The following is a 144,179-nucleotide window of genomic DNA, read 5'->3' on the forward strand; positions in this document are numbered from 1 at the left end:
TCTTGAAATGCAAGGTAGAATCTCTCTGGCTAACAAGTGCTACTTTGGACTAAGTAGGTAATTGAATAGTAAAGTCTGCTTTCGACGAACATCATGTCTGTCCTATTGTATGGCGCAGATACTTGGACGATGACAATAATATATGAGACGTGCTTTGGATAAATTGAAAGAAAGATTCTGTGAAAGATTTCTGGGTCTTTGCACGTTGACGAGGGCGATATCGCATACGATGAAAAAATGAACGACTGCCATGGTACAGCGTATAAAGGTCTAGCGGCACCACTGGCTAGAACGCTCTGGCTCTGAAAGCACTTCATGTGGTACAAGCTGGTGGTAACAGAGAAAGAGGAAAACCTCCTCCGTATTGGAAAGATAAGGTGGAAAAAGATTTGGTTTCACTGGGTGTATCCAACTGGAGCCGGTTAGCACGATATAGAAATAGCGAAAAATCATTTAAGCGGTTATCGCACCGATCAAATGGGAAAAGCTACATTAAAATTACAGTGTCCGGCTCTCGAGGTGTAACCAACTTCAGACCGCTTGCGCAGCTGATGCACGGGCATCAGATGTCTGGTAATTTGATAAATGACAGTCCAGGGTATTGTTTACAAGCGCGCATTTAGCCGAGAAAATCAATAATGGATTTCAAACGTAATAGTGTGATTGCATTATGGTAGGTAGGTAGATGAAATGGTAAAATCGTCGGTCTGTCACTCTAGCGCCGTTTTGATACCATTATGAGACCTCCACCAGGCAGATATCTACAGCCAGCCGGAGCTGTTGATATAATAGAGGAGATTGATTAGATTTAGGTTGGCGCACTGCCCCAGGCTGTCGAAGAAAGGAGCGCCCAGTGACCTTAGTCGTTAGCTGCCAAACCCGGACATTGACAAAAAAAATGCTCTACAGTCTCTTTCTCTAAAAGGTCCCTACAGCTTCTGCAATGGGGGTTAAATGGTGACCCTAGCTTTTCCGCGTGCGTGCCGATCATCTATTGACCGGTAAACACAGCTACGAGTTTGGAAATTGAATGGCGAGGAGTCCAAAGAACTTTCTGAGTCCTTCGTATATTTTATTGAAGCCAAAGAGTTTTTGAAAAATCACATATAGAAATGCAGCTCCATCTTTTCTGCGCTTTCCTGGGAAATAATTTGGGCAATTCTTCTTTAAAAACTGTCAGGAGGATGCCGATGACCGGGTAGGAGGTCTCTGAGGCCAATTCAGTCCCCTTCTTGGCAAGCTCATCAGCAAGTTCACTTCCCTCTATGTTCCTATGTCCTGGAACCCAGATCAGAGAAATGTTACCTGCAGATTTGATCTCTTCCTTACAGGAGTTTACTAATTTCGTTCTGCATCATGGCGTCGTCAAAGCCTTAATCGCAGCTTGGCTATCGGAAAAAATGTTAATATCTCCCTCGCTCCCACACACTAGCAGTGTTCGGCAGTTTAAATGAGACAGATAAATTGGCTGATTTAGACAAAACCCCTGGTACGACTCCCGATTCCATTTTGGAACCGTCAGTGAAGACAGAGATGCAAGCTTCGGTGCAGATTTTCCTCTCGATCCAATCCTGCCTATTTGGAAAGATTGCCCTAGCACGACCCTCAAACTCTAGTTTGCGGATAGAGAGAGCTGTTCGAAGCTCGGAGAAATACGGTGTAAACTGCGACCATGTCTCTTGAGATATTGCCTCCAGAGGCCAGTCTTCTTTAACCTGATTGCCCTTTGAGCTGCGATGGAAATGACGGAAAAGTCGATGGAAAGTAAGTGCAAAGATATTGCATTATAATTGGGTCGAAAATCACAACCACAGATTGTTCGTGAGCTTTAGCACCTTAAAGTAACTAAAGTTTTCGTTTATAGCACCATTACTCGTTACCACTATACTGGTAGCATCGCGAAGCATCATGGAGGTGGTAATCAAAAGACTGCAACATCACGTGAAATTGTTCAAAAAGAAAACGATAAGGTTTTTTTGACCGACCGTCGTTCAATACGAGAATTTGTGTCATTGAATTACCAGGAGGCAGCATCCGCCAAAGGTAATAACTTGAGTTTCTGTGACCGCGAGCCTGGCGTCAAGATAAATGCGAAATATTAGGTCAGTAAAAAAGTTCGAGTGTATTTTACCCATAATTTCACTTTTGTACAATTTTTGCAAACAAAAAATTATTCGTGAAATATAACGGAACTATTTATATTTTCTTTGATATACAGGGTTTGATTGAAAAGTAATGAGCCTTATTTTTTTTAAGCAGTTTATTAAACCTTTTGGCTTATACAACTAATATTCTTCAAAATAGGACACTTGAGCGTCAATACACCGCTGGTAGCGGTCCTTCCACTGCAGGAAACATTTTTTAAACTCATCCGCCGGAATCGCGTTCAATTCGGCTGTCACAGTCTTTTGGACCGCCTCGATGTAGTCGAAACGCATCCCCTTCAGCTTTCTTTTCAGGCGCGGGAACAAGAAGTCCGGAGGGGACAGGTCTGGGCTGTAGGGAGTGTGGGGAAGCGCCGGAACCCCCATCTTGGCCAATGCAGAGGTGCAGAGGAAGGCGGTGTGCGCCGGCGCATTGCCGTTATGGAGAGTCCAATTGTTGACGAGGTCGGGCCGAACCCGGGCGACGCGGTTTTTCAGCCGAAGGAGCACTTCTTTGTAAAATGTCGCGTTTATAGTGCGGAGGTGCAAACTCCTTGTGGACGATGCCTCGTCTGTTTGCGTCGTGGAAGGCCTTCCAGATCGTTGTTCGTCTTGGACGTCCTCCCGGCCTTCCTTGAACAACGTGTGCCACCGTTTTACCTGGGCACTAGACAAAGATTAGTCCTTGTAAGCCTCCTTGAGTAGCCCAATGGTTTCGGTACTCGTTTTGTTTAGCTTTACGCAAAATTTGATCGAGTAACGTTGCTCCAACGATTGCTGCATTTTCGCCACTGCAAAATCCTAACACACTTTTAAAACAGCTTTCCCAGCGAACTGGGATCGGTTTCTAGTGAAAGGGGAAGGTCCAACGATCATTTTCTCCCACCAGCCGATTCGGTTGATCGCTTGGCAGACGCTCCGCGCGGGAGGGCTCATTACTTTTCAATCAAACCCTGTATTGTGCATTCAACAAGTGATTTTAATCGCGTATAGAAGCACGTGTTGTTAAAAAATAAAATGGAATCTTCGAACGCGTATACGAGGCATATTTTGTATTTTTTTTATAAAAGTGGTAAAAATGCAACAACTGCTGTTGCAGAAATAAACACTGTTCACGGAAAGGATACCGTGAGTGTAAAAGTGGTTTTCAAAATGCCGAAGTGGTAACTGCGACGTGGAGGATACCCCGCGCGCTTGACATCCTGCAGTCTTTAACTCCGACGCCTTGCTCGAACTCGTTGAAGCTGAGCCAAATTTGACAGTCTATATGATAGCTCAGAGGTTAAATTCATCGCATGGAACTGTTCAAAGGCACCCAATTCAGTTGGAAAAGGTTTCAAAGTTGGAAAAATGGGTTCAGCATAGACTTTCCGTCGTCAACCTTCAGCAGAGGGTGAATGTGTGTTCTTAGCTGCTGCAACGGCTTGAAAATGAAAGTTTTTTTTAACCGTATCGTTACTGGTGATGGAAAATGGGTCCTTTACAATAATCTTGTTCGCAAACGCCAATGGTTAGATAAAGATAAAACACCAGAACCGACCCCTAGAGATGGCCTTCACCCCAAGAAGATTCTCCTGTCTATTTGGTGGGATATGGCCGGTATTGTTTATTATGAATTTCTGGAACCAAACCAGACGATAACTGCTGATTATTATTCCCATCAGCTATCAAACCTGAATTAGGCACTTAACAAAAATCGACCGTGTTTAGTGAATAGACGCAAATTTTTTTTCACCACGACAACGCAAGACCTCATACCGCAAGGCAAACATTAGGCAAGCTGAACGAGCTCGGATGGGAGCTAATGCCGCATCCACCATACTCTGGATATTGCACTTTGTGATTATCACCTTTCCGCGGACTTCAATCCCCGTATGAGTAACAAGAACTACTCCTCAAAAGAAGCTATAAAAAGGGATATCGAAGCGTATTTTGGCTCCAAAGACGAAAAATTGTTTGAGCAGGAATTAAAAATTTGGATAAACATTGGGAAGACATTGTAAATAATGAAGGAATATATAAGGCGTTTTTGAATAGGTGCGCTTCAACTTTTTTCCGATAGGGAGGGCGAACGACGCAATATTTTTTATTTTTCGCTTGTCATTTGTAAACTTCATTAGTATACATTTCATCATGGAACGCTACACACTTGAGCAACGATTGCAAATCGTGCAAATTTTTTATGAAAATTTATAAATTTTCCAAAAAATCATCTTCAGTGATGAAGCTCACTTTTGGCTCAATGGCTTTGTCAATAAGCAAAATATGCGTTACTGGGCAGAAAGCAATCCACACGTGATTCATGAGGCACCGTTGCATCCCGAAAAAATCACTGTTTGGTGCGGTTTACATGCCGGCGGCGTAATTGGCCCATATTTTTTCGTTGACGAGAACGATCGCCACGTTACTGTGAATGGAAATCGATACCGCGACATGATAAACGATTATTTTTGGCCGCAATTGAATGGTATGGATTTAGACGACATGTGGTTTCAACAGGACGGGGCCACAAGCCACACAGCACACGCTACAATTGATTTGTTAAAGAGTAGGTTCGATGAGCGCATTATTTCCAGAAATGGACCGGTCGAATGGCCGCCGCGCTCGTGTGATTTGACGTCTCTAGACTATTTTCTTTGGGGTTATGTGAAGTCATTGGTCTACAGTAACAAGCCGGCGACGATTTGTGAGCTCAGAGCCAATATTGAACGCGAAATTGCTGGAATTTCGGCCGATTTATGCAAAAGAGTGGTCGAAAATTGGGTTCAACGATTGGACTTCGTAAAACGTGCACGCGGTGGTCATGGAAAAGAAATCGAATTTCATACTTAAATGTATATGTTCAGACTCGATAATAAAAAAAAATTAGTTAAAAAAGTCAAACCGTTTGTGTTTTATTCAAAAAAAAAGTTGAAGCGCTCTTACTGAAAAACGCTTTATTATTCATTAATAAACACTTTAAACATATTTTTTATTAATTTTAAAACCAACATTAAAAAACGCACGAACTTATGGACTGATCTGATATTATCGGGAAAGTATTCTGGCGGCCGCCGTAGCCGAATGGGTTGGTGCGTGATCACCATTCGGAATTCACTGAGAGGTCGTTGGTTCGAATCTCGGTGAAAGCAAAATTAATAAAAAATAGCGGTCGCCCCTCGGCAGGCAATGGCAAACCTCCGAGTGTATTTCTGCCATGAAAAAGCTCCTCATAAAAATATCTGCCGTTCGGATTCGGCTTGAAACTGTAGGTCCCTCCATTTGTGGAACAACATCAAGACGCACACCACAAATAGGAGGAGGAGCTCGGCCAAACACCGAACAGAAGTGTACGCGCCAATTATTTATTTATTTTTATTTTTTATTCTGGAGGTTGCTTTGAAGAGGTGAGCAGACAAACATTTCGTTGGTAGACCATGGCCATTTCAACAGGACTCGGCACCGTCTCACAAAGCTCGAGTGAACCAAGAAAGGCAAAAAAAAAAACGTTCCGAACTTCATAACGTCCACACAATGGCTCTCGAATTCACCAAACGCGAATCCGATGGATTATTCTCTTTGGGCCATTTTGGAGAGCAAAGGAGAACTAAGAGATTCAGCAGTCTCGAGGCGCTGAAAAAAGTCATTGTCCGCGAGTGGTCCAAAATACCTGCAAGTTACATTCGGGAAGTTTGCCATCCGTTTCTGGACCGTCTCAAGACCGTAGTCAAGGCAAAAGGTGGTCATGTCGAACAAAAGTAAATTGTTTCTTTATTTTGTATTATTTTCACATAATTTTACATTGAATTGAATAAAAGTAAGTGTCCAAACCTAATTTATGGCCTTTTTAATTGGTTACACTTCGAGTGCCGGACCCTGTAGTATAACAGTTTTTCGTTATAGAGTTTAAATATAAAACAACAATGAAATGTTAACCACATGAAAGTTATTTAAAAGAACTCCTGATCTGATACCAACGTAGGAAATAATAAGAAAACGTGAAAAATATTAACACATTTGCATGGGACTGTTTTTCCTTAAACTTTCATAGAAATCGGGGTATTCTAATATAGCAATGTAAAGATATATTAACATATATGTAAAAAAACTGCGATAATTATTTTTGTAACTATTATATTTTATAGAAATTTTTAGAAGTTGTACATAAGAAGTATTAGTATATTATATTATTTTTTTTTAGTATGATAGTCGGTGAAACAGCTTGCTTTGTGTAACCGTACTTCACAGAATTTGCATACATATCGTGTTTCGCTCCTTACCCCATGTATTTTACATAGTACGAGTATACATATTCTTGTAGGTTATTTTTTATTCTTTGTGGCTTTATTTCTCCACCAGACAATCTACCAGGTGGTGTTGAAGTTGAACCAGTAGCTCGAGATGTTGTGGGCTGCATTTCAGTTTTTCAGTTAACCAGGCCCTCGCAGCAACTGCTAATAAATATTTTTTATACAAAATTTTTTTATTTATATTTATCGCTTTGTATATTACAAAGCTGTTAAATAGTGCAATATGCATTATATATAGTGCTGCCTTTTTGGTCCATTTGGTTGTTTTTCGTATGATAGAATAATAGGAAAGGTATTGATCTGCACGATCAACACCTTTCATGAATTTGTTGTATTCTATGATGCATAGTGGTTTCACAATATTCCCTTTGGTTTTTCTATTATGCTTTCCGGTCAGTACTACTTCAGCAGAATGAATTGTACTTATCATTTTTATGTCTCTTTTATCTTTAAACATCAACAACAGACAGTCACCTTTTCGGCGAAACACTATGTCACCTGTTTTCATTTTTTTATGTCAGTTTTTATATCTATCGGTAATCCTCTGTTTTCTCTTATAGTACCGCAAACTCTATTTTTATGTTTTAATAATAACTCTGAATTTTCGACACTATTATAATAATTATCCTTGTATAAGTAATAATTATCCAGATTACATGGTCTCGTGCCCGTACGAGCAAAATATTATTTAGGTCGAGGGAATGGTGAGACAGACCCTTTGAAAACGTAATCGCCAACAGCTTTGTTTATTTAGGATCGGAATAAAAAAAAACCCCGATATGAGATATTCGAAGTAAACAGTTAACATGTGTCGACTTAAAAGAAAGACAAAGGAGACCGGAATGTAAATATCCTTGGAGAAACTATTTTTGTTCAGTCTAAGAAAGCACACTTCTCACAAAACGAGAATTCTCGTTTTCCGACGACAATGTTTTTCTTTTGTAAACGAGAATTCTCGTTTCCCGATGCGAATGAGTTAAAATATCGGATAAAATCTTTTTAAACACTCCGCAAGCTTGTCTTTGCAAGCGCGTAGTTCTAGTTGTATTCGTCGCATCGGTTCACGCTAGAGCTTTTTGGAAAGCTCTTTTCACGTGCTAACACGTGTTTGATTAATTGTTGTTTGCTTTTAGTCGTTCGTGAGTTATAGCGTCGCAAACATGGAGCAAAATAAAGAGAAAATACGGCATATTTTACAGTACTACTACAATAAAGGCAAAAATGCATCTCATGCTGCCAATAAAATTTGTGCAGTTTATGGACCCGATACAGTTTCCATTTCCACCGCACAACGATGGTTTCAACGTTTTCGTTCTGGTGCAGAGGTGATCGAAGATGCGCCACGGTTCGGAAGGCCTGTCGTCAAAAATTGCGATAAAATCGCTGAATTGACCGTTATAAACCATTTGAAGAAGCTTGGATTCAAAAAGAAGGATGCATGCGAATCGCTTCTGAAACGCAACAAAATCGACCCGTTTTTGAAGCGGATGGTGACTGGTGATGAAAAGTGGGTCACTTACGACAACGTGAAGCGCAAACGGTCGTGGTCGAAAAGCGGTGAAGCTGCCCAGATGGTGGCCAAGCCTGGATTGACGGCCAGGAAGGTTCTTCTGTGTGTTTGGTGGAATTGGCAGGGAATCATCCACTATGAGCTACTCCCCTATGGCCAAACGCTCAATTCGAACCTGTACTGCCAACAACTGGACCGCTTGAATGCAGCACTCAGGCAGAAGAGGTCATCTTTGATCAACAGAGGCCGAATTGTCTTCCATCAGGACAACGCCAGGCCACACACATCTTTGGTGACGCGCCAGAAGATCCGGGAGCTCGGATGGGAGGTTCTTTTGCATCCACCGTATAGTCCAGATCTCGTACCAAGTGATTACCACCTATTTCTGTCCATGGCGAACGAGCTTGGTAGTCGGAAGTTGTCCACAAGAGAGTCCTATGAAAATTGTCTCTCCGAGTTTTTTGACAATAGGGAAGCGAGCTTCTATAAGAGGGGCATTATGAAGGTGGCATCTCGTTGGGAACTCGTCATCGAACAAAACGGCGCATATTTCACTTAAATCGTATTATTATAACCAATTTTATGAACAATTGAAAATTCAATAAAAATACCGCAATACTTTTTTGACAACCCACAAACAAAGTGAAAAGAAACTGTTCTATAACTGGTTTAGGTAGAATTATTCTTATTTTTAAGAAATTTTGGGAAGATACTTCCTTTTTCCTTTACATATTTCTGCTTTTATGGTTGTTAACGGTTACATTGATAGATTGTTCATTTCTGTTGGAACAAATTAGTTTCCATATCCCGCAAATAAATCTACGTTCCTCTTTCCGAAAAGCTTCAACTGCTCATGCTATAAATCAGTTTTCTGTATCTATCTTGAATTCTATCTTACCTGATTTTGCTCATTGAAAAAATATGTTTAGAAATCCTGTGTATTCTTACCTTTAATTTACTTCTTTATAATATTTACATACATAGTAAAGAGTGATCAATGTAGAGGTATCGGATTTTAAATTAAAAGAAAACAACGAAAATTTAAAACGATTGGGCAAAATTTATTATTTTTGTGTAAAACCACTTATGACATAAATTATTTAACGATAATCCCTTTTAAGTGCTGGCCGCAACTGCGACATAATTCGGCCATCCGTAAACACCGATTTTGAATGACTTGCTGTAGGACTTCGGTCGGTATCTCGTTAATAACTTTAGTAATGTTGGCTTCCAATGCCTCAATCAGCTGGTTTACCCCCAAAGCATTTAGACTTTACGTAGCTCCACACATAAAAGTCCAAATGTGTGATATCTCACGATCTTGGTGGCCAGTCCACTGGTCCAAGACGATAGATAAATTGTTCACCGAAACGACGACGCAGTAAATCTATTGCTTCAATGCCAGCCTAGTCTTTGGCGAGTTATAAGCCGATGATTCCTCCAGCCCATAAGGCGCCCTAAACCATTTGTTTTCAATGGATGTAGGTTGTTTTTTTAATGTCTTCGAGTTGCTCTTCAGCCTCAATATGGCAATATTGCTTATCGACGTAGCCATTAACCCAAAAATGGAGTTCATCGCTAAACACCATAAGTTGACCTGCGTGCGCGATGATCCACAGAGAGCGTGGATTTTCATAATACAATTGTACGATTTGTCAATGTTGTTGAGCGTAAGTCTTTCCATGATGAAATGTTAATGAATATTAAAAAACAAATATGTATTTAGTTTGACAGTAGTCCCGCGAGGTCTGTACAAAAAAACAAAAAGCCCTATTGGAAAAAGTACCTCCAATGATCACCCTTTATTAATATCATAATTTAATATTTCACTTTTTGTTAATAGTGCTTAAGAATTTGTTTCATAGACTGGATAAATAAACTACCAATTAACAATATTGATAAATTTACCGAAATCAAAAACAATTAATCAATGGTTAATGGTTAATTAATATTCGCCCAACACTTTATGTATACTACATATACATACATATATTGGGTATGGGAAAAAGTTTCCGCCCTTGTAAAAGAGGGGAGTCGCTCCTGATATTTTTGTGTTCGCTCTAGTAATATACTGGTGATTTCAAGGTGTATATGTGAGGTCTCGATCGCAGTAGTTGACATTCGTTTGAAGCGTAAAGATCCTTTTTCATCTGACGTCAAAAATGTCTACATTCAACATTTGAGGGAAGTCATTCTACATTACCAACTTCACACTGCTTGTATCTGTAAAACAGCTCATGACATCAACGTCAAAATTGTTCTAATGACAGTTCAATATATTGTTTATTGTAAATAAAAGCATATGCGTCTCAGTTTGGTTGAATTTTTTTTTCTGTAATGGAATTCAAACGTAATAGTGTGATTGCGCTATATTTGGCTGGAAAATCACAACCAGCCATTGTTCGTGAGCTCAGTCACCTCAAAGTGAATAAAATGTTTGTGTATCGCCCAATAAAGCGTTACAATGATACTGGTAGCATTGCAAAACGCTATGGCGGTAGACCAAAACAAACCACAACAACGCCAGAAATGGTTCGGAAAGTGAAGGCTCGAATTGAACGAAATCCACGTCGAAGTGGAAAAAAATGGCCAAAGAACTGAAAATCTCGCAAGACAGCATTCAACGCATATTGAGAAATGAGCTCAAGGTCAAGGCTTACAAGTTCCAAAAACCACACGATCTTTCACCCCAGCAAAAATATGTTCGGTGCGAAAGAGCAAAGGAGTTATTGCGCTTCCACGAACGTGGCGAATTTCCTAATATGGTGTTTTCTGATGAAAAAATGTTCCAATTGAACAGTTCATAAACACTCAAAACGATCGTGTTTACTTGACCGAAACCTCATACGAGAATTTGAGCCTACGTATAGCCACTCGAAGCAATTTCCCATCGCAAGTAATGGTTTGGGCAGCAGTGACCGCTGACGGACACTCTCCAATCGTTTTTATCAAGCCTGGTGTCAAAGTGAGTGCGACTTATTATCGGGAAAATGTTTTAGAAGCTGCTGTAGAGCCGTGGACATGCAAACATTTCGATTGTAGACCATGGACGTTCCAACAGGACTCGGCACCGTCTCATAAAGCTCGTGTGAACTAAAAATGGTTAAAAAATCATGTTCCACACTTCATTTCGTCTACACAATGGCTTTCGAATTCGCCAGACGCAAATCCGTCTTCATATCGTTCACCCTGTACTTCCTTTTAAAGGAAAGTGCAGCTGAAACGTGTCGTGTATTGATCAATATTTACGGTAATCACGCTCCATCAAATACAACTTGCAAAGATGGGTTTCGACGCTTCCAAAGTGGCAATTTCGACGTGAGTGTTAAAGATCAAGAAGAGTACCGAATAAATTCGAAGAAACTCAACTACAACAATTATTGGATGAAGACGCATGACGAACCCTTGATGATATGTCTAAAGAGTTGGATGTTGACAGATCCACCGTAGGTTAATGTTTGCACGCGATGGGAATGGTCGAGAAAGCAGGTAACTGGGTGCCACATCAATTGAAGGAGAGGGATGTCGAGAGACGTTTTTTGACGTGTGATATGCTTTTTAAATGGCAGAAAAGAAAAGGTTTTCTGCATCGCATCGTCAATGGCGATGAAAAATAGATCTGAAAGGTCCGGCACTCGAAGTGTAACCAACTTCAGGCCGCTTGCACAGCTGATGCACGGGCATCGGGCATCAGCTGTCTGTTAGTTATCTAAATGACAGTCCGGAGTATTCTTTACAAGCGCGCAGAGGCATTTTGCCGAGAGTAAACGCGATAATGTAATTGCATTATATTTGGCTGGAAAATCACAACCAGATATTGTTCGTGAGCGTGAGCTAAACTAAATAAAAATTTTGTTTGTCGTGCCATTACTCGCTACAATGATACTGATAGTATCGCGAAACGTCATAAATGTGGTCATCAAAAGACTGCAACGTCATGTGAAATGGTTCAAAAAGTAACGAGCGAAATCCCCGACAAAGTGTCAATTAAATGGCGAAAAACTGAAAATATCTGACCGTATCATCCGCCGCATACCGAAAAATGATCTGAAATTCAAGCCTTATGTAAAAATCTGGCAACTACACACATTTGACAACCCACTTGCTTTCTACCACGTGCATTCCATACTTTATTATACATAACAAGATTAAATGAATAAAATCAAGCTAACACCTTACAAGATCGAAAAGGCACATGATATCACACAACCGCATCGACCACGCTTGGCCGATCATAGTATTTTCTGCGACGAAAATTTTTCAAATTGAGTAATTCGTGAACTCCCAAGACGATTTATAATATTTTGACCGAGCGTTCATATGAGAATTTGAGTTATCGATTGCCCACCAGGAGGCAGCACCCGCCACATGTAATAATTTGGGCCGCTGTAACCGAAGATGGGTGCTCTCCAATCGTTTTCAGCAAGCCTGGCGTCAAGGTAAAGGCGAAATATTATCGGAAAAGTATTCTGGATGCTACTTTGAAGCCATGGGCGGACAAACATTTCGGTGGCAGACCATGGACGTTTTAACAGGACTCGGCACCGTATCAAAAAGCTCGAGTGAACCAAGAAAGGCCAAAAAAAACGTTCCGAATTTCATAACGTCCAGAAAAAGCCTACCAAATTCACCAGACGCGAATCCGATGGATTATTCCCTATGTGCCATTTGGGAGAGCAAGGTCCAAACTCAAGGCCATAGTCAAGGCAAAAGGTGGTCATATCGAGAAAAAGTAAATTGATTCTTAATTTTGTATTATTTTCACAATGTTTTTATTTTAAATTGAATGAAAGTAATTTTCCAAACGAAATGTATGGCCTTTTTAATTGGTTACACCTCGAGTGCCTGACCCTGTATTATGATAAAAAATATATTCATGCTTCAAAGGTTATGTTGTGCATCTGGTAGGATCAGAAATATCTAAATCGGACCAGAAATATTTAGAGAAACTGAATTTGGAAATCTTGCCCCACCCGCCGTATTCCCCAGACATTGCACCTTCGGATTACCATCCGTTCCGATCGATGCAGTCAGCCCTTATTGAAGAGCAGTTCACTTCTTACGAGAGCATTGCAAACTGGCTAAATGAATGAATCAAGTTAAAAGAACTCGAAATTTTCGTCAGAGGAGTCCGTATGCTGTTACGTGTGGTGATAACTACTCAAGCCTAAAACCAATTATGTTAGGTGTGCCGCAGCGCTCTATTTTAGATCCAATTTTATTTTGCATTTTTATTAATGATATGTTGAGTGTCGCCAAAATTCGTCGATTCATCTCTATGCTGATGACACTCTGATCTACCTGTCAAGGCCAATATGTAGGTCTTATTGAAGATTTAATAGCAAGGCTTAATGAAGACCTCACTCGTATTTCTAACTGGTCCAATTCTAACAACTTGAAATTAAATGAGTCAAAGACGAAGGCCAATGCTATTTCTCATTAAAAGTATGACCTTAGCTCTTTGCCGCCAATATTGCTTAATGAAGTAAATATTAACTTTGATGACATATGTAGTAACAAACCTGGGTTTCAGAATAAATACAAGCTTATCATGCGTTGACCACGTAAACCTTGTTGTAAACAAGATATATATTATTCTTATAAAGCTATATTGTACTGCCTACTTACTGCCACGGCAAACTAAATTAAAACTTATTAGATCACTCATTATTCCTCATGTATCATACGCTGAATTAGTATATTGCAGGCTTGATAATAATTCCAAACAAAAATTGCAAATCGCTTTAAATAATGCAGCGCGTTTCGTGTTTGAAAAAAGGAAATATGTATGACCATATACATATCTATTTACTCGAAACAGATCCTTGGTCATAGCCTGGGCTCGTATCTCAAAATACGCGCATTTATGCCCCTGCATAAATTGATATATACACAAAAGCCAATGCACCTGTATAAAAACATTAAACAATGCCAATGCATCGGAACATTAAATCTGATTGTTCCGACTTATATGATACTTACTTGGAATCAGAGGGCATGTTCTTTGTTAGTGCCATAAAACTATGGAATTCTATACCAACTACAATAAAGCTTATAAAACAAGCAAGGTGTTTTAAAACTGCAGTTTCTAACTACTTCTAACCTTGAATTCCCCTTCCCTTCTCCCATTCCCACCATCTTTCTCTTTTTCTCACTTATTATAGGTTTAGTCTATAAGTTTAATAGTTAAAATAGTTTTAAATTTTTATGTATACCATCCTCGTATTCTAGAATTATAGAAGATGTACTACCATAAGACTTTATCTTACTATGTACAAAACAAAACAAATAAATTGAAAATTGAAAATGGGCAGCAGTAACAAAAACTGATGTCCATCGCCAAAGGGAGGAGTCAAATCTGTTCTGCGAAGAAGGGACTTGTTTTGATGTATATATAAATTTATTATTATACCGATTTTCGCCGGACCAATATTTTTCGAGTCTATTCTTTACGTACAGTGCATTCCAGTTCTTAACGTACAACATAAGTATTTTGTATCTATAAATTTTTGTGATTTTTTCAATTTATTTGTATTAATAATAAACGTTAATACTAATTCAGCAATTTAATATTTCGTATGATAACCATTACTTTTGGAAACAGTCTCTAAGTATCTTGGTACAGATTCCACCAACTTACTACGAAATTCGGGAGGTACTTTCCCCCATTTCGCGAATAAAACAACCTGAAGATCACTTTTTGATGAAGTTTTTCCGCACTTTGGCCTTAAGGGGTTAGGAGTAGTCAGAATTTAAAAAAAAAATGGATTTTTTTGCATGTTCTTAAAGTATAGCATCTTAAAAATATTGTGTGAAAATTTGAAGTGAATCTGACAAATACTTTTTAAGTTATTCAACAATTATAAGGTCAAAAAAATCAATTTTTTTTTTTTCGTTTTAAGCGATTCCTAATATAATATATTTCAGAATATTCACACAAAGTTACAGAGCCTAATTCTCAATATTTCTGTAGATACAAAGCCAAAGGTAGGCGAGCGTTAGGTAGTTACGCTGTGACCGGACAGCTATAGTACAAACTTTCATTCATTTTTATGATTTCTTTGAATTGGCGTACATGAATGAAAAAACAACTAATGAACCTTTTGAAATGAATCATAGCTTGCTCCCTTCAGTATTAAATTCTCAGTTTTTCCGCACTTTGGCCTTAAGGGGTTAGGAGTAGTCAGAATTTAAAAAAAAAATGGATTTTTTTGCATGTTCTTAAAGTATAGCATCTTAAAAATATTGTGTGAAAATTTGAAGTGAATCTGACAAATACTTTTTAAGTTATTCAACAATTATAAGGTCAAAAAAATCAATTTTTTTTTTTTCGTTTTAAGCGATTCCTAATATAATATATTTCAGAATATTCACACAAAGTTACAGAGCCTAATTCTCAATATTTCTGTAGATACAAAGCCAAAGGTAGGCGAGCGTTAGGTAGTTACGCTGTGACCGGACAGCTATAGTACAAACTTTCATTCATTTTTATGATTTCTTTGAATTGGCGTACATGAATGAAAAAACAACTAATGAACCTTTTGAAATGAATCATAGCTTGCTCCCTTCAGTATTAAATTCTCTTCTATTTGAACTAACAAAATAGAAAAAAAAAAATTTCAAGATTTTTATACCAAGTTGAAGTGAATTTTTTTTTATAATTTTTTTTCTTTAAAACCTCCAAAAAGTTGATATTTTGGAATTTCTCTCAATTTTCTTAGTTCATCTAGAATAAAAAATCATGATAATTAGAAATCCATTTGAATTTTTTGCTTTAGATAATAATTACGAGCTGTATCTTGTACGCCAGTTGGAAACTCCAGCATTGCAGCGCTCTACTAATTTCTATGTTAAACCTTTTTTTCAACTTATTTTAATCAGTACAAACATTTTTTATACTTTTTAAATGATCATTAAAAGATAGAAAAAACTTTACAGTGCTTAATTAATGTTTTCCTTAAAAAAAAAATCGCAAAGAGATGCAATTTTTAGACCTCATAAACCAGGCTCCCCCCTTAACACAGGCCGCTCGGACGCTCCGGAGCGTACGAGAGCAAGTAGCTAGCAGTAGCTGCTTGCAACCGACTTCTCGGGTTTTATTGCTATGAATGCCCATTTTGATGTATATATAAGTATACCTAAATATATATATTCCCTAAAAAGGGGTTTTTAATAAGAGGTGTTATTTTGATATTCAAAGAAAAATGCTATATTTTAATATAAATAATCGGATGTTTGATTCATTATAAAGAGGAAGGTATGCCGTTAATAGTGGAAAATAACATCAGGCATATGACCACCACGACTACGCTTACAGGACAATATCCTTTTCATGAAATTTTCCATAACCGAATTGCAAAGCGGCTGCCCTACGTCGTCGATAGCCTCACGAATTTCATCTTTGAGGTCTTGAATCGACCCTGGGCTGTTGGCGCAATTCCGGCCATAAAAAATCGTTAATGATCAGTAATCAAATCAAAATAACACCTGTTATTGGAAAACCCTTATTTGAAAATCTTTGCCAAATATTGTTTCGGACAAGTTAATATCTTTTACAACTGTGTGCAGCATAAGGTTGAAAATCAGAAGGCAATAAAAAAGATAGCAAAAGCCCACGATGAAAGATTAAAAAACCACGTTAATACGGAGGCCTCTATTCTTGTTAATCCAGCTAATTGGAGAAGAAGACTGAAACGCAAAAAGCCCAAAGACTTAATATACTAGCCACACCTTAGCCTTAATTGTTGTATATACCTTATTTTCTAAATTCTAAACAAATTGCTCGTTAGTTAGTAACTAGTCGCAATGTAAAATAATAATAAAAAAAAAACAATGGCCCCTATTATGAGTTACATTCGATCTTCGATATTCGCTGGTTGTCGAAGATCGAAAATCGAATGTCAATTTGGTATTATGAGCGGTGCAACCCTATCGAAATTTTCGTTGTTTACCGAATTTAGAGTCGAATGCAATTTTGCTTTCGATTGTGTAGCGTATTGAGGGAAAACTTGTTAAAGTGTAAGTTGTTTGCGATTATTTATGGTTTTATAGTAACCAAATAATAAATATATACTAATTTTGTTAATTTTATGCAGGTCGAAAGTCGTGAGTACCAAACAACAATTAGAAAGAAGAATCCACAATTCGCAAAAGGGATTTGCACCAAAGTTCAAGCAGCAAAAAAATGGGAGAAATTTACGACGGACCTGAATTGCTTGGGACCACCAGTGAGAACGGCAGCAAAATGGATTAAGCTTAATAATGTTTTTTTTTTTGTGATGTTTATAGAAATACATTTCTATTTTCCCTTGGCAGGTATGGGCTAAAATACGTAGAGGAACTGAAATACATATTTTTTTCGAATGACGAATAATTGAATAAAGAAAATTTATAACAAAAATAAAACAGAAACTGTGACGTAAAGGTTTCTATTTAATACTTTTTAGATTTTTCTATAATATTCTCAAAATTTCATTTCTTATGTTTTCTACTTCTCCGTTATTTGACTCCACTTCAATATCTTCAGCATCATCGTACACAGTGGGTTGAGCAAGTCCTAGCATACCTTCATTACCAATACTCAATTGGTACGATCCCTGAGCACAAAATCGCAGAACTGTGTCCAGCTTTAAAATATTTGGAATCAATTTGGCTCGGGTGTGCTGCAACTGGTTTTCTGTACTGGACAGTAGGTTCACAAACACCTCTTTAGATAATCTGAAGTTCTTTAAAAATCTGTAAGGAAATTTATGTAATATTAAGTACGTCAACACATTTTGAAAATTCTAAATTTACTCAGTGAAAGTCATTTCTAGGGGGTTGGATGCGTCCCTCAACTGTTTTCTACTTCTAGCTAGTTCCACTAATCTTTCATCGTCCGATGAATCGTCGAACCACAACTCTGTTGTACTCATTTTCACAAAAAATACTTATTTTAACTTTTAAAAATAATGTTAGCAAAGAATTTCAACACAATCGGTTTTTCTTTTATTTTGATTTGCTGTATCAGCTGAGAAAAAATTATCTATTGTAAATGCGTCGAGCGATCGAAATTCACAATAGTCCTATTCTTCAACGAATGAGCACCATAATACCAAATGAAAATTCGTTCGATCAGCACTTTCGACTACAGTCGAAGATCGAATGTTGCTCATAATAGGGGCCAATATCTTGTTAGAACCAAAACGTCTGAATAAGCCAAAATTTTCCGCATTCTGTTTCCACTTCACATTGCGGCGAAGCACATTGATAGCGTGGCAACCACATTGGATGTTTGCCTTTCATCGGCCTCGAAGAATTGCATCCTCCAGTCGATAGGTCCAAGCGTCTTGCCACCAGACGGCTGTACAAACTGCCAAACAACTGTACGCTGCTTACCTTCGCCAGCGGTGAGGTTAAAGTAGTCATCAACAAAGCAAAACCTTCCAAGGCCATTGGCCCTGACCGATTTAAAATGCTGATGCTGAAAAACCTAGGTCCATTGGGAGTAGGATTCCTCACAAGGGTATTCAACTTTTCCATGGCCACTTTCATAATTCCTTACAAGAGGAAAGCAGTGAAAGTGGTCCCACTACTGAAACCTGGGACCACGATTCAACTGTTGAACGCTAGTCTGTAAAATATTTAGGCCCCTATTATGAGCAACATTCGATCTTCGACTGTAGTCGAAAGTGCTGATCGAACGAATTTTCATTTGGTATTATGGTGCTCATTCGTTGAAGAATAGGACTATTGTGAATTTCGATCGCTCGACGCATTTACAATAGATAATTTTTTCTCAGCTGATACAGCAAATCAAAATAAAAGAAAACCCGATTGTGTTGAAATTCTTTGCTAACATTATTTTTAAAAGTTAAAAAAAGTAATTTATGTGAAAATGAGTACAACGGAGTTGTGGTTCGACGATTCATCGGACGATGAAAGATTAGTGGAACTAGCTAGAAGTAGAAAACAGTTGAGGGACGCCTCCAACCCCCTATAAATGGCTTCCACTGAGTAAGTTCAGAATTTTCAAAATGTGTTGACGTACTTAATATTACAGAAATTTCCTTACAGATTTTTAAAGAAATTTAGATTATCTAAAGAGGCGTTTGTGAACCTACTGTCCACTACAGAAAACCAGTTGCAGCAGTGCACCCGAGCCAAATCGATTCCTAATATTTTAAAGCTAGCCACAGTTCTGCGATTTTGTGCTCAGGGATCGTACCAATTGAGTATTGGTAATGAAGGTATGATAGAACTTGCTCAACCCACTGTGTCTGTTGTGCTATCAGAAATAATAGATGTCCTGGAAAATTATATTTGCCAAAGATGGGTAAAATTTAGTAGCACAGAGGCTGATCTGCAACAAAGAAAAGCACATTTTTATAGCAAATACCCAACGATGATGCTGAAGATATTGAAGTGGAGTCAAATAACGGAGAAGCAGAAAACATAAGAAATGAAATTCTTAGAATATTATAAAAAAATCTAAAAAGTATTAAATAGAAACCTTTATGCCACAGTTTTTGTTATAAATTTTCTTTATTCAGTTATTCGTTATTCGAAAAAAATATGTATTTCAGTTCTACGTATTTCAATTTGCTAGCGGCTTCACTTTCCTCATAGTTTTGGACCAGAAGCTCTGGGCTGGGATTTGACGCGGACAAAACTGTGAACTGGTCACTGGTAGTTGTATCCAGGGCAAATTCCACCCCAGGCGGATTTATGCAGACATCAAATTGCAGCAAACCGATTATGCTTTCTTCAGTATTTGAAAGTCCCTGAAGTTTGTTAGGGCCCCCACCTGTTGCTCGGAGCTCAGCTTTGTTTTGCGACATTTTTTTTTCGCTTTTGACTTCATGTCAGCCCATACCTGCCAAGGGAAAAATGTACTTATATAAACATCACACAAAAAAGAACCATTATTAACCTTAATCCATTTTGCTGCCGTTCTAATTGGTGGTCCCAAGCAATTCAGCTCCGTTGTGAATTGTTCCCATTTTTTTGCTGCATGTACTTTGCTGCAAATCCCTTTTGCAAATTGTGGATTCTCTTCCATTAATGCAACTAGTTTTTCTAGTTGCTGTTTGGTACTCACGACTTTCGACCTGCATAAAATTAACAAAATTAGTATATATGTATTATTTGGTTACTATAAAACCATAAATAATGGCAAACAACTTACATTTTAACAAGTTTACCTACAATACGCAACACAGTCGAAAGCAAAACTGCATTCGACTCTAAATTCGGTATTCAACGAAAATTTCGACAGGGCTGCACCGCTCATAATACCAAATTGACATTCGATTTTCGATCTTCGACAACCAACGAATATCGAAGATCGAATGCAACTCATAATAGGGGCATTAAATAAGAAAATTGATCCATTGTTAACTTTAAAAACAAGTTTGCCAACTTCTTGCGCCGCCATACATCCTCAGACCATCACATCTCCCAGCCATGATTCACAGTTGGAATAAGATTTTCTTTTTCTAGCGCAGTACCGCTCTTACGCCACACTAGTTTTCTTCCGTTAATGCCAAATATGTAATATTTGCTTTCATCCGAAAATAGAGCACGTTCCCAAAATTCTGGAGGCTTGTTAACATATTCATTTGCAAAATGCATGCGATTTTTCTGTTGCTTTCGGATATATACGGTTTTCTACGTGCAATACCCATCCTTTTAAAGTATTTTACGTACAGTATCGTCGTGCACATGCTTGCCAAAGAAATGTGAAATGTTTTTACATATTTGAGAAGCCGTAGTTCGAGGATTATTTTTCACTGATTGCAATGGCTCGTTTTTCACGTACGGTCAGCTTGCTAGTTCGCCCAGAACGTGGCTTTAACACAACACTAATTTCCTTAGTTTTGGGAGCCGTCGCTATTTCTTGTACACAAAAGATAAATCACTTGCAAACTATACTAAAACCGTTATTGGGAAACTTTTTCTACTTCGTTGAAGTGAAGGTTTTTGAAACATTTCTCATAAAAGTTTAAAATGTTGTAGTTCTTTTTAATATGTTGCTTTCATTTCTTTGTGTACTGATATTTTTTCTGGCAAGTGTATATCATTTAACATTACTTTGCCATTTGCTTCCTTTACATTGTTTTTATATTAAAATGTTGCCTATTTCAATTCACCACAGCCTTCGCTAAACCTCTCAGTGCTGAGAGAATGTATAACGGGGGAAAATAAATCACAAGGCGGCAAACAAAAAAGAAAAATAATAATAATTTACCGGTCGCATCTCCTACTAAATTCACTCCTCTCGCTGAACCTGGCAGTAACACAATTTGCTATTGTTTCTCTTAACATCATTTTTGTTGTTCTTGAGTGGTCAATATGCTACTATTGTTGTTATTGAGTAGTCAATGTTGTGTTTGCAAAGTCAATTCCTCACGTTTAGGTTTAGGCTGTTCCTCCTTGATTGCGTCCATATATGTATGTTAGCATTATTATATGTTTAATCTCTATGCTGGCTCCCAAACAGAATAAGAATCAAAGAGAGCTTTTATTATTTTATAATTTGTTTGCCTTGTACACCTACACGTAAATACGTAAATATGTTTACATACAATGACGAACTATTGTCCGAGTAACCCAGTAGGAAGCGTGCACAACATCGCGGAAGGAAAGTAGCATATACTATAGGGTTTTCCAAACAGAGGTATTATTTTGATATTCAAAGAAAAATGCTATATTTTAATATAAATAATCGGATGTTTGATTCATTATAAAGAGGAAGGTATGCCGTTAATAGTGGAAAATAACATCAGGCATATGACCACCACGACTACGCTTACAGGACAATATCCTTTTCATGAAATTTTCCATAACCGAATTGCAAAGCGGCTGCCCTACGTCGTCGATAGCCTCACGAATTTCATCTTTGAGGTCTTGAATCGACCCTGGGCTGTTGGCGCAATTCCGGCCATAAAAAATCGTTAATGATCAGTAATCAAATCAAAATAACACCTGTTATTGGAAAACCCTTATTTGAAAATCTTTGCCAAATATTGTTTCGGACAAGTTAATATCTTTTACAACTGTGTGCAGCATAAGGTTGAAAATCAGAAGGCAATAAAAAAGATAGCAAAAGCCCACGATGAAAGATTAAAAAACCACGTTAATACGGAGGCCTCTATTCTTGTTAATCCAGCTAATTGGAGAAGAAGACTGAAACGCAAAAAGCCCAAAGACTTAATATACTAGCCACACCTTAGCCTTAATTGTTGTATATACCTTATTTTCTAAATTCTAAACAAATTGCTCGTTAGTTAGTAACTAGTCGCAATGTAAAATAATAATAAAAAAAAAACAATGGCCCCTATTATGAGTTACATTCGATCTTCGATATTCGCTGGTTGTCGAAGATCGAAAATCGAATGTCAATTTGGTATTATGAGCGGTGCAACCCTATCGAAATTTTCGTTGTTTACCGAATTTAGAGTCGAATGCAATTTTGCTTTCGATTGTGTAGCGTATTGAGGGAAAACTTGTTAAAGTGTAAGTTGTTTGCGATTATTTATGGTTTTATAGTAACCAAATAATAAATATATACTAATTTTGTTAATTTTATGCAGGTCGAAAGTCGTGAGTACCAAACAACAATTAGAAAGAAGAATCCACAATTCGCAAAAGGGATTTGCACCAAAGTTCAAGCAGCAAAAAAATGGGAGAAATTTACGACGGACCTGAATTGCTTGGGACCACCAGTGAGAACGGCAGCAAAATGGATTAAGCTTAATAATGTTTTTTTTTTGTGATGTTTATAGAAATACATTTCTATTTTCCCTTGGCAGGTATGGGCTAAAATACGTAGAGGAACTGAAATACATATTTTTTTCGAATGACGAATAATTGAATAAAGAAAATTTATAACAAAAATAAAACAGAAACTGTGACGTAAAGGTTTCTATTTAATACTTTTTAGATTTTTCTATAATATTCTCAAAATTTCATTTCTTATGTTTTCTACTTCTCCGTTATTTGACTCCACTTCAATATCTTCAGCATCATCGTACACAGTGGGTTGAGCAAGTCCTAGCATACCTTCATTACCAATACTCAATTGGTACGATCCCTGAGCACAAAATCGCAGAACTGTGTCTAGCTTTAAAATATTTGGAATCAATTTGGCTCGGGTGTGCTGCAACTGGTTTTCTGTACTGGACAGTAGGTTCACAAACACCTCTTTAGATAATCTGAAGTTCTTTAAAAATCTGTAAGGAAATTTATGTAATATTAAGTACGTCAACACATTTTGAAAATTCTAAATTTACTCAGTGAAAGTCATTTCTAGGGGGTTGGATGCGTCCCTCAACTGTTTTCTACTTCTAGCTAGTTCCACTAATCTTTCATCGTCCGATGAATCGTCGAACCACAACTCTGTTGTACTCATTTTCACAAAAAATACTTATTTTAACTTTTAAAAATAATGTTAGCAAAGAATTTCAACACAATCGGTTTTTCTTTTATTTTGATTTGCTGTATCAGCTGAGAAAAAATTATCTATTGTAAATGCGTCGAGCGATCGAAATTCACAATAGTCCTATTCTTCAACGAATGAGCACCATAATACCAAATGAAAATTCGTTCGATCAGCACTTTCGACTACAGTCGAAGATCGAATGTTGCTCATAATAGGGGCCAATATCTTGTTAGAACCAAAACGTCTGAATAAGCCAAAATTTTCCGCATTCTGTTTCCACTTCACATTGCGGCGAAGCACATTGATAGCGTGGCAACCACATTGGATGTTTGCCTTTCATCGGCCTCGAAGAATTGCATCCTCCAGTCGATAGGTCCAAGCGTCTTGCCACCAGACGGCTGTACAAACTGCCAAACAACTGTACGCTGCTTACCTTCGCCAGCGGTGAGGTTAAAGTAGTCATCAACAAAGCAAAACCTTCCAAGGCCATTGGCCCTGACCGATTTAAAATGCTGATGCTGAAAAACCTAGGTCCATTGGGAGTAGGATTCCTCACAAGGGTATTCAACTTTTCCATGGCCACTTTCATAATTCCTTACAAGAGGAAAGCAGTGAAAGTGGTCCCACTACTGAAACCTGGGACCACGATTCAACTGTTGAACGCTAGTCTGTAAAATATTTAGGCCCCTATTATGAGCAACATTCGATCTTCGACTGTAGTCGAAAGTGCTGATCGAACGAATTTTCATTTGGTATTATGGTGCTCATTCGTTGAAGAATAGGACTATTGTGAATTTCGATCGCTCGACGCATTTACAATAGATAATTTTTTCTCAGCTGATACAGCAAATCAAAATAAAAGAAAACCCGATTGTGTTGAAATTCTTTGCTAACATTATTTTTAAAAGTTAAAAAAAGTAATTTATGTGAAAATGAGTACAACGGAGTTGTGGTTCGACGATTCATCGGACGATGAAAGATTAGTGGAACTAGCTAGAAGTAGAAAACAGTTGAGGGACGCCTCCAACCCCCTATAAATGGCTTCCACTGAGTAAGTTCAGAATTTTCAAAATGTGTTGACGTACTTAATATTACAGAAATTTCCTTACAGATTTTTAAAGAAATTTAGATTATCTAAAGAGGCGTTTGTGAACCTACTGTCCACTACAGAAAACCAGTTGCAGCAGTGCACCCGAGCCAAATCGATTCCTAATATTTTAAAGCTAGCCACAGTTCTGCGATTTTGTGCTCAGGGATCGTACCAATTGAGTATTGGTAATGAAGGTATGATAGAACTTGCTCAACCCACTGTGTCTGTTGTGCTATCAGAAATAATAGATGTCCTGGAAAATTATATTTGCCAAAGATGGGTAAAATTTAGTAGCACAGAGGCTGATCTGCAACAAAGAAAAGCACATTTTTATAGCAAATACCCAACGATGATGCTGAAGATATTGAAGTGGAGTCAAATAACGGAGAAGCAGAAAACATAAGAAATGAAATTCTTAGAATATTATAAAAAAATCTAAAAAGTATTAAATAGAAACCTTTATGCCACAGTTTCTGTTTTATTTTTGTTATAAATTTTCTTTATTCAGTTATTCGTTATTCGAAAAAAATATGTATTTCAGTTCTACGTATTTCAATTTGCTAGCGGCTTCACTTTCCTCATAGTTTTGGACCAGAAGCTCTGGGCTGGGATTTGACGCGGACAAAACTGTGAACTGGTCACTGGTAGTTGTATCCAGGGCAAATTCCACCCCAGGCGGATTTATGCAGACATCAAATTGCAGCAAACCGATTATGCTTTCTTCAGTATTTGAAAGTCCCTGAAGTTTGTTAGGGCCCCCACCTGTTGCTCGGAGCTCAGCTTTGTTTTGCGACATTTTTTTTTCGCTTTTGACTTCATGTCAGCCCATACCTGCCAAGGGAAAAATGTACTTATATAAACATCACACAAAAAAGAACCATTATTAACCTTAATCCATTTTGCTGCCGTTCTAATTGGTGGTCCCAAGCAATTCAGCTCCGTTGTGAATTGTTCCCATTTTTTTGCTGCATGTACTTTGCTGCAAATCCCTTTTGCAAATTGTGGATTCTCTTCCATTAATGCAACTAGTTTTTCTAGTTGCTGTTTGGTACTCACGACTTTCGACCTGCATAAAATTAACAAAATTAGTATATATGTATTATTTGGTTACTATAAAACCATAAATAATGGCAAACAACTTACATTTTAACAAGTTTACCTACAATACGCAACACAGTCGAAAGCAAAACTGCATTCGACTCTAAATTCGGTATTCAACGAAAATTTCGACAGGGCTGCACCGCTCATAATACCAAATTGACATTCGATTTTCGATCTTCGACAACCAACGAATATCGAAGATCGAATGCAACTCATAATAGGGGCATTAAATAAGAAAATTGATCCATTGTTAACTTTAAAAACAAGTTTGCCAACTTCTTGCGCCGCCATACATCCTCAGACCATCACATCTCCCAGCCATGATTCACAGTTGGAATAAGATTTTCTTTTTCTAGCGCAGTACCGCTCTTACGCCACACTAGTTTTCTTCCGTTAATGCCAAATATGTAATATTTGCTTTCATCCGAAAATAGAGCACGTTCCCAAAATTCTGGAGGCTTGTTAACATATTCATTTGCAAAATGCATGCGATTTTTCTGTTGCTTTCGGATATATACGGTTTTCTATGTGCAATACCCATCCTTTTAAAGTATTTTACGTACAGTATCGTCGTGCACATGCTTGCCAAAGAAATGTGAAATGTTTTTACATATTTGAGAAGCCGTAGTTCGAGGATTATTTTTCACTGATTGCAATGGCTCGTTTTTCACGTACGGTCAGCTTGCTAGTTCGCCCAGAACGTGGCTTTAACACAAGACTAATTTCCTTAGTTTTGGGAGCCGTCGCTATTTCTTGTACACAAAAGATAAATCACTTGCAAACTATACTAAAACCGTTATTGGGAAACTTTTTCTACTTCGTTGAAGTGAAGGTTTTTGAAACATTTCTCATAAAAGTTTAAAATGTTGTAGTTCTTTTTAATATGTTGCTTTCATTTCTTTGTGTACTGATATTTTTTCTGGCAAGTGTATATCATTTAACATTACTTTGCCATTTGCTTCCTTTACATTGTTTTTATATTAAAATGTTGCCTATTTCAATTCACCACAGCCTTCGCTAAACCTCTCAGTGCTGAGAGAATGTATAACGGGGGAAAATAAATCACAAGGCGGCAAACAAAAAAGAAAAATAATAATAATTTACCGGTCGCATCTCCTACTAAATTCACTCCTCTCGCTGAACCTGGCAGTAACACAATTTGCTATTGTTTCTCTTAACATCATTTTTGTTGTTCTTGAGTGGTCAATATGCTACTATTGTTGTTATTGAGTAGTCAATGTTGTGTTTGCAAAGTCAATTCCTCACGTTTAGGTTTAGGCTGTTCCTCCTTGATTGCGTCCATATATGTATGTTAGCATTATTATATGTTTAATCTCTATGCTGGCTCCCAAACAGAATAAGAATCAAAGAGAGCTTTTATTATTTTATAATTTGTTTGCCTTGTACACCTACACGTAAATACGTAAATATGTTTACATACAATGACGAACTATTGTCCGAGTAACCCAGTAGGAAGCGTGCACAACATCGCGGAAGGAAAGTAGCATATACTATAGGGTTTTCCAAACAGAGGTATTATTTTGATATTCAAAGAAAAATACTATATTTAAATATTAATGATCGTATGTTTATTTCATTATAAAGAGGAAGGTATGCCGTCAATATTGGAAAATAACATCAGGCAAATGACCACCACGACCCCGTTTACAGGACAATATCATTTTCCTTGAAATTTTTCATAACCGAATTGCAAATTGGCTGCCCTATGTCCTCGATAGCCTAACGAATTCCAGCTTTGAGGTCTTGAATCTACCTGGGCTGTTGGCGTAGACCGTCTCTTTCACGTGGCCCCAAAAAAAAAAAGTCCCAAGGTGTTAAATCACAGGATCTCGGTGGCCAATTGTGATCACCTCATCGAGAGCTAACACGGTCCGGAAACTTTTCCCGTAAAAGATCAATGGTTTCGTTGCTTGTGAGGCACATAGGGCCGTCTTGTTGAAAATAAACGTTATCCAGATCAATACCATACAATTCCGGCCATACAAAATCGTTAATCATCTCTCGATAGCGCAATCCATTCACCTGTAACACCTGTTATTGGAAAACCCTTTATATAGTCTACTATATATACTTACAATTTCTAGGTATTACAACCGCTGAAAAATATTTTGTTGTTGCCAGTATGCCAGTATGCCAATAGTCGTTGCACTGAGCAGTCGATAGTTGTGTGTTAAAATAAATTATTTTTTAAGATCAGCAACCCCTGCTTCATCAAGACCAAGTACACCAACCCATGTTAATGGCGAAAATATTGAGTATCATACAGATGAGGATGAGCTGGCTAAAGAAACTGAGTGGATAAGGGTTAAGCATAAAACCAAAAAAAAGGAAAATGAATACAACACCCTCTCCAGCCACTCCCAAAAATAAAAACAAAAACAGCCAAACTAATATCAAAGAAAATAAAAAAGAACCGATGCCACCACCTATTATACTGGAGGATATCACATCATATGAAGTTCTCTACAATCAATTAATATCCACAATAAATGCAGATGCATTTCAAACAAGAATTATTAATGATACAACTGTAAAAATCAATTGCATAGATTCTGAAGCATACAGAATAGTAGTTGGAACATTAAAAAGAAATGGAAACTCATTCCACTCTTATGAAAATAAACAAACTAGAGTGATTAGAGTTATGGCAAAAAATTTGCATCACACTTGCAACCCAGAAAATATAATGAAAGATCTGATATGCAAAGGATATAAAATAAAGGCAGCAGTAAATAAGCTAGCATGGAAGAAAAAAACTCCTCTTAATATGTTCATGTTGTTTTTTGAAAATAATGAAGATATTGAGAGAATATACAAAATCACAAATATACTAGGCTGTCAAGTAGAAATTGTGCCGATTAAGGGAACTAAACTTGTCCCGCAATGCAAAAATTGCCAAACATATGGGCATACCAATAAATATTGCAGCAAACCAGCTAGATGCGTTAAATGTGCTGGTCGACATCATACACAAGAATGCAACAAAACAAAAGAACAAGCGCCAAAATGTGTTCACTGCGGAGGAGATCATCCGGCCAACTACAGAGGATGTATTGTAGCAAAAGAGTTGCAAAAAGTGAGAAACAGCAAGATCCAAAAACCTAAAACTAATAGTAATAATAAAGCCAATAAAATTATCCTCAAGCAAGCCCCAGTTATGCAAACTGAAAATAAAATTAAGGGCACACAAAATAAATTGTCATATGCTGCTGTCACTAAGTTGAATACAGCAGAAAAAAATGTGACTGACAATCAAAACAATAATATCAGCCAAAGTCTACAACTCATTCTGAACAAAATGACTATACTTGAAAAATCATTTTCAAACATGAATGAGAGAGTGATCAAATTGGAAAGTAGTAACAAAAAAACTACTTCCAAACCTAAAAGAAGATAATGGCCAATACAATTAAAATTATATCATGGAATGCAAATGGACTGCTTAAACGTCAAGCTGAGTTACAAGCAATCCTAGACATAAATAAAGTAGATGTGTGCCTAATATCAGAAACACATCTAACTAATCAATCGTACATTAAATTTCGAGGTTATAAAACATATCACACAATTCACCCAGAAAATACTGCAAAGGGTGGAAGTGCAATAATTATAAAAGAAAATATATATCATCACGAAGAAAACAAATTTCAAGCAGAAGATATACAAGCAACTATGTTAAGTATTAAAACTAAAAATCAAAATATTACCATAGCTAGCTTATATAGTCCCCCAAAACACAATATCAAACAAGAACGTTACTTTGAACTATTCAGAGCTGTTGGAAATCGATTCATCATAGGTGGTGATTATAACGCTAAACACACACATTGGGGATCGAGACTCACAACAACAAAAGGAAAGGAATTGCTAAATGCAATACAAACATACAAGTGTGACGTAATTTCTACAGGGAAGCCCACCTACTGGCCCACTGATCCTAACAAAGTTCCAGATCTAATAGACTTTTTCGTCACCAAAAACCTAGGAAGTAATTATATGCAAATAGATGAAATCTTAGAGTTAAACTCAGACCATTCGGCAATAGTATTAACACTAAGCGAAACTATAATTTCTAAGCCAACAAATCCAACTTTAGTCAACAAAAAAACGGACTGGGAAAGCTTTAGAATAACATTGGAAAATAGAATTGAACTAGCGGTTCCACTACAAACCGAAGAACAACTGGACCTTGAGGTGGAAAAACTAGTCAACGATATACAGTATTCAGCATGGGAAAATACACCTGAAGTCAAAAGAAAACTGAAAGGCAATTGCTATCCTAAAGAAATAGTAGAGCTTATTTCAGAAAAAAGAAAAGCGAGAAAAAAATGGCATCAAACCAGAAACCCGCGGGATAAAACAATACTGAATAATTTAACATCACAATTAACAAATGAAATTAGACAGTTAAAAAATGACTCTATAAGTGACTTTCTTCGTGAGCTTACTAACGACTCCAGTACTGAATATTCGCTTTGGAAGACTACAAAAAATCTAAAGAGACCAATCATACAAACACCTCCAATTAAAAATGTGGATGGAAGCTGGGCCAGAAATAATGAGCAAAAAGCAACAATATTTGCAAATCATCTTGAAAACATATTTCAACCAAATGCAGCTAATGACATTAATCCCTTACCATACATTGCAGAACAAATGGACGGGATAATACCATTCGTCACTCCGGCTGAAGTCAAAAAAGAGATCAAGAGTAATATCAACCCTAAGAAAGCACCTGGCTTTGATCTTATCACTGGCCAAATACTAAAAGAACTTCCAAAAAAAGCGTTAATGAAAATAACCAACATAATTAATGCATCACTTCGGTTACAATATGTTCCACAACTTTGGAAAGTTGCCGAAGTTATAATGATACCAAAGCCAGGGAAGCCGCCACATGAAACAACCTCATATCGACCAATATCATTGCTGCCGATTATGTCAAAGTTGTTCGAGAAACTTCTCTTGAAAAGGTTAAAACCAATTACCGAAGAGAAACACCTCATTCCTGATCATCAGTTTGGTTTCCGAAATCAGCACTCTACAATTGATCAGGTACACCGAATCACCGACATAATTGAAAAGGCGATAGAAGAGAAAAAAGTTTGTTCGACAATATTTCTGGATGTTGCACAAGCTTTTGACAAGGTTTGGCATGAAGGATTAAATCATAAATTACAAATACTTCTTCCTGCTCAATACTCAAAAATTTTAAAATCATACATAACAGAACGTTACTTCAGAATAAAACAAGAAGACACCTATTCTGACTTGAAAAAAATTCAAGCGGGAGTACCACAAGGAAGTGTACTAGGACCAATCCTATATCTCCTATGCACTAGTGATATCCCTACATTTACAAATAATACCGTTGCTACGTTTGCTGATGACACTGCAATAATGGCCACTGGTGAAAACAACATTGAATCAACAGAAAAATTACAAACAGCCATTACTGAGATACAGCGCTGGACAGTCAAATGGCGTATAAAACTCAACGAAACCAAATCTGTGCACGTCGACTTCACTAATAAAAGAATCGACCATAAACCAGTATACATCAATCAACAAATCATTCCGTACGAGAATTCAGCGAAATATCTTGGCATGACCCTTGACGCAAAACTCAGGTGGAAACCGCATGTCAAGAAAAAACAAGAAGAGTTGAAAATGAAGTACAGAAAGATGTACTGGCTATTGGGTAGACATTCTGCCTTGTCAACATACAACAAGCTGCTCTTGTATCAGCAAGTCCTTAAGCCAATCTGGACTTATGGTATTCAGCTCTGGGGATGTACCAGTCAAAGCAACAGAATGATCATTCAACGATTTCAAAATAAAGTGCTCCGTGCTATTGTTAATGCTCCGTGGTACATCAGAAATGACAATTTACATAAGGATTTGGATGTTGAAATTGTCGATAACGTTATCAAAAAGTTTGCGCAAAGTCATGAACAACGACTTCAACAACATGTCAACATTGAGGCCCTCCAGCTCCTCGAAAACGATGACTTAACCAGAAGATTAAAACGAGTGAAACCATTTGAACTTGTGTAAAAAATAGTGAACTATCTATAAACAATACATAATAAATAAACCAGTCACAAACAAAAGTAGTGACCAAAACATTTACAGAAACAAAAAGTGCATATATCATAGGTTAAGTACTTTGTAATTTTAACCGTATCAAATTAAGTCAAATTCAAATAGCTTATTAGTATTTGTGCTAGATTGCTATATAATAAATACACCAATAGGTGTTTTTAAAAAAAAAAAAAAAAAAAAAAAAGTAATTTACCATGGGACGCGATTCTAGATAGCTTTTAAGACAACTTCGGAGTGGTCAAAATATTATTAAGTCGCGCTCAGTGAAAAGAAAGAATGTGTTTAATCCGAAAACAGCGGAACGTGATGAAACTATTCAGAGTATATCTTCTAAAAAATTGAAACAAAACACTGAAGATGGTGTACCTGAAGACAGCAGTACTGAATTTTGAATAATAAATTTTACTATGGTATTCACTGCTATTTCTGCTCTTTTAAAGTGTAAAAAATGTGATGGAAATATACTGTTTCAAACAGCAAGTACAGTTACAGTACTCGTAATAGACAAATTAACTTTGTACTATGGTTTATCAATACGGCGGCATTGTGATTCTATTGAAGATATGAAATTTGCAATAATGGCAACTTTTTATCACTACGGCTCGAGCGATGAAAAATCAAATCATGATATATGTATGTCCAAAAGGCGAAGATTCCTTGTGCTGTTACCAGCGCGCTGAAGCAAGAAGAACACTTGCTTCTTATACTCACGATTATTCTCCCTGAACTCCTGATGTTTTAAAAGTTATCATACCTACTTACGAAGATCTCAGTAATGAAAATTTACTTTCAAGATGTGTAGGTGGATCCAATCAAATTAATAATGAAGCCTTTAATCAACTAGTATGGAAAATATGCCAAAAAACGGTAAATACTAGTTATACTATCGTAACAAATGCTGCATTATTTTTACGAACCGATCACTTTCAAAGCCGATCTTCTTCTGTCCTTCTTTTTCAATATTTTACTAAAGCTAAGCCTATCCAATTATGCTAACCGTTAATCGAAAAAATGTGTTTGCTAATTCCATCAAATAACATTTTCCAGGAATTTATCTACCGCTTTAGCGTGCCGTGTGCAAAACCTTTTCCATTCCCGCAATTTGTCCTTTGCAATCAATGAAGATCATTCATATAGTTGTAGTTGCAGCTTCGTTCTCATTCGCTCTTACTACTTATCTGTCGCTTAGCGTGCCGTGTGCAAATGAATGAAGATCATAAGCGTGGTTATAGTTGTAGGTAGCTTCGTTCTCCTTCAACTCTTGTTGTTATCACTCTTACTATTCTCTGAATGAATTAATAAGTTGGGGAAGTTAGCACGTTCCATTAACTATCCCCCCTTTCAATATCGGAACGTCCGCGGTTCGATAGCGAGATTGTGTGCGTAGTGAAATCTTTAGGTAAAAGCGGTTATTGGCATGTGTGTAATGCAGGTACACGTAAGTTTTGGTTGTCACAATGCATACTTCCTTTTATCAACAAGTTTGCGTGAGCGGTCACACGTAGGCATTTAAGATTGGCTTTTAACACTTACAGAATTTGATTTAAAAATATTAAATTAGCTTAAACAACATTTAAATTTTTTATACATTTTTTCATACATAGGTATTAAACCATAATGGTAAATATTCAAGTTTAAATGCTTGTTGGTTTTGCTTCGAAATCAATCACTTGCTTAGCCTTTCTCAGATAGTCCCCTTTCATCGAGGCAACAATACATTTCTGTATAATTTTTTAACGTAAATTGCTTTTGTGAATTCTAGTGCCATCTATCAAAACAGTAGATCCTAAATCTTTTTCAATTACCTTTTCCACAAACACTTTGTCAAATTTATTTCCCAATTTTCTATTTCGTCTAAGAAACACCTTTTCACCAGGCTGATAGGTTTTAGCGCTTTTCTTTGCTTCTTTGTTAAATTTTCCAAAGTTTTTTCTTGGGATAACATTAATTCGTTTTTAATAATTTTTAGTGTATCTATCGATGGGCTGTGAAAAACATCAACGGGTTTAGATTTAATAGTTGAAAGGATACTATTATTGCACTTATGTGTAGCTATTAAGATTAGGTCATTAGTCTCAGATATTTGTTGTTGTTCCTTGATACAACGAGCTATCTCTAGCAGTGTGGACTGGAACCTTGCGACCTGTCCATTACTCTCGCTATGAAGTGTAGGGATGGAAAATTGTTCAATTGAAAAATTGTCCCTTAGAATTGTTTTTATTAAGTTAGAATGGAAGGCTTTTTCATTATCAGACACTATGATTTTTGTATTTTTAAATGTTAAAAGTATTTCTAGCATAGCATCCTTAATGTCGATGGTAGAACGTGAAGCTATTGGCTTGACAATGGCAAACTTAGAAAATTTGTCAATACAACTTAAAAAATATTGTTTTCCTGTAATAAATATGTCGATGTGGAGTATTTCCCCAGGGTAATTTGGTATCGGGGTTTTCCCTATCTCCGGGTTAGGTGGCTTCCTCTGGTATTTGTTTTCCATACAAATTTTGCAGTTGGAAATTAAAGACTAACATTTTTCTCATATTTGGAAAAAAATATTCATTTGAAATCTGTTGAAAATTTTCATGGAGACACCTATGAGCCTATGTTATGCTCTGTGGCTATCGTTTCTAATTGATCGTTTTTATTGACTAAATCGATCACAAACTTTTCGGTGTGAACAAATTTTGTCCCGGCGAAATGCTTTGCTAGGTCATTCTGGATTTTGGCTAGGACTTCAAGTTCACAGTGCAGGCCGTTTGTAACTGTTGGATTTATAACATCTTTCAGACATTCGATTAGCCTTTCGATGGTGTCAAAACAAATGATATGTCGTCGTAATCTTTGGAAAAGGATTTTTGTTATTTTGCTTAAGTGGTCAGACTTAGATATCACTAACTGATTTTTTAATTGGTTGACAGGGTATTTGATTGTTTTAATTACTTTACTAGAAGACTTCTCACTATGAACGGTTTCAACTTCATTTGATTGACTCAGGCTGTGGATGTATTGCCAGGACAATGCATCGGCTACTTTATTATCCTTGCCTGGCTTATAGTGTAGGTTCGGTGAGTATTCTTCGATGAAAGCGCGCCATCTTTTCATTTTTGTGTTTGGATTTTTATCCGACATAGCAAAAATTTTTGGCTGATGGTCAGTAAAAATGTTAATTTTAGTAACACCGTACAAATAATGGCGCAAACTTTTTAATGCCCACACAATCGCAAGGAGTTCTCGTTTGTTGGTAGCGTAGTTTTGTTCTGTACTAGATAACGTACGAGAAATCATAGTAATAGGCCTATCATTTTGTGATAAAACTGCTCCTAAGGCGCTCGAAGATGCATCTGTGGTAAGTTCAAATGGTTTACTGTAGTCTGGGTGTTGGAGGAGAACATGCTCCGATGCCAATATTTTTTTTTATTTTTTGAAATGCATTTATAGCCTCGGAGTCAAAAGTTATAGAAACACTTTTGGACTTATTCGCGCCAACATTCCCATTCTCACCCCTAAGAAATTTCGTAAGCGGTTTTACAATGCCGGCGTAGTCCTTCACAAATCTCCGATAGTACCCCGCTAACCCGTGGAATGAACGTTCTCTCGGAGAGTATTTGGGGTTTTATAATTGAGGATGTCATTTACTTTACTTGGGCATGTCCGAATGCCATTTCGTGAAATTAAGAATCCCAGAAATTCAACCTCAGTTTTAAAAAATCTGGATTTTTCCGATGACACCCTCATTCCTGCCTTTTCTAAACCTTGCAAAATCGTATTTATGTGTTCTAAATGTGTTTGTTCATTCGGTGAAAAAATGATAATGTCATCCATGTAAGCATGACAATATTTTCCTATGTATTCACGAAAAACATCATCGATGGCTCGTTGAAAAATGCTAGGGCCATTTTTTAGGCCAAACGGGAGGCGGCAGAACTCATACTTTCCATTGTTGACACTGAAAGCTGTTTTTGGTCGATCCTCTTCACACAAAAGAATCTGGTTAAATCCAGATTTAAGGTCAAGAGTAGTGTAATATTTCGACTTTCCTAAGTTCGCCAAAATTACTGATGTGTCTGATATTCATTTATTTTTCTAAAGTCTATCACCATTCGTAATTTTCCTCTACCATTTTCATCTAGTCCTTTTTTGGAAACTACATGAACGGGAGAGTTGTAAGCGGAAAACGATTTGCGGATTATTCCATCTTTTAGGAGAGTCGATATTTCAGAATTTATGAATTCTGCAGCGGAAACAGGGTAGGGATAACTTTTGGTATAAATTGGCTCATTTGTGGTCATACGAATTCTGCCCTGTACTTTGGTGTTATAGGGCAATGCCCTATTTACCTCGGCAAACGCATTAATGTTGATATTAATCATATCATTGAACTCGTTTTCAATACTAACTGGAACAGAGTCTTCTATTGTTATCAAATTCACTTGACTACAAGGAAGATGCTCAAGCCTTGTCTGCCCGTTGTGGTACAACAAATACCCTTTTTCTATGTCAATGCTTTTTTAAAAAGTCATATCCAACGATACCATCGAATGTTTTTAAATTCTCGAGCAAATAAAAAGTTGTCGTATTATCTAAAATATTTACTAGACACTTTTTATTAATAACGTTAACCCCATTAATAGATTTTAGGTTAAATGGCTTATCCATATTTTTTACGCCTTTCAGAAATTCAAAGTTTTTGATATAATTTTTGGAGGTACCGGTATCTATTAAAATGCGTAGCTCCTGTCCGTTTGTTGCTTTCTTCTTAACAAATGGCAGGAGCGAATTTAGTTTAAAAGGTTAATTTCATCTGTAAAATTACCATCAATATCTCCCAGACTTTCATCTGTTTCGGGATAATCGCAGCCATATTCATCCTGATCAGAATTAGGGATGTATTCTTCGAACTCTCCCTTGTTGAGATTGCTTCCTATTTCATGTGACATATAGTTGACTTTTTGCACTTTGGGAAAAGGTGATCGATTGGAATATGTTTGCTCGCGATTACGTTTAAAAGCCAAAGGCTGAAAAGAGTTTGAACTGTGTTGGGGGCGTGAAAGATTTGTGAAATTGTTTGAGTTAAATTGTTTTTGGAAACCGTTATTGGTTGGCAGATTAGCTTGTTGTCGAGAAGAAGGTAAACTACGATCAACTTCCATTGACGTTGGCTTATTATTAGAAAATTTTGCTGATTAGAATGAAATGGCTGCCGATATTGAGGAGTAACTGAGATATTCGGCTTTACCGACGTTCCCGCAGCAAATGTGCTGGCAAAGTCGTACCTCTTATGGCTGGTTTCAAGCTCTTGGGCAACTGCAAGGGCAGTGGGGAGATCTTTTGGCCTAGTGGAAAAAAGTATGTCACATAATGGCCTACGAAGACCCGAAATAAATACACGAAGTGCATTTTCTCTTGCCCTATCGTTAAGTGCATTGATAACCTGGGAATTTCCGCTATGTGACATGATTTGCTTATTAATAATAAGCGTCAATTGCTTGTCAACTTTATCGAAATACTCCGTTATTTGTAAATTACGCTGTCTCAAAATACTCATTTCATTTTCTAACACGTAAAGCGGTCTTTTGTTGGCATAGGTTTGATCTAATCTTGCGATTATGCTTTAAAATTAAGCACTGTGTTGAAAGATGAAAGAGATGTGTTAGCAGATTCTGTTATTTTGTTTCTGAATATTCCCATAGCTACATAATATTTTTCAGAATTTGGCTTATAGTAATTCATAGCGAAATGAGCCGCAGATCGCCAAGCAGGGTATGCAGAAGTATCGCCCTTGAATTCCGGAAGAGACTTTATTAAATCTAAGCTCGTATTATCTGAACTAACACTAGGATCAATGGCGACCGGCAAATAAGTTTCTACGCTGGGTGGAGCTAAACGATTGAGAGCTTCGGAGAGGCGATTAATTTCCTCTAAAAATCCGTTCCTAGCCTCCTCATAACAATTCCTTACTATTTCTAACACTTGTTCACGTGTAACACTCATTTTAGCTTACTTCCTTTATACTTACTATTAATTCTTTTTAAAGCACCAAAACCTTATCGCTTTAAACGATATATGTGGGTCAATGAAAAAAAAATTTTTTAGAAAAGTTACGCGATTTTACAAGATTCTGAGCACATAAACGAAAAAGAAAAATAATATAACCAAAAATGTTACTTAGGTATTTTTTAAGTATTCAAATTACAACTTAAACAAAAGTTTTTCGAAAATTACAAAAATATTAGTATTCAAAAAGCGTATCTAGTTATTTGTTTCTTCCAAAATTTATTGGTAAAATCACCTTGTAGTTCAAATTTATATTTAATATCAAAAATTTATTTTCAAATTGAAATCCAAATCGCATCACAAAAAATCACAACAAGAAATAATCTTGAATATTTACTTACAAAAATTCTTTTTGATAATTCTTGGAGTTGATCTCTTGCAAAGTTCTGGTCCGTTTAATTTTTATATCCTTCAGCAAGTGAGGTCCTTATCCTGCCGGCTGTTTCTCGATTTGGAATTGTACTTTTATGTAGTCCTCTTACGGTTGAAAATTTTTTGCGACAGGCCCCACGTTGGGCGCCAATTAAACAATTCAATTTATTTGATAATTTTATTTTTACGAACCGATCACTTTCAAAGCCGATCTTCTTCTGTCCTTCTTTTTCAATATTTTACTTAAGCTAAGCCTATCCAATTTTGCTAACCGTTAATCGAAAAAATGTTTTTGCTAATTCCATCAAATAACATTTTCCAGGAATTTATCTACCGCTTTAGCGTGCAGTGTGCAAAACCTTTTCCATTCCCGCAATTTGTCCTTTGCATTCAATGAAGATCATTCATATAGTTGTAGTTGCAGCTTCGTTCTCATTCGCTCTTACTACTTATCTGTCGCTTAGCGTGCCGTGTGCAAATGAATGAAGATCATAAGCGTGGTTATAGTTGTAGGTAGCTTCGTTCTCCTTCAACTTTTGTTGTTATCACTCTTACTATTCTCTGAATGAATTAATAAGTTGGGGATGTTAGCACGTTCCACTAACTTATATTCAATGAAGGTATAAATTCATTACACAGTCCTGCGAGGTACAGTTTCTAAAACGGCTATGGGTGTTTCTTGAAGGCTTTTTTGTGCTGAAAACGAATATGACCTTGAAAACGTTCCAGCACGTCAGGATTTTTGGCAATTTGAGGTTAAATTGTCAAAAAATGCAGATTTTGGCCATTTGAAAAATTTTTTTTGAGCAAGGTAAAGTTTTTTTTTAATTTGCCACAACGTCATCGCAAAGTACTACTCTTTAGCTTTAAAATCCATTTTTAATATAATATAAAAAAAGTTATACTATTTTGAATTCGCCCTTTACAGGGTCGTTAGAGAGTTAGAAAGGTTGAATTTGCATATCTAAAAGCATCCAATTTAAAATAGAATAATTTTTTTTATATTAATCGTAAAAATATTTTCAAAAAAGGATGCGATGCCGTTGTGGAAAATTAAAAAAAACTTTACCTTGCTCAAACAAAAATTTTAAAAATGGTCAAAATCTGCATTTTTTGACTATTTAACCTCAAATTGCTAAAGATCATGACGTGCTGGAGCATTTCAAGGTCATATTCGTTTTCAGCATAAAAAAACCTTCAGGAAACACCCATAGCGGTTTTAGAAACTGTAAAAAAGCGAGATTTCGCAGGGGATTATTACATCATATTTTAACTGGAAAATTCGACTTTTTTAGTTTCAGATGATTCTACGACGAATGCCGATTGGCACCGCAGAGCACCTCTCGAAAAACATAAAAACATATCTCCAAAAAAACTCTGTCATGGGCTTATTTGTCAATATTTTATTATTAATATTTTTTAAAAACTTATTGCAAAGATGTACAATAACATGCAACTGATTTTATTAAAGTATCTTAAGCCATATTTCTGTAAAAAATTCAAAAAAAAAAAGTGTTTTTTTTTTAGCGCTAAACCCTACCACCCCCTTAAGTTAATGAAAATCAAACGGGAATGATAGAAAGGGATAGGATTTGAGAATTTTAACGACCCGAGAGAATATTAAAGGAACACCTTCTGTACACGTTCAATTCTCTCAATAGCAAATTGGTGGCAAGGCCTCCAGATAAAAGTTGCATATTCTAATCTAGAGCGAACAAAGGAAGTAAAAAGTAATTTGTGAGTGTAAGGGTCCGAGAACATCGAGCTATTACGCCGTATAAAACCTAAGACTGAGTAAGAAGTGGACACAATAAAGTTAATGTGACTGTTGAAAGAAAAATGTGAGTCAAAGATCACCCCTAGATCTTTGAATTCATGAACAGATTGAAGTAAAGTACTATCAATGCCGTAAGATCACTGGAAAACCTTTTGAGTTTTAGTGAAGGTGACATGAAAACATTTCTTAATATTTAGAGAGTTACTGCACCAGCGAACGATCGCCTTAATTTCCGTTTGCCACATAGGAACATCCTCATTTTTTCTAATGGCCGAAAATATTTTCAAATCATCAGCATACAAAAGAAAGTTGGCAAATGAAAGATAGGTACAAATATCATTAATAAATAGAACGAAGAGAAGAGGCTCTAAAATACTGCCTTGTTGCACCCCTGAAGATGCAATGAAAGGTTCCGAACATTCACCCTCAATCGTTACCACACATCGTCTATCGGATAAATAAGATTTCAACCATTAAAAGAAAATGGAATGGAAAACAAGCGAGGCTAATTTACGTAATAGAATTGTATGAGAAACTCTATCAAATGCTTTAGAAAAGTCCGTGTAAACACAATCGACTTGAAAACCTCCAGCAAAAGTTCCAAAGCAGTATTCACCAAAAGAAGCCAGGTTTTAAACTGTAGACCTACCCGATATAAATCCATGCTGATTGGGCGAGAGTAAGCTCTTAGTTGCAAAGTACATTTTTTCTTTTACAATTTCTTCGAAAAGTTAGAAATAATAGAAAGCTTCGAAATCGGTCTATAGTTGCACAAATCAATCTTTTTGCCACTCTTGAAAGTAGTGGTGATAGTGATGATTTTCCAATAGTTGATCAAAACATCCGAAGATAGAGATTTATTAAAAACTAAATAATTTGAGAGGAATGGCAATAGCCGGACAGTTTTTAAGAAAAATTACGGACAGTCCATCCTTATCAGTCTGCGAAGAACGTTTTAAACCCAAAATCCCATTCTCAATGTGCAGAGAAACCAAGTTTAAATAGCAAAAATTCATATACGAATAGGGATTATCATGACAATGAGAAAACGAGTACGTATCATCACTAGTGAAATTAGATTTGAAAAAATTGGCAAACAAATTAGCTACATCCACAGGAGTAGATGCTGATTTGTCATTAAAACGAACCGCAGAAGGGACTACAGCGCTTGACTTTTTAGGTTTTTTTTTTTTAATTGTGGTACATATTTCATAAAAAGTTTGAGCAACTGCGCTTTAAAGGTAGAATAGCACTCAACAATATCTGTTTAACCTAGAAAAGTTACAAGAGGAGAAATTGAAAGCTATTGCCTCGTCTTGTTTACTACTCGAATGAGATCAAGAATTCTATTAAGCTTATTTTCGAAAGAATTAATTTGTACTAAATCAAGGCTTAATAGATTATCAATTACATATAATTCTAGTGATGATGTGACATTAGCTGGGATTAGCTGTGCTTACAGAAGTTAGTAGACCAAGAAACATTCGGAAAATTAAAATCCCCAAAAACACTAATATGGTTATCATCAACCTTATTTAGAACTAGGGAAACAATGTTGTCCGTATGCGACTTGTAAAGATCAAAATTACTATTAGGCGCTATGTAAGATACAAGTATAAAGAGCCATATCGAGATGATCCCCTTATACAAACACACAATTGATCAAGAATGGGATCCTCATTTAAAAGCGAGATATGGGATGCTTGTAGCTTACGTTGTACTGCAATGAGAACACCACCCCCTAAAGAGCAACCCGTACTTTCTGCATTTCGGTCTTTTCGAAAAACACTATATAATATAAGTTTGAGTCGAAGTATTCGTCGTCAAAAAAGTTAGCATTGAGCCACGTTTCAACAAATTTGATGACGTCAAAATCTAAATGAGAACTACGGGTGCGAATTGTCTCCGACTTAGTACGAATGCCAACCATATTCTGAAAATAAATGTTTAAATGATTTAGTGATGCACAAGTATTATCGCAATTGGCTAAATTATTTTGCCTGGACGATCTTCCCTTTGAAAAATATTGAAAGGGCGGACCTTGACGTCAGCAGGTCAAAAGGACGGTTTTAGAACTTGATCAAACAATGATGAATTAAAATTAATTTTTTTTTAACTTTGGATATCAATATCCTTTTTGATCATTTTAAAACATATGTAGAATCTGTTTTTTATCAATATTTGCATTTTTAGCAACATAAGAAATTACATTATCCTCAGTTACATAAAATTTAAAGGACGCAAGATGTGAGCACTTATTCGTAGCTATTACATCCAGCTCAGTACTTGAATTAAGACCAATAACTACATCCCGAGAGCTTTTATTATTTTTACGCATTCGCCCTTGAATAGTTGTCCGCGAAGTTTGAGTATGCATTTGTTCGCTAGGTACGGGAAAAGTGCTTTGTTTGGCTCCCGCAGTCGACATGTTGATGTCAGCAGCAGCAGCATCAGCATTAGTTGAAGAAGCAGAGAGATTAGGCGGAGTTGAAATGTTGATATTAGCAGCGGCAGCAGCAGCATCAGCATTAGTTGAAGAAGCAGAGATAGTAGGCGGAGTTGAAATATTGAAATTAGCAGCGGCAGCAGCAGCATAACTGAGCGAAGCAGTGGGTGCAGAAGTCGGCGACAATACACTAATGCTGAAAACAGTGAACGACGTACGCAGTCCCTTGCCGCAGCCCCTAACGAGCACAAAAATGCATCCCGTGAGAACAACTGCGTTCTTTTAGTTACATATTTACACAATACATCGGTTTATGTGTGTATCTTTTTGGTTATATCTACACAATGTTGCCATTGATATTTTTGCTTACACACTTTTTCACACATCCGCGTTATCAGTTACAATTTTTCATTGTTTAATAAACCAAAGCCAAAAACCAAAATATGCAAATAGTTCATTTATCTATAATTAACATTATTCAAGAGTGTTTTTAAGTTATTTTACTAAAAATTATAATTTTTCTTAGTTTATTTTGTAAATGATTTCGAAATGTACTGCTTGGCAACACTGTGTGGTGAGAGAGCAATCAGCTCACATGGTTCTACGGGAATTTTCAAAAATCGTGAAATAAAATCTATGATACTACGATACGGAAGGAAGGAATTTTTCATTTACATGAGGTTCTCATTAGTTTGATCGTAACAGCTGACAGGGGACAGCGTTTAAGTCGTGCACTGTTGTCAGCATTAGTGTGATTTAAACCACTAGTTCCGTGAGAGGGCGAGATAGCATTCGCATTTACAGCAAATGTAGGAGAGTTCGTTTGATGTTTTGTTTAAATTTTGGCTCTTTTAGCTATCTTCACCCGACAATCACATGCGTGCATACAACCACGGAGTTCGTTAACCTCGGTAGTATGCAAGACAAGAGCAGAGGTGAACCCTTCGATGCTATTATTATTCATTGCTCTTAATTCTAAGTGCAGTGCTTCAGTTTTTTCGATCAAAAGCTGTTTGTCTGATCGAAAAGCACTAATAACAGTCATTGCCCGGGCATCCGCAGCTTTAAGAGAAGCAATCTCATTAAGGTCGGTTAGTAAGGAAATTGGTGAGATACTTCCCATTTTTTTATCACTTAGCCGTTGAGGCTCATTAGGCATAAGTTGTACCGGCGGAACACTGCAACTCTCATCAACCTTAGCGGCAGTTGGTGAGTTAGTAGATATTATTACTTTTGATACCTCTCCACCAACGGAAGGAGTAGGGGAGCGGATAGATTTTCGGCGAGCGGCCGCACAGTTTTTACAAAAAAACTTATTGCCCGAGCTGAGTAGGAATTCCAAATCAGCTGGCAAAACACCAATATAATCCAAATGAAAAAGTTTATTACATTTTCCGCTCTGTACTTTAGCTTGGTTGCGTTCAAACTTTAATCCGCACGTACAAGGCATTTTATACATAAATGCAAGTGTAAGGTATTTTGAATAATTATGAATTCAAAGAGTCACTATCTCGAGCACGTTAGAATATAAAAATTGATAAATAAAATGAGCATCGTAGAGTGAGAAAACTTAAAAACGCGGAACGCAGTAAAAATCACGTCTACACACAAACAGGTCGCACTTATATTGTCAGCGGAGCTGTCGGCGCAGATAATGGAAATGCAGGATAAAAGTAAGAAGTAGATGAGACCCACATAACGTCGCAGTTGTAAACGATTGAGAAATTCAGTGAGAATAGATTAACCAGTAGGCCCAAAGTAAAAGCCCGATCCATCGATTACACTGTACCATTCCCATTATTTAAGCTCCAGGTCGACACAACAGCAACAATAAATCACTAAAATACTATATACAAATTTGCTGCAATAGTTGTCTCACTTAATGGATCCGCCCCCGAAGTACTGCAGACTATTTCAGAAGCCGATTGGGGTAACTATGTTAGTCTGATGGGTGCAATTGAAAGACGTTGCGAGACGACGCGAAACGGGATGCATACTCAACACCATAAAGAAAATTTGCTGAAACTGTGTCTTTTGCACAGAAAAAGCCAAACAGTAGTTCAAGCCTACCCCGCTAGAAGAAACAATTAGGAGAGTAATACTAGAATATTTACCACCAATGCTAAGACCCAGCAGTTGGGATATAAAGTGTTAAAACTGCCATAAGACTGGACACATGGACGCAATTTATTTATTTATTAAAAAAAAGTTCTTAATGAGTACAGGGTACGCCATCTTTTATCTCGGTATGAAGGCATTGAATAACTTTGTATAAGTGAGGTATTTTTATTTGGTTTGGTTATTTTCAATTTATTAAAACTATTTTTTGAATAAAATATCAATCAAGTAGCCACCTTTATTAACAATCACAAACTGCGATCTTTTTTCTGCGTTTGTCAGAAGCATTTCGGGTTTTATAGCGTTGATTTCGGTGGAAAGCGATCCGTGGTTGAAATTGTACTGAATTCCCGTATCAAAAATATGTATGTTAAAGTCGATCGGTTGGTAAATGACAAAGTTATTCAGCGTTTACATATCGACATAAAAGATGGCGCATTCCCATGGCAGCCGGTTCTCCGTTACCGGAATGACTCGGGTTTTTCCCAAGGGCTGCCGCCCCAATAAACTAGCCCTGTCTAGTGAACAGCATATTACCCCACCCCTTACGTCACAGGAGCAACTCCTTCCAGCAACCTTGCTCCAAATGCTTCTCCTCAGGGCTGGAATCGAATCCAACCCTGGGCCAGAAGTATTCTATTGCTGCGTCTGCCATAAACGGCTCCATCCGAATTCCTGTTCAGGACTTTAGACTCATAGGGAGTGGTCCGCACGGTATGTGGCCTCGGGTTGCTCCCGCCAGCAGGCGTCCAATGCCTCCACGGCTACTACTCCCCCTAAGAGGCCGGCACCACCAACCGCCACCACAACCCACACCTCCCCGGTAAGGAGCCTATCGGAGCAACACAACTCCCCCGACTTAACCCATCCCCTTCCGTCCTGCTCCAGCCCCAGTGCGGGGACAAACCAGCAGCTCTTGGTCCCCCGCACAGTCTGTTCTGTGTGTCAGACCGTAACACCTCGGAATCTGGTATCAGTCAGTTCCGGCCTGCGCACCACCCGTGAGTGGACAACTGACTACGTTGCCCCCTGCTGCACCCGCAACCGCCCCCCGTGGCGTGGCCGTCAACCATCATCAGGCCGCAACAACTACAGCGGATTGCACAGCAGGCCTAACGTAGGCAACTCCACGCGTCCCTCACTCCCCAACCTACTACGACCTTACCAAGAAGCTTCAATTCAACTGCAACGGACTCACGAGCAAGGTCGACGATCTAGTTGGCTTCATAAGCCGGCACAGTATCAAAATTGCTGCGGTCCAGGAAACCAAGCTGCAAGCTAGGTCATCTCTGATCACCAGGGATGGCTACAACGTTCACAGACATGATCGCGAGCGAGACAATGGTGGTGGCCTAGCGTTTATAGTCCACCACACAGTGCTGTATTGTCTCATTGATGAAGGGAACAACCGCAGGGACAGAACCATAGAATGTCAAGCCAAAGCTGTCCGGACAGGCGATTTTCGAAATTTTTAATGTTTATATATCCCCTGTCACCTGCCGCCCGGCAGGATATCACCTGATATAGGTACGCTCATCAGTGATGAAAACCGATTGGTTGTATGCGACTTCAATACGCATCACGATCTTCGGCATTCAAGCCTGCCAAATGATCGTAGGGGACAGCAACTGGCAGAGCAGATAGACGACTCGACATTCAGCACTGTGAACGACGACGCCCCCACCAGGGTATTGGGCAATTGCAGCAGCTCGCCTGACATAACAACTGCTAGCGCTGATCTTATAAATAGCATAACGTGGCGACCTATGTTATCGCTAGCATCAGACCACTTTCCCATTATCATCTCAATCGAAAAACCTGCCGACTTTGTTTCCGCGGATCACCGGTCATACATCAACTTCAACAAAGCTGATTGGACCAGATTCGCGGAATTTACTGAAGCCATCTTCGCCGCTCTCCCCATTCCCACTGATGCGCGCAAGGCGAACGCGCATTCCGCAAGGCGATCACAGCCGCCTCGGCTCGCTTCATACCCGCAGGAGCGCCCGGACATACGTCCTAATTTCACATTAAGCAGCTGTTCTGGCGAAAGAGTGTGATCGCCTACGCCAGGTCGATCCCGGGGATCCTCGGATAAAGGATCTCAATTCCGAGTCCTGCAACTTCACCTCTGCTTCGAGTAAGCTCTGGTCCACCGTTAGGTCCCTGTCGAACCCGACAAAGCACAACGACAAAGTGGCTATCACCTTCAACGGTTGCACTTCGTCGGACCCGAATAGATGCGTGAGCTATGTTAGCAGGCTTTTTATACTGCATCTTCCGGCCGACAGATCGAAGCGTCGTGCTAGCAGAAGGCAGCACAAACTGACGAACGACAGTGCGCCACTTACTTTCTCTGTTGACAGGGTTCATGGGGCATTCAACAAATCAAAAACATCAAAAGCCATTGGCTGTGACGGACTAAACGCGCTGATGCTGAAGCACCTGGGACCATTGAGAGTGGGATTTCTCACAAGGGTCTTCAATCTGTCCTTGGCCATTCTCATCATCCCTGACAAGTGGAAAGCATGAAGAGTGGCCCCACTACTGAAGCCTGGAAGACCCGCCAACCAAGGGGAATCTTATCGTCCGATATCTCTCCTTTCCCCAGTAGTGAAGACACTTGAAGCCCTCCTACTCCCACTCTTCTCGATACACCTGGCCCCAGCCCCACATCAGCACGGCTTCCGACGAGTGCATAGCACCACCACTGCAATCACCGCCGACACTGGCGGGGCTACTGTTACTGTTGCCAAACAAACAAACAAATGGCGCATCTTTATTAGCAATCACAAACTGCGATCTTTTTTCTGAGTTTCTCATCACCTTGACAAGCATTTCGGGTTTTATAGAGTCGATTTTGCTTTGTTTCGGTGTAAAGCGATCCATGGTTGAAATTGTACTGAACTGACGTATCGAAAACATGTTGTTGTCGATCGGTTGGTAAGTGACAAAGTTATTCAGCGTTTACATACCGACACAAAAGATGGCGCACCCTGTATTGACTTACTGCTAATATAAACCATTTACTAATAAATAACAAATAATCGTGATGAATAAATTGACATAAAGAGCTTCGTAAAGTTGTCGCCCTGCAAAAACAATATCTTCTTCTTCTTAATTGGCGCGATAACCGCTTACGCGATTTTGGCCGACTTTAAGGGGGGAAGCTGGTCTAGAATTTTGAAAAAATTGAAAAATTTTTTTTTGTCTTAAAAGGTGCTTTAGGGTCGTAGAAATAATATACCAAATGAGGGATGCCAGCAAAAATGTCTAAATGCCCAAATTTTTCATTCGACGGCAGTGCCTCGCAGCTATGCCCCGAACGCTACTTACAACTTTAAACGCGCTTTTCTCGAAATCACTTTTTTTAAACTGGCCGAAGACATAACTCGAACAAATCTTTACCGATTCTCACGAAATTTTGACAATACATTCGAAATACCTTTCTCCGGAGACGTACGTAGGATTTTTTATTTATATTACATAGTTTTTTTTTTAATCAACAATTTTATGTCGTTCTTTATAGTGAAAATTGTAACTTTTTGTTCAAACGTGCACCATTTCGCGAAAAAACAAAATATCGAAAAAATCCTACGTACGTCTCTTTCTGTTGTTATATAGAAACTAAACAAATTTTATTTTTTGATCCAGGACAAAAATTAAGGAGTTTATGTCTTCGGCAATGGACCCACTAGAAAAAAAGGCGCCCCGAGAGTCGCGCGTAACCTTGGTACTATTAAACCGTTAGACGAAGACGACCGGTGGTATACATAACATTGACAGAGATAAGTATTCTTCTACAAAAACAACAAGCGACCTTAACCAATTAGTAGCACGCGAGAGCTACAAGAGAGAAACGAAACAGAAAAACTTAAATTAAAGAGATATCTTTAGTACCCATTCTATTGATAGCAAATTGGACATAATGTTTTCAAATAAATGAAGCATATCCCAACCTGAATCGAATAAACGCGGAGAACAGTAGGAGCAGTAAGAACAACAGTAAGAAGTTTACACTATTACATCTAAAAATGGGTGTTTAGAGGAAAGTGATACAAATAACAGAACCACTCCTCTGCTTTTTTTGCTAACGAGGCTCTGTTGACCGAGTCAAGAGGGGATAACCTTGACAGCACTTTAAGCTTAGGTGTTGAGGAACCAGTGACGGGAGCTGCATGGCTGGCAGTGCTTAAATTAGCAATTCCCAACAGGCCAAAGTTAAGAAAAAGTTTTTTCTATTAGCGCTCGCCCCTCGGCTGGCAATGGCAAACCTCCGAGTGTATTTCTGCCATGAAAAAGCTTCTCATAAAAAGTATCTGCCGCTCGGAGTAGGCTTGAAACTGTAGATCCCTCTATTTATGGAACAACATCAAGACGCACGCCACAAATGGGGGAAAGAGCTCGGCCAAATACCCAAAAAGGGTATATGTATATACGTATATATAAAAGGCTCTTCGATAGCCAGGCAAGGGGTGTTGTATTGAGCTCATTACTATGGTATGCCGGTTCTGCTGTGGCAGACCATCCTCTTCCGTGCCTACTCGTGGAACTTAAAGGCGATGCGTGAAATAAAAAAATAGACAAGAAACCGAGAGTGTGCTGGGCACATTCTCTGAGGACGATCGGCTGGCCTCCAGCCACGACCCGATCGTCGAGCGGTGCACGTCACAATACTCCTCTTCTCAAATCAAGCCAGCTTTAGCCAGCTGCAGCCTATGTGTTCAGCACAGAGCTCGGATAAGCGCAACTGTTCACAGGAGTCAGTGGGTGCAAAGAGCCCTTCGATCAATGCGGCAGCTGCTGCTGCGAGGGCGGCCTATAGAGACTAATAATAACTATTAGGCATAGTCGTTAGGCACTTCATAGCCAACAAAGGACCAGTACCTCTCTTTGACTCGTGTAATATATGTATGTCGAGGTTGTCGGGTTATAAAATGTGAAAAGAGTGAAAAGTTTTCTGAGAGGAGCCTTGCTACGGTTAGCAACGCCTGGATTTCAAGGCAACCCTGAGCCCGAATTTCGTTGCGGAAAATTAAGCTGGACAGTTCGAAAACTGTATAGTGCCTTAAATTGCAAAACACTGAGTTTCCAATGGAGACTGGTTCGTCATCTAGGTAGGGGAAGCTCAGCAGCACAGCTCTGTCATTCTCCTGCTGATTAAAACTTGTCCCTGGGGGCAGTCGAAAAGCAGCTGTCTAAACTCCGTTTCGGACTCAGGTTGGCCAAAGTAAAGGTCTTCCGCGCCTCTGTGGCCCCGTACGAGAACTAGGAGGAAATGGGGGATGACACGAAGAAACTTCTCGACGTTATGCTGTTGTCTGGGACGGACGTAGAATCCAAACAAATGAGCCAGTCTTGAAGATAGGTAACCTCTGAGCTAACTACCACAACCTACTTGTCATCCATAGTGAGAAAAACATCTGCCTGATTCCAGAGCCCTTGATCTAGCAGCGTAAAATCATAGCACTAAAGGATAGATCCTATAATATGTTTTGTATCGAAACTGATGGTAAGCCTAAGGCTTGTATTCTAGTCAGGAATATCTAATCTAATTTCAGTTCACCAGATGTAACGGTGGTCAGAGTTGAACCATCCAGTGGCAGTTGCTTCTGTTTTTTGTCTGCCTATATTGCCCACGACTGCCCAGTACCTCCTGAGGAAATGCCGCACCTGGTGAATACTCTCTTGTCCAAGAAATAGAACATCTTGATCGGCTGCGACGCGAATGCAGGACACGCCATTCGGGGCAGCAGTGAGATCAAAGAACGAGGTGAGTCTCTTTTTGATTTTTTAGTTAGTCGTACTCTACTCGTTCGGAACAAGGGCAATACCCCAAAGTTTGATTTCCCAGCATCGGAAGCATCAAGCGGTTGGAAGGAAGTTCTTGACATCTCGCCAAGTATTTCTGCCGTCAGGGCCGTCATTGGACTGCTTCTCAAACGAGCCTTTTTCGGAGCAAAGGCTGATCCTTTTTGAAATATATTTCATTCAGGAAACCTTATCTGATTGAATTGCATTCAAATCAAGGAAAGAACTTCGCATCCGCAGTATTTAAGGAGATGTGTTGCTTGATGGGGATCAAGAAACCACGTACAACACCCTTGCACCCGCAATAGGATGGAATGGTGGAAAGATTCAACCGCGCTCTTAATGAATTAAACCATCATGAGTGGCAATATCCCCTGCTAATGAGTAAGAAATTTAAAAATCTATTTGAGCGCGCTGTGAACTAGAGGATTTAGCAATGGAAATTTGCTTCTTCTTTATAATCCGCAAAGAAAGGAGAAGACCAAAAATAATATATTTTATAATAATAAGACATATACTAAGTTAGATCAATAAATATCTATATGTATATAAATATTTAATTAATTAATAGATGCCTATTAATTTTGTTAAAAAACCCCTTTAAATTAGAAAATGCAGAATTGTATGTTACATTTATAGGCACATACTTTAATCTGACGTTAGACATTTGTATAAATTAATAATAAAAATTAAATTTTTTATATTCATCTATATATTTATATATGAGTTGTACTTTTACCTCTCGGAGATGTCTATATTGGAATTTTTAATTATTTAGATAAACAAAATTCTATAATTATTAATCTACTATATTTAATTATTATAATTAAATAAACAAGTTTAATTTAATAGACAAGTTTAATTAAATTTATCCCCTTTCTAATAAATCAATTATTAAAAAAAATTTAGTTAAATCTATTTATTTAGTAAATTAAAAATAACAACTATTTATATAAAATAATTATAACTAAATTTTAAATTTAATAAAATATTTTAATATTTCTTTCTTAAAAGTAAAAGACCCCTAATCAAATTTACTATTTTTCATAAAAAATTCAATGAAAACAGCCTATTTCATTTCAAATAAGTTCATTGAATTTAATAAATTAATAAAACAAGTTTAATTTAATAGACAAGTTTAATTAAATTTATCCCCTTTCTAATAAATCAATTATTAAAAAAAATTTAGTTAAATCTATTTATTTAGTAAATTAAAAATAACAACTATTTATATAAAATAATTATAACTAAATTTTAAATTTAATAAAATATTTTAATATTTCTTTCTTAAAAGTAAAAGACCCCTAATCAAATTTACTATTTTTCATAAAAAATTCAATGAAAACAGCCTATTTCATTTCAAATAAGTTCATTGAATTTAATAAATTAATAAAACTTAAACAATATAAATAAATTTATAGAACTAATAAGTACAAAATAGTTATATTTAATTTAAATTATTTATCATAAAAAATACTGCTACAACAACAACAACAACAACCAAAAAACTGCAATCATCCTGGGAAGGTCCATATTACGAGATTAAAAGGTTGAAGATTGAAGGTCGTGATGTACCGTACACAGCAATTCAAAACTAGACAGGGAAGAGTCGAAGTAGTTTACCTGATTTAGTTCCAATTGGACTGAAAAACTCGGTGTCTAATTGCGGGCAACTTAACAATAATCAGTGCGATCACAACAGACAGCCAGAAGATTCGGCACTCGACTCTCACTCCTGCTCTCAGAGAGTACTACCCAACAATCCGGCACGCACGAGCAATGGTGCAACATTTCTCGTTCTCTACGTACCGCTGCCGAAGAAAAGATCGGATTCCGGCGAGACCGAAAACCATGCTGCGATCGGGCGCAATGCGAGCCATATGGAATCGTTCTCTTTTTCTTAACCCCTTAGCCTACACGATATCTACCAATTGCGCGAGCTATAATACGCAAGAAATTCGTTCGCGCGCCGTGCCATTCAACTGTTCAGCCGTGTACCCGAACTGGCGCAAAGTGTATACTTTTCGTAACATATATATTTCAATGCAACGAAAGGAATTGTGAAATAATAAACAATGTTTAGGTACAAATAGTAATTTTAAGATGTCTAGGAAGTAATCATAATCAATTGATCACAAAGTCTTTACCACGAGTCAGACTCGTTGTTTTCGCTTATGGCACAAATTCTTTACCACGAGTCAGACTCGTGGCTATAGGCTAAAGGGTTAATTAACGCGACAACGGTTTACGCGATTTTGGCCGAGTTTCACAAAGCGCGCCAGTAATTTCTTTCTCGTGAAACGAAGTACATCCTGTTATCAAACAAACAGTCGGCGCACTCGCGTATCAGCACCCACAGCACTGTTAACAGTTATGATTTCGAGGTTGTAAAAGACTTCGTTTATTTAGGAACCCGCATTAACACCAATAACAATGTCAAACTAGAAATCCAACGGAAAATCTATCTTGCCAACAAGTTCTACTTGGGCATGGAACAATGAGCTGTATGAGCTTTACGGCGACATTGACATAGCGCAGCGAAAAAAGATCGAGCGGCAACGTTGCCTGGATCATACCGTCTGAATTGATACAAACGATCCGGCTGTGAAAGTATTCGAAGCAGTACCAGTTGGTGGTAGTAGAGGAAGAGGAAGGCCTCCTTTCCGTTGGAAAGATCAAGTGGAGAAGGACTTGGCTTCACTTGGTCTGTCCAACTGGCGCCGGTTAGCACGAGAAAGAAACGACTGGCGCGCTTTGTTAAACTCGGCCAAAATCGCGTAAGCGATTATCGCGCCAAGTAACAAAAAGAAGAAGTGTAACAACAAATCACGGCCGGCTGGCATAAAAAAATGTGAGCTTGATACTAAAACAAAAACATTGATTCGCTTTGACACTAAATGACAAGATAGAAGTTGCCACATCTAGAAATTGCGATAGCTATTAAGCTCAGCTCATGTGTATAAGCAGTGGTGCACGTGCGCAAAGTAATCAGTCGTAAGTTAAGCATGTGAACGTGTAAATGCAAATAATAGTGATTAAGTATTGAAATTAAATAAAGCAAGTAGTGTTGCTATTGTGTTATTTGTGCATGTCTTATTGCCACTCAGGTTTTTTTGTTATTATTACGGGACGGTACAATATTTGTGTTTTTTGACTTCCCAATTTCTTTATTCATTTATTTAATACATAAGAAATTTAAAATGTAAATATCTATAATTTGATATTTCATGTCGAAGAGGGCCTCTGGGCCGTCCGACAAAGTAAGCTTAGCGATTTGATCTTGTTTCATAATGATTTTATCATGATCTATTGAGTACGTGGTACCGACGAAATAATGATTTTATTAGGTGTCAAAGTTTTAGCCGCAGTAGATAAATTAATTAATATGCGATGAGTTTTAACATTGTGTGGGGAAGGGTGACTTCTTTGTAATATACAATTTCTTGACTAATGATTTAGATGCTTTAACACCATATCGATAGTATTTTAAGTTTCTCCTAGTTTCGGCAAAACAATGTTGCATCATCGTGGTCTGAAACGGGATTTATGGCAGCTGTATGTGCAGCACAATAATCCGTGTAGCTCAAGAAGCGTGTAGCTCAATCCGTGTGCGAACTGAAATTGATACCGTATATATCAGAATCTATTGCTATTTTTTGTGATAATAAAAACGTCATCCAAATAGCTACGAAGAGCCAATTTTCCGCAAGTACTAAACATCTAGTTATAAAAACGAAATTTTTAGCCGAAATCACCAGAAGTGGACAAATTACACCAGACTACGTTACTCCTTAAAACATGTTAGCTGATGGCTTTACCACGCCATTAATTACTTCTAGCAACAATTCGTTCTCAATTAAATTGGTTTAAATTAATAATTATTTTCTTAAAACTGAATTAAAATAGTATTTTTGCTGAAAATTAATTTTAAAAAATTCTAAAAAGTTGAAGATATATAATATTTTATATGTAATACAATATACACTTGTGCTCATGCAATTAGGCCACTACATAGAGCATGTGGATTTAACAAAAACACAACATATATAAACCAAGCTTTTGCATAACGGTAATAAAATTAAGAACTTTTACCTATGACGAAAATAAGGAGACAAACAAAAACAAAAGTTAACAATGCATTTGGGTAAAGTTCAGAATAGTATCAAAATACGTAAAGCCACGTGTGCTCATAGAATTAAGCCAGTGCAGATTAAGTAAAGAAGATAATAATTTATTATAAAAGTTATAAAAGTAAAGCACAAAGTAGTTACTTTTAAGTTATTTTGAACTGGTTTTCGGATAATTTAAATCGTTTTTTCGTCAGTATGGGGAAAAATAAGAGTTCAACTCCTCAGGAAAGAAAAATTATATGGGAATGCTTTCAAAAGCATAAAAACGTTACAAAAGTAGCAGAGCTTCTGACTTTTTCGAGAGGAAGAGTTAAGAATGCACTCAAACATTTCAAAACAAAGAAGAGTTTTGAGAATTTGCCGCCTAAAAAGCCAAGAAAGACCACGTGTTACGATGACAGAAAACTTGTTCACATGAGTAAGGTCGATCCTTTTTTGACTTCTACTGAAATAAGGACTAGAATGGAGGAGTACCATAACGTAAAAGTTTCAGCTCAAACCATCCGGCGGCGTTTACAAGAAAATTCCTTAAATGGGCGAATCGCACGAAGGAGACCTAACGTGTCCAAAACAAACATTGCAAGAAGACTTAGCTTTGCGAAGCAGCACCAACAGAAAGACGCAAAATTCTGGGATCTAGTGGTATGGAGCGATGAATCCAAATTCAGTGTATTTGGAAACGATGGCAGACCCTATGTAAGGCGACCCCCATTAACTGAGTTAAGTCCAGGGTATACTAAGAAGACTGTGAAACACGGGGGGTCTTCTGTAATAGTGTGGGGATGTTTCAACGCATCTGGCGTAGGCCCAATTGTTAAAATAGATGGAAAAATGGCAGGTGTTATGTTCAAAGATATCCTTGCGGAACATTTGGATGGCGACTATGGCGATGATCTGCCGTTAGCTTGGATTTTTCAGCAAGATAACGATCCCAAGCACTGCTCCAGGGTTGTTAAGGACTGGTTTGTGGCAAAGAAAATAAATTTTTTGGAGTGGCCGGCTCAAAACCCCGACTTGAACCCCATTGAAAATTTATGGGGCATTATTAAAAGGTCAGTTTCTGCTAGAAAACCGTGTAATAAAGCAACATTGTGGGCAATGATACACGAGGAATGGGGTAAAATTACACCGGACCAATGCAAGACACTAGTCCGAACAATGAGCAGTCGCTGTAGGGAAGTTATTTTGAAAAAGGGTTTCCCAACAAAATACAAATCTAGCTTTGGTTAGTTTTTGACACGTTAATGTCGAATTTCTTTTAACTACAACAACTTTCTCACAGGTGGCTTAATTACATGAGCACTGAAATTTCATCATCATGAAGATATTTTTATTTTTTTTTTCTTAATGCGTACTTTGTTGCAAATTTGTAAGTTAAAACAATTACTACAACTCAAGCTAAACGCACGTTTCTTTTTACTGAAAACTGTTAAAACTAGGACTACTCTTTAACACAATTAAGGAGTATACTTTAGGCGCAAAATTACACGAAGTGTACACATACAAAATTCAAACCTCAATTTACAAATCAAAAATTTTCTTTAACGAAGCAGGCACTGATTATAATATAGTTATCCATATAGCTTAAGTTCGCATTTCTGAACAATATTTATCTACCCGAAAATTGGCGACACTATTGGGAGACGGCGGCCGCCGTAGCTGAATGGGTTGGTGCGTGACTACTATTCGGAGTTCAGAGAGAACGTATAGTATAGATATATATATATATTGGAAGACCAAATAGCATCTTTAGAAGGCTCGTCAGAAACATCCCAGAAAGAGGCCGGAAAATACTACGTACGGTTTGTTTTGAACGCAATATTGTCCGACAGATGAATCATAAGATAAATATTCGCAAATTGGCTTCGGAGGCATGAAGAACTATCACAAAATCACTGCCATCCCATCGCATGCTCCGAAAAAATAACTTTCATGGTCGAATCGCCCGAAATAAACCCTTTATTTCGTTAGTGAATCAAACTAAGCGTCTGGAGCTCGTGCTCATCTATATAAACCCCCTGCATAGAAAAATATGTTATTTACAGATGAAATAAAAATAAATCTTTGAGCATCATACGGAAAGCAAATGGTTTAAAGAAGGCCGAAGTCTCAGCTTTAAAACAAAACTGTCGTAAAAACCGTAAAACACGTTGGTGGTCGTTATGTTGTGGGGATCCCATAATTTGGTAACGACGGATGCAAGCTGTAATAGAAACACGTGGTGGCCTTACAAACTGTTAATTTATCGATTTGTTTTATAAACAGTCTGCGTTCAGTTTTAAAACATATGGAAAATATAAATATATTATAACTAATATACACAATCGAATTGCCAAACCAATTTACTTGCTATTACATGCTGTCGATTTCTTTTCTCTAACAGATCCCTCAGATGCTCAATGGGATTAGGATCCGGCGACTATGGGGTATTTCGAATTGTTTCGAAGCGTTGTACTAGAACCAAAACTTAACGATCTCGGCTGTGTGTTTTGGGGCATTATCTTGTACTGAAGTGCAGTAAGTCGGCCAGTGAAATACAACCAAAAGTGCTGAAATACAAGTCTTGCTACATGGGACTCCTACTCAGCTGTCAACGACGATTGGACTTTGACCCGAGCGGGTGTTGCTGTATTTGTTGAAATTTATATTTTAGTACTAAAAAGCTCCTTGTAGTTCTAAAACATAATAAATAGCAGTTGTATTAAATAGCTCCTAAAAGTATGCAAAAATGCTTGGTAAAGAGCAATTGATATAAATTGTCTGGTACAATATATTTATACTAGCGGACCCTCTGCCTGCTTCGCTAGGCATATCAAAATTAGAAATAAATAATGAACCCTCGATTTAGATTCACTCTATGTGTATTTATTCTTGTTTTACAATATAAAATTAATGTTAACTTTAAACTTAAACTAACGCAAAGCCTTTTCGTAAACTACATTTTTTGTTTTGCCCTGAGTTGTGGTATAAATAAACAGAACTGATGGCTTTCCTACACGTGAACATGATACATATAACTGTCCGTGGGAGAAGCATGGATATTCTAAGTCAATTCCTGATAATTCCAGCGATTGTCCTTGTCTTCTTCTTCTTAATTGGCGCGATAACCGCTTACGCGATTTTGGCCGAGCTTAATAAAGCGCGCCAGTCGTTTCTTTCTCGTGCTAACCGGCGCCAATTGGACACACCAAGTGAAGCCAAGTCCTTCTCCACCTGATCTTTCCAACGCAGAGGAGGCCTTCCTCTTCCTCTGCTACCACCAGCTGGTACCGCATCGAATACTTTCAAAGCCGGAGCGTTTGTATCCATTCGGACGACATGACCCAGCCAACGAAGCCGCTGGATCTTTATTCGCTGCGCTATGTCTATGTCGTCGTAAAGCTCATACAGCTCATCGTTCCATCGTCTGCGATATTCGCCGTTGCCAACGTGCAAAGGTCCAAAAATCTTACGCAGAATCTTTCTCTCGAACACTCCAAGCGTCGCTTCATCGGATGTTGTCATCGTCCAAGCTTCTGCGCCATACGTCAGGACGGGCATGATGAGTGTCTTGTAGAGTGTTAGTTTTGTTCGTCGAGAGAGGACTTTACTGCTCAGTTGCCTACTTAGTCCAAAGTAGCACTTGTTGGCAAGAGAGATTCTACGTTGGATTTCAAGGCTGACATTGTTATAGGTGTTAATGCTGGTTCCCAAATACACGAAGTCTTTTACAACCAAGGGTTACTGATCGCCATTCACTTGGGAGTGGCCAGGACGATTCTTCTACATATGGTTCAAGCAGCTCACAACGTCCGGGATTAGCCCACGTATCCTCTGGTTAGCTTCCGAACACCCGTTCGGGAGTGAGCTAACGTGAGAAGGCGAAACATTCCAGGATAGCTGGTTGTGCGCTGGGTTTGGGACCCGCCACTTAAAAATCCCCCCCAATGAAAAGATTAAAAAAGCCTCGGATGAGAACTGCCTTTACTGATGACGATTGTCCTTGTGCTTTGTTTATTATCATTGCAAATGCAAGACGTATTGGAAATTGCAATCTTTTGAAGTCAAAAGCTAAATCTGGTGGAATCAGCGGAATACGTGGAATCAATACGTCTTCACCTTTGAATTTTCCTTTTAAAATTGTTGCTTCAATAAGATTATTAATGACCTTTTTGACTGCTAATCTGCTAAGTAAAATAATTGGTGCACCAACTTTCAATTGTAAGTTGACCAACATCCTTTTTTTTCGCAGCCAGTAATGCTCTTTCAGCTAACCAATTGTGATTTTGATAATTTTGCGCAATATTTGGAAAAACACTTGAAACTAATTCTTGTTTTGTGTGTGCGAAATTAAAAAAAATTATCTGGGAAAGTGATTAAGCCAATAGCAGCATCAATAGGAATTTGTCCATTTCCTATCTTCAGAAGTTGTCTTGAAAATTCGTCAGCCGATGCATAATTTTGCAAATAAACTCGCAGATTTGTTTTCAAAGTCAAAGTTTTTACGTGCCTCCATAAATGGGATGTCTTTAAACATGCTTTCACCTGCTGGTGTTGAACGGGGAATTACTGGCAAAGTTTGACGAAAATCACCAGACAATAATATTAAAGCACCACCAAATATTTCTTGATTATTACGTAAATCTTTCAAAGTTCTATCCAATGCTTCCACTGATTTTTTATGTGCCATTGTACATTCATCCCACACAATTAATTTGCATTGTTGCAAAACGGGAAAAGTTTAATATAATGTATATCGCCTGTATAATGTATATCACCGGTGCGCATATGCATACAAAAGGTAAAAGATATTTTGCATTGCTCGAACCACGTTCCAGTAGCTCTGGACACTCCTGACATCCTCTTGCACTGTCCTTTACTGCACCTAAAGGTACCCAAAGAATCGTTTCCTCTAGCTTGTAGTTTCATTTGGGGCCTGTGGGTGCGACAGAGCCTGGAACGCAACACAAGACCGTTTTCCTCCGCAAATGCCACACACTTTTCCGTTGTGTTCAGGTTTTGCATTACTTTCGAAAAGTTCCACATCGATTTTATTTCCAACGCCGTCAGACTATATGGCAAAGAAGTATTGCCTGGCGTTGGAATCGCTCTGCTCGTTGTGTGCTGGGGGCCTTCGGCCGCGCTTCAAAAAAATAACCCTCATCAGTCCAACTCCGGCTACGCAATCCACACTATTTTTGCGTAAAACTCGTTTCCATGTTAAAACCATTGAACCCAACATTAAAACGTCATATGCGTGTATGTAGTAAGGAGGCACAATAACCCCCATCCCCGTCATTAACACTAAACTCAAGTACTTAATTTTTGTTTTCATTTGCAGGCATCCGGCAACACCATACTGTTGTCATTCCAATCTTCTTCTTATTCGCGTTTAAAATTGGAAAGTGATTGCATGGGCATATGAATTTGCATTTAATTTTAATAGATATAATTAGAATATTAGCATAAAAATCAGTAAAACCACGCGTGTGAGTGTATATTTGGTGAATTTTAGTGAAATGTTAAAAAATATAGAGTGTAATGTGGCAAATTATAGTGAAGTTCCCGAGGGCATTTTGAATGCAAATAATAAAAAAATTATTATTTCCCGAATAATTTTAAGTTATAAAGAGTGTTCCTTAACACTTCACTAACATCTCCACCAAGTTTCATTAAAAAAAAACCTTACAGTTTGCCAAAAATACCCAAATATACATTGTTCTAAATTCCAGCCTGCAAAACTTTTCCCATTCTAGTAAGTAATATAATTTTCCTTTTTTTATTGTTGAAATTAAATTTCTAATTCTTTTGGCCGCATAAGTTGATTTCCAATAAGTTAAAACAAAATAATTGAAAAGTAATGAATTTAATAAAAAAAACATGAAAAACTTACAATGTGCATTACAATCGCTAACAACAACAACGAAACCACCGTTTTTTTATTTTCACTGTTTATTAAAATTTTACGCACAATATATTTTATTTTTATAAATTTTTTCCCAAAAAAAAAAAAACAACAATGAAAAACACACTCATATTTGCTATTTTAGATGTTAAATGAAAATGTGTTTCAGGTACTTTTTAATGTTGCAACTACTCTTTGGCTTTGAAACTGCTTACACTCACATAATAATCCAACTCTTTTAAACACACATACAAATATAATTATTTATTTTGGGTTTTCCACTCGTCAAAACAGCACACTTGTTCTCTTTTAACAATGATAATATTACTATGTGAAATCAAGTAAATATGCGCTTCAGCGCTATACCAATGCTCGAACACTTGGAGCATGAAATTTACAGAAGTATTGTAACAGAAATCCTTTTCGCGTTCTCTTTTCTTGGTTTTAGACTTTCACCACAAAAAAATTACGCAAACCCATGAACAAAGTTATATTAATAGAAACCTGATCTTAATACTTGAGCTACCATCAAATTAATACATTTTATTTTTTAAAAGAACATTTGTGGCGACTGTCGATCCATATTGATGGATTTCAAAAAATGTATGGATTCAACCGCTGAATAATTTCGTATATTTTAAATCCATCTAAACTTTTACATTTGCGCATTTATATATATGTATTTAACATTTAATTTAAGTAAACGTTTCAATATTTGTCCAAAAACTTTGAGCTTCGAAAAATACAGGCTTAAGGTTATTAATGGAATCAAATATATTTAACGAATTTTTATTTTATCTAAATCATAAAACGTTCAAATGAAGCTCAAAATATTTTTCCAGTTAAAAGAAAAGCAATGTGCTTTGATACCGTGTCACGCATGAATAAAAAGGAAAGAAAAGAGAGGACAACTATTGCGTTACGAATACAATACGAAACAATGTTATTCATGTCTGCGTATATTCTATTCATTTGCGTGTATTCTCATCATTCCGTATACGTAATGTCCATATAAGGGAAACACGCAAATATTGTATTTATCACACTTACACAACGCACGCATACTTTTACCGATTCCTTTAAAACTTCACATAAACCATCTATGGACCAATACTAATGATCTGTGAAAGTTTGATTGAAATCGGTGAATGCGTTTAGGCGTGAATCGGCGACTAACGAACACAAAAAAACGTCCCCATTCTTATATATAATATAAGATTACAATACTTCATAACTTACTGTTAGCGTATTTGCAATTATCATACTACATCAATAAGTGTTGAGTTTATGTTAAAAAACCCCTAAAATCATTCTCTAAATTTATATATATATATTTATTGCTTAACTGATACTAAAAAATTTTGATCCGGATGTATTTAAAGATATCTCGCGATTTACGATCACAACAAACACCATACTTAGATTAAACTTATTTTGCTTCTAAGAAAATCGCATAAACTAAATTCTGCGTTATTATGACAGACGATCGTGCACCTCCTCCGGGAGGTGGCGGAAATCAAGCAAAGCCAATTGCAACTAAAAATAACCAATATGAAACAATAATAAATCAATTATCAGAGATATTAAAAAATTTGGAAAAAAAAAAACAAAAATATTTCATGGTACACTTATGAAGATAAGCAATCAAGACCAATTAAGGTCATAGCCAAAAATTTACACCACTCATGTGACCCCAAGGATATAATTTTCGACTTGAATAAACAGGGATTAAAAATAACCAACGCGATAAACAAATTAAAATGGAAAACTAAGCAACCGGTTGATATGTTCCTTCTTACATTTGAAACTTCGGAAGACATAAATAAAATATATGTATAATGTAAAAACCATACTGCATTCAGTAGTCAATATTGAACCAGTTAGACAACCGATGTTTATACCTCAATGTAGGTCCTGTCAATCCTTCGGACATACCCATAACTACTGCGGAAAGCAACCTAAGCCGATAATAAAGATGGGCTACGTGAAACATAAAATGAACAGCAAACTCTGCTATCATCAGATGCGGAACCAAAGGTGCTTAAATTTGTAGAAACATTGAAGGCTAACAAAATTGAGGAAGATAACATTTTGAAACATAACATTTTTGATCCTAGAAAAACTAACAAAACAACATGAATTCAATTTAGTACTCGAAAAAAGAATGCAAAACGTCGAAAAATATCTGCAAAAGAAGTCATAATGCCAAACTTTCTGAAAGTAATGCTCTGGAACGCAAACGGGCTTTTAAAGCATCAAAAAGAGCTGGAATTTATTTTAGATTCTCAAAAAGTGGATGTAGGTATGTTTGATTGCAGAGACACACTTCACAAAGGAGTCATCAACAAAAATTAAAAATTACAATGTTTATTACACTAACCACCCTAGCAACCGTGCAAAAGGAGGGAGTGCAATTATCATCAAAAGAAACTTGAAACATCACGAAGACCAAAAAACATTCACGGAAGAATTCCAGGTAACAACTGTTACGATATACGCCAAAACTGAAATATCAATTTCCGCGGTATATAGCCCTCCACGACATACTATACAATCAAATGCGCCCAATATATTGAACTGATAAACAGTCACAATAATAGATTTATAATGGGTGGCGATTTTAGTGCCAAGCATACTCACTGGGGATCGCGACTCACAACAACCAAAGGAAGAGAACTTTACGATGCACTTAAAAAGACAGGATGCATTGCTATATCGATGAGCAGCCCAACGTACTGGCCAACAAATCCACATAAAACACCGGACTTAATTGATTTTTTCATCGCTAAAAAGTATCCACCGTTTATATAAACATTGAGAATGGCATGGATATGTCATCAGATCACTCTCCTATTTATCTAACACTGCACGAAATTGTCACGACAATACAACATCCGTTTAAACAGACTAACCACCTTACAGATTGGGATTACCTTAAACACATTTTGGAAGGCCCAGATGACCACCTGCCGATAATCAACACAAAGGATCAACTCGATGACGAAGTACTTCGATTGACAAATAACATCCAACGCGCACCTTGGCAGAGTACACCAACTATAAGGAAAACCATCTCAGAAATTTCATATCTAAAGATAAAAAATCGCCAGGCTACGACCTTATTACTGCTGAAATATTGAAACAGCTCCCGAACAATATTATTGCTGTATTGACGTATGTATATCGTCAACACCACATTTAAGCTAAAATATTTTCCAATATATTGGAAAACAGCGAAAGTCGTTATGTTCAATAAGCCAGGTAAAGATACTCACGATGTAACATCATACAGGCCTATCTCGCTTCTTCCAATACTACCGAAAATGGTGGAAAAATTGTTAATCAAAAGGATCAACATATTAATGTAATAGAAAACAAGAAAATTATACCGATGCACCTATTTGGATTCCGCACAAAGCATTCGACTATCGATCAAGTAGATAGGATAGTGCGAATAATAGAAAATGCTTTTGAAGAAAGAAAAACCTGCTCTGCGGTATTCCTTCCTGCAGTACTTCACCATCCTACATTCGTATTTATCCGACCGTTACTTCAGAGTAAAACAAGAAGATTCATATTCATGTCTCAAACCCCATACAGTATGATTGGTCTAACCATTTGGGGCCATACTAGGGCTGAGGCCCCAGGATCTCCCTAGTAATTGTTTGGTTGTCCACAAGGATTTCGTGGCTTTTTTTGTTATATTATTTATATGTGATTCCCAAGTGAGTTTTTTATCTAAGGTTAAACCTAGATACTTTACCTCTTCCTTTAGTTTCATTTATTTTCAATATAGGAAACTCCAACTTTCTTTTTCTTGTCAAGGGGTTAATTGTGGTTTTGTTAGGGTTGATCGACAGCCCCTCCTTTTTACATCATTCCCATGTTTTATTATAACAGATATGTCATCTGCATAACCAATGGTTATAAATCCATTATTGTTTAGGTGTTGCACCAAGTCATCAACTAGTAGGGACCATAGCAGTGGAGAAAGAACTCCTCCCTGAGAACATCCCTTTTCTGTTGTTACATTAAGTTCAGCTTGGCCTAACGAGGCTTTAATAATCCTCTGATTAAGCATTTGGCTTATCCAATGTGTTAATATAGGGTTTGCACCTCTTTTCTCGAGTGCTGTTTCCATGGATTTGTAATTTGCGTTATCGAAGGCGCTCTCTATGTCCATAAAGGAACAGAGGGCTATTTCTTTTTGATTTAGAGCCTTTTTCATATTGACAACGAGCGTGTGCAGTGCTGTGACTGTGGATTTCCCTTTTTGGTAAGCAAATTGCAGCTTATGGAGGGGTTTTTGAAGATTACTTCTTCTCTTAGATGGTATTCAAGTAGTACAAACATAAAGGTATTACCGGAACTTTACACCCATACAAAGAAGTAGCTGAAGCCGATAATAAAGATGGTCTACGTAAAACAGAAAATGAACAGCAAACTCTGCTATCATCAGATACGGCACTAAAGGTGCTTACATTTGTAGAAACATTGAAGGCTAAAAAAAATTGAGGAAGATAACATTTTGAAACTGATCTTAGAGAAACTAACAAAACAACATGAATTCAAGTTGGTACTCGAAAAAAGACTGCAAAACGTCGAAAAATATCTGCAATAAAATATCTCAAAAAATGGATGCATGTTTGATTGCAGAGACACACTTCACAAAGGAGTCTTCAATAAAAATTAAAAATTACAATGTTTATCACACTATCCACCCTAGCAAGCGTGCAAGAGGAGGGAGTGCAATTATCATCAAAAGAAACTTTAAACATCACGAAGGCCAAAAAACATTCACGGAAGAGTTCAGGTAACAACTGTTACGATAGCGACTGTTACGATAGCGACGAAATTAAAGCGTACAAAAACAGTTCATTCACAAAATACCTGCAAGAATTAAGAAATCAACGGAAGACAAATTATTCACTGTGGAAATGTACCAAAAATTTAAAACAACCGTTATCTCAGAATGCACCCATCAAGATACATGGCAATAAGTGGGCCAAAACAAATAAACAAAAAGCAGATACATTCGCACGACCCATACATTCACGACGGCGATAGCAATGCTATAAATGAGATCCCTCCGGCTTCACAAGACGAAATAATAGAAGAAATTTCAAAGAAGAAATGAAATTAAAATACAGAAATATGTATTGCCTTATGGGAAAGGAATCAGCACTATCCATCAATAATAAAATAATTGTATACAAACAAATTCTGAAGCCTGTATGGCCATACGGCGCACAGTTATGGGGCTGCTCCAGCCAAAGTAACATTCAATCTATACAAAGAGCCGATCTTGAACGCGACCTAAATATTGACTCGGTGGCAGACACAATAAAAAAGATAGCAAAAGCCCACGATGAAAGATTAAAAAACCACGTTAATACGGAGGCCTCTATTCTTGTTAATCCAGCTAATTGGAGAAGAAGACTGAAACGCAAAAAGCCCAAAGACTTAATATACTAACCACACCTTAGCGTTAATTGTTGTATATACCTTATTTTCTAAATTCTAAACAAATTGCTCGTTAGTTAATAAAATTTTTCTTTGTAACTAGTCGCAATGTAAAATAATATAATAATAAAAAAAAATTATCTTGTCAGAACCAAAACGTCTGAATAAGCCAAAATTTTCCACATTCTGTTTCCACTTCACATTGCGGCGAAGCACATTGACAGAGTGGCAATCACTTTGGATGTTTGCCTTTCATCGTCCCCGAAGAATTGCATCCTCCGGTCGATAGGTCCAAGCGTCTTGCCACCAGGCGGCTGCACAAACTACCAAACAACTGTGCGCTGCTTACCTCCGCCAGCGGTGAGGTTAAAGTAGTTATCAACAAAGCAAAACCTTCCAAGGCCATTGGCCCTGACCGATTTAAAATGCTGATGCTGAAAAACCTAGGTCCATTGGGAGTAGGATTCCTCACAAGGGTATTCAACTTTTCCATGGCCACTTTCATAATTCCTTAGAAGAGGAAAGCAGGGAAAGTGGTCCCACTACTGAAACCTGGGACCACGATTCAACTGTTGAACGCTAGTTCCCAAAATTCTGGAGGCTTGTTAACTTATTCGTTTGCAAAATCAATGCGATTTTTCTGTTGCTTTCGGATATATACGGTTTTCTACGTGCAATACCTATCCTTTTAAAGTATTTTACGTACAGTATCGTCGTGCACATGCTTGCCAAAGAAATGTGAAGTGTTTTTACATATTTGAGAAGCCGTAGTTCGAGGATTATTTTTCACTGATTGCAATATGGCTCGCCCAGAACGTGGCTTTAACACAACACTAATTTCCTTAGTTTTGGGAGCCGTCGCTATTTCTTGTACACAAAAGATAAATCACTTGCAAACTATACTAAAACCGTTATTGGGAAACTTTTTCTACTTCGTTGAAGTGAAGGTTTTTGAAACATTTCTCATAAAAGTTTAAAATGTTGTAGTTCTTTTTAATATGTTGCTTTCATTTCTTTGTGTACTGATATTTTTTCTGGCAAGTGTATATCATTTAACATTACTTTGCCATTTGCTTCCTTTACATTGTTTTTATATTAAAATGTTGCCTATTTCAATTCACCACAGCCTTCGCTAAACCTCTCAGTGCTGAGAGAATGTATAACGGGGGAAAATAAATCACAAGGCGGCAAACAAAAAAGAAAAATAATAATAATTTACCGGTCGCATCTCCTACTAAATTCACTCCTCTCGCTGAACCTGGCAGTAACACAATTTGCTATTGTTTCTCTCAAAATCATTTTTGTTGTTCTTGAGTGGTCAATATGTTACTATTGTTGTTATTGAGTAGTCAGTGTTGTGTTTGTAAAGTCAATTCCTCACGTTTAGGTTTAGGCTGTTCCTCCTTGATTGCGTCCATATATGTATGTTAGCATTATTATATGTTTAATCTCTATGCTCGCTCCCAAACAGAATAAGAATCAAAGAGAGCTTTTATTATTTTATAATTTGTTTGCCTTGTACACCTACACGTAAATACGTAAATATGTTTACATACAATGACGAACTATTGTCCGAGTAACCCAGCAGGAAGCGTGCACAACATCGCGGAAGGAAAGTAGCATATACTATAGAGTTTTCCAAACAGAGGTATTATTTTGATATTCAAAGAAAAATACTATTTTTTAATATTATTGATCGGATGTTTATTTCATTATAAAGAGGAAGGTATGCCGTCAATAATGGAAAATAACATCAGGCAAATGACCACCACGACCACGTTTACAGGACAATATCATTTTCCTTGAAAATTTTCATAACCGAATTGCAAATTGGCTGCCCTATGTCCTCGATAGCCTAACGAATTCCAGCTTTGAGGTCTTGAATCGGCCCTCGGCTGTTGGCGTAGAGCTTTTCTTTCACGTGGCCCCAAAGAAAAAAATCACAAGGTGTTAAATCACAAGATCTCGGTGGCCAATTGTCATCTCCTCTTCGAGAGATAACATGGTCCGGAAACTTTTCTCGTAAAAGATCAATGGTTTCGTTGCTTGTGTGGCACGTAGCGCCGTCTTGTTGAAAATAAACGTTGTTCAGATCCATACCATCTAATTCCGGCCATAAAAAATCTTTAATCCATTCCAAAATAACACCTGTTATTGGAAAACCTTTTATTTATAAGGGCTGCCAATATACCGCTCCATTCGCTGTGCTTCAGATTAGTAAAAACAAAAAATCAAAAACGATATTGTTCGTCTTAACGTCATTACTGGTGTTATGGTGCGCACACTCACCAACGTAAACGTAAGCCCGTATCAGCTGACACGGTGAAACAACGATCTACGATACTACGGAACGGAACGTTGGTGAGAATTTATCATACATGGGGCTCTCATTAGTTTCATCATGTCAGCTGATACGGGCGTACGTTTACGTTACTGAGTGTGAGCACCATTACTGAGTGGTCAAAGTTGGGTTTGCTATGTAAATTCCTCACGATGATTTTAGTACTAGGTTGAAATGGTGCCAGCACTCACCGACGTTATCGTAGTCCCTTTCTGTTGCCAGTAGTGAACACAAAATTAAGCAACACTTGTACCCGTACCTTTTGTTATATACAGGGTGAACGGTATGAAGTGTTACCTATTCAAAACACCATAACTTTTTTGTGTGAAATTAGTTTTTATTCATTTCAAAGACAAAGTTGTTCAAAAATGATTACAATTTTAACATATATTCACTTTAGCTCGATATGACAACCTTTTGCCTTGACTTGACTACAGCCTTCAAACGGTCACAAAATGAGTTGCATGCTGCACGAATGTGATCTTGAGGTATTTTGGCCCATTCTCGCATAATCGCTTTTTTCAGCGCATCCATACTGGCATATTTTTTAGTCCTCACCTTGCTCTGCAAAATGGACCAGATGGAATAGTCCATCAGATTTGCGTCTGGAGAATTTGGTAGGCTTTTTCTGGACGAAATAAAGTGTGGAACATGATTTTTTAACCATTCTTGGTGCACACGAGCTTTATGAGACGGTGCCGAGTCCTGTTGGAACGTCCATAGTCTACAATCGAAATGTTTGCGTGTCCACGGCTCTACAGCAGCTTCTAAAACATTTTCCCGATAATAAGTCGCACTCACTTTGACACCAGGCTCGATAAAAACGATTGGAGAGTGTCCACCAGCGGTCACTGCGGCCCAAACCATTACTTGTGATGGGAAATTGCTTCGAGTGGCCATACGTAGGCTCAAATTCTCGTATGAGCTTTCGGTCAAGTAAACACGATCGTTTTGAGTGTTTATGAACTGTTCAATTGGGAAATTTTTTTCATCAGAAAACACAATGTTAGGAAATTCGCCACGTTCGTGCAAGCGCAACAACTCCTTTGCTCTTTCGCACCGAACTTTTTTTTGCTGGAGTGAAAGATCGTGTAGTTTTTGGAACTTGTAAGCCTTGACCTTGAGCTCATTTCTCAATATGCGTCGAATGCTGTCTTGCGTTTTTTTTAGTTCTTTGGCCATTTTTCTTCCACTTCGACGTGGATTTCGTTCAAGTCGAACCTTCCCTTTCCGAACCATTTCTGGCGTTGTTGTGGTTTGTTTTCGTCCACCTCATTAGCGCTTTACAAAGCTACCAGTATCATTGTAACGTTTTACAGTGCGATACACAAACATTTTATTCACTTTGAGGTGACTGAGCTCACGAACAATGGCTGGTTGTGATTTTCCAGCCAAATACAACGCAATCACATTATCGCGTTTACTCTCGGCAAAATGCCTCCGCGCGCTAGTAAAAAACACTCGAGGCTGTCATTTAGATAACTAACAGGCAGCTGATGCCCGATGCCCGTGCATCAGCTGTGCAAGCGGCCTGAAGTTGGTTACACTTAGAGTGCCGGACCTTGCAGATCTATTTTTCATCGCCAGCGACGATGCGATGCAGAAAACCTTTTCTTTTTTGCCATTCAAAAAGCATCTCACACGTCAACAAACGTCTCTCGATATCCCTCTCCTTCAATTGATGTGGCACTCAGTTACCTGCTTTCTCGACCATTCCCACCGCGTGCAAACATTAACCCACGGTGGATCTGTCATCAAGGGTTCGTCATGCGTCTTCATCCAATAATTGTTGTAGTCGAGTTTCTTCGAATTTGTTCGGTACTCTTCGTGATCTTTAATACTCACGTCGAAATTGCCACTTTGAAAGCGTCGAAACCACTCTTTGCAAGTTGTATTTGGTGGAGCGTGATTACCATAAATATTGATCAATACACGACACGTTTCAGCTGCACTTTCCTTTAAAAGGAAGTACATATTTTACACAATACATCGGTTTGTATTTTGTGGTATCGAGACAATGTTTCTATTGATATTTTTGCAAACACACTTTTACACACATCCGCGTTGTCAGTTACAATTTTTCATTGTTTAATAAGCAATAGTCAAAAACCAACAAACGCAAATGGTTCATTTAACTATAACTAACATTATTCAACAATGCTTTTAAGCTATTTTAATAAAAATAAAAAGTTTATTTTGTATATGATTTCGAAATGTACTGTTTAGCAACACTGGGTCGTGAAAGAGCAATCAGCTGCCCCGTTTCTACGGAACAATTCAAAATTTTTTATTTACCCACGTCAACGATCTACGATACACGGAACGGAACGGTGGTAATTTTTCATTTACATGGGGCTCTCATAAGGTTTTCGTGCCAGGTGACACAGAACGCATGATGGAAAGAATAAAGTGATGGCGCCTATCGTGGTACCGTTATTTTGCTCTCAGCGAATTTGACAATGAGTTACGTGGGTTTAGCACCAGTATGGCCAGATTACCATTTTCGTAACATGATTTAGCATTTTTTGTTTGTTATTTAGTCTCGGAGTTTTAGTTCTTTCTTCATGACATTTTTCTAGCCTGTTCTAATTAAAAGTAATGTTTATAATTTTGTAAAATATAATTTTTTTTTAAATTAGTTCAATAATTCACTCAGTTTTATTTAACTTTACTTCTTTTAACATCTGGTCGCATTGCCCGCGATTGCAGTTGTTGTTGGTGTTCTTCTGCTTTCAGCAGTCAAATCTCTCTCTCGCTACTGCAGTGTTGCCTAGCTTTGGATATAAAAACGCAATCAAATGGCCATTTAAAGAAAATAAAACACCTAACTTTTGTTGAATTACTTAAGGGATAAAAATCGATTTTTTTTTTGCATGTTATTGTAGTAAAACATTTCAAAAATACCGTGTTAAAATTTTAAGTCAATCCGAGCAAAACTTTTTAAGTTATAGAGCATAAGCCGAGCCGCCTCAAACATCTGCCGAGACGCAGCAGTTGCGCGCGTAGTCCGTTACAAACTTTAAACGCGGTTTTCTCGAACCTTTTTTTTTAAAGTGCATAGTCATTGGCATTTGAAAACTACTCAACCGATCCTTTTGAAATTTTGCACACATATTTTACATATAAAAAACCTCCCCCCAACGTTTTTTCTCGCCATTTTTTTTTATTTTAAGGTGGTTTTACACCTACAAAATGGCGGCATTTTTTCGTCAAAAATCACTTTTTACTTCAAACGACTACCAAATGGCTGAAAATGAAAATAAATCGTCAAAATAAACGTTGGGGGGAAGTTTAACTCATACTTTAACTAAATTATTCGATTTGTTTGATTTCAGATGATTCTACGCTGAGATATGCTGACTACTGCAAAATGTATTTTTGAAAAGACGTCTACGTAAATGTGCTCTCATTCGCTCATTTTGCAATATTTTTACATGAAAATTTTATCAAATATTCTTGAAATGTTACTTTGTAATATGCAACAACTTTTAATAAACTGACTTGAACCGTTTCGCTACAATAAATTCATGAAAAAAGCGTTTTTTTTTAGCGTTTATCCCTTACTCCCCCCTTAAAATGTCTTTATGGTTTTTTCAGTATTTACTGGTATTTTTTGCTTATTTTTACTTTGAATACACCTCTTGATGCCCTATGTCTCACTAAGGATTGAGGACCGGCCGAAACGATTACACCTCTATGGTTTTAATTCGCATTCAGTAAATTCAAACGCTTTTTAAAATGTGTAAAAATGTTTTCAATGATAAGAAGAGTTGAGAGAAGAACATTTAATATTCTTGCATTAACTTAAAAGGAGCATAAAATTAAATTTGCACTTTCAAAATATTAAACTTTATTTAATTTTTATAAAATGCAAATTTGCATTAGCACTAAAATCTTCTCAGAGTGACCTTTTGTTTAATAATACAGTTTTTTTAACTTACAGTTTCGGTAGCTTTAAATTAAAAACAAAAAGAAACACACACCAAACTTAAAAATGTTCGCATTTTGGGTTTAAAAAAGGACTAAATTTATTATGAAGAGCATATGGTTGGCAACACTGCACAACTTGGCAAACTTGACGTCACGCACTGTCTAATGGGCGCAATCTTGTTTCTATCAATCTTGCACAGAACGTACGTTTACATTGGTGAGTGTGAGCACTGAAAACAGTGAACGACGTACGCAGCCGTAACGAGCACAAAAACTCATCCCGTGAGAACAACTGCGTTCTTTTAATTACATATTTACACAATACATCGGTTTGTGTGTGTATGTGTTTGGTTGTATCTACACAATGTTGCCATTGATATTTTTGCTTACACACTTTTTCACACATCCGCGTTAACAGTTACAATTTTTCATTGTTTAATAAACCAAAGCCAAAAACCAACAGACTGCACGTTTCCACGACAGTCGGTTCTACGTTACCGAAACGACCCGGATTTACATCCGCCCAAGGACTGTCACTTCAGCAGCATTCCCCATATGTAAGTATGGCAACACTGTGTGGTGAGAGAGCAATCAGCTGACAGGGTTTTACGGGAATTTCCAAATATCGTGAAATAAAATCTACGATACTAAGATACGGAAGGAAGGAATTTTTCATTTACATGGGGGTCTCATTAGTTTCATCGTAACAGCTGACAGGGGACTGCGTTTACGTCGTCCACTGTTTTCAGCGTTACTCCTAACACTTGATCGTGTCCATATTATACGTACATAGCAAAGCATTTATACCGCTGAAGTTGTTGTAGGTAGAAATACCATACACAACCTATGCTGGCTGATAGCGTTATAATATGTTTAACGCTATGCTCGCTCTTAAACGGCATGAAAACCCAATAGAAATTGTAATCTTTTTTTTTCTTTGTACACTCACACGTACATACGTACATATGATGTAGGAATCGTGCACGACAACCCAGTAGGAAAAGTAAAAGAAGTAGCAATTGACGAAACTGTTGGCTAAATAAGGTAGATATGTTATTAGTAATATTCTATAACAGATTCAATTAATAACCTAAGCTCTCTCAATCCTATTTTAACATATTAGAACCGAGCCCAGTAAAGTTTTAATTTAATGGTATACTGGAAACCCACTTTTGATATGTTCGCTTTGAGTTGGGTATTCTGTTACCTGAGTATGCAGGAGTGGAAATCTGCAGAAATGGCTTTCAGGATAATGCCAATTTTACCCCCATCCCGTTAAAACCCTGGGAGGACTCAGGAAATGCTTTTTATTCGTTGTCATTAAGTTGGCCGCGTAGGCTCAGTTGATTTAATCCTTACTTATACCGATCTGGCTCTGAACCTAATTCTTCATAAGAGATTGCAACGACCCTCGCATGGCCTCCCAGTTTACAATACATACATAACCACGGGATCAAATAGGTAACTATGCATACGAGTAAAGATAACGGCTCTGAGTGGGGACATAAAAACTAAAACATGGAGCAATTTAACACAAAAACCAAACAAAGGAACGATAAAGAAAAAAATATGCACATGCGGAGGACACAGATCCCTTCAGCAAAAGCTCACGGTTAGCTCATTTACCGGCAAGATTTCCCACGGATCAGACTTGCCGAGTCGGAGAGCCACAGAGCATTACGGGCTGCTCTGCAGAATAGCGCAGAAAATAGATCTGGAAACGAAAACTCGTTTAGCAAGCTGGGACAACAAGTAAGTGCCTTTGTGAACATTCTAAACGAAACGGAAGAAAAGCACAGTACCATCCATCAACCGATGAGGGACGTTATATGTAGTTAACATAAATCACTCTACCACCGGACTGCCGCAGAAATGCCATGAGACTACCAATAGAAGCAATAGAAAAAAACGCTTACTTCTCGCATCACAATAGAATGCCAAGACATCGATGAAGTGACCTCCAAGGAAGAAGTGCACAACGCGATTAAATCTTTGCCTGCTTTTGACAATGTGGAGTTGGCAGATATAACGGATGAATTTTTAGCTATTATCTTTTTAAACAGTTGGTTTAAACAGCTGACGCACGTTTCGTGTTTTGTTTCACTGTCAAACATCTTCAGTTTGGTCTATAATTTAACCATGAATCGTCTTACAAACGAACAACTGTTGCAAATCATTGAATTTTATTATAAAAATGCGTGTTCTGCTAAGAACGTTTATCGCGCGTTTCTTCCATTTTATGGTCAGTTTAATCAAATTTAATCAACGAAATTTACATTATTGGACATCAAACCACCAACAAGCTTACGTAGAGTGCGAACTGAAGAAAATATCGCAGCTGTATCGGCCAGTGTTAATGATGACCATCAATTATCGATTCGTCGACGTTCGCAGCAATTGGGCCTGTTAGTCAACAACGTGGAAAATTTTGCGAAAGGATTTAGGTGTGAAGCCTTTCAAAAAAAAAAAGCTGGTGCAAGAACTGAAGCCGAACTACCTACCGCAACGCAGAATTTTTGGTGAATGGGCTCTTGGAAAGTTGGCCGAAGATCCACTTTTTTATCGCAAAATTGTGTTCAGCGACGAAGCTCACTTTTGGATCAATGGGTACGTAAATAAGCAGAATTGTCGATTTTTGAGTGAAGATCAGCCAGAAGGATTGCAAGAGCTACCAATGTATCCAGAAAAGGTCACAGTTTGGTGCGGTTTATGGGCTGAAGGTATCACTGGACCGTACTTCTTCAAAGATGCTGCGAATCGTAACGTAACTGTGAATGGTGAGCGCTACCGTGAAATGATATCCAACTTTTTTTTACCCAAAATGCAAGAGCTTGACTTGCATGACATGTGGTTTCAGCAAGACGGTGCCACATGCCGCACAGTACGCGTAACAATGGACTTGTTGAGAGGCGAGTTCGGTGAACATTTTATTTCACGTTTGGGACCTATCAATTGGCCACCCAGAACGTGCGATATAACGCCTTTAGATTATTTTTTGTGGGGTTATGTTAAAGCTCATGACTATTCAGATAAGCCTGCTTCAGCTTACGTATTGGAAGATAACATTAAAGCATTTATATGTGAGATACCGGCCGAAACATTGGAAAGAGTATGGCAAAATTGGACTAAGCGGATGGACCATTTGAATTGCAGTCGCGGTCAACATTTGCATGAAATAGTCTTCAACCATTAAATTATATAGTCTGTACTATCGATTTAAATACAAAATGCATGCATTTTTTTGAATTTCACGTGTGTTTTTTTTTTAAATAGACTGCGAGCAACTTATGCGGGCACTCAAACGGCCACCATTAGACTGCCAGCTCTGAAAGCCAAAAAGCTAATGGAGATTGGCAAAGTCAAAATTGGATGGGTCGTATGTCGCTTGCGAGAACGTGTCTTGTTACAAAAATTAGATAAATGTCTAGAATACGGCTACATGTGGCGCAACTGTGCTAGTCTATTCGATAGATCTAAGCAGTGCAGGAAATGTCAAGAAATTGTCAAAATAGCCCTATATGTGTCCTCTGCGAGACCGACAGAAGGAGAACATCAACCATATTACTGGGAGCTATAGGTGCCCTGCATTCAGGACAGCTTTAACAAATAAAAGTAAATGAGAATTGTTCAGATAATCCTTAACCACTAAGAGGCCACCCAGGACCTATTATCACAAAGAGTTAAAGAAATTAGAGCAGGTATTGCCATAATAAGTGAGCAATACACGTGTGAAAACCAGAGCACAAAGGCCTCCAACAGCAAAAACTGCCCGTGTCATCTGGCTTTGGGGAGAGCTCGCTTTCCAAGAAGATCATAGTGCTGGTGAAGGGTTCGTGCGATCCAAAATAAATGGAATCAATTTCATCAGTCGCTACGAAGACCCTAAAAACAGTGCAGTACCAAAAGCTTCTTCAAAACATTGTACTGGCAGCTAGTGGGAAATCGCCTTTAATCATAGCGCTGACACAAGCTGACCGGTCCAAAGCTTGATAGCGAAGTCCTTAAATATATGAATACTGCCGAGAATAGGACGACACTCCTAGTAGAAGGCCTAAGAGAAGTTTGCGATGCCTCTATGCCCAGGCGAGTAGTGCACGGGTGGTATTATCCAAATCGAAACGCGTACACACACCCAAATTACTTGCCCAGTAAAGTTGCGAAAAATTGTTACTATTCTCTTCCCTAAAAGATCTAAAAACATTTTACCGAACAAGAACTCCAAGCGGCGTGTAATAAAATAAAGTCTAAGAAAGCTCCAGGTTCAGATGGTATTCCAAATAGTGCCCTGAAATTATGGATTTCCAAACGTCCAGACGTATTTCTAGCAATATTCTAAATCTGCCTTAACGACAACACTTTCCTTTTAACACAGCTAGCTGGCAGCGTATACTAGAAACCATCGAAAAAATTGGGTCACCTAGGTATATTATCAGGACTATTTCACGGACCGTAAACTGCAGTTTAGAAGCGAGAAAGGCGCTGAGGAGTATATCGTGACAGCTGGAGTTCCTCAAGGATCAGTTCTGAGTCCACTGCTATGGAACCTAATGTATCATATGACGTGGTTTTAAGACTGCATATGCCCCCTAGAACTAAAGTCATTGGATTCGTGGATGACATCGTGCTGGTAATGGTGGCAAAACATATAAACGAAATTGAGAGGATCGCCTGCGAATCAGTAATCAGGATCAAAACTTGGGTAAGGTCTATGAAGCTGGGATTAGCTGAGAATAAGACCGATGTAGTCTTAATAAGCAGCAGAAAGATAGTAGAAGCTATAAATGTAAATATTGGGACTGTAACTATTATTTCAAAACCAGCTATTAAATACCTACGAGTGATGATTGGCAGTCGTTCAAACTTCAAAACGCATATGCATCGAGTGTGCAGTATTGTCTGTCGCGAATAATGCCAAACAACGGCGAACCTAGCCACAGACAGCTCGGTTCTTTTGTATGCCGCACCGATCTGGTCTGATGCACTCAACATAAATAGCTACACAAAAAAAAACTGAGCCGTCTACCGGCTAAGCGCTTTGCGGACTCTCTGCCGTTTCCGTACGATTTCGGACGATGCATGCACACTGGCAGCCTATGAGCTAACCAGGCCCGTGAGGTAAACCTTTTTGGAGAGTTCCGCGGAGATAGTGGAGAGGTGTTTAATACGTAGGTGTAGATGCGAGGCTACAAGACGTGCATGCTGCTATGCCGGTATAGCAGTACACATAAGAGTTTCCTCTTCACGGGCGTCATCCCGAAAAAAAAATCTACGTCAGGGTGATCCCGGAGATGCTCGCATAAAAAATCTCAATTTGGAGATTCGGCAACTGGTCCCCCAACATAAGCGGACGAAATGGAAAGAGTGTCTGAATACCTGTAACTCCACCACTGGTGTGAGTAAATTCTAGTCCACCGTAAGGTCCCTGTCGGGTGGTCATTGCTGGCAGTCTTTGTAGGGGGAACAACGCAAAGGCCTTCGTGGACTTTGTGCCGTAACTGCAAGACTGTCGGAAGTGCGACTATTCCTCCCCGTGCTGGCTACAGGAAACAGGGGGATCTAGTCGCTAGTACGCGGACTTGGGGTGCCCTGGCGAGGCCCCATTTCAAAAATGCCTTCCTGCGCTACCGCGGCACTGGCGTAGGTGACCGATATACCTCTTTACTCGTGGGAACAAAATGAATACCAGTCTTAAAAAAACAAAAAATGGCGGAAGCGGCCAGGCCAAGGAGGCTTCAACAAAGAGGCTAACAAAAAACCTCAAAAAACAGAGGCGGTCACACCTCAACAGGAAGAGGCCACCAGGCCTCAAACTAATAAGGAGGAACGGTCTGCAGTTGAAGGCGTGAGAACTGCCGAGACGACTCCCAATAACACCGATGGCGAAGGGCCGACAACGGAACAGCCAAAAAAGCTCAGTGGTGCGGGCAGGAAAAGATTTGCACACTTGCTTAAAAAAGGGCTAACCAGAGAAGAAGCATATGCTAAGGCGCTGGAGCCCATGACTACCAAAAACACCGGAAGGAAAACGACGGGGCCGAAACGACTAAGGTCGGTTAAGGACACACCACCCGAAGCAACAGCCAAAAAGAGGCCTAAAGATGATGGTCCGTCCACATCGAAAGACGCAGCTCTAAGAAGCAAAAAGTCACATACAAAGATGTAACAACAGTAGTCAGGTTGGCAGTACTTGCTAGGGACTACTGCAATACGGTACTGACGACCGAACAAATGGACTCCATCCAACAACTTCTGTTGGACAAAATACTGGCGGGGAAAACATGGCCACAAAACCAGCATTCTTGGGCACTACTTACAAGGCAGGATACCTTGTCCTGCACTGTAAGGAGAGCACATCGGCAGAATGGGTCAAGGCGGCCATTTCAAAAGCGTCGCCGTGGGAGGGTGCAACACTGTGGGCCACAGAGGAGTCCAAAATTCCTCACTCTCGGATCGGAGTGGGGTACTTTCCGAACTCCCCCAAAGTTGAGACTCTTGGAAAAACTTCTGCGAGGATCTAAAAGATACTCCAGCAACAGCTAGAATCCAAAAATCACTCTCCAAAGGTGACTCAAGTCCCATAGGCACACTAAAAGGTCCAAACGGAACTATTACCAACACACGCGTAGAAACACTAGAGCTTCTTCTAAAGACTCACTTCCCAGATTGTAATAGTCATGACCTATCAATCGACAATAGTTTAGACATGGTAACTCACCATCAACGGAGATCGACGGTCTCATTTGTCAATAAAATCATAAATTTTGAAAGGGTAGAGTGGGCAATTAACTCCTTTAAACCCTTTAAATCACCAGGCCCGGATGGAATATTCCCAGCACTTCTATCCAAAGGCACTGTGGAACTGATCCGAGTCATGGTGAAAATCTTCAGAGCTAGTCTAATATTGGAATACATTCCAAAGATATGGAGGAAAGTGAAGGTAATATTTATTCCTAAGGGAGGTAACAAACCCCCTGATTCTCCAAAATCTTACAGACCAATCAGTCCTTCGTCGTTTATGTGAAAGACAATGGAAAAACTACTTGAATACCATCTAAGGAAGAAATAATCTTCAAAAAACCCTTCCATAAGCTGCAATTTGCTTACCAAAAAAGGAAATCCACAGTCACAGCACTGCATACTCTCGTTTTCAATATAGAAAAGGCTCTAAATCAAAAAGAAATAGCCCTCTGTTCCTTTATGGACATAGAGAGAGCCTTCGATAACGCAAATTACAAATCCATGGAAACAGCACTCGAGAAAAGAGGTGCAAACCCTATATTAACACATTGGATAAGCCAAATGCTTAAGGGGGGAAGCTGGTCTAGAGCGCAAAAAATGGGCATATTTTATGAATTTATTTTGACTCAACAAAGGAATCAATCGAAAATCTGTGAAATAGGTTTAATAATATAGCTTTCATGGTACAAATACAAAATTTTTCGTCTGAATTAATTTCAAAATGGCCGCTGTCCAGCAGTTCTCCTAAGGCGCCTTTTTTTCTAGTGGGTCCATTGCCGAAGACGTAAACTCCTTAATTTTTGTCCTGGATCAAAAAATAAAATTTTTTTAGTTTCTATATAACAACAGAAAGAGACGTACGTAGGATTTTTTCGATATTTTGTTTTTTCGCGAAATGGTGCACGTTTGAACAAAAAGTTACAATTTTCACTATAAAGAACGACATAAAATTGTTGATTAAAAAAAAAACTATGTAATATAAATAAAAAATCCTACGTACGTCCCCGGAGAAAGGTATTTCGAATGTATTGTCAAAATTTCGTAAGAATCGGTAAAGATTTGTTCGAGTTATGTCTTCGGCCAGTTTAAAAAAGTGATTTCGAGAAAAACGCGTTTAAAGTTGTAAATAGCGTTCGGGGCATACCTGCGAGGCACTGCCGTCGAATGAAAAATTTGGGCATTTAGACATTTTTGCTGGCATCCCTCATTTGGTATATTATTTCTAAGACCCTAAAGCACCTTTTAAGACAAAAAAAAATTTTTCGATTTTTTCAAAATTCTAGACCAGCTTCCCCCCTTAATCAGAGGATTATTAAAGCCTCGTTAGGCCAAGCTGAACTTAATGTAACAACAGAAAAGGGATGTTCTCAGGGAGGAGTTCTTTCTCCACTGCTATGGTCCCTACTACTTGATGACTTGGTGCAGCACCTAAACAATAATGGATTTATAACCATTGATTATGCAGATGACATATCTGTTATAATAAAACATGGGAATGATGTAAAAAGGAGGGGCTGTCGATCAACCCTAACAAAACCACAATTAACCCCTTGACAAGAAAAAGAAAGTTGGAGTTTCCTATATTGAAAATAAATGAAACTAAAGGAAGAGGTAAAGTATCTAGGTTTAACCTTAGATAAAAGCTCACTTGGGAATCACATTTAAATAATATAACAAAAAAAGCCACGAAATCCTTGTGGACAACCAAACTATTACTAGGGAGATCCTGGGGCCTCAGCCCTAGTATGGCCCTCTGGATATACACCCAAATGGTTAGACCAATCATACTGTATGGGGCACTAGTATGGTGGAGCAAATCTATCCAACAAACAGCGATAACCAAACTGGGAAAAGTACAAAGGCTTGCTTGCCTATGCATCACAGAGGCTATGAGAACTACCCCAACAGCTGGCATGGAAGCACTACTTAATCTCCCACCACTTCATACAGCAATCCAAGAGGAAGCAGCTACGCAAGCACTCATGCTACACATGAAAGAAAATTTCAAATTAGGTAACCTCACCGGTCACCTAAGTATCCTAAATAAAATCAAAAACACCATAAGTATGGCTCAAGTTTCAGACCACATTGACCCAACCCTCTTTTTCACAAAAGGATACACAGTTACCTTTCCTGAGAGGATCGAGTGGAAAACAAACCCAAAATGGATGAATGATGATTCACAAAAATGGTACACTGATGGATCAAAAACACCTTATGGTGTAGGAGCAGAAGTAGTGGGGCCCAGAATCCACAAATCATTCACTCTCACCAGGGACACCACCATCTTCCAAGCGGAATTATACGCAATAATGGATGCAGTAAACATCATGCAACGTAGAAACCACAAGAAAGTAAAGATTAGAATACTCTCGGACAGCCAATCAGTTCTAAAAGCTTTATATAGCTATGCCTACAACACAAAAACTCTCTTAGAATGCCACAAGGCACTCAATAACCTGGCATCCAAAAACCATGTCTTATTAATTTGGGTACCAGGACATGAGGGATATGACGGCAACGAAAAGGCAGACTTTCAAGCCAAAAAAGGGGCAGATGTAAACTTCATCGGACCTAGTCCCATGTTCGGATTCAACAAAAACAGCCTAGAACAAAAAGTAAAATACTGGGCCAAAACTATATTAAATCAGCATTGGAATCACGTAGAGGGTCTTAAACACTCCAAAAAGTTCCTAAGTTTCAACGCTAAAAAGGCTAACATGGCCCTCACGTTAAACAAAAAGAGCATCCGCACTCTCACAGGCGCCCTCACGGGTCACTCCACCTGCAACAAACACCTACATAAATTAGGCATAACTAAAACCAGCACCTGCAGATTTTGCTGCGAAGATGAGGAGTCTACAGAACATCTCATCATCGAATGTCCGGGGTTGACGCATAGAAGGAAAAGGTTTTTAAACAAGTTCATGCTTACAGATGAAGACCTTCAATCACTCCCTCAGAAGGAGCTGGTACAATTCATAAGCATACTTAACAGTCAATAGACAGCATAGGGTGCACAATAGATCAATATGGTCGCAGTGCTAAAGGGCCATACCTTAACCCTTTACTACCATTAACCATTAACCAAGGTCCCTGTCGAACCCGACGAAGCACAACGATAAGCCGGATATTACACGGTTGCACTTCGTAGGACCCGAACAGATGCACGTGCTATTTTAGCCGGCAATTCATCCTTCGGCCGACAGATCCAGCGTTGTGCTACCAGAAGGCTGCAGAAACTACCAAGCACCAGTTGCGCCAGTTGTTTTCTCCTGTGTGATAAGGTCCGGGCCCCCTGGATCAAAAAAAAAATTATCAAAAGTCATTGACCCTGACGGACTAAACATGTTGATGTTAAGAAAGCTGGGTCCATTGAGGGTAAGGTACCTCACAAGGGTTTTCAATATGTCCATGCCCACTCTCGAAATTCCTGACAAGTGGAAATCAGGGAATCATAGTGGTACCGCTACTGAAACCTGGCAAACCCGCCAACCAAGGAGATTCTTATCGGCCGATAACTCTCCTTTCCCTAGTAGTGAAGACTCTTGAAGCCCCTCTAACTCCCATTCTTTACAAAACACCTGACACCAGCCACACACCAGCATGGCTTCCGACGAGTGCACAGTACCACCACAGCACTCACAGCCATAAACACCCAAATAAACAGCGGGCTTAACCAAAACCACCACTAGGAGAGGACTGTCCTAGTAGCACCGGCCCTGAAGAAGGCTTTCGACACTGTCAGTCACTCCACGCCACTAGCTGACATTATACAGTCTACCCTTCCGCCAGGGCTTAAGAGGTGTTCAGAGAATTAACTGAGTGGTCGGCACTCGCCAGTAATCATTCATCTTTAAACATCGAACCCCTTTACCCTTGCTTTTCAACTTCTACATCTCGAAGCCCCCCCGGCCACCAGATGGAGTCTCACTGGTCTCCTATGCTGACGATTGTCCGATAATGACGTCGGGCAATGACATTGATGGCCTGAGGGCCAAAGTGAACCTCACCAATCTTTCTTGCTTTTTCACTTCGAGGAATCTAAAACTTTCCCCCGCTAAGTCTACAGCGACCCTCTTTACGACCTGGAGAAAGGTCAAACTACAGCTCAAGGTCGAAGTTGATGACACACCAATACCAACTGTAAACAATTCAAAATTTTGGGAGTAACCTTTGACAGTTTGGTCTCCTTCTCTGTGCACACTACCGTAATTCACAAAGTTGAAAATCGAAAGAAGGTCCTCAAATTTTTAGCTGGCAATACTAATAACACGCAGTGAACAAAGCTTCAGAAATGTTGCTGTTCGGACAGCGACGGGATGCCTCCTGAAGTCCCCCTTACATAACAAGCACAGATGCCTGCTGTAAAGGAGCACAAGCTACACCACAGGCAAGTTATTCGGGTGCTCTCAAAGGCAGCTGCTTGACAGTGCTGCCCAAGAACTATTCTGCGGAGACGCTGGGGCAGGAAGACCTATCTGCGCTTCAGGAGGTCATAATGGATGAGGTCTTTAAAATATGAATTAACCTGCTGTCCTTTTGTGGGGTTTCCTTCAGGCCAGGTCTACTACTTGTGGACTGGAAGAATGAGAAGACAGCGGAGTGGTTAGTAGGGGCAGCGTAGCACCTAAGCTTGCGGCATGGAAAGGCCAGTAGCTTGACACGAAAAGGGGGGAAGATATACCCCCTATGCATAATGTCACAGTATATCTGACGAGGGGCGCAGGCAAGTCTGCGGAATATACAGTAGGGCTGCTGAAAGCTCAGAACGGCGGCTAGAAAACAGCAGCGTGGCGTGTTCTGAGGCTCAGGCCCAACCTGAGCATTAATAAGGACTCGTACGTAACCAAAAAAAGAATGAACTACCGACTAAATTACCGGTGCAGCTCTGTTACCATGAAACCATGGAGGCAGAAGGCTGCCGGGGATAAAGAAGCCCAGCCGAAACAAATGGTTATGGACGAGGGTAGCGATCTGTTAGTCAAAACGGTCCCTGCGTCTACCATACTAGCTATGGTAGAAGTCCCTCCTGATGGGGAATCCAGGCAAGCCACTGGGCCGACACAGTCCACTAAGTTAATGGACCAGCAAAATCCAAGCAAGTTACTGGGACGGTACATATTCACACTACACAAGAGCTTATGGAGGGGCTGGTCCTACGAGGCAGAGAAAACCCCGCAAGAATGACGCCACATATGCTGACAGTAGCCCAGATGAATCTCCATCGTACGGTAGCGGCATTAGCCGTCATGGTACGATGGTCTGCCCCGGGAGATCTGGGCATAATACTGGCTCGAGAGCCGTAGGCCTACAGAGGCCAGGTTAGGGGCTTTAACGACAGCAACAATAAGGTAATTTTGGATCTCTCGGGAGAGAGACCTAGAGCATGCGTAGTGTTAAATAGAAACATTAGCTATTTTTGCATTACAGAGTTTTTGAAACGGGATCTGGCTGCGATCCAGGCACAATTGCTGGTGGACGGGACCCGCAAAGACATCGAAATGGCATCCGCATACTGTGCGGCGGATAAGAGCACCGTTCTTCCAGATGAGGTACGGAGTCTGGTATACTATTGCAACAGGAGGAAGCCACTCCTGTTGGAATGTGACGCCAATGCACACGAGGCGTGGGGGAGCACCGACATCAACAGAAGAGGTGAGTCCCTACTAGAATTTATTATATGTAATGATTTAAATATATTACACAAACGTCGGCTGTACACTAACTTTTGTAACGAGGAACAGAGAACAGATCCTTGATGTGACCCTATGTAACAAGCTGGCTGAAAACCTGGTGACGGGTTGGAAAGTTTCCTCCGAGCCTTCCTTATCTGACCACAGGATCATTCAGTTTGAACTAGGAATAAAAATCACTGAAGGAAATCCGAGTAGAAGCCCCAGGAACACAGACTGGGACAAGTTTAGAGATTTGCTAGGTATAAACTTACTCAGCATGAGTAAGCAGGCAGGTACTAACTACTTATATGACACTGGAAGCAAAGGTAAAGAATCTTAACGGCTCCATTGCTACTGCCTTTGAATGTAGCTGTCCTGAGACCAAACCATCACATCATAGTGGTCGAAGGAACTCTGTCCTTCGGAAGGCGGTGCGAAAGCAATTTAATAAAGCCAAACGTACCGGGGGCTGGGACGAGTACGCTACCCTTCTAACCGCATATAGTAAGGAAATTAGAAAGCAAAGAAAGTTAGTTTCAGAAAGTTCTGCGAGGAAATCCCCTCAACTCCCGTTGCAGCTAGTCTCCATAAAGCTATGGCTAAGGAGAGATTGAATATCAAACTAAGCATCAAAAAGATAGATGCCACATATACATGCGGTGAGACAGAAAGAGCAAACGTCTTGCTAGCCTCCCATTTTCCGGGAGCCGTAACTCAGGTCACGGAGCACTACAGCAAGGCGAGGAGCTAATTACACCACACCTAGCTGGACTGATGCGAGACAGCCTTGCGCTGGCATACATACCAACAGTGTGGAGAAGAGAACAAGTGGTTTTCATACCAAAAATAGGAATGCTATATCAGCTGCGTACGGAGATCCAGAGTGCTTTTGACTTTGAGGAAACAGTTCTCTCTGCCTTCCTCGATATAGAGAAAGCTTTCGACAATGCCTCTAACTTAGGAGTATGTCACTAGAAAAGAGGAACATGCAAGGACACATCTGCAGATGTATAAAGTCACTGCTACAGACAAGGATAGCCGAAACTGCCACAGCGGGCATTACTCATCAGTTACAAACAAGAAAAGGGTGTCCACATGGGGGAGTCTTATCACCCCTCCTGTGGAGCCTAGTAGAAAACCACCTACTTCACTTGCTGACAAACAACGGAATCCGCTGTCAGGGATACTCGGATGATGTTTTAATTATCGCGAGAGGCAGGTTCAAGAATAATCTTTCCGATATTCTGCAAAGAGCTTTAAATCTGACAAAAAGATAATGTTGTTGTGTTTGTAGCAGTAACTTTGCCCTGTCGGTGTAGCGTAATCACCGGTCGTCTTCGTCTAGCTCATTTAACGGTAGGCCCAGGAAACTAACTGTTTCGACAGGTTAGGTCCAGAGGGAGAGGTGTGTTAGATGAGTGGGTTTAATAGGGCATGTGAAAAGGTGGTTAGTGTCGTGCGAGGTGCCTTCACATGCTGGACATATGTTTAGTATGTCGGGGTCGATTCTGGAAAAGTAGGAGTTTAACCTGCTACAATATCCAGAACGTAATCGTGCCAAGGTTACGCGGGACTCTCGAGGAAGTTGGAGCTCTTCGTCTGCGATTGGTGGTAGTTGGACTCAAATAACGGTAAAAAGATGATGTGCTGGTGTTGGTCTGGACATAAACTCGTCGAAAACAGCCATAATCCCTTTCACCAGGAAAAGAGCCTTACCAGGAATGAAAGAGATCAGCTTAGACGGGGTTGCTACTGATTTGGTAAGCGAAGTTAAGTATCTTGACCTTGTCCTGGATGCCAAGATTAACTGGAAAAGCCATGCTGACGCAACCCTGTCCAAAGCAGCAAAGGCTCTCATGATCTGCAAACGTCTAGCAGGAAAATCTTGGAATTGTAACCCAAGAATACTGAGATAGATGTAGATCATGAGAATAAGACCCATGGTTACATATGGAGCAGTCGCTTGGGCATCGAGAGTCACTCTCTCGACAGGCAGCGCTAACTAAGCTTCAACGATTAGCATGCGTGTGCATCACGGGAGCGATGCGGACCTGTCCTACAGCTGCGTTGGAGGTGATGCTCGAGCTGACTCCGCTTCATATAGTCATTCAACAAACAGCCAAGTGTACCCTGCTGAATATTACCAGGGGAGGTTTCGGGAGAGGAAAAGTGATGTCATCTAAAAACATGGAAGTGCTAAAGCTGCAGCTCCCACTCACCCAGCTACCCAGAGATGATATCACTAAGGTGATCAAATTCGAAAAGAACTTCAGAATTGAGCTGAACAATATTTTGAACTGCATTTGAAAAGAAACTCCAGGAGTGTACCCTGCACTAGAGTGTACCAAGCATCTTCCAAGCGGAGCTATACAGCATCGTGCTGTGAGATCAAATCCTCACTACTACTTTTGAGTGTATGGAGAAACTTAATATACCTCGAATGCACAATTGCATCCGGCTAATTTGGGTCCCAGGACACAGGGGTATAACTTGGAACGAAGTAGTGGACGCACTGGCTAGAGAGGCTGCGGCCTCGCCTTCAATAGGACCCGAGCCCTACCTTAACACGGGACAACATACTATCAAGAAGAAGCATAGAAGTGAAGAGCTAGAGCTAAGGGAGGTTTGCTGGCACCAAACTATGGGGCTACGCCAGGCAAAATCCTTACTGGGACGGTGCAACCAAAAGAGGTCTAAAAACTCGTAACCCTCCCCAAGCATTGTCTGACAACGCTCACGGGCATCCTCACAGGCCACTGCAGACTGTGAAGTCATCTCCACATGATTGGGATTTGGTATACGGACTCTTGCCGTTTTTGGTGGACGATTGAGACATCTTCGCCAACTGCAGCCAGACGAAAGGCACATACGTTCAATCAGACCCAGTTTTATCCTGAGTTTAATAAGGGAAATGGGATGGATGAGGTACTGTGATGGGAAGAAGGCACTAAGGACCATGAGGTCAAAGTGCAAACCTCATTCATACATCTATCAGTCTAAAGGAGCACAACAAACTGCTTAGTAAACAGTTTCTGCTGGGGTGCTACCGCGGGTATCACTCATGTAGACACCTGACCTGCTTGAACCAGAGCCGACTCCCAGGCCCGTCAGATCTGTAGATAAATCTTGTAAACTCGGCTTCGAGCTCTAGTTTACCCAGAGACCTAGTAATTGCCTCCGGGAGGACGTTATTAGAAGCCCCATCAATTTCGAAGTAGTCGCTAAACAGGCGGGCTCTATCTATCGGGATTGGAAGAGGGTAGCGTCCGCCATCTCCGCAGTTTTCATGAGGGTAGTGAGGGAAAACTCTGTAGCTCTGCAAATAGTTTAGAACCGGCCCGCCTATTCCCTTAAATGTCCCCAGCAACATTTCTTTGTCTTTGCCCCAAGTGCTGCCGGCATGCGATTCTGGACGTTAGTGCAATAGCGGTTGTATGCACTGAGAAGGAGAGCAAACTGTCGAAGGCAACTCCCAATATTCTGGGGTTGTTTATAGCCGGAATTGGTGTGTCATCGACTTTTACCTTAAGTTGCAGTACCTCCTGTGTCCAGGTGGTGAAAAGGGTCGCCGTGGACTTAGTAAGGGAAAGTTGTACGATCCTCGAAGTGAAGAAGCGAGAAAGGCAGGCCAGGTAGTCGGTGACCTTGGCGCAGAGGCCAGCAATGTCAATGCCCGACGCCATTACCGTGCAGTCGTCGGCGTATGAGACCAGGGTTGCTGGGGAGTTTCGAGATATAAAAGTTAAAAAGCAAGGGTTAAAGGACACCACCCTGCGGAACTCCTTGCTTTCTTTTCTTCTGTTTTGAGATTTGGTCTCGAAATATCACTCAGGTAGTTTGCGGTCCACCCCTGACAAGCTTCTCCAGTTTAACTGCAACGGACTTACGAGGAAGGTCGACGAGATAGTTGAGCCGGCACGGTATTAAAATAGCTGCGGTCCAAGAAACAAAGTTGCACGCTAGGTCATCTCTGATCACCAGGGATGGCTATAACGTGCACAGACACGATCGCGAGCGAGACAATGGTGGTGGCATAGCTTTTATAGTCCACCACACAGTGCAGTATCGTCTCATCGATGAAGGAATCGACCGCAGGGAATGCACCTTAGAATGTCAAGGGATAGCTGTCCGGTCAGGCGATTTCGAGCTCGAAATATTTAACATATATATACCCCCTGTCACCTGCTGCCCGGCAGGATATCACAATGATATAGGTGCGCTCATCACAGGTGAAAACCGATTGGTTGTAGGTGACTTTAATGCGCATCACGATCTTCGGCATTCAAGCCTGCCAACTGATCGTAGGGGACAGCTATTGGCAAAGCAGATAGACGATTCGACATTCAGCACTGTAAACGACGACGCCCCCAGCAGGGTAGTGGGCAATTGCAGCAGCTCGCCTGACATCACAATTGCTAGCGTGGGTCTGATAAATAGCATAACGTGGCGACCTATGCTATCGCTTGAATCAGACCACTTGCCCATTATCGTCTCGATTGAGAGACCTGCCGACTTCGTTTCCGCGAATCACCGGTCCAATTTTAACTTTAAAAAAGCTAATTGGGCCGGCTTCACGGAATTCACCGAGGACACCTTCGCCGCTCTTCCCATCCCCACTGATGTGCGCGTAGGCGAACGAGCATTCCGCAAGGTGCTCACAGCTGCTGCGGCTCGCATCATTCCAGCTGGAAGTTATAAGGACATTCGTCCTCATTTCCCAGCCGAGCTATTTTAGCCGGCTTTTTATACTGCATCCTCCGGGCGACAGAACCAAACGTCGTGCTACCAGAAGGCTGCACAAACTAACGAACGACAGTGCGCCACTTACTTTCTCCGGTGATGAGGGTCAGGGGGCCATCAAAATCATCGAAAGCCATTGGCCCAGACGGATTAAACGCGCTGATGCTGAAGCATCTGGGACCCCTGGGAGTAGGATTCCTCACAAGGGTCTTCAATTTGTCCTTGGCCACTCTCATCATCCCTGACAAGTGGAAAGCAGGGAGAGTGGTCCCACTACTGAAACCTGGGAAACCCGCCAACCAAGGGGAGTTCTGGCGGCCGATAACTCTCCTTTCCCTAGTAGTGAAGACACTTGAAGCCCTCCTACTCCCACTCTACACGAAACACCTGGCCCCAGCCCCACATTAGCACGGATTCCAACGAGTGCACAGCACCACCACTGCACTCACCGCCATAAACGCCCAGATAAATCGCGGGCTTAACCAAAACCACCCTGCGAGAGGACTGTCCTAGTAGCGTTGAACGTAAAGAAGGCGTTCGATACAGTCAGCCATTCCACGCTACTAGATAATATTTATCAGTCGACACTCCCGCCATGGCTGAAGAGGTGGTCCGCGAACTACCTGAGCGGTCGGCACTCGTCAGTGATTTTTCGAGATCAAATATCAAAGCAGAAGTGAAGGTACCCCGCACGACACTAACCACCTCTTCACATTCCCCCTCAAACCGACTCATCTAACCTCCCTCTCCCTCTGGACCCAACCCTTCGAAACGGCATGTTTCCTGGGCCTACCCCTAGATAAGCTAGACGAAGACGACCGATGATATGCCTACATAGACAGGGCTATCTATGCTGGTAAAACAACAACAATCAGGGAGGAACTAGCGTGTAGTTTTGTCTCTTGAGCCGCAGCTATCTTGATTCCATGACGGCTCATGATGTCGACTATCTCGTCTATTTTGCTCATGATTCCGTTACAGCTTAGTTGGAGGAACTTGATACTCCTCGGGAGTATAGTCGTAACACGGGGTGTGAGGGACGTGTGAGGTTGGTTGCGTTGGTCCTGCTGTGCGTTCCGCAGTAGTTGTTGCGGCCTAATGTTGACGGGCGGCCGCGCCACGGGGGGCGATTGCAAGTGCAGAGCTCCGCAGCAGGGGGCAACGTAGACGCAACCTTCCAAGAATTGCACTTGACTGTTGTCAGGTTCCGAGGAATTCTGGTCTGACACGCGAAACAAACTATGCGGGAAACCAAGAGCTGCTGGTTCGGCACTGGGATTGAAGCAGGAGGATTATGGGTCAGAGAGGGAGTTGTATAGCACGTGTGGGCTCCTAACCGTATAATTTTGAGTAGTGGCGGCAGTGTGACGTGCCGGCACATTTGACGATGTAGCCGTTGAGAGGCAGGGGCCGCCTGGTGGCGAGAGCAACACGTGGTCACATACCGTGTGGACCACTCCGTGTATCTTAAAGCCTGAACAGGTCTCTTAAGTACCCCTGCAGAAATCTGTGGAGGTATCATGCCGTTGGTTGAGCCCTATCTTTGCGACCTGCATAGCCAGGGGCTATATACCAAGATCATGGAGGGCCGTGAGGGTTGTCTTTATGCCCAAGGTCGGCAAGAGCTCGCATGTCTCCCCTAAGGACTTCAGGGCAATCAGTCCCTCATTTTTCTTGCTGAAAACTCTTGAGAGACTGATTGACTTGCAGATAAGAAGCGAAATTCCTCCAACATGCTTATTGTAAGGGTATATCGGTGGAATCTACCCTGCATACAATTGTGAAAGAGATTGCGGAGTCTCTTTTTCGGAAGGAGTTTGCGGGAGACCCTTACCCCCTTCTTAAGATCCCGACCCCACGAATGCCCCTGAAACCCTTTCACAACGACGCTTTCATGCTCCCAGTTAAGAAGCACAGCGAAAATTTTTAGCAAGTAATTTCGACCTGATCATCAGGGACGGCTACAACGTGCACAGGAAGGATCGCGAGCGAGACCAGGGTGGAAGCTTAGCGTTTATAGCCCATCAAACAGTGCAGTAACGTCTTATCGATGAAGGCATCGACCGCAGGGATAGCACCTTAGGATGTCAAGGGATAGCTGTCCGGTCAGGCGATGCCGAGCTCGGAATCTATAATATGTACATGCCCCCTGTCACCTGCTGCCCGGCAGGATATCACCCTGATATTGGTGCGCTCATCAGGGGCGAAACCCGATTGGTAGTAGGTGACTTTAATGCGCATCACGATTTTTGGCATTCAAGCCTGCCAACTGATCGTAGGGGACAGCTATTGGCAAAGCAGATAGACGATTCGACATTCAGCACTGTAAACGACGACGCCCCCAGCAGGGTAGTGGGCAATTGCAGCAGCTCGCCTGACATCACAATTGCTAGCGCGGGTCTGATAAATAGCATAACGTGGCGACCTATGCTATCGCTTGAATCAGACCACTTGCCTATTATCGCTCGATTAAGAGACCTGTCGAGTTTGTTTCCGCGGATCACCGGTCATACATCAACTTCAACAAAGCTGATTGAACCAGATTCGCGGAATTTACTGAGGCCATCTTCGCCGCTCTCCCCATTCCCACTGATGTGCGCGCAAGGCGAACGCGCATTCAGCAAGGCGATCACAGCCGCCTCGGCTCGCTTCATACCCGCTGGAGAGTCCGGGACATTCGTCCTAATTTCACAGCTGAAGCAGCTGTTCTGGCGAAAGAGCGTGATCGCCTACGCCATGTCGATCCCGGGGATCCTCGGATAAAGAATCTCAAGTCCGAGATACGGCAACTGGTAACCCGACGTAAGCGGGACAAATGGGAAGGGCATTTGAAGTCCTGCAACTTGACCTCTGGTGTAAGCAAGCTCTGGTCCACCGTTAGGTCCCTGTCGAACCCGACGAAGCACAACAACAAGGTGGATATCACCTTCAACGGTCGTGCTTCATCGGATCTGAAGAGATGCGCGAGCTATTTTAGCCGGCAATTTATTCTGCATCCTCCGGCCGACAGATCCAAACGTAGTGCTACCAGACGACTGCACAAACTGACATACTATACAACTGTGTGCCACTTGCTTTCTCCAGCGATGAGGTTCAGGGGGCCATCAAACACATGAAACCATCCAAAGCCATTGGCCCATCGGGAGTAGAATATCTTACCAAGGTCTTCAACTTGTCTATGGCCACTCTCATCATTCCTGATAAGTAGAAATTAGGAACAGTGGTCCCACTACTGCAGCCTGGGAAACGCGCCAACCAAAGAGAATCCTATCGTCCGATAACTCTCCTTTCCCCAGTAGTGAAGACTCTTGAGGCCCTTTTACTCCCACTCTTTACGAAACACCTGACCCCAGCCTCACACCAGCATAGTTTCCGAAGAGTGCATAGCACCACCACGGCACTCACCGTCATTAACACCCAGGCAAACCGCGGACTTAACCAAAACCGCTCCCGCGAGAGGACGGTCCTAGTAGCGTTGGGTCTAAAAAGGCTTTGGACACAGTCAGCCACGCCACGCTAATAGATGACATTTTACAGTCGACACTCCCGCCAGGGCAAATGAGGTTGACCGCGAGCTACCTGAGTGGTTGTTGTTGTTTTAACAGTAATGGTAGCCCCGTCAGTGTAGGGTATATCACCGGTCGTCTTCGTCTAGCTCATCTAGGGGTAGGCCCAGGAAACATGCTGTTTCGACAGGTTGGGTCCAGAGGAAGAGGGGTGTTAGATGAGTCGGTTTTAGGGGGCATGTGAAGAGGTGGTTAGTGTCGTGCGGGGTACCTTCACATGCCGAACATGTGTTTGGAATGTCGTGGTCAATTTTGGATATGCAGGAGTTTAACCTTCTACAGTATCCAGAACGTAATGGTGCCAGTGTTACACGAGTCTCACGGGGAAGCTGGAGCTCTTCGTCTGCAATAGGTGGTGGTTGGACTCCGATTGCGGCATTCGCAGGACGGGAGTTCATGAAGATGGTGACGGTCTCCCGGTGGATGTCGTTTACTGACTGTCTAAATACTGTCCGGTCCAGTAGATTATGGTCAGTTTTGTCCTGAATTTCGTCAGCGTAGTCTAAAAGGCGTCTCCTGACGTGCCTGGGAGGCGACTCAGGCTCAAGCAGGTGTCTGCAGGGGTGGAACCTGCGGTAAGATCCAAGCAGGAACTGCTTGTTGAGCAGTTTGTTATGCTCCATTACTGGGAGCATTTGTGCCTCGTTATGCAGGTGTTGAATGGGGGACATCAGGAGGCAACATGACATGTTTGTAGCTTTATCCACTGCGTGTCAATAGTTCCAGGCGACCAGACAGGCGCAGCATAGTGCAGAACCGGCCGACCAATTGCCTTAAACGTCGAAAGCAACAGTTCTTTGTCTCTGCCCAAGTGCTGCCGGCAAGCAATTTGAGGACCTTCTTGCGATTATGGACTTTAGTGGCAATTGCGGTTGTGTGCGCAGAGAAGGAGAGCAAGCTGTCAAAGGTTACACCCAAAATTTTGGGGTTGTTTACCGTCGGAATTGGTGCCTCGTCGACTTTTACCTTAAGGGACAGCTTGACCTCCTTTGTCCAGGTGGTAAAGAGAGTCGCCGTGGACTTGGTGGGGGAATGTTGGAGATTCCTTGCAGTGAAAAACGAGAAAGGTCGGTGAGATAGTTGTTCACTTTGGAACACAGGCCATCGATGTCATTGCCCGACGCCATTATCGTACAGTCGTCAGCGTATGAGATCAGGGAAACTCCCGCTGGTGGTTGGGGGAGCTTGGAGATATAGAAGTTGAGTAGCAAGGGAGAAAGGACACCACCCTGCGGTACACCTTGCTTAATCTTCCTCTGCTTTGATGTTTGATCTCGAAAAATCACTGACGAGTGCCGACCGCTCAGGTAGTTAGCTGACCACCTCTTCAGCCCTGGCGGGAGTGTCGACTGATAAATATCATCTAGTAGCGTGGAATGGCTGACTGTATCGAAAGCCTTCTTTAGGTCCAACGCTACTAGAACAGTCCTCTCGCAGGGGCGGTTTTGGTTAAGCCCGCGATTTATCTGGGCGTTTATGGCGGTGAGTGCTGTGGTGGTGCTGTGCACTCGTTGGAATCCGTGCTGATGTGGGGCTGGGGCCAGATGTGTCGTGAAGAGTGGGAGTAGGAGGGCTTCAAGTGTCTTCACTACTGGGGAAAGGAGAGTTATCGGCCGATAAGACTCCCCTAGGTTGGCGGGTTTCCCAGGTTTCAGTAGTGGGACCACTCTCCCTGCTTTCCACTTGTCAGGGATGATGAGAGTGGCCAAGGACAGATTGAAGACCCTTGTGAGAAATCCTACTCCTAAAAGTCCCAGATGCTTCAGCATCAGCGCGTTTAGCCCGTCAGGGCCAATGGCGTTTGATGTTTTTGATTTGTTGATGGCCCCCCGAACCTCATCACCGGAGAAAGTAAGTGGCGCACTGTCGCTCGTCAGTTTGTGCAGCCTTCTGGTAGCTCGACGTTTGGTTCTGTCGGCCGGAGGATGCAGTATAAAAAGCCGGCTACAATAGCTCGCGCATCTCTTCGGGTCCGACGAAGTGCAACCGTTGAAGGTGATATCCACTTTGTCGTTGTGCTTCGTCGGGTTCGACAGGGACCTAACGGTGGACCAGAGCTTACTCAACCCAGAGGTGAAGTTACAGATCTTTAGGTGCTCAACCCAGAGGTCGTCATTCGTCGCTGATTTCTCGACACCAAACATCTAAACAGAGGAAAATAAAGCAAGGACTACCGCAAGGTGGTGTCCTTTCACCCGTGCTTTTCAATTTCTATATTTCGAAACTCCCCCAGCCCCCAGACGGAGTCTCCCTGCGACGGCTGCACGATAATGGCGTCGGGCAATGACATTGATGGCCTTTGTTGCTCCAAGGTAAACGACTACCTCGCTTGCCTTTCTCGCTTCTTCACTGCGAGGAACTTACAACTTTCCCTACTAAATCCACGGCGGCCCTTTTCACCACCTGGACAGAAGAGGTCAAGCTACAGCTTGCTCTCGTTCTTAGCGCATACAACCGCTATTGCGACTAAAGTACAGAATCGGAACAAGGTCCTCAAATCGCTTACCGGCAGCACTTGGGGCAAAGGCAAGGAAATGTTGCTGTCGACTTTCAAAGCAATAGGACGACCGGTTCTAAACTGTGCTGCGCATGTCTGGTCGCCTGGAACCCGTGATTCACAAGCGTACCCGTGAATCTTCAGACCTGCAAAAACACTGCATTAAGGACCGCGACAGGATGTCTTATGATGTCACCGAGACAACACATACACGATGAGGCCCTTATGCTACCTGTTAAGGAGCATAACAAATTGCTCAGTAAGAAGTTTCTGCTAGGGTGTTATCGCAGGCCTCACCCATGCAGACACCTGCTTGAACCAGACAGAACACATCAGAAGGTATTTCCTCAACTACGCGGACGAGATCCTAGGAAAAACAGACAGACAGCTACTGGATCGGACAGTGTACAGACAGGCAATAAACGACATTCATCGAGAGACTCTCAACAGCTTCTTAAGCTCCCGACCCCCGAATTGCGTTATCGGAGTCCAACCACCACCAATCGCACATGAAGAGCTCAAACTTTCCCGAGAGTCCCGCGTAACCTTGGCACAATTACGTTCTGGATATTGTAGCAGGTTAAACTCCTACTTATCCAGAATCGACTTCGACATACTAAACATATGTCCAGCATGTGAAGGCACTCCGCACGACACTAACCAGCTTTTCACATGCCCCATCGAACGCACTCATCTAACACCCATCTCCCTCTGGACTCAACCTGTCGAAACAACTAGTTTCCTGGGCCTACCGTTAGATGAGCTAGACGAGGACGACCGGTGATTACGCTACACTGACAGGGCAAAGTTACTGCAACAAGAATAACAGGAATAATCAAAATGCATATCATATATTGGAGGAATCTATACCCGTTGCCGTATCCAAGATAGATTCTGCGTAACGTGCAGTACTAAAGTTGTGTATAGCTCTTTTAACAGAGTTCATACCAATACATGTGAAGTTCAGGAGTTTTCGCCAGCAAGAACTTCTCACAAAAAATTACGATTTAAGAGGTATAAGACTGTAAGCATTGTTCGAAAATACCCTTTAAGCAATTAAAATTAACACATGGTTAAACTTATGAGATGAAAAATGCAGCAGCGGCCAGCATTTAGCAGTAAGCCTTTTAACAATGCGTTCTGAGTTGCCCTCAGTGCGAAACCTTTATCGCTGCATTATAAAAACTCTCTTGAGGCAGTGCGGAATCTAAATGAAAGATGAAAACAAACCTCCTTTGCGTATATACGTACATACAAATATGTAATCACAACTCACTTTGCACTTTTAGTATATACAGGGCCATGTTGTTGTTGTAGCAGCATAAACATTCCCCGTGCATATACGAGGAATGCTACTGAAGTGACAGTCCTTGGCCGGATATAAATCCGGGTCGTTCCAGTTACGTAGAACCGACTGTCGTGGGAGCTTTGTCGGGGAGTTTATGTCGGTATGTAAACGCTGAATAACTTTGTAATTTACCAACCGATCGGCTTCAACAAACATGTTTTCGATACGTCAATTCAGTACAATTTCAACCATTGATCGCTTTACACCGAAACAATGCGCTATACATTGAAAATAGTCGTTATATTGATCCAAGTATCGCGGCAAACAGACATCGTCTGACAACACTGTTCGTCGTTTGGTGTCGAATTTTTTAAGCACGGGACAGTAGGAGATCGTCAACATGCCGTTCATCAACGACCAAGACGTTCCAATGAACTAGTTGAAGCAGTGAGGGAGAGCGTTGCCCAGGAGCCAACAGTGTCGTATCGTCGTCCCGCCCAGCATTTTGAACAGTCGCTCGAATGGTTGACACTGAACCCAATTTTCGGAAGCAAATTTTAGTGACTGACGAGGCACATTTTGACCTCTCTGGCAGCGTGAATAAACAAAATATCCGCGTTTGGGGAACTGAGAATCCATACAAGATCCATGAAACGCCATTGCATGACCGGAAAGTTACTGATTGGGCCGGCATTTGCGCCAAAACCATCATTGGGCCATATTTTTACCGAGAAAACGGTCGATGGAAACCGATATCGATGGATTTTGGCTCATTATGTCTAACCGCAAATGCGTGAGAAAGGTTTAGACGGTTACTGGTTACAACAAGACGGTGCGCCAAGCCACACTGCGAATGCAACACTTGAATGTCTGCAATTTCCGGGACGTCTAGTATCAGAAAGAGGCGACATTGACTGGTACCCCGCACGACACTAACCACCTTTTCACATGCCCTTTAAAACCTACTCATTTAACACCCCTCTCCCTCTGGAACCAACCTGTTGAAGCATGTTTTCTGGGCCTACCTTTATATGAGCCAGACGAAGACGGCAGGTGATATACCCTACACGGACGAGGCTTCTATTACTGTTAAAACAACAACAAAAATGGCGCACCCTATGCAAGCATTCTTCCGCGACCAATATTATTTTGCTCACTCAATAAACGAAAACAAGAAACATTCAAAAGTAAATTCCTAGGTAAATATCAGCACAGGAAATATATTTCTTGAAATTAAATATAAATTCAGTTGCCAACCTTAACAAGGCGCGCGACTGTACATCTTTCTAGCGGAAGCCTTTACGTCGCTGCACAATACGATAAGCATTTGAGATAAACTGAAATGGTTTTGCGATTAATGCTTATTCGGAAGATCTAACTGTAGGACATTCTATTTTCGGACAATTCTAAAATTCAAGAAGCTTGAGTAAACTGTCTTTCTGTGCCAGCAAGCCGTATTTACGTAATTAAAAAAGAAACAGTTCGACATTTCAATTGGTCCATTTGTGTGAGTTTTAAAGAAAGTTTTATTTGTTGGTTTAAATAAAACCAATTCAGATAATTTTAAACTATAAACTTCTTACAAAATTAAGTATTTTCTTAAAACGTTTTGAAATTTAACTTGATCCATTTGTTGAAGAATAGTGTCTGAAGAATAGTTTCTTGTTTTGTTTTTGCTATATTAGGCAAAAACGAAGAACACGTTTACAGTAATTAATTTGTCTCAATTTTTACTGAGTTTGTTTAGTTTTTGTTTTTAAATAATTTAATTAAAAATATTGATTTAAAATAACCAATGAAGTAATGAAAAGGATATAAATTGTATTGAAAACTGTATAATTACCTTCATTAGTAGCATAATCAAGTGGCAGAGGCAGATGATTGATAGATTTTTTATCAACGTCTTCCTGATTTTTTGACCGTAAGAACAGGACTGTTGCAACAATAACTAATACTAATATAAATACAACGGCAACGGTAGCACCCGCAACAATGCGCATATGAATAGAGTCATCATAACCTAAAAACACTTGTTACAAATATTACAAATAAAATATGTGCAATTTGTTTACCTGAGTTAACGCCCTGGTGGGTTTGTGCATAAACTATGTTACTATAGGTGCCATAACCATTCAAAGTTTTGCAACGAACTTGAAAACCATATTCAGTATTTTCATTCAAGCTTTCTATATGTGCTTTAGTTTCCTTCGTGTTAAGTGCAGTTTTATTGATTGCATCCAACTCCGATTTTGGAAACCATCGCACCTCATAAAATTCGATAGGAGAATCACTTTGCACGGGTTTATCCCATACTAGATCTACTTCCTTATTGGTAGTCGCAACAACACGCACATTGAACACAGTAGAAAGAATGGCAGATTCTGTCGTGAATATGATTTCAGCATACTCAGTCTTTATTTGACTTAAATCGAACGGCTGGGTATTAACTAGAACGACCGGTGATTTTAAATTGTTTGTAAGAAGCGGACTTTCGGGTTCACCAGAACTCGTAGTTATTGAGTTATTATAATCCGAAGAATCATTCCTGCTGTCAGAATCAAATATATATGAGATTCCATTTAGAGAATGAATTTGGATGGTGTATGTTGTGACGGGTTCTAAATTGGTTAAAGTCAATTTTGTTTCATTAAATGTATCTGTTGCTGGATTGTACACAACATTCGCTGAACAAGAGATACACCGTACTTTATAAACAATATCACTGCGATAGTTATTTGATTTCACATGAAATGATTCAGAAACCTCTTTTGTAGGCCCATTCCATGATAGAATGGCACTAGTTTGGTCAACAAATAACAGCGTTAGATTTGATGGAGGTCCAGGCGGCTTAAAACAAGGCATATGTTTTCCATCACGTGGATTTCGATAAAAACCATGAAGACATTTACAAAAGCCTGCTGCAGCTTTAGGAGCATTTGAATTAGGAGGGCATGGTACACATGTATCAACCTCCTTGGACCGAAATTTTCCAATAGGGCATTCTACAAAGAAAGAAAATATTTATAAAATTTTTTTATTCTACAGAACCGTGCAATGTTTCAAATCATTTGTTTAAGAGTTCACTTAAATTTATTAGTTTTACCATTGCAAGTCTTATTTATGAAATCAGGCTCATATCCAACTTTACAGTGACAGCCGCCAGTTAGGATCGTCCATTTACCGTCTCCTTTACACAAATATGTCGGTGTTTCAAATGGTTCTGCATTTTCAACACAAGTACCATTTTGTTTTTCAATTATTGTGATTTCTCTACCTGTTGGTGTTTCATTAAAATGTGCAAAATTTTCTGTTACTGCCGGGCATGTAATATAGTAGACTTTCACTGCTAAAACACTTATACAAGCTCCTTGATCACGGAATGCAAAATAAACCCCTTTTTTTGCAACAGCAATACTTTTGACCTCTGTATTAATGTCGACGTCAGAATTCTGATTAAAACGACCCTCGCCAGCAGCAATTCGTGCTAAAAAAATTAAAAAACAGTTAAGTACATATTTTAATATTAGTCAAATAAGTCTTTGCACTTGCCTATTAATTTATAACTGTCAGTCTGCCAGGGTGGAGGCTCCCGAGTAGCAGCATCAAACTCATAAAACAAAAGACTAAAGGTTTCTTTACAGGAAAGTGCGTTCCCTTAAAATAGAAAATTATATTAACTTATTGGTGTTTAACTTAAAGATGTATGTACCTGGAAATAAGGAGCAGTCACGAATTGTAAACTGAATTTCAATGTAGAGACGATTAGCAGGACCTCGGTCGATAAAAGGAGACCATAACCAATTGTTAACATTGTTATATGCAACATCGCAAACCACATAACTTCTCCAATTTATGCCTTTGACAAAGTCTGTGAACGATTCTTCAACCCACTAAAATAATATTACAATGACATAAATTATTTCAAATATTAACATGAGCTATTGACTTGCACCACATACCCCAGGTGTTTGAGCTTGCGGTCCATACGGATAACGTGTCCACTCCAAGGTAGCTTCTCTAGTTGTATCCAAAAGAATTACTTAAAATACATTGAAACAACACAATATAGGCCATGATATTTGGTATTAAAAATTCATTTACCTTGATCTGCTAGAACAACTCCGAAGTGACATACAAAAATAAAAAACGATAGTGCAAATAAAACTTTGCGTATTTTCATTAGCATCAAGTTATATGAGGCTTCCGACAAATTTGTAAAACATATATTTTCTACCATCGCTATTCTAGGCAAAAATTTCATCAACCATACTCTTTTCACAATTTCTATGAATTTGATAATCAACATTTTATATCGAGAGCTCTCCAGTTTTAGACGTGATATTAGCACCGGTTTCGATAAAACCGAATATGATGACGACGTTCTATTTGCCTTCAATGGTAAAGACAATTTTATTGTTGACATAGGCTCATTGGAAGAACAAATCTCCGATCGGGAAGAATGACAGGAAAATTCTGCTAAACTCAACTTATTAAAATTCGTCGATTCTCTCGAAAGCTTTTTATTAACTGAAAATATTGTTGATTGGAGTCTCCTTCGTAGTCCGCAATTGTGACAATGCACCGTTTTCTGAAATTTTTTTCGCGCGAAAGTTTTTCCTATATTTCCAGTAGAATAGGTATTGACGACCAGAGACGTAGAGTTCGTGGTTTTTATAACTTTATTGGTTACATTTCTTGTATCATTACAATTAAATGTGATACATGTGGGACTAAAGTGAAGACCTAACATTTCCACACAATCCATTGACAGTTACCTGGAATTTACAGTCAGTATATAGAAATATTTTAATATAATTTTGAATGTGAGTTTATCGTTGTAATATCTCCAAATAAAAACTTGCTAGGCGTGAAGCAATAGTTATTTTGAAGAGTTAAGAGCAACTTCATAAATCACATCATACTTGCTAGTGGATACTCTTTTAATTTATTTAGCAAACCGCTTCATTTAAGATTAGCCACCATTCCTACACATTACAGTTTACGATTAAGTTTTGCTTTGCAATATGTAAATGTATACATGTGAGATGCATATACATACATATAAATAAGTTACAAAACATATCGAGTTTTATAACTAGTTTGCCCTCACTAATAATATACATAATAAACATTTTATACATTACTTTTTATTATAACGAGGACAATAAATTTATAATTCCAAATGTTCACACCGTTTCGTACCAAATTTTTGGCATATACACACATATTCTCGACTACTTTTTCCTTTTTTATTTTACCAATAATATTTTGCGTTTACACTAAGCAAAGCACACTAAAAATAATGTTTTAACCTATGTATGTTTTCATTATAAATATTTAAATACTTAACAAATTATTAAAACCGATATCGTACAGATCGAATTGTTTAATAATACGATTCCAAGCAATGGTAATGCAGAATATACACGCGCCAACCTTTGTATCAACATGGCCATATTGAATAAACGGTTGTACCATGTGTAGTATGGTTGTACAACCGAGCTTCATGTTGGTCACACGGTTGCATCAAAATTAATATGCTGTAATTTCTGGTGGGCGGAGTTCGAGGTTGAACAATTCGTTGGAACGTTTACGTGCAGATTGTGCGACCAACTTCGGTCAATTTTATAATTATATAGAAATACAATAAAATAAAAGGATGAAAATACCCTAAATGAAATTCGCCGATTAGACCACCAAACAATCACGTCTAAGTCTACTACTAACGACAGAAAACTTCAATTTGACTGGCACTAAAAAACATATATACGCAAAACACCACCATGAATGGATCTCAACGGATGACTGGTACCAATAAGTAAACCATACATAGCCCCATATAACAGACTTAATAAAAAATAATAAAAATTAGGTGACCAGACTTCTCATCATAAGGTTCAGACGACTTCGCCTTGGGCATAAAAACCCTACACACGGACATCACTAACCCAACTACATGCACCTGCAACCCAAATGTAAGCAGTAACATACCTCATATCATCTTCTATTGCCCAATTTACTCCGCCCGCTGAAGACAAATCTTCAAAAACTCAAACCCAATGGCCCACGTATATATCTCGAATTTCCGATTCAATATTCAGACTAGAGTTCCTTGGAACCCGACAACAAGTGGTGCTCCTTTCGGAGGTGCTCTGGCCTGCGCACAACCCGTGAGTGGACAAGCGAGTACGTTGCCTCCTGTTGCGGAGCTCTGCACCCGCAACCGCCCACCGTGGTGCGCCTACCCGTCAACATCAGGCCGCAAGAACTACTGCGGAACTCAGCAGGACCAACGCAGACAACCTCACCCGTCCCTCCCACCCCGAGTTACGACTATACTCCCGAGGAGTTTTAAGTTCCTCCAACTGAACTGTAACGGAATCATGAGCAAAATAGACGAGATAGTCGACATCACGAGACGTCATGGAATCAAGATATCTTCGGCCCAAGAGACAAAGCTACACGCTAGCTCCTCCCTGATCATCAATGATGCCTACAACGTGCACTAAAAGGATCGCGAGCGAGACAACGGTGGAGGCCTAGCGTTCATAGTCCACCATACAGTGCAGTATCGCCTCATCGATGAAAACATGGACCGCAGGGACAGCACCTTAGAATGTCAAAGTATCGTTTCCTGGTCAGGCGATGCCGCGCTCGAAATTTTTAATATTTATAGGGGGTATATACCTGTTACCCAAGAGGATATTACCCTTAAAATAGGTGCGCTCATCAGGGGTGAAAACCTATTAGTAGTATGTGACTGCAATGCGCATCACGCTCTTTGGCATTCAAGCCACCAAGGTGACATCAATTGGTAGAGCACATAGACGACTCGAGATTCAGCACAGTAAACGACGACGCCCCACCAGGGTAGTGGGCAATTGCAGCAGCTAGCCTGACATAACAACTGCTCTGCTGATCTGATAAATAGCATAACCTGGACACCTTTGTTATCGCTTGCCTCAGACCATTTACCCATTTTCATCTCCATCGAGAAACCTGCCGACTTTGTTTCCGCGGATCACCGGTCATGCATCAATTTCAATAAATCTGATTAGACCATAGTCGCGGAATTGACTCTCTCCTCATCCCCACCGATGTGCCCGCAGGCGAACGCGCACTCCGCAAGGTGATCACAATTGCCATGGCTCGCTTCATACCTGCTGGAAGGATCCAGGATATACGTCTCAATTTCCCAGCTGAAGCAGCTGTTCTGGCAAAGGAGCTTGACGACTTACGCCGGGTCGATCCCGGGGATCCTCGCACCAAGGATCTCAGTTGGGAGATCCGGCAACTAGTAACTCAACACAAGCAGACTAAATGTAGAGAGCATCTGAAGTCCTGGAACTTCACCTCTGGTGTGAGTAAGCTCTGGTCCAGCGTAAGGTCCATGTCGAACCCGACGAAGCACAACGACAAGGTGGATATCACCTTCAACGGTTGTACTTCGTCGACGACGTGTACTGACGAACAGCAGTGCACCACTTGCTTTCTCCAGTGATAAGGTTCAGCGAGCCGTCAACCATATGAAATTTTCTAAAGCCATTGGCTTTGACGAACTAAACATGCTCAGGTTGAATAAGCTGGGTCCATGGCCCATTGGGAGTACAGTACCTCACAAGGGTTTTCAATATGTCTATGGCCGCTCTCATTATTCCAAACAAGTGGAAATCAGGGAAAGGGGTTCCACTCTTGATATCAGAGAAACCCACCAACCAAGGCGATCCTTATCGTCCGATAACTCTCCTTTCCCCAGTAGTGAAGACTCATAATGTCCTTCTACTCACACTCTACTCGAAGCATCTGACCCCAGCCTCACACCAGCATGGCTTCCGAATAGTGCACAGCACCAACACTGCACTCACCTTCAGTAAAAGTTATTGCGACAGCAACAAAAACCGACGCATATTTCTCGAATATCCGATTCAATATCTATAATAACCAAATTCATTAATAACCAGCTTATAACATATAGTTTAATATACAAAAGCACTCTATACACACCGTACATAAAAAATTAATAAAATAATAATAAGAATGTAAAAATAAAATACTATCTGATACAGACGAGGTCACCAAATGGTTCAAATTAACTAACTTAAATTAAATGAAAACAGACAATAAGGCGAGAAAGTAACCTTAACGGGACATTTGATTTACAAATATATATATATATATATATATATAATTGGGGCGTACACCCTTTTTGGGTGTTTGGCCGAGCTCCTCCTTCTATTTGTGGTGTGCGTCTTGATGTTGTTCCACAGATGGAGGGACCGACAGTTTCAAGCCGACTCCGAAGGGCAGATATTTTTATAAGGAGCTTTTTCATGGCAGAAATACACTCGGAGGTTTGCCATTGCCTGCCGAGAGGCGACCGCTATTAGAAAAATGATTTTCTTAATTTTGATGTTTCACCGAGATTGGAACCAACGTTATCTCTGTGAATTCCGAATGGTAATCATGCACCAACCCATTCGGCTACGGCGGCCGCAAATGACTTACAAATAAGCAACAATAAAATTGAAAAAATTAACACAATCAGATATCTAGGAGTATTTATCGACAGAGAATTACATGTTAAGGATCATATTGAATATATGTATATGTAAGGAGATTGGTAAAAAATTAGCATACTTCGGAAGAATATAGAATTATTCAGAAAGTTGCGAGGGAATAATAATAACAATAACCATTAAAACACCATAACACGAAACAACAGAGCATAGTCCCTTGATATCGATATCCGGGACACATGTTATCTCCGGTAGTTGCGAACTCTAACGATATGGAGAAATTCTATAATAATAATAATAATAATAATAATAATAAACAATTAGAAATAATTATTATTGACTAAATTTCACTTTATTCTTGTATTTTGCGATATGTTGAACACTACGAGTAATAAAGTTGGCAGCGCGTTGTATATCAAGTTGGAACGTGTATTCTAACCAGTCATCCAACTCTTTTTACGCCGTGTTAAAACAGCGGTTGGAGTGTGTATACGATATATAAGGTTTGCCTTCCCAAATCCAACACATGTAAGCGCCCATTTACACAGAGAAACATTTGGAAGGGAAACATTTTGTTTCAAGGAGATGGACGGTCGCGGTAGAGAGAGGACGTTTTATCTCCCGTAGTCCCGATTTACACGAGGAGACATCTGTAAGGGAGACACTGGAAATTCTCTTTGGATGTTTCATTCGCGGCCACACGGGCAAAATTGTTTTCGGCAACATTTTGACATTTAATGCTTTAGCATCGTCTGGTTCGGATGTATTCTCGCACGCGGTTACATATAAAGCGGAAAACGTTCGTCAACAATTTCTTAAATATATGAATGAAAAATGCAAACTGGTTAAATAATAAATAATTTGTTGTTTTTTTATTTAAATATATTTATAAATTGTTGTACTTGAATGAAAAAAATTAAATTAAAATCATACATAAATAATTAACTTAAAATTAACTTGAGTATCTAGAAATGCGGGGAAAATTAGAATTCAACATAAACATGCCCCATAATATATTTTAAATTATACCTACTTTACTTGCAAAAATAATCGTGCATTTCCCAAGCATTTGCTTGAAAACCAACACATAACTCAAAACCTTCTCCCACAAAAGAAGAAAACAAATGAAGCAACTGTCAAAAATTGCCTTAAGATTGGAAATACGAATAAGAAGAGCAAAGCGTGTCGCCAGTACAGGAGACAAATTCCCTTCTCTCTTCCGCGGCCGTCCTTCACCCCGGAACAAAATGTTTCCCTTCCAGATGTCTCCTCGTGTAAATGGGCACGTACTGGCGCCACGGTTTGCAGAGAACGTTAATGTATAGAGATGTCTCAATGACAGGAACGCATGGAATTTTGAGGGGTGCTCGTGTTGCCCACGGAGTTCACCACATACATGTTTTCCACCAAAACTTAAAAGAAATATACTCAACTGGTCAAATTAAACAGCAGGTGAGTAAAATTCGTTTGTATGAAGGAAGAAAGAATGTTAATGCTGTAGGCTAGCTACAGGCACTTTATCATAGACAACAAATACATACATATGCTAAGTTCAATAGTGACTTAGAAAGAGCAAACTATCCAAAAATATATACATATATTATGTTTGTCAAACTATCCAAAAATATATACATATATTATGTCTGTCTGTCTGGTGCTCTGTAAAACTTTGTTGAATTCCCTTCAACTGAATCAAAATCCTCTATAGAAAACACTTCATTACCAAGCACACAGGAAGATGGCATATGCAAATTTAAATTTGTAAATTTATATACATATGCGCATGTTTATATGCTGTGTGTATGTACATATTACGGTAAAATTTCTCAAGAAATCCAGCGCGGGGCTGAATTATGTAAATTTAGCAGCAGTCGATAAGAATTTGTTGGTGATTAGAATCAAAGAATGTTAGGTAGCTTTTTAATATGACCTATCTACATATTTGAATTTTTTCTAAATCATCCAAAATTATATTCATATGTTATGTCTGTCTGTCTGGTGTCTGTAAAACTTTGTGGATTCCCTTCAACTGAATCAAAATCCTCTATAGAAAACACTTCATTACCAGGCACACAGAAAGATGGCATATGCCAATTTAAATACATATGTGTATTTATATGCATATGCGCATATGTACATACTATATATGCTGTGTGTATGTATGTGGACTTGCGGCAGCAAAAAATATTACGATTCCCTAAAACTTCTTAAGAAATCCAGCGCACATTCATAGGCACAGCATTGTATGTATGTACAGTAACCTTCAAATATGTACATTAACCTTCAAATACTGTGATTTCAGAGTGAGTTTCTACCCTTGCAGACATATGCCTATGTTTTTGTGCACTTTTTATCAATTGACGACTAAATACGTAAAGTAATATACTAATTAACTATTTACTTACTATCAGAGAACATAAAATAATTGCTTCGAAATTTTCTCTCAATATTGAAATATTCGACACAGCACTTTTTTATAAGCTCTTATGTTGTTTTCTACAAGTTACTGCATGCTCATGCGCGCACTTTACGCACAGCAGCTGCGGTTGTAAAGCATTTAGAATGACATATTTACATACATATATTGATGCATACGCGGGCCCTCGACTTGACAAAAATTCAAGATTTACCAAATATTGGCAAATAATTCTACGCGAAATATTCCAGTATTGACTATTTTCGAATGGTCGAGAAAATTGGCATATGGGCGCCTCGTTTTATGAATGAAAGTACTTTGCTCTTAGAACTATGAGCTCGAATTTATCAATGAACTTTTCGATGATGAGTTTTTGTTGTACAGTACAATATTTGAAACTGTTCGGCGCCGCCGCGACTATTTCAGACTGTTCAGCACTATGGCAACTAGAATGATGGCCGCTACGGCTGCGCCTATAAATGCATTGTGTTCTTGTAGTCGATAGGCATAGAATTTTAGCTTTGAACGACATACGCATTTAGAGGAATAAAGTGAGTTGTTGTGCGGTTTTTTTTTTTCTTTGTTTTTTTTTTTATGGAGGTGGCAAAAAGCATTGAAAGCCGAAGAGTGTGAGACTTGTCTTCCGACTCACCCACTAAAAACCCCACCCCAGCTTCGTTTCCCTCCCGCGGGACGACCGTTAGGTAATACTTCACGGGAGGGGGAGCGGCCTATTGCCTCTTCATGAAAATCTCCGCTGATGTTCAGCACGTCGCAGTTTGGTATTTACTTATCGTTAAGTATTAATTCTGGAAGGGGAGCGGCCTATTGCCTCTACTTGAAAATCTGCGCTGCTGTTCAGCGTGACGCAATTTGGTGATTCCTAATACCGTTAAGTATTACTAGGTACTACTTCACGGTTGGGGGCTTGGCCTATTGCCTCTACGTAACAATCTGCGCTGTTGTTCATTGCGACGCAGCTTGGTAATTACTATCCTTGCCATGTTACTGACAGCGGACCAATGTTCTTCTGAGTCAAGCATGATATCTACTAGGTTGCTAACCATTATTGGCTTCCCCACCCTATCACTCAATTCTACTCTTTCCAGATCGAAATGAGGGCAGACAAAGAAAACATGTTCTGCATCTTCAACTAGACTGTCGTAAAAGGTGCAGTACGGGTCGACTTCGTGCTTAAATCTATGCAGATAAGCCTTAAAGCATTAATGCCCACTAAGTACTTGGGTCAGGTAGAAATCTATCTGACCATGCTTTCGATTTATCCATCTTGTGATATTTGGGATCAATTGATATGTCCATCGTCCGTTCATGGAGTTCCTCCATTCCTCCTGCCAAGTACGGATGCTTCGCTCCCGTTCAGTCCTTCGGTTAGTCAGCTGTGCTGAATCCGCTCGATGTTTTTTTTTTATTTCGGCGAATTCTAGTGCAGTCAACTTAACTGGTAGCATACCCGCGAGGACTAATACAGCATCTTCCGATAGTGTGCGGAATGCACAGCAGACCCTGAGGGCACATAACCGGTATACCGATTTAATGCCTTTCATGTATGTACTGCAGTTAGTTCCTTCGACCCAGGCTGGTACCGCATACAGCAAGATAGATGATACCACACTGCTAAGCAACTTCCTAGAAGCCTGCCAGGTCCTCTCGTATTCATCATAATACGTGTCAATGCGGTTACAGCCTTCGCTGCTTTATCGCTGGCGTATGTTAGATGCTGTTTAAATCTCAACCTGTGGTCAATCATTACCCCAAGATATTTGATGTTCAGCTTAGATTCTAGCGCGTGGTCACCTACTCTGAGATTTGCTGTTTCAACTATTTTCCTGCTACTGATTAGAACTGCCTCTGTTTTATGGTTTGCAAGGCTTAAACCACTAATGCGCAGCCAATCTTTTGTGATTTCGACCGCTTGGTTGCAAATCGCTTCGGCCTGGTTTAGAAATTTAGCACCGACTACGATTGCAATGTCATCAGCAAACCCTATGATTTGGGATCCTGGAGGTAGTTGGAGACGCAAAACTCCATCGTACATTATATTCCAGAGGAGTGGGCCCAACACTGACCCCTGTGGTACTCCTCCGGTTACTCTGTACCTTTTCATTCCTTCGTCGGTTTTGTGTTGCAGCACTCTGTTAGTGAAGTAGCTTGCAACAATTTTCCGAATGTAGGCTGGGACTCGGAAGTTCTCCAGCGCATTTATAATTTTGCCCCAGTTTGCTGTATTAAATGCATTTTTTACATCTAACGTTGTGACTAGGCAATACTCAATACCACTCCGTAGAGCCAGCGAGAACCTTCAATCGCTTTGTAAGCAACGCGCTTAGCCGCTATAACAGCATCTGTGGTAGAGTGTGTTTTACGGAAGCCATATTGGTGCGGCGATACCCCTCCGGCACTATCGATGGAAGATTCCAGGCGATTTACAATTAGCCTCTCTAATATTTTCCCTGCCGTGTCCAGTAAGCATAGTGGGCGGTATCCTGAGGGATCTTCCGCCGGCTTAGACCCTTTTGGTATTAGCACTAGCTTTTGCAGTTTCCACTCTTTCGCGAATGTGCATTCTTCTAAGCAGGAGTTGTAAACATCCACAAAGATTTCTGAATGCTTTTGGATTGCCAACTTAAGAGCTTCATTCGGGATCGCATCGGGCCCGGGTGCCTTGTTGCCTTTGATCTGTTTGCAAATGTGCAAAATTTCGTCAGCGTTGGCCAGGCATCGATTTCCATCGTCTTCCATACAGCTAGCAGCGTTGGCTGCGATGCCTTGCTGTTGGGGGAACAATGTTTTGACCACGTTGCGCAGAATTACCGGGCACGTCGTGGGCAGCGGTTTGAAGGCTTATGTTTTTTTCATCACCAGCTGGTACGCAAATCCCCATGGATTGCTGTCAGCATCCTCGCATAGTTTTTGAAAGCACTGGCGTTTGCTGCTCTTAATTGCATTTTTTAGCGTTTTCCTTTTTTGTTTAAATAGGAGTCTGTTCCTTTCAAAGCTGATCGTACCTCTCGACCGCTGATATGTTCTTCTTGCTCTATTGCATTCTTCGCGTGCTGCAGGGATTTCTTCCGTCCACCAGTAAACGGGCTCTTTGTGGTTTTTATTAGGCCTGGTTTTACTCATAGCTGCATCACATGCTTTAGTGAGTTGCCTCATGACTTGGTTAGTTTTTTCAACCGCATTTCCAGTAGGTGTAAAATTTGCCATCATTACCTCGAACACATCCGGGTCCAAAGTTCCAACCCGGTATCTGACCTCGTGCGAGTTAGATGACTTCGGCCTATCATGTTTGCCTATAACCCAAAGTATTGCAAAGTGATCACTACCTGTGTAATACTGGCTAAGGGACCATCTCGTACTACTCACGAGGCTAGAGCTAACAAACGTCAGGTCGATTATTGACCCTTTGCCTGCTCTTTGGAATGTTTGCTGGTTCCCGGTATTCATAAGCGCTATGTCAAGCATAGCGAACGCTTCTAAAAGGGCTTTACATCTAGGGGTGGTTCGAGGGCATCCCCAGTTTACTGCCCAAGCGTTAAAGTCGCCAGCTACAATGACCGGACTATGATCTTTTATGTCATGTGCAAGTTCTTCCAGTGCGTGTATGGCTTCCGCTAGGGTTAAGCTAGGTGGAAGATAGCAGCGTTAAAGTCGCCAGATTACCAACACGGGCCCGTACATAGCCACGTGTTGCGTTTATATTCGTCATTCGTGACCACAATTCCATATAGCCGATTTGCCTGTTGTGTCGGATACCCAATCATTCCCATTTCCGTATTTATAGGGTTCGCTGAGTATTGCAATATCTATTTTGTGAACTCGTACAGACTGTTCGAGCAGGCTTTGAGCCTTGTCGCAGTGATTTAAATTCAGTTGGAGAAACTTCATTTATGTCGCATTTCTTTGAGTGCTCTTTGATATAAAGGGCACTTGTTGCTAGTCATCGCGTGTGCGGTGTCGCTTATTTGTTTCTTTCTGCAAATTAAGCAACTTGCTGTTTGGGTACAACTCTTCGCCTGGTGATCTTTACTGTCGCATTTAAAGCAGGACTTGGTCAAGTCGTCGTACTTTTGCATCTCGCTGCGACATGCCCGTACTCCATGCACTTGAAGCACCTCTTCGGGTCAAGTTTTTCTCTAATACGGCAGATAACTAGGCCAATCCGTATTTTGCCTGCTGCTGTAAGCTTAGTGGCGATCTCTGGTGTAACTTTAAGGGTCGCCGTTTGCGTCCCACCATAAGCTTTTCGCAAGTTAGCAACTGCAGACAAAGGCACATTTAGTTCCTTGAATTGGTTAGTTATAGTTTCATGGACTTCGTCTTTGGTCGTGATTTCGTCTAGATCACGAATTTCGATTTGGCGTAGTTCAGTTAGTGTCCTTACTTCAACTACATCTCCTAAGGCAGCTTTAACTGCTTCGTTGATCTTCAGAGTGTTTGGATCAGATGATCGCTCAAGCACCAGTAGCAAGTCCCCATTTGCAGTTTTCTTAACACCATATACTTTCGAGTTAAGCTCTTGTAAACATGGCTCTGTTTTCACCCGTTTCAGAATGTCAGCGTATGAGACATTGCCAACGCTTTTCACAACGATCGCGTCTATACGGGGCGGTCTCTGTCGCCTGCGATTTATCCTCCTGTTTGCTTCGTCTCTTTGTTTCCCGTCTATTTTTGGACTTTTGTGCGGTTGTATATACATGCATTTGTGTAAACTATTTTGCTGGGAGTTCCGAATAAAAATATGTACGTACTAGGCTAGGGCATCAAGCGTGAGTTATGAGTTATGTTACTGTATTAATTATGTTACTATGTGCCCTGTATTTATTAAGGTATTTACTAATGTATGTATGTATTATATTATTCACCGGATTCATGTACTATGCGAGTTAATGATATAAAATATGAGTCGATGTAGTTTTGTTTTTTAAGTTGAGTTGAAAAAAGAAAATTTTCTGTAAGTTATAAAATTGAGTTGAATGAATAAAGTCATCAAAAAATAAAATTTCTTGAAAATATTTTATTTCTTTGAAAAATAAAATTTTCTTTGAAAAATAAAAGAAAATTTAAGTGGCGCAGTCGGTAGGATTCCTATTTTTGTTTAAAAGGAATCCAGTGAAACGAAACGAAAACTCTAAAATAATTTTATACCGAAAAAGGACACACTGCTGGTTAATAAAAAAAAAGGCGTACTTTTTCCAAGTGAGCAACGAAGTTAGTTAAAACAAAAATTTAGTAACTAACGCAGAAACAACACTGTGACAATATTGTATGAAAAGTCAGGAGAAACGCCAACAAATTTTTGAGAAAAACCGTAAAATGATGGAGGGTAATCAAAGTACCATCGAACAGTGTCTAGCGGCTTTGACGCAGCTCGTAGTAGCGAATCATCAACCCATATCATGGAGGAGTAAAATAGAAAAGGAAATTCGGTATTTGCCGGAGTTCCGAGGAGAAGCAGGTACTCTGCCATCCTTTATAGAAGCTGTTAACAGAGCCCTTGCAGATTTCCCGTCAAGTTGTGATGACGTTTATAAAATAATTTTCAACCTCAAGATTCAGGGCATGGCCAAAAATGTACTATCCGTGAGCCCCCCTTCGACGTGGGATGAATGCAGGCAGCGGCTAAAGAAGCATTATCGAGCGTCCAAAAATCAAATGGAAATAACGAGTATCATCAATAATCTTAAAGTAAGAAGTATAAAAGATCTAGATTATAGAATTACTAAAATATTAGAGTATATAAGCGAACTTGCACTGTTTGAAGATGATTCCGAAACTGTAACTAATATATTTAGTGGCATGCTTGTACAAAGAACAAAAGAATTAGTTTCAGGTACTCTTGCATTCGCAATTATGAAAAAACTAAAAATTCAAGAAGTTAGAGAAATTGTGGTTTCTTTTGAGGGTAATTTAAAAAGTAGTCTACTTCTAAAGCATACAATAAAAAATACTGAATGTCATTCAAAATATTACCAAAATCAAAATTACTACTCAGATCGTAATAGTCGCTACGAAAATGAAAAACCAAAACAGTTACAACAAAACATAAGCAAATACGATCGAGAAACTAGACATCATACTAATAGTTCACAACAGCATTCATATAATACTAGATCATACCACAATAACAATTATAACCGAAATCGTCACGATGTAACAAATAGCAGCAATGAACCATTGAGACAAGACAGCGATAATACTCGTAGGCAACAATATAGGCAAAGCGAACCGATGGAGGTAGATGTTATCAGCCAAACCCCATTTGAAACAAATACAACTGAAGACATTTTTTTTATCAACTAGCCTCGGACCGTAATAAAATATTACTTAAACTAACAATCGAAAACCAAGAATATCTTGCGTTATTAGATACAGGGTCCACTGTAAGTTTACTAAATACCAACAAAATAGGAGAAAATAAATACAAAATATTAACAGAAACCACAACACCATTAAATACGATAGAGGGTAGAGTGCGTAAATTTAACAAAACAGTGTCTACTAAATGCCCAAAAGAGTTTCAATACCCCTGCAATTCTAGAATGAAATGGCTTGCGATAACAATGGATAAGCCATATGACCTTTTATTAGGTATGGATTTTGTTGTAAATAATATAGCAAAAATCGTTCTAAAAGATCAGCTAATACTCTTAACTAATGGAGCTATTTTATATTTTATATCAAAAGAATTTGAAGTCAATGTTTTAGAAGAATGCAAAATACAAAAGGAACAATTAGATGATTTAAACAAAAAAGAGAAGAAGTTATTGAAAGGTTATTGAAGAAATATAACAAATTACTTTACAAAGAAAATGACATACTGACGAGTACAACAACAATTACACATGAAATAAATACTACGACAGATAAGCCAATAAATTCAAAATTATATCGCTATCCACCCAAGCACGAAGCAGAAGTGAGACGTCAAATGGAAGAAATGGAAGCTCAAGGCATAATTAGAAAAAGCAAAAGTCGCTATAGCTCTCCTATAATAGTCGTCCCAAAAAAATTAGATAGCTCAGGAGTCCAAAAGTATAGAATTGTTGTTGACTATAGACGTCTTAATCAAGTTACAATCGATGATAAATACCCCTTGCCAAATATAGACAGTATTTTAGACAAGCTGGGAAAAGCGCAGTATTTCACCACCATTGATTTGGCAAAGGGATATCATCAAATTTTGTTAGCCAAAAAGGATATCGAAAAAACTGCGTTTGTCACCCCTGCAGGCCTCTATGAATACGTTCGAATGCCGTTTGGCTTAAAGAACGCGCCGGCAACTTTTCAGAGGCTTATGAACGATATTTTGAGAGAATATATTAACAAGATTTGCGTTGTATATCTTGACGATATACTTATTTTTTCTACCACCTTAGAGGAACATGAAATATCGTTAAGTAAAATATTTTATAAACTGCAGCAGCACAATCTGAAAATTCAGTCCGATAAATGTAGTTTTATGAAAAAAAGTACATCATTTCTGGGGCATATTCTCACAAAAGAAGGAATGAAGCCAAATCCGGATAAAGTAAGAACAATTCAGGAAATTCCATTACCCAAAACAGAGAAACAATTAAGGGGCTTTTTAGGAACGACAGGTTTCTATAGAAAATTTATTCGAAACTACGCTAGTGTGGCCTATCCAATGATCAAATACCTTCAGAAAAATAATAAAATTAATAGTAGTGATCCTCAATATATAACGGCGTTTGAAAAGCTGAAAAATCTGATAACAACTCATCCAATATTGAAGTATCCAGAGTTTGACAAGCAGTTTGTTGTAACAACCGATGCCAGCGATTATGCTATTGGTGCAGTGTTATCGCAACAGGGTCACCCAATATGTTATGTATCGCGGACTTTAAACAAGCACGAAAAGAGTTATAGCACAACAGATAAAGAGTTTTTGGCAATTGTTTATTCAGTGAATTACTTTAGGCCTTATTTACATGGAAATAAATTTAAAATTCGGACAGATCATTTACCGATAAAATACATGAACGACAAATACAAGGGTAAGGAATTCTCCCAAAGACATCAAAGGTGGCTGTTAAAACTTCAGGAGTACAACTTCGAGATAGAATATTTAAAAGGGCATGAAAATAAGGTAGCTGATTATCTTAGCAGGTTGACTAATGCGGAAAAAATACGAAAAAATAATGAAACCGAGTCTAATATGCAAATATCGAGTACTGAAGAGGAAGAATCAAGACAGTGGATACGAATAAAAGAAGAAATTGTGAACAAATATAAACTGCAGCTTATTTTGACATACAATATTGAAAATGAAATTCAAACAATTCATAATAGAAAAATCATTGAAATTAATCCTTTAGGAAATGAAGACTATATAAAAGACTTGTTAAAGTGCCACATCAAACCAGGAATAATTGGCATTTTTGCAGACGTATCGGACAGGGATTACCATAAAATCCAACTTCTTTTGATTTCCACTTTTTCCACCAGCACAACCAAGTTTGTAAAATGTACACTACGTGCAAAAGAGATACTGAACGAAGACGACTTACATAAACAAATATCATTATACCATACCGAAGAATCTCTACACAGCGGTATTAACGAGTGTTACAATAGTCTGAAAAATAAAATATACTTTCCAAAATTAAGAGAACACATTCATTTAATAATTAATAATTGTCAGAAATGTCAGGAAATAAAATATGACAGGTATCCTGTAAAGCAGAAGTTTTGTATCACAGAAACGCCAGCTGAAAAAAACGAAGTCATTCATTTAGATATATTCCACATAAAAAAACATTCATTCGTAACAACTATAGACAAATTAACAAAGTTTGCCGCAGCTTATGATATAGGAAATAGAAATTGGCAAACGAAGAAAACTTTGATTTTAGAACACTTTGCTAAATTTGGTAAACCGAAAAAAATTATAATGGATAACGAGTTCAGGGCAGAACAGTTGCTTGAATATTTAAAAGAGGAAAATGTAATTGTCCATTTGACAAAACCCAACTCACACACTGGCAATGGCGACATAGAAAGATTACACTCAACTCTTATTGAATTAATAACAGGTATCGAGGATAAAGATCTTACTATAAATATGAAGATGCAGGTTGCTATAAATACTTATAACAACCGATACCATACAACTTTAAAATGTACCCCTAAAGAAGCCAGAGATGTAGTAGATGCAGCTGTTTTGTGTGAAAGAACAAGAAAAATTAAAGAAAATTTAATAAATAAAAGAAATATGAGCAGAGAAACTTATGTAGAAAAACGAATAACAGGCCCAGTTAAAAATTATAAAAGAGTTAGGCATAAAGACCAACCCTATTATAGAATACTGCCATTAAGAAATATTCATGTATCTAATATTAAACGACCATTTAAATATTCATCTAACCGTCTAGAAAATCCATAAAAAAAAAAAAAAAAAAAAAAAATTATTGTTATTTTCAAATTTGGATTAATTGTAAACACATATTTGTGTATGCCCCCAACTAATTAAATGAATCTCTTCAGAATATATTGTATTAATAAAAATCTAGAAATAGAGTCCAGGAGAACTCTTATCTAATCCGTGGAGGAGTTATGAGTTATGTTATTGTATTAATTATGTTACTATGTGCCCTGTATTTATTAAGGTATTTACTAATGTATGTATGTATTATATTATTCACCGGATTCATGTACTATGCGAGTTAATGATATAAAATATGAGTCGATGTAGTTTTGTTTTTTAAGTTGAGTTGAAAAAAGAAAATTTTCTGTAAGTTATAAAATTGAGTTGAATGAATAAAGTCATCAAAAAATAAAATTTCTTGAAAATATTTTATTTCTTTGAAAAATAAAATTTTCTTTGAAAAATAAAAGAAAATTTAAGTCGTGCGTACGCACATACAAATAGAATTGTTTTAGCATATGTTAGGAAGGCATTCGATGATTCGGGTATTTCCTTCCTAAATATTGCATGTAAATATAATAAGGAGATGCGTCGTGAGATATGTAGGTCATGGTTGTTGCTGTGCGCATGCATATACATACATACATAGATATGTAACACCATATGAATTGAAGATTCAATTGATTTTTTGCACAAACATAACCAACATAATCTTTGTACACATAAGTTAATAATTAACATATTTATTTTAATAAAGTTCAATCCTCCTTGTCACAATTCAATTGCTGACACATTTCCGTAGCTAATAAAGTTAATAAATTTATTGTAATAAATTTCAATTCCCCCTGTCGCAATTCAATATCTGACAAATTTCCGTTTGTGCCAAATTTAATCATTTACCTTTCTTACGATATTTACTTAAAGTGCTGACGACATGTTTGCATTGAATGCATCTCAAACAGCTCACGCTGCATTATAGCTCACGTTGCATTTAATGTGATGATTGCTGTTCGACATTTAATATTAAGTAGCTAGTAAGAAACAAAATTGTTAATAAATCAACAGTCCGACTAAGAAGAAATAGTCTTCCGGCAAAAAATAAAAATTATTAATAAATCAACAGTCCGACTAAGAAGACATAGCCTTCCGGCAAAAAATAAAAATTATAATAAAGACATAGAGGACATAGTCCTCTCTTTACAAAAAAAGGAATTAATAAGTCTTTTATTAAGTTATATATTGATATATGTCTGTATAGGGTTGTTCAATAGGTGCGCTTCAACTGTTTTCCGATAGGGAGGGCGAACGACGCAATATTTTTTATTTTTCACTTGTCATTTGTAAACTTCATTAGTATACATTTCATCATGGAACGCTACACACTTGAGCAACGATTGCAAATCGTGCAAATTTTTTATGAAAATAATCGTTCTGTTGCTGCTACTTTAAGAGTATTACGGCTATTTTACGGTCCATTTAACAAGCCGTCCCGTTTTGGGGTTATGTGAAGTCATTGGTCTACAGTAACAAGCCGGCGACGATTTGTGAGCTCAGAGCCAATATTGAACGCGAAATTGCTGGAATTTCGGCCGATTCATGCAAAAGAGTGGTCGAAAATTTGGTTGAACGATTGGACTTCGTAAAACGTGCACGCGGTGGTCATGCAAAAGAAATCGAATTTCATACTTAAATGTATATGTTCAAACTCGATAATAAAAAAAAAAATTGTTAAAAAAGTCAAACCGTTTGTGTTTTATTCAAAAAAGTTCAAAAGTTGAAGCGCTCTTACTGAAAAACCCTATACATATATAATATATCAACTAGCGGACCCTCACCGGCTTCGCTGGGTGAAAGAAAAATATAAATGAAAAGTGTTCTTTTTTTTTTCTTGTTTCATCATTTAATTCATGCTCGGCCATTATTTTGTGACTTATTCTAATAACATTGTTTTATTTATTTTAGTGACTTACTCTAATTATTGTAAACTAACAACTTGTTCTAAAGCCTTCTGATCCACAAAATTTTTGGTTTTATTTTCATGCGGTGTATAAATATAAAGTAACGATGGTTTCCCTACTCGAGAACATCCTACATACAGTTGCCCATGTCCAAAGCATGGATAAGTTAGGTCAATTCCACATAATTGAAGTGTTTGACCTTGAGACTAATACTAAGTTTCCACCGCAGCCGCTATCGTGTTCTCTGCCGCTATCGTGTTCTTAGCGCAAACACGAAACAAAACACCTGTCAAATCCCATACAAAATTAAAACACAACTCCATACCTAAACCCACTTTTCAAAGCGTGTTTTGTTGGGTTTGCGTCTAATTTAATTATTAAGTGGTGGCAATGTTGCTCATTTTCCTCATTTATTATTGCATTCTTATCGAAATATGGCAACAATGATTGCAATTTGTCAATATGACATTTGATTGACGGCCGCCGTAGCCGAGTGGGTTGGTGCTAGAGCACCATTCGGAATTCACAGAGAGGTCGTTGGTTCGAATCTCGGTGAAAGCAAAATTAATAAAAACATTTTTCTAATAGCGGTCGCCCCCAATTATTATTATTTTTTTTTTTTTTAATATTTTTCTTGTGGTAATCGTTAAGTGGTGCGCGCAAAATATAAAATAAGTCAAATAAGCCAAATAAATCTACAATCTTTCCTCAGGAATACTGAATCAACTCGTTGCGGATAGTATAACAGGTATTTCTTTTATTTATATATGTAATTTTATTTGTATTTACATCTAAATACATCCTAAAATATACATGTACATTATACACAAATAATGTATCATAAATCTGTTTACCATACCAAAGACCATACACTTTGCGAACGCATTAAATTGGCAGCAACGCTTAAAATTATTTTATTTTCCCTTAACCTTTTTTTTAAATAATATGTGACCAACTCACTATCAATTATTTTAAAATAAAATGATAAAATCAACATAACAAATTGAATTTTATGCACCATTTTATAATTTTATCAATTTTTATAATTCTCATTTCACAATGTCAACAAAAGACAGTTCAAACACAGTTTCTCCCAAACTTTCGGTGGAAACAGTTGACAGTTCTCCCAAACACAACTCCTGCAAACACGGTGTTTGCTTTTGGTGGAAACGTAATATTATTGATTGTAATAGCAAAAGCAAGGCGAATGGGAAATTGAAGTCACTTAAAATCAAAAGACAAATCTGTTGAAATCATTGGAATGCGCGGAATCAAAATATCTTCACTTTAAACTTGCCTTTCAAAATTGTTGCTTCAATTACATTGTTCATTGTCCGTTTCACTGCTTATCTTGCCCCATTGCATAGTTTCGGCCGACTTTCAATTGCAAACGATGTGGTGGCAAGCCAGGCAAATTAAGTGAATTCAAAAATTCAATTGAATAATTCACTACATCGTCGGGATTAGTGATTGAATCAATTGATTTATAGGTGACAACTTCACCTGGAATTTGAGTCAATATACTGGCATTGATTTCATTGACATCGACATTTTTGGCAGCTAATATAGCTCTCTCGCTTAGCCAATCTTGATTTCGATAGTTTTGTGCAATATTTGGGAATACATTTTGCACTAATTGTACTCTTGATTCTGTTACGGTACAAAAATTAGTTGGAAGTGTGATCATGCCTGTATTCTTATCAATTGGCTTTCGTCCATTTCCAATTTGCAACAAATGTTCGGAAAATTCAGCAGCTGTTGGATCATTCTGTAACTGCACACGAACATTAGTAGTTAATGTGAGGTTTTGAACATATCTCCACAGATTAGAAGATTTAAGGCACGCTCTCAATTCATCAGCTGCTTTTGATTTGGGAATAACAGGCAAAGTTTGTCGAAAATCACCGGCCAATAGAATTAGTGCATCACCAAATATGTTTGTGTTATTTCGAAAATCTGTGTTCTATTTAAGGCTTCCAGTGATTTTTTATGAGCCATCTTACATTCATCCCATACAATAATTTTACATGTTTGTAAAACCTTTCCCTAGACTCACCTTTGAAAGACTCTTCAAGACGAGTATACCGTCAAGAAGGAAGTGGCATACAAGAAGGCCATGGAGAAGAGGGGAATTAAACTTTTACACAGACGGCTCCAAGCTAGACGATAAGGTTGGCTACGGAGTTTTCTCGAAGGAATTAGGACTGGAACTATCCGTTCGACTACCAGACTACTGCAGCGTCTATCAGGCAGAGGTATTAGCTATAAAAGAAGTGGCTACATACCTAAATACGCACGCCCTAACAAAAACGATCATAAATATATTCTCGGATAGCCAGGCGGCCATCAAATCAATGAATGTGGCATTACTAAGATCGAAGGTTGCACAGGAATGCCGGGCAGCTCTAAATGATATTAGTGACGTATTCAAGGTCAGCCTTATTTAGGTTCCGGGACATAGAGATATTGAGGGAAACTGTAAAGCAGATGAGCTAGCCAGAAAGGGTACCGCTCTCCAACTGCTGAGTGATAAAAGTACCATTGGAATACCCATGGCCACGAGTAAACTAATAATAAAAAACCACTTTATCCAAGAGGCCAATAGGTCATGGAGAAATGAAGATACGTGTCTAACAGCTAGGCTACTATGGCCGCAAATAAACAAGAAAAGAACAAAGGAATTGCTTAGTCTCTCAAGAGACAATATCTCGAAGGTCGTGGCTTGCTTAACCGGTCACTGGCTATTTGGCAGGCATTCCTCGAGGCTAGGAGTCTTCTCCCATGAATATTGCAGAAGTTGCAGAGATGAGGAAGAGGAAGAAACAGTTGAGCACTTCCTCTGCAATTGTCCAGCCCTAGCTAAAATCAGAGCAGGTTGTCTAGGTAAATACTTTTTTAATTCTCTTACAGAACTGTCTGGCGTGGGGTTGACATCAATACTACGCTTCATAAGAGCCACGAAATGGTTCCACGAAGGAAGATAAACGAGGTTCCCGTGTAGCACAGTGGTATCACAACGGACCTGTAAGGTCTAAGTGAGTTGGTCGTGCAGACCGACTACCACCATAACCTAACCTAAAACCTTTCCCATTCCAGAATTTTTAGAAATGTTGCAAGTTGATTCTTCATTTACTTGCATATTTAATGGTAACTTTAATGCAGAATGTGCAGTGCGACCGCCGTCCAATAAAGTAGCCGCTATTCCTGATGATGCCAAAGCCAATGCAATATTATTCTGTGATCGAATGGTGGCCAAAATTAACGACAACAAAAACGTTTTTCCAGTCCCACCTGGTGCATCTAAGAAGAATATTCCTCCTCTTTCATTTGCAAAATTGTCTATAATTGTGTCATATGCCTGCCTTTGTTCTGTGTTTAATTTTGGTAGGTTTGTTGTTACAAATGTGTTCAGATCATTTCGATCATATTCTTTTTCACGTCTTAATTCTGCATTGTATGCATCATGCATCGGACGATTTGGTGCGATCATACCTAACTCACTCAGAGTTTTATTTGCAATCATCGGGCAAAAGTCTTCGATTTTAATAAATGCCTCATTATATAATTCATCTGTATAATTCAAATTTGGATTTGCAGTAATGCATGTACTTGGTGTAGGATATCTTCTGTCATTTATTCTTGGTAGGTACTCCACAATTCTTTTGGGTTTGCTGGGAAACATTTAGCAATAATGATGGCAAATGGTGTTTTTATTTGGTGTGGAGAACTTGTTGCACATGCATCCATAAGAGTTGCATCCCACTGATTATCATTTTCAAGCAAATTCAATTCTTTGCATGCTTGCTGATAAGTACACCAAAGATGACCATTAACTCGTTTCAAATTTTCGAACGATCTTGGGCCGGGAATATCAACTAAGAGTAAACGTAAATTGAAACATTCCACTTTACTTAGATGCACAGTGTAAAGTCGTCCGATTGCATCACCCAAATGAACACCTGGATATCCATCTACAGGTATTACTCGTTGCCTTCGTACCCAGGACCTTGATGATGCATTCCAAGTATAATATTTAGGAACATTTGAATAAAGCAATGTTCTTGCAAATGAATCTGTTTCACATAAGTTGAAAAATGCAGTTAGTGTTGTTGCTGGTGGTCGTTCGGCCATTTGTTGAGCAGTATTTTCAGTGAAATAAACACTTTGTTCATTTTCTAAATGGACTGACAAATGAATAACAGCTGGAGGGCGATCATGAATCGGAAATGATAATATTTTCCAAACTGCTTCGTTGCTACTAATGTATCTTCCCATTTGGTAATTAGTAATTTCATTATTTCGATTTACAACTCCAAATACTGCCATGTCACTTCCTTTATTGATATATTTGCATATGTATTTGATGGATTTTACGGAGTTAAAATATTCAACATTTATATGTGCGTTAAATGTTTTCGATAATAATTTGGAATACGGAACTATCCAACGGTTATCGATCTCCACATCTTGATTATTTATTTTCACAGTGACTGTTTTTCCATTATCTTCTGGTGATCTTCTACGGTACAATGGATATCCATCATTTCCAGTCATTGTTTCAGCAATTAATTGCCTTGGGTAGTTTTTTGAACATTTATCATCAACCATACATGGAGAATTTTGATTTAACGTACCACACGGTCCATGAATCATGGTTTTGGTTACAGTAGTATGTAATTCTGGATCTTCATTTATATCTGGAATCTCAGCACATATAATATAATCAATTTTATCTGTGGTTAGTTTTTGTGTTAACCAAATCAAAATATGCGCATGAGGAAAGCCTCTTTTTTGCCATTCCACAGAATACATAAAACATTGTACATCTCCGTAAACTTTATGTTTTACAATGAAATCCATTAGAGACTGTAGCTTTCGTCTACACACTCTTGCAGTAATGTCAAGCCTATCAGTAGCTGATTGCCCAGTATATAAATTATTCTTAATATCATCCCATTTCGGATTGGATGTGAAAGTTATGAATAAGTCGGGTCGACCATAATTTCTGACATAACACATTGCATCTTGGGCGTATTCATGCATATGCCTTGGACTGCCTGTATACGATGAAGGTAATATTACCATTTAACCAATGTTATTAACGTTGGTATCGTTGTTAATTGCATCTCGTAAATGTATGTATTCGTCACAGCGTAATTTTCTTTGGTTGAATCTAATGTAATTCAATCGTTCTGTTTCTATTTTCGCATACATGTCAACAATATACTGATGAAATAATTTACGACATTTTAAATTGTGATTCTCTTGATTTTCTCTTATCAAGATTCTGTATGCATAATAATTCATTGCGCTTACAGTTTTATTTGTTTCTTGACCATTTGCTGAATTTATTTGTTTTATATCAATCGAATAACCATCTTCACCACGACAGAACATGAGAGGATATTGTAATGCATCATATTTTTGATGCGTTTCATTAACACGGTGCAGTGTATCATTTCTTCTTTGCAAAACAATATCTCTTGGTTGAAATTCATCTCTAGATATAACAATTGCAACCTCGTTGCTTGAAGTTGGTTGATTGTATTATATCTTCCACGATGTTCGCCGGCAGGCGTTTTATTTGCATCAATTTTAATTTTGTGATTATCAGATGACAATCTTTCGATTGTTGTTTTAAAACTTTGCACCAAAACCTTGTATGTGTGTAATAAATCTTGTAACTCTCTCATAATGACTCTGTTTATATTTCTGGAAAATGCACACTGTGCTTCAAGTTCATCATCGTTGTCATTAATGAAATAAATTTGCAAAAATTTTGACTCTTGATCGTTGAATCTGAAAAAAGCCATAATTTGTGTCCATAAAATCTAATGAGTCATTAGATGTGTCAGCGAATGTTGTTGAACGTTGTAGTTTATGTATTACCTTGAACGTTGGCATGAAGTTGTCGGTTATAATTTTTCCAGCACCAAAAGATGTCATTTGAAAACATGAATTATATGTGGAAATTTTTTCAAGAAAATGTTTAGAGTCGGGTGATGTTCCCGATAATAATGTAGCTAATGGTTCGGGCGGATATTGTATGTCTGGTAAACGAACTTTTCCTGCAGCGCAACACATGCCTGGTGTTTCAGTTTTGAATTTCAATGCATGACAAAATCCGCAAATTTTATCCATACTTCCAATGACAACGTATTTGTGAGATGAATAATCAAGTTGTGGATTATATTGAAATGCTGCACCATTCAAATTTACAGAATTGATATTTATTGGCCGATTTTGAAAACGTGACCTAGAACGATCTCTTTGTTGACTTAATCTATCAGCATGATTTTCCTCACTTTCATTTTGTCTGTGATTTTGCACATTTCTATTGTGACGTGTATGACGTCCGATGTTAGCATGTCTCCTACCTCTTGGCATTTCTTTTACCGAATCAAAGTGGTCTTCTTTATGTCACTCTGAGCTCTTGATTGCTACTTTTCTTGTTTTTAAACTGGAATTCAAATTAACATACTGTTAGCGCCATCTTTTAAAAATATAATTGAACTGTGAGCACGCGTTGAAATGAAAATTACACAGAACAGAAATGGGAAATGATCAGCAAAAATAATATATATTTTGAAATTTTTCTTGAAAATATCTACGGAAAGTGTGAAAACAATCTCTTTTCTTAAATACTTAAGTAAAAACTTCTAAAATATTAATTATTTTTGCCGATTTCTGTTGTGTGTATTTTTCACACCATTTATTCACTGTTTCACTTGTTATCAATCATTTGCAAAATTAATATATATTTTGTAAATTTTTCGTGAAAATATCGTTGGAAAATGTGAAAACAATCTCTTCTCGTAAATATTTCTGGCGCACTTTTTTTATCTCTTTGGTTGATGCCTGGAAACTGCTTCACTTGGACACTTTACCAAATAAAACACTTTCTTGTTAGTTTTAACACTTACTTTCACTATGCACTGTTACTGATAACCTTTGGTAATCTTCTAAGAAAACGGCCTTGCTTAAGTACTTTTTTAGCGGCAACCTGTTCAGGTTCGTTGAGCTAATGGTTTTGCTTCGGTTATCCCGAAGTTTGGGTGTAAAGAAGAAGTATTTAAGCAAAGTGTTAAGTTAGTCACAGCCAGGGTTGCCACTAAAAAAAAAAATTTCCGACCAAATTACAAACCAAATCGGACCAAATCCGAGGAAAAATGCCCAAAATTTTTTTTTGTCAAGAATCAACTTGAAATGAATTCATTTGCTTATTATTGATATGTTGTTATATGTTTTTAACATATACATGAAGGTACATAAGTATTTATACATAGATACATACATATACATATGAGATCAATGCATTATAGTCTTGTAAAAAATCACATTACTTTAAAACTAACACTTAAATGTACGTTTATACATGTAAGAAATTGCAGCTGTTCAAAACAACCGCTAAAATAAATAAATATTACAAAAAAAAATCTCTTTTTACTGACCACACATAGTGGGGACTTTTCACATTGACGAGCTCTTTACATAGCATGATGCTATTAATACTACTTATTTCTAGTCGGTTACGTAGTTTCGTTTTAATTAGAGAAAGCGTTGAAAATTTTCTTTCAGCCGCGGCAGAGCTGTGTGGAAGTGAAAGTAAATTAAAAATGAAATCGGATAATTCGGCAAAGCTTCTTTGATTGATACCATTTTTCAATAAGCTCACCTTCGACCAAAATGTGTCTATATCCATATCAGCAGAAAGATTTACATCACTCAACCTTAACAAATTCCACTGACTTGTAATTTGGTCAGGGTCGCAATCCACTAACTCACTGAATGTAAGTATCAACGGGAGTATCTGCAAATCTTCCTGCGATAAGACTTTAGCCGGTGTAATTATTTGTAACATTTTAATATCTTCACGATTGAAATCAAACCGATTGTTAATTTGGTTTAAGAGCTCGACATAGAAAGAAAGTATATTTCTCTTTACTTCAATTATATCATCTTCACTTAAGTGTTTTGTCATAAATATCTCCGCTTTAGTTCCTACGAAAATATCACGCAATGGCTTTTGATTGCTTTCACTTCTAAAGTCAATATTTGTTTCCTTAATGCAAACATCGTGTTTAACAAAATTATTTATAATTAAAAGATAAATAGATTTCATATTGGAATATAAGTATGGCAGTCGGGAACTCTCCGATTGAAAATCTTTGTTGAGGTTATTAATTATAGGTAATATGTATGTTAAAAACAAAAAATAACACTTGGTGTTTGCGCACATTTCTTCTGCTAATTGCGCAGGGCGAATGCCATTCACTTCGTAAAAGCAAGAAATAAAATATAACTTTAAGCTGTCCCACTGTTCAATAAGCCGTGCAACTACACCCTCCAACGACAGCCATCGAGTCTGTGAGACTCCCAATATTTTGTGAGGCTTAACTGAACAATATTCTTGAAATTCCTTCAAATCATTGATCCTTTTGGAGCTATGCGAAAAATAATTATAAATGTTACGGCACAGAAAATCAATGCTTTTCGGCAGATGTCTGCTGGCATAACTTGTGCATAAATGAAGTGAATGGCAAGTGCATGTCATAAAAAAAAAATTTGTTTCTTTGTTAAGCAATGCTTTAACACCTCCTGCATCACCTGCCATAACATTTGCACCGTCTGTTGCCAAGCCGATAATATTCTTAAGTGGTATATTATTGGTATTGAAAAATTGTTTTATGAGCTGAAAAATAGAAACTGCGTCTGACTTGGTAACTTCTAACAAAGCAAGAAACCTATCCTGTACCACTCGTGCACTGTCAACAAACCTTGCTACCAAAACTAAGCTTTTCGTGGTACTAATATCTGTTGTTTCATCAGCGATAAGAGAAAACTTCGTATTTCGTAGCGTTTCAAATACTCGATCATTGGCCTTCTTTCCAATAATCTCGGCGATCTGCGTTGACTTTGTCCTACCACATTTAATCAGCTTGGCGATACTAGAATCTGGACAGCACTCCACCAACAACGCTGGCAAATATTCCATTATCAAAAATGGCAGATTATGGGTTATGCAAAACATCACAAGTGCGAATTCGGCATTTCTTACTGTTATATGTTGTTTTTCTTGTTCAGGATCATAAAACATTTCAAGCGTATGTTGCTTTTTGCGCGATTCGCAGTTTCGGATATGTGTCGCAGTTTTCTCATGAACTTTCAGGTGAGCGTTGTGGTTATCTATAGCTTTCTCACAAGCAACACAAAAAGCAGATCCATCCTTGTTTTGTAGCCAATCGAATGATTGTAGCCATTCGGCTCTAAACTTGCGTTTGTAATTTTCATTTTGATTCACGTCAACGCTGTGAAAAATAATATGAAAAACACAATTAAAATATGTCAATGTCCTGTGCCATGTATGTTTTAATAAAACTACCTGCCCGATGGCTGCTCTACCGTGGTTGACTTCGGTTTTTTGATTAAGAACCTGAAACGAAATTAAATAGTTTTTTTGGTATTTGTATCATATCATTTAATTATAAAATTACTTACTTTTCCATTTTGATAAATTCACCTGCGCCTGCTGTTTGTCAATTTGTAGGGATGTGTATAGTTAAAAGTTAAAGGTAACGTACGATTATTGTATGTCGATTTATCGAACAATCTGAATTATAGCGAAGTTATATAAGGTGAGTGCAAGACACCACTTCTTCACGTCTTTTGTCAGTGTTTATGTGAACATTAAGTTCGAGCTGTGTTTCATTAACATTAAAAAAACTTTACACTGAACAGATGTAGCAATTTGTAGCTACTAAACAAATTGTGCCCGCTTACAAAACGGACCAAAATTTTAATTAGATGCCCATCGGCCCAAAATAAATTTTTTGGACCAGATTTGGTCCGAAATGCCCAATTTCGGCAACCCTGGTCACAGCAGCATTGTGTTACGATTAATTATTGCAGTCGGTCAGCTACAGCTGTGCCTGCTAATTTGTATGGTTCTATTCTATGCGAATGCAGGCGTGCAGCCACTGCTGTATGAATATATGTATATGTATGTATGTTTGCATTCCATTGAAATGTATGTAATGGAATGAAAATTTAGGCATAAATATTGCTGCATTAACTTGTACATATGTGAGTAAAATGTACGCTCCATGCAACCGTTTACAATAACAACCACACGCGTAAAAATAACGCTGCCTCGTGTATACTGTGTGTTGACGAAGAAGTAAAGGAGATTTAACCAAACATAGTTACAAACTCTCTCCACATGTGTCTCTTCAATGTGGCAAAGTTTGGTTAAAATCGGTTGAGCCATTCTCCGTAAAGTTCATCACAACGCGAAAAACGGCTGAATTTTTATATATATAGATAAGGCGCTGCGTCGTGAGATATGTAGGTCATGGTTGTTGGTGTGCGCATGCATATACATACATGCATACATATGTAACACCATATGAATTGAAGATTCAATTGATTTTTTGCACAAACATAACCAACATAATCTTTGTACACATAAGTTAATAATTATCATATTTATTTTAATAAAGTTCAATCCTCCTAGTCGCAATTCAATAGCTGACACATTTCCGTAGTTAATAAAGTTAATAAATTTACTGTAATAAAGTTCAATTCCCCCTGTCGCAATTTAATTGCTGACAAATTCCCGTTTGTGCCAAATTTAATCATTTACCTTTCTCACGATATTTACTTAAAGTGCTGGCGACATGTTTGCATTGAATGCACCTCAAACAGCTCTCGCTGCATTATAGCTCACGTCGCATTCAATGTGATGTTTGCTGTTCGACATTTAATACTAAGTAGCTAGTAAGAAACAAAATTATTAATAATCAACAGTCCGACTAAGAAGACATAGTCTTCCAGAAAAAAATAAAAATTATTAATAAATCAACAGTCCGACTAAGAAGACATAGTCTTCCGGCAAAAAATAAAAATTACAATAAAGACATAGAGGACATAGTCCTCTCTTTACAAAAAAAAGGAATTAATAAGTCTTTTATTAAGTTATATATTGATATATGTATGTACATATATATCAACATATTGAAACACTTGCATGTTCTATGAATTATCGTCCAAAATTAATTTCGATTCAAAAAATTAGTAAGAATTTTCATCAAATTTCTATAAAGTTTTCAATTTACTAAAACGGACGCACCAATATGTGATCATTTTATAATGTATTTTCATTAAATTCTTCTTTTTTAAATTAAATCAATAAAAATTAAAGTTACTTTGATTTTAAATGTAGGCGCATATAATAAATATTCGAATCATTTCAATTATTTAAGTTTGTTCGAAAATATAAATTGAATAAATTTTCGTTAATCAAAGGAACATAGAAATTCTCAAGCAAATTCCTTGCAAAATGCCGGCGTCTTTCCGTCAATTTGATTTCCTACAGAAGCCAAAAACTGTGCAGAGCCAATATGCTAAAGGGAGAATACGCTGTAATCAGCTCTGTTAAAAGTTTCACCATTATTATATAATATGAGATGCTTAAAACCAGACAAACTTCACACTACTTTTCATAATTTACTTACCAGAGCAATACACGAGTATAAAAGGTCAATTCACTCCACCACAGGCAGAAAACCGATAGATATATTTTTTAGCAGAAACTCAAGTAATGATCAAAAAAAAGCAACTTTAGACAAACAAGAAATCATCAATCGTTTAACAGAAAAACAGAAACAGGACTTAAACTACCATAATCAAAATAGGCACGAAATAAAAATTTATTTACCAGAAGAAGAAATTTTTGTCAAAGTTAACGAGAGACTAGGATCAAAACTAACTCCTAGGTATAAAAAGCAAATAGTCAAAGAAGATAGAAATTCTACAGTTCTAACAATGACAGGCAGAATTGTCTATAAAAATAATATTAAAAGAAAATAAATTATCTTTACAGATTGTATTTAACCTTTGTAAAAACTGAAGTTCAAATTTTGGACTACTCTTCTTCGTATGTTGTTACAATTAATAGAGGTACATCGAAAATTCAGCAAGGAACTTTTACTATTTTACATTTGACGACTTCGAAATAATAGCTAGTAATATAAACGATCTAAACAGAAATAATAATAAACAAGTGTACGTGAACGAAGTTTTTAATACAAGATTAAAAAATCTAACAGATATAGTAAATAAAATTAGTAATGTAATAAGAGTATATGTATTATTAGAAAACGAAATAAAGTAGCCTCGCTGAGGGAACCCCGGATTGCGGGAACTACTCGGTTGAGGGGACCACAAAAATTCTTTCATTGAGTACTCTGTAGAGGGAACCTTCAATTTAATAAGTACCGAGTAGAAGGAACCTCAAAGCTTTTATGCAATTTCAGTTATTTTACAGTTATGTTAGAATGCGTATATGATTGGTATATAAATACATATATGTATATAAATGTATATTGTGTACATTGTCTAGTGTAAAGCTATTTAGTTCGGTTCAGTACGTTGAAGCAATTGTGCGAAATAAGATAGTGATAAAAAGATACATTTACTTTTGCTAGTTAACTATGAAAGCGAAAAGGTTTTTACCCCTCAAAACAAAATCTGAAATTATACAAAAGCTCGATAAAGGCTTTACATTAAAATCATTGGCTTATCAATATGGTGTTACCAAATCGACCATATCACGTATAAAAAATGGCAAAAGAAAGATTTTAAAAGAATCGACAGCGTGCAGCATTAAACGGAAGTCTCTGAAGAAGGGTGAGTTTGCTAATATGGAAATTAAGCTATATAAATGGTTCATCACTCAAAGAAGTCGATATATTCCAATATCTGGAAACCTTATTAAAGAAAAAGCTAAAGAGCTGCATGCAAAAATTTATGGAAATGGAAGTGGCTTTAACGCAAGTTCGGGCTGGCTAAATGGATTTAAGGCTAGATTTGGAATTAGATTGTTGAAAATTTGCGGTGAAAAACTGTCTTCTGATCAAGAAACAGTGCCAGAATTCAAAGCAAAATTTTGGCGACTAAAAAATGATTTACAGTTGGATGAAAAACAGGTTTACAATGCTGACGAAACTTTGTACACATATTTTTGGAGGTGTTAGAAGTAACATAGGATACTTCTTATTAAAAAAAAAATATTTTTTTTGAATGATAAAAAATTGTTTGTCAAAAAATTCAGCTGTTTGAAATTTTTCTCATATATATTTATTGTTTTTTTATTAAACAGTTTAATTTAGCTTGCCCAGTTTATTTATTTGTTTGTTTGGGTCAAATTTAGTAATTGGAATTTTACCCTTTTCTTGATGACAGATTGATCTGATATTTGGTATTCTTCTGTCATTTTTATATAAAATATATAAAATTGTGATTTTTGAGGTTTGGTGTCATTTTTGTGGTTAGATGTCACTTGATTATTTTAAATCTTACCATTGATTTTAATTCTTACTCTGTTCTTCTTTAAAAATGCCTCGGAAACGGAAATCTGATCTATCCAATAATTCGTCGCGGCTCCGTGCGGCAAAAGTTGCACGAAATCAAGAGTCTTCGATTCACGCAGAGCTGAGAAAACAACAACAAGCACAGCGACAAAGGATTTTGAGAGCAACTGAAACGCCATTTCAAGCACAAGTTCGCTCAGAAAGACAAGCTGAGTTGCAGGCAGCTAGAAGAGCAATAGAAACCCCAGAGCAATCGCAGGTGAGAAGAATTCATAATGCAGAGCACGCGCCGTAGAAATTTTATAAGTAAGGATTGGTATGTATTTAATGGTACTTCAATTGAATATGATAATCATTCTTTAATTGTTATTGGCACAATGGATAAAAAATGTCAGTATTGCGATGCTTTCAAGTGGAAAGATGAAACTGCTGGAATGTATTGTTTCAGTGGTCAAGTTTCACTTCCAGTACTTGGTGAACCAGAAGAGCCTTTAAAAACTTTATTGCCAAATGTTACAAATGAGTCAAAGCAATTCTTAAGCAAAATAAGAAAGTATAACTCTTGCTTTCAAATGACATCCTTTGGAGTTGATAAAGTGATAAAAATGCCCGGATTTTCACCAACTTTTACTGTACAAGGGCAGATATATCATCAAATTGGATCACTATTTCTGGAAGAAAATGATCAGCATAAATTTTTGCAAGTTTATTTTATGGGTGATGAACAAAATGAAGTCAACCGTCGTTGCCAATATATTGAAGGAGTAGGAAGAGAAACGGTATTGAAAACTCAACAAATGTTACACAGTCACAATAATTTGAAGATCTTCAAAAGTGCAATAGAAACTGGCCTTCAGATAATTATAAAGTTGTCATTCATGCTGATCGAACTCCACGTGGTGAACATGAGAGGCGTTATAATGCGCCGATGGTCAATGAAGCTGCTGTTTTGGTCACTGGTGACCCGTGCTCTCCACGAGACATAGTGTTACGGGCACATGATAATACGCTACAGCGTGTTGCCGATACTCATAAATTTTATGATGCTTTGCAGTACCCATTAATTTTCAGTAAAGGTGAATCAGGATATCATTTTAATATTCCAGTCATTAATCCAAAAACAAAACAGCCAATTTCAAATAAAAAAGTTCCCTGTATGGACTTCTATGCGTATTACATCATGATTCGAGAGAATGATTTCAATCTCCTTCTGCGTACAAGGCAATTTTTCCATCAATTCTTGGTAGACATGTATATTAAAGTAGAGAGCGAACGTCTTCGTTACATTTCCCTAAACTAGAAAAAATTACGAGCTAAAATTATATACATCTTCAGGATGCGATTAGCGCAGATGATAATATTAGTCCTAACGACATTGGCAAAATGGTTATTTTACCGTCGACTTTCGTGAACAGTCCCCGTTATTTGCAAGAGTACACTCAAGACGCATTTACTTATGTACGAACTTATGGAAGGCCTGACCTCTTCGTAACTTTTACCTGTAATCCTTCGTGGCAGGATATAACTCAAGAGCTTATGTCTGGACAAAAAACCACTGATCGACATGACATAGTTGCCCGAAAGAAACAGTTCACAGTGATGAGGGTTACCCGTTATATAGACGAAGGGCGCTTGCTGATGGTGGTAAACAGGTTGACATTCGGACTCGCAGTGGCGAAATCAAGAGTTTTGATAATAGCTGGGTTGTGTCCTATTCGCCGATTTTGTGTAAATTATTCAACGCCCACATTAATGTTGAAGCCTGCAATTCTGTGCGTGCGATTAAATATATTTGCAAGTATATCAATAAAGGAAGCGATCAGGCGATCTTCAATCTGCGTAATGAAGGTGTTGTACAGGCCCTCAATGAAGTATAAACTTATCAAGCAGGAAGATATGTCAGTAGCAATGAAGCAGCATGGGGGCTGCTTGGCTTTCCATTACATGGAAGACATCCCACTGTTATACATCTTGCAGTACACTTAGAAAACGGACAGCGTGTTTTTTTTTGTTGAAAATACCTTTCTAGAGAGGATTTTATCTCCTCCTTCGACCACGCTGACTGTCTTTTTCCACCTTTGTCAGAATGATACTTTTGCAAGGTCATTATTGTACTCTGAGGTTCCCCGTTATTATACATGGAACACCTCAAAAAAAAAAGAGTTTCATAGTCGTGTTCAAGGTACACCTGTTGAAAATCAACCTGGGGTTAAAGCATCGGATGCTTTTGGTCGTGTCTATACTGTACATGTTACAAATTTCGAATGCTTTTGTCTGCGTATGTTATTGCATCATATTGGAGGTCCAACTAGCTTTACAGAACTTAAAATTGTCAATGGTCAGGAATGTCAAACATACAGAGAAGCATGTGAATCTCGGCGATTGTTAGAAAATGATAATCATTGGGACGAAACTATGGAGGAAGCGGTACACTGTCGATAACCAGATAAAATCAGGGAACTTTACTCTACGCTTTTATCTTCTTGCGGTCTTTCTAATCCTCAAACTCTTTGGGATAAGTACAAAGAATACATGGCCGAAGATATTTTACATCAACTGCAGCGAGTACATACAGATATGATTTTCAATGAAAATATCTACAACGAAATGCTAATTATAACCGAAAATAAGGGTTTTACAATGATTGGAAAAAAATTAATGATTTTGGAATGCAGAGCCGTCGACGAAAAAATACAGATGACTTTAATAATGAAATTGCTCGAGAGCTAGATTATGATTTTATAGCACTGCAACATCAAGTAACAAAATTAGTCCCTCAATTAATTCCAGAGCAAAATCATGTTTTCCACCAAGTTTTACGTAAAATAGACTCCGGCAATGGTGGACTCTTCTTTCTCGACGCACCAGGAGGAACCGGAAAGACGTTCTTGCTTAACCTATTATTAATGTCCGTCAGAAAAGACAAACAAATAGCAGTTGCTGTAGCTTCTTCGGGTATTGCCCCGACGCTATTAAACGGCGGCCGTACAGCACATTCTGTTTTAAAATTACCATTAAATCTGGCACAGGAACATTCACCCATCTGTAATTTCAGTGAAAATAGTTCGCGAGGTAGGATGCTGCGAGAATGTAAGCTTTTAGTGTGGGATGAAAGTACAATGTCTCACAGGAAGGCTATAGAAGCTATAAACCGGGCTCTCCAGGACTTGCGAGATAGTTCAGATATAATGGGAGGAATGGTAGTTTTATTGGCTGGTGATTTCCGACAAACCCTCCCAGTCATTCAGAGAGGGACACCAGCAGATGAAATTCAAGCATAAGTATATTAAATCATCATGCTTATAGTCGAAAGTTGAAAAACTCAGCCTGAAAACGAATATGAGAGTTCATCTTCATAATGACGTGGACTCGGGACTTTATGCAGAAATGTTGTTGAAAATTGGTGATGGTTGTTTAGACGTTGACAAAGAAGGTTATATATCACTATCAAGAGCATTTTGCAATTTAGTAGAAAATGATGTGGATCTCATCGTTCATGTTTTTCCGGAATTGCAACAAAATTTGAGTTGTGATCAGTGGTTGTGCGCAAGAGCAATATTAACGCCAAAAAATGAAGTAGTTTCTAGGATCAACACTGACATTTTAAAAGAGGTGCAAGGAGAAATGAAGGAATATTTGTCAATGGATACAATTATGGATACGGAACTAAGTACTTCATATCCTATGGAATTTTTAAACTCACTTAAACTGTCGGGTGTACCGTCACATAAAATTCAATTAAAATTGAATGTACCAGTGATGCTTATGCGAAATCTAAATGCTCCTCTGCTATGTAATGGAACAAGGCTTCGGATAACAAAATTGGGGCAAAATATACTTGGTGCTACTATTTTAACAGGTATGGGTAAGGGAAAAAGTGTTATCATACCTCGCATTCCAATTATTCCCACTGGCCTTCCATTCCAATTCAAAAGGGTTCAGTTTCCCGTCAAGCTAAGCTTTGCTGTTACCATAAACAAAGCACAAGGGCAGACATTGCAGGTAGCGGGAGTGCATTTAGAAAAGCCATGCTTCTCTCACGGTCAACTATATGTAGCACGTTCGCGAGTGTCTAATGCCCGGAATTTACACATATTTGCAAAAGACGGAAAAACTTATAATATAGTCTAGAAAAATATCCTAGATTATAACTCTCCTTTATATCTTTTTGAATTATAAGAATTTAAAATTATTTATTTTTGTTATACTGAAATATATTTTAACATTTGTTGTTGTAATTAAATAAAGCATATTTTAAGTTTTTGAAACTCATTGTATGTAGTAATTTTTAAATACTAAATCACATTGATTCAGTCCTATTGAAATGTAATGATCTTTGATATTTATTTAAGGGCTTCAACGCGAGCGAAGCCGCGGGTAACAGCTAGTTATAACATAAGTAAATAATAAATTGAACTAAATACATTTTTTTTGTTTTTTAGGTTACCACATCTTAGATAATGCACCGTGCCATCCAAAACAAAAGTTATTAAAAACAGAATGTGGTTCAATTTTCGTTTTATATATGCCACCAAATGTAACACCCCTTCTCCAGCCGATGGACCAGAGTGTAATAAGGTTAACCAAGTTGCACTATAGAACAAATTTATTAAAATCAGCTATTGGTAAAGACGAAATGGCCGACTTTAAAAAAAAATTACTTTGAAAGATGCCATTTGCCTTTTGACCCAAGCATGGCAAAAATTCGATGCCGACGTTATTAAAAAATGCTGGTGTCCAGTACTTGACTATAAACATCCGATAGACAATGATGAGTGTATCGAGGGTGATGTGCCTCTCAGTGTGTTAAGACAGCAGATAGTTGCACAACAACATTCCGAATTTGAAGAATTACTCAATTTAACTGAAACCTAAGTGTCAACGAACTAAGAATATGGACAGGAATAGATGACAATTGCGCTAATGGTACTGAGGGCGTTATCGATGATGTTAGTCAACCTGTTGAGGCATCTGATGAGGATGAGCATGACGCAATAAACGGCGACAAGTGTACAATAGAGGCAACTGAACCCATTAAAATTTTTGACAAAGCAATCCATTGGACGGAACACAATACCAACTCGCTCGAACGCATCATTTTTCTTAACAATATCAAGGATATTGCAGTGAAAAAATCACTGGAAGCTAAGAAAAAACAAAGTACAATATTGGACTTCTTTAAATAATATGTTTTTATTATATGAAATAAATACACTCACTGCACAAACTATGTACCTCTACTTTACATACAACAGTACTAATAAAATATTTATAATCCGCCCATTTCTGTACATGTATAATTTCAATCTCAATTGAAGGGAAAGTCTGGGTTGAGGGGAATAGCCCTTGCACGAATTAGTTTCCTCAACCCCGAGTCTACTGTAGTTATAAATCTATAAAACAGAGTAAGACTAGTTAAGGAAGAGTTAATAAGTATTCAAAATGGAATCGAATGTTCGAAGCTTGGAATTGTCAACCCATTAATATTATATAAAAAAGAAATTAAAACTGCTACAAATAAAATTGGAGAAGAAAATATTGTTTTCGTGAGTCCCGAAGAGGCACTCCAATTTGCCAAAGTGTCTGTCTTATACAATACTAATAAAAAAATATTTTATTTGGCTAAGATTCCCTTAACAAAAAAGAAAACCTATGAAAACATAATTTTAAGACTGGTAAAAAGAAAAACCTCTGTAATTAACTTTGAATCTAAGCAGATTTTAAAAAACGACAACACTATACATGGTATGATAAATGATTGTGAAAAATATAATAATATAATAATTCGTAAAGAAAACCAAATAAGGAACATTTCAAATACCAAATGTATTCCTAATCTTATAAGCAGTCAAAATTCTACATGCGTAACGAGCAACAATCATCATATCCCATTAATCGAAGAGATCGAGTCAGGGGTTATCCTGGTAAATGATTGCAACACAGCTATTTATGTTGATAAAACGCGGAGAAATATATCTGGAACACTTCTTATTAAATTTCATAACAGCACTATTAAAATTAACAATAGAACCTTTAGTAATATAGAAGCCTCACCTTTACAAATCATCCCCGCATTAATGCAGCCCGCTCCTTTTGAAAGCGACCATATTAATTTCTTATCACTCGAAGCTCTTAACGAATTACAGATTAACATCATAATACACAAAAATACACAAAAAATAATTGTTTGGGAATCTCAAATTCCACACACGAATAACGAGCCTCATGCGACAATGAGTGTGCAACATTGTGCTGAATTCCATAAACCAATAGCAATAGAAACTCCTATCAAACCACCAAGATTGAATAATATTCCGTTTTTTTAAATAATTGTGGACAATCAATTTAAGAAGGGAGGAGTTAATAACTAACATATTTATTTTGATAAAGTTCAATCCCCCTTGTCGCAATTTAATTGCTGACACATTTCCGCAGTTAATAAAGTTAATAAATTTATTGTAATAAATTTCAATTCCCCCAGTCGCAATTTAATTGCTGACACATTTCCGTTTGTGGCAAACTTAATCATTTACCTTTCTCACGATATTTACTTGAAGTGCTGACGACATGTTTGCATTGAATGCACCTCAAACAGCTAACGTTGCATTCAATGTGATGATTGCTGTTCGACATTTAATATTAAGTAGCTAGTAAGAAACAAAATTATTAATAAATCAACAGTCCGACTAAGAAGACATAGTTTTCCGGCAAAATGATACAAATTATTAATTAATCAACAGTCCGACTAAGAAGACATGAATTTGAATTGAATTTGAAAAGGTCGAGCCAAGGAGCACCAGGAGATTTGGTGGCTCCTAAAACACTCAGGCTAAAGAGCCCATTGTATTTAAAGCTCTGGAAAGGGGGTAGATAGTCAAGGAGGGAGGGAGAAAAGTATCAGAGAAAAAGATGGGAAAGAATAGAGACAGAGATAGAGATAGTTAGTCCTGTGATAATTTTCCAGATGCTTTGGCAAATCTGTAAATATCCTCCAGTTTTAGAGAACGAATATTACTCATTCTCATGACATCGGAACCCACTACTCGTAGCCTTGCTCTAGCAAAGGCAGGACACTCACAGAGAAAGTGCTCAGTGCTATCCACCTCCTCCAAGCATGACAGGCATACCGGGTTCTCGATGATTCCAATGGTGGTCATATGCTGACCCCATGGGTTGTGTCCTGTAATGATGCCGACCAACAACCGAATATCTTTCCTTCTAAGTTTTAGTAGAAAGTTTGACAGTTTTCTGTTCGGACTTGTCACAAAACACTTTGCAGTTCTGCAGCATTCCAGACCGGACCATCGCTCTTTATGTAGATTGCCTACATAATCGCTGATCCAATTCTTGATTCCTGAGGGTCTGATTCCGATTATTGGCTCTGGCCCCTGTGGGGGCACCGCTGATCCACGGTTGGCCAATTCGACGGCAATTTCGTTTCCTTGAACACCGGAGTATCGCGGAACCCATATAAGTACAAGCCTGTTTTGTCTTGCGACAGAATTAAGCTTCTTCTTACATTCTTAAACAATCTTTGAGGTTTGCTTCGCATTCTCCAGGGCCTTCAATGCAGCTTGACTGTCACTGAAGGCTCCAATCTGTTTCCCACTCCATCTCCTCTCGATTATCCATTCGGCTACTTTTAGGATGGCAAAAACTTCTGTTTGGAAAACAGTTGCCATTCCCCCCGTAGCATAGTGATACTTATTACTATCGTTTAAGTACCACCCGCTCCAGACCCTATTTCAGTCTTGGACCCATCGGTAAAGGAAATATCCTTCAAACCTCCCTGCATGCATTCTGGATTGCTCCATTGCTCACGCAATGGAAATCTGACATCAAATTTCCTTCCAAATGAAACTGTGGGTATCAGGTCATCTTTAGGTGCCAGAAACAGTGGATACTGCCCCGACAGCAACTTAAAGATTTCTCTGTGTCCTGAAGTTCCATGTTCGTGCCAGAAACCATATTTATGGAGTCTACACATTGCTTTTATTGTTTCCTGTTGTATCTTAAGATCCAGGGGGAGCAAATCAAGCATGGCATTTAGGGCATCACCAGAGGTTGTACTCATGGCACCCGTGATGCATAAACATACACTTCTTTGCAGCCTGTATAGTTCCCGGATTGTGGACTTAACCATGCTCCGTCGCCACCAGACCACAGAAGCGTAAGTGATGATTGGTCTGATAAGTGCTGTGTATATCCATAGGACCACAGCAGGTTTCAGACCCTAGGTTTTGCCAAAGGCTGAAAAATCTTCAATGCACGATTCACCTTCAGCGAAACGTGTGTCTCCCAAGTCAGCTTCCTATCCAAGATTACTCCTAGATATTTAACTTCGTTGGAAAGACCGAGTGTCACACCTTTCAGTGTTGGAAGACTGAGTCCATCCAATTTCCGTTTTCTCGTAAACAAGACTATGGTTGTTTTGTTCGGGTTAACGGAAAGACCTTGTCTCATGCACCAGTCATCGATTTTGTCAAGAATCCTCTGCACTTTCGGGCAAAACCTCCTTAAGGATTTATCCGATGTTAGCGCACAGACGTCGTCCGCATATGCTTGGACGTGAAAACCGAGTTCCTGCATCTCCACTAATAGAGAGTCTACGACGAAGCACCACAGCAGCGGAGAAAGAACACCCCATTGGGGGCATCCTTGCTTGGCCCTGACTGTGATTTGTTCGTCCCTGCTCCCACCAGTGGTTAACAGCCTCTTAGAGAGCATGGAATATATCCATTTTATAATGGCTTGATTAACTCCGTGTCGTTCGGCAGAAGAACATATCGAGCCGAAAGTGGCATTATCAAAAGCCCCCTCAATGTCCACGAACACACCCATTGTGAATTCGTCAGCTTCCAGCCCGGCTTCAATCTTGCTAACAAGATCGTGCAAGGCTGATTCACATGATTTTCCACTCTGGTAAGCGTGTTGATTTCGACTAAGTGGACTTCTCGGCAACACCCCCACTCGAATATGTTTCTCCACCACTCGTTCCAGACTTTTCAACATGAACGATGTCAAACTGATTGGTCTAAAACTTTTTGCTAGGGAATAGTCATCTTTTCCTTGTTTCGGAATAAATACTACTCTTACGCGTCGCCATTGGGATGGTATATAAACAAATGCGAGACAGGCTGTGAAGATCCTTTTCAGGGCTTCAATCAGCCTGTCTCCTCCTTTTTTAAGCATTGCTGGATATATTCCGTCAGGTCCAGGGGACTTAAAGTTCTCAAAAGAAGACAAGTAAAACCTTATCGATTCCCTTGTCACTATCCGACTAGCAATATACCAGCTGTACCTAGAGCTTCCACCGTTGCTACCGTTATTGTTCATGCCACTCTCAACTTCAAAGAGATTTCTACTACCCGGAAAATGGGTTTCGAGTAGAGCATTAAACGTTTCCGATTTGGAAATGGTGTATGAACCATCAGGTTTTCGAATGGAATCCAGCCTTACTGAGCGGTCCAAATGAAGGACCTTACAAAGTCTCGCTGTTTCTCTCATTTCTTCGACGTTACTGCAGAAATTTCTATAGGATTCAAGTTTGGCTTTCCCTACTTTTTTCTTATATTCTCTCTGTGTAAGTCGATGATTAGCCCAGTCCTCTTCTGTTTTGGTCTTCAAGGCCTTATTAAGAAGTTTCCGGGACCGTACACGAACCTTCGACAGTTCAGGGTTCCACCAAGGAACCGCTTTCCCCTGTCTGCTTTGCCTGAGTGGGCACAGTTCCTCAAATCAATTGATTAAAGTACCTTCTAATTTCTTAGTAGCATCTTCAATCATTTCTGCTGATTTGAGTTTTTTCAGGTTTGGTAATCGCTCTGTTACAAGCTCACCATACCTGTCCCAGTCCACATTTCGAGGATTCCTACCGCAAGGTATTGATATTGTGTCAATCGGAATTCGATAAGACGATGATCAGAAAGAGAGTCCTCTTCCAAAACTCGCCAACGTTTGATTTGATTTCCAATTGACCTATTGGTAAGTGTTAAATCAATCACCTCTTGTCCCCTTCTGGTCACAAAAGTTGGTTTGTTACCAGTGTTTTGAATGACCAAATCGGATGACAGGATAAAATCCAGTAACTTGAGACCTCTGGGGTTGCATTTGCTGCTTCCCCTCACAATGTTCTGTGAATTTGCATCACAGCCCACTATTAGCCCTAGATTATTGGATTCTGCATACTTGACCACTTCTCTTAGCTCCCTTGAAGGAGGTGGCTGTAAAGAGTCGTAGGGTAAGTAGGCCCTAGGTAGGAAACTATGACAGCTTCGACACTGTTACCACTTTTCAAGTACTTTATTTTTGCAGCAACGATATGTCCGGAGCATAGCTCTTTTAACATCGTGTGTTCGATCAACCTCGGCATGATAATACATGCTAGCAGTCTCACATTCCCTTCACAATGAAGTATTTGTCCCCACGTCATAGCACCTAGACCACAGATACGCTTGTGACATGCCCATGGTTCTTGTATAAGTATTATGTGTGGGTTTGTTTGCAGTTTTGCATGCCTACGGCACAAGAGAGCCGTAGACGCTTTGCTATGCTGCAGATTTATCTGTGTAAATATTACTTAAGTCATGAGACTGAGTATATTTACCCTTTGCCCTCCACCTTATCCTGAACACGGAAGTGGATTCGCCCCAGATGTAGGTGAGGACGGCAGCCGTACTTCGACTTAAGAACCTTGAGGGACCCAAGATCGATACCCAATACCAGGTGGGAACCCGCCTCCGAAGTGGTAGCGGATTTCTGCCTGATGCACGAGTATACTCTCCAGAGAGTCGTGTCAAGATCCTTATTCTGAACACGGATGCGTTTGAGGAGTTCTGCTAAATTACAGGAAGGACCCGGAAAGGGAACTCGCTCGTACCAGCCTTTCTTTGCTACTCTCAACAAGAATGAACTTGCTGTTTTCGCAGGCTGGAATCTTTGCTATCGCTTTTTCTAGCCATTCTCGGGAAAAAGCATTGGAACAGTGCACCTTTACGATGCCGTCCACCACGCTTTTCCCCTCGAAAGCCGGCGCGTCTTTCGACTCACCGATAGCTTTCCAAGGATAGCTGTCAAGATAGTCTTGTTGCCCTTTGGGCAGTAGACCATCTTGTTTGTCAGTGTGTATCTCCACCGTCATTGCCTTTTCTGCCATTCTCGCGAATGATTCGCCAGACGTTGACGGAAGAGTGTCATTCGACATTTGAGGTTCCTTAGCCTCTGCCTTGTCAGGCAAAGGTTTGTCTGCCTTGGATTGGGTCGAGGATGCAGGCGTTTCCGAATTCCGTCTCTCGACTTTCCTCTTCTTTGCCTTTCTCCTCTTTCCAGTCGTTGGCACAGACCCCGTTTCGTTTCCGGAAGAGCGCAGCGCTACAGAGGAATACTCTGTTCTGCCACGCTGTCCCGTTTCCGTTACAGGTGTCGAAGTTGACGGAGCTTGAGTCCTTGCCTTAGCTAGTGCTTTGGCTTGCCTCGCCTTCTTCGTTTGATCTGCCTTACGGTTAGACCAACACCTGCGTTCGACTCTCCAATAACTTCAGTCTTTTTACCGGTACTTACCTGATTCACACCAGGTTTAACCGTTGTCAACGACTTACTCGGTACCAGAGATCCGTCTGAGTCTACTGAGAGATTGTCCGCCATCTCCACATCCTCCACAACTTGTTCAGTTGCTTCAGATCGTTTCGACGACGGTATATCGCTCACACTCACTCGGCTCTCCATTGGCATAGCCAATGTGCCATGTTTCACCACTAGTAGTGCGCTTCCTCTGGAGCCCTGGGTGTCAGTTCCGGTTATAGGGGAGTGTGGGGTTCGGGCCTGCACATCCGATGCCCGAGCCGTCGATTGCTCGACGAGAGGATTTCCCGAAAGTGGGTTACCTCGTGCAGAGAGATACTTTGTTAACCTCCACATTATGATGAAATGCATTTTATACCTCCTGCCAGGTTGTCGGTACGGTACTCTCCACATAGTACAGGGTAGGCCATTTAAAG

At 38.9% G+C, this 144,179-nt stretch overlaps 3 protein-coding genes across 5 annotated transcripts; 2 read left to right on the forward strand and 1 right to left on the reverse strand.

The window, feature by feature from the left end:
- Window positions 1-6,397: 6,397 nt before the first annotated feature.
- Window positions 6,398-101,925, reverse strand: LOC129250021 (ephrin type-B receptor 1-like). Of its 3 annotated transcripts, none has more exons than XM_054889672.1 (9): window positions 101,865-101,925; window positions 100,616-101,289; window positions 100,474-100,553; window positions 100,224-100,404; window positions 100,064-100,168; window positions 99,618-99,998; window positions 98,587-99,516; window positions 98,358-98,534; window positions 6,398-6,574 (listed from the first exon to the last, which is right to left on the reverse strand). In XM_054889672.1, exons 2-9 carry the CDS (start codon window positions 101,277-101,279, stop codon window positions 6,468-6,470), a joined length of 2,625 nt encoding a protein of 874 aa, XP_054745647.1. In that variant the 5' UTR covers window positions 101,280-101,289; window positions 101,865-101,925; the 3' UTR covers window positions 6,398-6,467. The 3 variants fall into 3 exon arrangements, with proteins under 3 accessions (XP_054745647.1, XP_054745646.1, XP_054745645.1); XM_054889671.1 differs by lacking the exon at window positions 101,865-101,925 and adding an exon at window positions 101,437-101,524; XM_054889670.1 differs by lacking the exon at window positions 101,865-101,925 and adding an exon at window positions 101,659-101,858 and having other exon boundaries at window positions 6,399-6,574.
- LOC129250023 (uncharacterized) lies at window positions 18,631-19,438 on the forward strand. Its single transcript, XM_054889674.1, has 2 exons — window positions 18,631-18,938; window positions 18,999-19,438. Exons 1-2 carry the CDS (start codon window positions 18,925-18,927, stop codon window positions 19,378-19,380), a joined length of 396 nt encoding a protein of 131 aa, XP_054745649.1. The 5' UTR covers window positions 18,631-18,924; the 3' UTR covers window positions 19,381-19,438.
- LOC129250022 (uncharacterized) lies at window positions 24,107-24,916 on the forward strand. Its single transcript, XM_054889673.1, has 2 exons — window positions 24,107-24,415; window positions 24,476-24,916. The coding sequence occupies exons 1-2, from the start codon at window positions 24,402-24,404 to the stop codon at window positions 24,855-24,857; spliced, it is 396 nt and encodes a 131-aa protein (XP_054745648.1). The 5' UTR covers window positions 24,107-24,401; the 3' UTR covers window positions 24,858-24,916.
- Window positions 101,926-144,179: the final 42,254 nt, after the last annotated feature.

Source organism: Anastrepha obliqua, chromosome 6 (genome assembly GCF_027943255.1).
Source record: "Anastrepha obliqua isolate idAnaObli1 chromosome 6, idAnaObli1_1.0, whole genome shotgun sequence".
Classification (NCBI taxonomy): Eukaryota; Metazoa; Arthropoda; class Insecta; order Diptera; family Tephritidae; genus Anastrepha; species Anastrepha obliqua.

What these genes read in the sequence shown, in the direction of transcription:
- LOC129250021 (XM_054889672.1), bottom strand. Translation starts at nt 101,279, where the DNA reads ATGGATTGTGTGGAAATGTTAGGTCTTCACTTTAGTCCCACATGTATC. An exon ending in TGACAGTTATAAATTAATAG is followed by an intron (nt 99,999 to 100,063) that starts GCAAGTGCAAAG and finishes TAATTTTTTTAG; the next exon opens with CACGAATTGCTGCTGGCGAG. An exon ending in CATAAATAAGACTTGCAATG is followed by an intron (nt 99,517 to 99,617) that starts GTAAAACTAATA and finishes CTTTCTTTGTAG; the next exon opens with AATGCCCTATTGGAAAATTT.